A 144,179-nucleotide genomic window follows, 5' to 3' on the forward strand; every position below is an offset into this window, starting at 1 on the left:
CGCCTTGTGCGATAAAACCCCTCCTTCTTTCTTATAAAGACACCTGGCATTATATACAGTGCCCACTGGGATAACCCAGGATAATCTCCCCATCTGAAGATCCTTAATCATAAATCCATGATAATCTCCCCATCTGAAGATCCATACTTCAATCAGATCTGCAAAATCTCTTTTTCCCTGTAAAGTAACATTCACAGGTTCCAAGGATTGGGACCTGGCTGTGTTTGGGGGCCACTGTTCAGCCCACCATAGCACACGCAGCCCACTGTGGGGGAGCTGGAGAGCAGCACCCTCAATCAAATGGTCATTGTCTTTACGATCCAGAATTGTGTCAGTCCATGAAGAGAATCCTGGTGGCCGAAATAAAATTAAGTTGGAGTTTGCTAGGCTCCCTTTTGCCTGCAACCAGGATGGCCTGGGGTAGCCATGGGATGGGGAGAGGGGGGACAGGGAGAAGTGTCATTCCAAGGAATGGTCAGGGCAAAATCTTTAATTTTCAGAACAAGTCTAGAAAACCCTCCTTCCATCCTGATCAGTACCCTCTGGTCAAGACCAACCAGGGGGAGACAAACACATTCAGGGGATAGCCACATTTAGCAACCAGGATGCCTTACTAAGGTCCGTGGACCAAGAGGAGGTAAGAGAGGTAGGAATGATTTGGAGGACGTCATTCCAGCCCTTGGCACTCAAATGCTGTGGATGGCAGGGAGCATAGAATGTCCATCCGACACCTTAACTACTGACCCATTGTTAGGTAGATTTTGTGAGAAAGAGCTTTGTGCACCCCGATGTCAGACTGTAGATGGTCTGCAAAATTGAAAACATGACACATCTTAGTTTCAAGGGCCATAATGATGTGGCCTCAATCAGGGGACCAGACTGTACAGGGACATCAGCACCAAGAGAGCCCCTAGAAGGTGTCAAAGGTTCAATGGAGTTGATTTAAGCACAAGAGGGAGCTTCTGGACAGTGCATGCTTGATCAGCATCTTAAAAGTGCTGGCCAGGTCCCCGCCACAGGCATGCACACGAGTGACTCAACTGCCAGAGCCAAGGTGTGTTCACTGCCCCAAAGCATGTGCCTATAATCTTCCCTGTCATTTCAAGTGGCAAACCAGACAGCCAGGCCACTGGCCAACAGCCCAAGTCAGTGAAATGTAACTAGGCTCCTGGGGCTCGGGGTGGGGGGGTGGGGAGGACTACTGGCCTGATTTATGATAAGAACAGCTTTGAGTTCTGCCCACTGAGCAGAGCCGTGACATTGGCTTTCTGTTTTGTGTGGCTGGCCCTGCCTGAAGCTGGGCAGCAACGGACCCCCGCCCCATGGGCCCCATCAGAGTTCACCTTAGCTGAGCCATCAGGGAACTCAGCCCAGGCATTCAGGGGAAACTGAGACTTCTGGTCCGTACTAATCCACCCCTTGGTTTCAGGTTTCTTCCAAAGCAGTAGCACCACTTCATATAAAACCCCTTTTGGACCAGACCGACTGTGCTCTTAAATATACCATTCCTGGCTTACTAGAGAGGCCTTCTAGGCTGTCCCCATCTTATTATTAATCAGCTTTGACTTGATTCACCCCAACGGAGCTATCAGGCTATAGAATTGAAGCTTCCTGGGTCCGGAGCTCTTCAGCGTCGTGTGCCCGGCGGCTGTGTCCCGCAGGTGGCGCTGTTGCACGGAGCAATGCCCTCCCTGCCTGCACTGGCCCCGCTTTTGAGTAAAACTGTGATTTGCCTTTCTCCTCCTCTACCTTGCGAGATCCGCGGGTCCCCCTGTCACCCTCTACAGACAGCAGTCCCTGAAGGGAGAATCCCCTCTAACACTTGTACCCACCAGTTCCTACTTACATATTTAGGTATAGAAGCAGCAAAGACACGGGGCCCGACGCAAGATCACTTGAGCCTCGTTTCTCCACTGCAAAACTTGTCCAGACCCCAGCAGCTGGATTCAGGCACGTCTTCTCCTACAGGAACAAGGACTGAGGAATCTTGCGTGCTTGTCAGGGGCTACAGCGACAACCAGCAGGAGACCTCACTGATCTCCAGACTAGGAAGACAGGGCCCAGTGGAGGAGGCACCAGGGAAACTGAACCCTCAGGCTCTTTGTTTTTTCCTTGGCCTTTTGCTCCAGAGTCCGCAGCCACATTTCAGTACCTTCTCGGCTCGCCTGGGGAGGGGTGGTACCTCCTGACTTTCTGGGTAGATTGTGTCTTTCTGGACTCCTTTCCAGTAAATAATTTATAATACCTATTCTGAAAACTGAAGGTTCTTTTCAGTTCTTTGGTTTCTATTATTAGGGTGAAAATATAGATACAGGACAGAGGTCTGGCTGCTGGAGTCCTTTGTCCCAGCTGAGCTCCTTCTAGTCACCATTATTACCTTAAGGGGATTTTCCTCCTGAACCAACATAGTCAACAATCCTCTGAGCCTTCATTTCTTCTATGAATATCTTCCTAGTTCTTGTGATAGAGGAGTGACACATCAGTGGGATCAAGCACAAGAGCTCTAGGTTCAGTTTCCCCAGAGTTAAAAATAAAAGGCTAATCTCATCTCAAATTCCTTAATTAGATTTATAAAGATCCTTTTTCCAAATAAAATAACAAGTTTCAGGGATTAGACTTTGACACCCTCAGGTGGCCATTATGTAACTTACTCTGGTGGTGTATCTTGAAATAATGGCAAGATCTATTTTAGGGACAGATTTAATTGAAAGTAGGATATGACTCTTATTTTGCAATTGTTTTTCTTCATCTATCAAACTGGCTATTCTTCACTACTCCAAATTGCTTCCAACGTGTTGATAACATTTCTCTGTCACCCGGAGACCACAGGTAGTGACAAAATGTGGTTTATGAGCTGGTTGCTGGGCCAGGGGTGTGAAGGCAGGGATAAGTAAGGCAGGCCATGGCTGGAGGTAAAATATCTTCCTAGGGGAGATGCAGTTAGCCGAGAATGGAAGCATTAAGAACATAGAAGTTAAGTTGATTATGAGTGTGGGACACAAGGGCATTCTTCTTCTTCTTTTAAAGATTTTATTTATTCATGAAAGAGGCAGAAGGAGACATAGGTTCCCTGTGGGGAGCCCAGTGTGGGACCCCATCCCAGGACTGGATCCCAGGACCCCAGGATCATGACCTGAGCCAAAGGCAGACGCTCAACCACTGAGCCACCCAGGTGCCCCATGGGCATTCTTGTTAAAATCTCTTCCTCTTCTGGGCAGCTGCCAGAAACCCACATTGACCTATGTGCGAAGGAGAATGTACTTAACAAGTGCTTGTTGTTGTTGTTGTTGCTGTGTTGTTGTTGTTGTTTTAAGTAACCTCTCCCCCCAACGTAGGGCTCGAACTCACAACCCTGAGATCAAGAGTCACACACTCTACTGATTGAACCAGCCAGATGCCCCCAGCAAGTGCTTTTGGAAGATGACACCAGCTACTGTTTACTGAATAAGTATGTCACGTACAGTGCTTGTGGCTTTCACACACATTCTGTATCCCAAAAAATCTGTGAACTAGGTAGAATATAGTTTCTATCCCTATTTCACACATGAGACTCAGGGCCTCCAAGCAATTCAGTGATGGAGCTAGAATTCTCACTGAGGCTCTATCTGCCTCCAATGCCCGGGCTGCCTGCCCATTTATCTCATAGTCGTGTAAATCATTCTAGACTTTTTGTGGAATGTTTCTTTTCTTTACCACAGAGATTAATGGCATTTACCTTCCAATTTGTTATCTTAGGCTAAAAATTGACAACCAAAGATAAACTGAGTACTCCAGGAGGTAGTGATCATGAAGCAGCAGATATAAATGGAAGAGCTGACTATTCCTAATCTACGAGCTGTTTGGAAATAGCAGCAAAATTCCACAAGACATAGAGAAAAGTATCCCCTTTCCCCAGGTCTTGTTCTAGCAAAGCAACAATTGTCCATAGAAACCTCCTCCTCCCCCACTGGGGAAAAAGCCTGTAATCATAACAAAGCTGACAGAAATGTCGACATCCCATAGGAAGAAAGATCTTATGAGGCATCTGGTTGACTCAGTTGGTAGAGTGTGAAACTCTCCATCATGAGATCATGAGTTCAAGCCCCACACTGGGCATGGAGCCTACTTAAAAAAATAAATAAATAAATACTAAAGAAAAGAAAAAAGAAAGATCTTATAGGAGTTAATTTGGGGGGCACTTGGGTGGCACAGTCGGTTGGGCATCTGACTCTTGGTTTTGGCTCAGGTTGTAATCTCAGAGTTGTGAGATTGAGCCCCACTTGGGCTCTGTGTTAGTGTGGAGTCTGCCTAATATTCTCTCTCCCTCTGCCCCATCCCCCTCATAAATAAATAAATCCAGAAAGAAGAAAGAAAGAAAGAAAGAAAGAAAGAAAGAAAGAAAGAAAGAAGAAAGAAAGAAAGAAAGAAAGAAAGAAAGAACAATGAAGAAAGAAAGGAAGGAGAGTAAACTGGGTTGCTCAGTCATTAGTAAGCATCAGAAAACCCCCAAAGTAAAGAAATCCTCTTATGTAGTGTATGGGGAAATCTGCTCAGAAACCCCCCCCTTCTAGCATCTGAGAAAACATGCCAGAGAGAAGCCCTTTGTGGCTAATGAACGTAGGAGAGCAATCACGGGGCGCTCTGCCCTTACTCAGCCCTGGAAAATCCACCACAGGGAGAACTCATTTAAGGGCAGCCACTGTGGGAAAGTCTTGAGGCAGAACGCACCTCACTGACACCAGAGAATTCATCCCAGGGAGAAACCATATAAACGTGAGTGTTGAAAAACATTCAGGAATTGCTCATAGCTTTCTCAACATCAGAGGTTGCACACTGGGGAGACACCTTGCACATGCATTCCTTGGGGAAAACTGTTACTGGTAAGTCTTTGCCTACAACAGAGAAGTCACACTGGAGAGAAGCTTTATAAACGCAGGGGTTGTGGGAAATTCTTCTACCAGGGTTCAAACCTTATCACACCCCAAAACATTCTCATCAGAGAGAGGCCCAACATGTGTGATGGGTGTGAGGAAACCTGTTTGAGCAGGGATCTCACCAAACGTCAGGGTGCTCACACTAAAGGGAAACCTTATAAAAGCAAACAATGAAAAAAGTCTGCTCACCCATCAGTGTGTCCACACTGGAGAGAGACCTTAGGACTGTGCTGGGTGTGACAAAGCATTACGCCTTGATGGGCTCTCAGCAGCCACCAGAGGGGCCATGCTATAGAGAAACCTTATATATGCACACACGTGAGACTGCTTTCAGCCACATCATCAGTATCCACACTGGACAGGCCTTATGCATTTGGTCAGTACGAAAGAAACTTCTGTCTCAAGAGGGACCTTAGCAGGGCGCCTGGGTGGCTCAGTTGGTTGAGAGCTGGACTCTTGATTTCAACTCAGGTCCTGATCTCAGAGTCATGGGATGGAGCCCTGCATCTGGCTCTCTGCTTAGTGGGGAGTCTGCTTCTCCCTCTTCCTCTGTGTTCATGCGCTCTCTCTTTCTCTCTCAAATAAATAAATGAATCTTTTTTTTAAGATGGTAAAATTTATGTTAAGTATATTTTACCACAATTTTAAAAAACATTTTATTTATTCGTGAGAGAGAGAGAGAGAGAGAATGGGAGAGGCAGAGACGCAGGCAGAGGGAGAAGCAGGCCCCAAGGAGGGAGCCCGATGAGGGGGTGGGGCGGGGGGGGGGGGGGGACACTCCATCCCGGGTCTCCAGGAACACACCATGGGCTGAAGGCGGCGCTAAACCACTGAGCCACCCAGGCTGCCCAATTTTACCACATTTTTAAAATTACCCAAAAAAGTGCATCATGCTTGGTGTATGAAACAAATCCCCCCCCTTTTTTTTATGTAAAACAAACAAACAAACAAACAAACAAAAAAAGGCTAACAGATGCTTGAATCCTATTCTGTAACTGTGGAGTCTATCTTTTGAGGAAATGTAGAGTATGTTAAAGACAGAAGATGCCTTATTGTCGCTCAAAAGTATGTTAAAACAACAGACGAGATTAATCTGAAAGAGTCTGTAAATGCTCTTTAAAAATGTTTTGGGGGATGTCCGTTCTGTCTAGAAAGACAGACACCATAGGACCTGTGTGGGGTCTCCCTAAGCTGTGAATTGCCCTTGGTAGATCCTCCTACTGATGTGAATGGTTAGTAACATGTCCTCAGAACACATTCTTTGCAGCCTCTAGGCAAACTCTTGGCCTCATGCTGGCTTTTAAGCCTCACAAAACTCTGATCTGGTAACTACTGCTCACAGAAGTAACAACTGAGGCTCAGAGAAGGTGAGTCACTAGCCAGAGGGTCACTCACAGCAAGTCGAGGGTCAGCTAAGAACATTTGACTCTTGAACCTGTTGTGTTGGCTCCATGCAGACACGGACCATTTCTGAAAAGAGTCTCGGTGGCAGTTAAATTCTCCGTCAAAGGGGATCCCTGGGTGGCCCAGCGGTTTGGCGCCTGCCTTTGGCCCAGGGCACGATCCTGGAGACCCGGGATCGAATCCCACGTCGGGCTCCCGGTGCATGGAGTCTGCTTCTCCCTCTGCCTGTGTCTCTGCCTCTCTCTCTCTCTCTCTCTCTCTCTCTCTCTCTCTGTGACTATCATAAATAAATAAATAAAAAATTTAAAAAAAAAAGAAATTCTAAAAAAAAAAAAAAAAATTCTCCGTCAAAGGATCTGCTTAGGTTTGTGGTAAGATAGCATACCGAGAACAGTCTGTGAAGTCAAGAGAAGTAGGATGTGGCTTGATAGGTAATCCCCAAGGAGTCAAGGATCTGATTGGATAAAAGTCTGTCTCAGTTCCAGGGGGCCTTGCTGGCTTGGTCAGAACAGGAGACCCCTGATCTCAGGGTCGTTAGTTTGAGCCTCACGCTGGGTGCAGAGCCTACTTAAAAAAAAAGTGTCTCAGTTCCACCAGGACTTGATCACATTTTGAGTTCATTATACTCTTCACTGACTCAAAATGACTAAGTAAATACACCAAGTCCTTGTTGCCTTTCCAGTCACAGCTAAGTGACAAAGGAGAGGCCTTCAGACGGTGGGAATTTTACCAGTGGCCCGCCAAGGTTCTCAGCCCTTTAGATGCAGACTGGATTATACCACGAGTTTTTTGGTTCTAGAGCTTGTGGGTGGAATATCACAGTATAGCTTAGCCTCCGCAATTGCATGAGCCCATCCCCATGATCAATCCCTGCTGTACCTGCAGCCCTACCGCAGGGCCTGGGCCGCCACTCAATACGTAGTAACTGAATAATGACGCTTGAACCTCTGCGGCAACACCTGGCTGCCTCCTGAGCATTCCCGCCTCTGTAACTGGCTGCTGCCCCCAGGCCATGCCTTTATCTCTCGACAATCTGACCGCTGGCCCAGACCTCTCTCTCGGTGGCTTCCCCTCCTGACCGTGTCCAGCCTTCGTCTCCTCTCCCTGGCATAGCCCTTCCTGGGCTTTCCATGAGCACCCGCACACCTCCACTGCTTCCCAGCCCCCGTGCCCTCTGAGCGTGATCCTCCCCACGTGTCCCTCTTGGGGTGGAGAGGGGTTCTCATCTCCCACGCTGTACGCACGCAACCTTGGACTCTGGTGGCCTTGCTCTCAGGCCTGTTGACTCCAAGTTGGCCAGCAGAGCCATTCTTCCTGCTCTGGTAAATTTACTTTGGTGGTTAGAGGACTGGCAGGTCCTGCTGTCCTGGGCCATGTGCCTCTCAGCCCTGGCTGTCCTCTCTTCTCCGGGGCTGGGACCCCCCTCCCCCAACCTGGCCCACTGCCAGCATTTAAGGCAGCTTGTCCGGCCATGAGGTGATGGGTTTAGAGAGAGAGGGAGCTCACAGTCACTGGCCTCTGGGATTCAAGGGGTCCGGAAACTTCTAAAAAGTGGGTGCATGTTCTATGAGCAAGTGGCACAGAAAAAAGTGGATTTACAGACCAGGTAAAAGAGGACACTGTGGCTTTCCCACTTTATTGGGGCATCTGCCTTGCAGATTGCCAGCAGACTGGAAAGAGGATTTCAGACTTGCATTGAAATCACCTTCGGGTGGGGGTTGGGGTGTGTAAGGAACCGAAGTATTGCAGGCCCCAACCCCAACCGTCTGATCCTACCTGGGCAACGTGGTGGTGTCCTCTGACCCAGAAACCCAGCCGTGCTCCTGCTCCTGAGACCCAGAGTCACAGTCTGCAGCCCTTTGGAGTCAGAGGAGGCTGGAGGCACTAGTCCCACACTGCCCGGACATAGGGTGGCTGGAGAGGGTCACACACACAGCCTGCCCTGTGGGTCTGGAGGCTCATCTGGCAGGGGAGGAGCTGTCATGGCTGTACCCAAGCTGTCCTCCATGCCCCTGGCTCCCCATGCATGCATGGGTCTCAGGTCTCCACGTCAGGAGACTTCTCCTGGATGCTCACGGGCTCTGAGGGTCCCTGTTAACTGCTCGGCGCCCTTCTGACCAGTCCCTCCCGGGGCTTCCCAAGCCATCTTCCCTGCCTGCCAGCCCCACCTTTCCTATTCATCATGCTTCCTGTTTCATCAAATTAACTGAATGCACTGTTTGGTGCACTGGACATAGATTGTCTACCCAACAGTCCATGAGGTTGTTACTTTATATTTTTAAACTTTTAAAAATGATCACACAAAGTGAGATTTTCTTCTTTTTTTCAGTCCTATGAACTTTAGCACATGTATAGATTCGTAGAACCCCTATAGATCAGCCCCATCAAAAATCCCCTCCCACCGGTCCTTATAGGACACAACCTCCCTCCACTCCTAACCCCTGGCAACCGCTGACCTGATCTCTATCACTATAATTTTTGCCTTTTCAAGAATATCATATAAATGGGATCATACAGCATGCAACTTTTTAAGACTGGCTTCTTTCACTCAGCATAATGCTTTTTAGATTCATCCAAGCTGTTGAAGGGCAATAGTTCATCCCATTTGACTGCTAAGCAGTATTTCCCTCACCCAATGTACTGCAACTTAATAACTTGGTTATCCGCTGACCACCCAGACACTTGACTTGTACCCGTTTTTGGAGGTTATGAATAAAGCTGTTATAATATCATTGTGTAAGTTTTTGTGTGAACATAACTCGTTTCTCTAGGGTAGATCCCTGGGATTGGGACTTGGTCATATTGTATGTTTATGTTTAACTTTATAAGAAACTGTCAAACTTTCCCAGAATGGCTGTACCATTTTACATTTCCACCAGCAAGTGTTTCTTAGATGGGACACCGGGATGGCTAATTTTATGTGGCAATGTGACTGAGCTAAAGGATGCCCAGAGAGCTAGTAAGACATTATTTTTGGTTGTGTCTGTGAGGGTGGTTACAGAGAGATTAGCATTCAAATAGACTAAGAAGATCTGACCTCACCAATGAGAGGAGGCATCATCCCACTGGTTGAGGGCCCCAATAGGACAACAAAGCAGAGAACCAGGTCATTTCTGTCTCTCTCTCCCTCTCTTCCCTCCCTCCCTGTCATCCATCCTCTACCCTCTGACATCGGGGCTGTCCTTGCTTCTCAGGCCTTCAGACTCTGGGCATTATACCAGGAGCTTTTCTGGTTCTAGAGCTTGCAGATGGAATATCATGCCATAGCTCAGCCTCCACAATTGCATGAGCAAATCCCCATGATAAATCCCCTCTTTTGTATCTCTCTATATATCCTATTTTTTAATTAATTAATTTATTTATTCTTGAGAGAGGCAGAGCCACAGGAAGAGGGAGAAGCAGGCTTCCTATGGGGAGCCCAATGTGGGACTTGATCCCAGGACCCCAGGATCACAGCCTGAGTTGAAGGCAGATGCTCAACCAGTGAGCCACCCAGGCGCCCTCTCTATATATCCTATTGTTTGTTTTTCTGGAGAACCCTAGCTAATACAGACACCCAAAGCATAAGGAACCAAAAGACAAATGGACAAACTGGGCATCACCTAAATTAAAAACTTCCAGCTTCAAGGACACCATTAAGAAAATAAAATGAGAACCTATAGAATGGTAGAAAATTTTCATAAATCAGATATGTTTGATAAAGCTTAAACCTGGAACATATAATAGAATTCAATAATAAAAAGCCAACCAATTAAAAGATAGGCAAAGGATCTGAATAGACATTTCTCCAAAAAAGATATATAAATGGGGGTACCTGGGTGGCTCAGTTGGTTAAGCATCTGTCTTTGGCTCAGGTCATGATCTCAAGGTCCTGGGATTGAGCCCCACAGCGGGCTCTCCACTCAGCAGGTAATCTGCTTCTCCTTCTTCCTCTGTCCCCTGCCCACCCCCCATGCTCTCTCTTTCAGATAAATACATAAAATCCTTAGAAAAAAAGATATACAAATGGATGTAAGCAAGTGGAAAGATGCACTTCATCAGTAGCCATCAGAAAAATGCAAGTCAAACCACAATGAGACCACTTCGCACCCAGTAGAACTGCTATAACAAGGATAGTGACAAGTATCATTGAGGATACAGAGAAATCAGAAGCCTATACACTGCTGATGAGCATGTAACATGGGACAACTACTTGGGAAGACAGTCTGGCATTCCCTCAAAAGGTTAAATAAAGCATTTGACCCGGAAATTCCCAACCTGAGTATATATACCCAAGAGAAATGAAAACATACATCCACAAGAAAACTGATACACAACGTTCATAGCAACATTATTCCTAATAGCCCAAACATGGCAACAACCCAAATGCCCACCAGTGGATGAAAGAATGAGCTGACTGGTAAATGCATATAATGGAGTGTCATGCAGCTATTTAAAAGATTGAGGTACAGATTCACGTGGCAACATATACAAATGAAGCTTGACATCATCACAAGAAACAAAAGAAGCCAGACACAAAAGGCCACATATTGTGCCATGGCAGTTCCACTTACATGTAATGTCCAGAATAGGCAAATCCAGAGACACAAAAGTAGACTGGAAGTTGCTAGGGGCTAAGGGAATTAGGGGGATGGGAGTGACTTCCAAAGAGCACAGGGTCTCTTTTTGGGATGATGAAAATGTTTTCAAATTGATTGTGGTGATGCTGCATAGCTCTGAATACTAAAAACCACTGAATTGTACACTTCAAATGGGCGAACTATTATTACAATGGTTACTTATTTTGTTTTATTTTAAAGATTGTATTTATTTATTTGACAGAGAGAGAGAGAGCACAAGCAGGAGGAGGAGACAGTGGGAGAAGCAGGCCCCCTGCTGAGTAGGGAGCCCAATGCAGGGCTCAATCCCAGGATCCCAGGATCATGACCTGAGCTGAAGGCAGCTGCTTAACCCACTGAGCCACCAAGGCACCCCTACAGTTGTTATTTAAACACACACACACACACACACACACACACACACACACACACACACACACGAAGAAACCCAAGCAAGCAAACAAACAAGCAAGCAATTACCTCAGGAGTACAAAGCATGCAGAGCCTTTGCCAAGGGGCCAGCCTTGGTGGAGCAGTGGGAGGATTCACACTGAGGACCCTGGCTCTACACGGGCTGCTTCTCAGTAAAGGCTGCCTGTGAGGTCAGGTGTGGCTTGACAAGAAAAGATTCATACCAGCAGTTACCCTTGTGTATATTAAGGGTATCCAAATCTTCTATCAGAATTTCAACTGGATTAAGGATCAAGGATCTGTATGAGAAAACTCCTTCCCTGATCTGACTGTCAAAATGCAACCCTTCTAGATCGTGATGTCCTGGCTGTTTCTGGAACATAGCAAGCACATTCCTCTCTGGGAGCCCACTGCTGTTGCTGCTCTTCCCATTTAGAACGCTTTCAACCCATATTAACATACTAGGATTTTAGCAATCAGGGAAGGACACTGCAAACAGAGGGAACAGCACCAGTGTTGTTGGCAGGAAGGTGAAGAGTAAACAGTGCGCTCATGAGAGAAGATGCTGCATGGATCCTGGGGAGGCCAGTGAGCTCACAGCTCATGGGGTAGGTGATGGAAACCCATAATGGGGCACCAGGACAGTTCCTGAACAGGTGTAAGACATGAAGAGTCACATGCACCTGTTGTGGTAAAGTTTTTCTGTGGTGTAATTAGAACAGTAAGTCTTATTAAGAAATTATATTCTCAATTCAGGTACAAGATAGGTGATTGTAAGTAGCTCACAAAGCATTTTTTTTTGTCATTTGTTACCATCTATGCTTCTGATGGTACATCAGCTTCTTCATACAGAACACCCAATCTTTTTTATTTTATTTAAATTCAATAAGTTAACATACAGCGTATTATTAGAGAGGTTAAGGTCTGTGATTCATCAGTCTTATAGAACACCCAGTGCTCATTCCATCACGTGCCCTTCTCAATGCCCATCACCCAGTTACCCCATCACCCCAAATCTTCCCTTTCAGCAACCCAGTTTGTTTCTTATGATTAAGAGTTTCTTATGGTTTGTATCCCTCTTTGATTGCATCTTGTTTTGTTTTTTTCCTCTCAGAAGAGACCATCTAAAGTTCCTTTTCACTGTACTTTTCATCCTGGTCCACATCATGATGAAGCAGACAGGAACGTGGGCAGGGCTGGTGGAGGTAAGTGTGTGTTTCCAGCCAAGCAGTTTTGTCTTAATGATTCCTACCTGCCCGCAATCTTAAGTATCGTACCACACAGAGGAATTCTAGAGGAATATGAGGGAGTTTTGAGGGAAAGAAAAGTCACATGTTTGGGATGAAAAGAGAAATGGTTATCTCTGTTTTGCCTGTCCTTGATCTCAGGCTCAGATCTCAATGGCTTTAGTGCCATTTCCTCCATGAAGCCTTTTGTGACTGCCACATAGCTCGCATCTCCCCAAGGTTTTCCCTTACTTAGAAACTCAGGCAGAACACAAGAAACTTTCTTTGAGTTCCCCCATTTCATTTAGAGACAGTACAATGTAATTAAGAGCTCAATCTCTGGAGCCAGGCTGCCTGGGTCGGAATCCCTGCTCCACTACTCATCAATTCTGTAACATCGAGTAAGTTAACAACACTGTGGGCCTTGGTTTTCTTGTGGCCCAGCGGTTTAACGCTGCTGCCTTCAGCCCAGGGCGTGATCCTGGGGACCCGGGATGGAGTCCCATGTCAGGCTCCCTGCATGGAGCCTGCTTCTCCCTCTCCCTGTGTCTCTGCCTCTCATTCTCTCTCTCTCTCTCTCTCTCTCTCTCTCTGTCTCTCATGAATAAATAAATAAAATCTTAAAAAAATAAAAAATAAAAGGACTCACAGGGCCCCTGGGTGGTTCAGTGGTTGAGCATCTGCCTTTGGCTCAGGTTGTGATCCCGGGGTCCTAGGATTGAGTCCTGTAGCAGAGTTCTGCAGCTTCTCCCTCTGTCTATGTCTTTACCTCTCTGTGTCTCTCACGAATAAATAAAGTCTTTAAAAAGTAAATAAATAAAAGGACTCACAGGGTCTATGATTGCTGTGAAGACCACACATGCTGGCAAGGAGATCAGCAGCCAATAAAGATGAGCTCTCGTGATCATGATACCTCTGGTGTCTCACTGTTTCATATTATCCATACAGTCTTCCCGTCTGTATGGGAAGGGGACCAGAGCCCCCTTCCGTGCAGGAACCACGCTTCCCTGTGTCCCCTTCGGGACTCATGGAACTGCCGCTGAGGAGCTCAAGGGACTGGTGGGAGGAGAAGGGGGGTCCCTCTGGTGGTCTGGGAGAGTGATAAGGAGATGAAGCCAGGGGCTGGGGGTTCTGAACACCTTTGTACTTCACTGTATCATTTACTGTGCACCTGGGGGGCTCCCCTCTCTCCCTCTTTCCTTCTTTCCTGAAGAAAGGGACTAGAAATAGGGGCAATAATTCTATCTACCATCACAGAATTGTGATGAGGATTGAATTAGGTAACATATAAAACACTTAGACAATGCTTGGCACATAGTAAGTGCTCAGTGGATGTTACTTCCTGCTGCTACTTTTTTTTTTTTTTTAAGATTTATTTATTTTAGAGGAGAGAGGGAGCCGCAGAGAGTGAAGGAGAAGCAGACTCCCCGCTGAGCATGGAGCCCAACATGGGGCTCCATCCAAGGACCCTGACATCATGACTTGAGCCAAAATCAAGAGTCAGATGCTTAACCAACTGAGCCATCCCGGTGACCCTCTTTCTTTTCTTGTTTTTAATTAAAGATAGATAGATTGATTGATTTGACACAGACAGAGAGAGAACATGTGGGGGTGCGGGGCAGAGGAAGAGAATCTCAAGCAGACTCCCCACTGAACGCAGAGCCCAGCACAGGGCTTGATCTCATGACCCTGAGACCATAACCTGAGCTGAAATCAAAAGTCAGTTGCTCAACCAACTGAGCCACCCCAGGCGCTGTTTCCTTTTTCTTAATATTTATTAATTTTCTGATTAAGAAAGCAATGCTTATTTGTGGTAGAAAAGCGTGAAAATGTAGGGGGGAAACTCACCACAGCGAGGGAGTCAGATAGATGAGTAAGAGACAAGGTATAAGTGCAAGAAGTACACACAAGATGCAGAGGCAACTCAGTGGAAATGAACACAGTGCAGGTGAAGGACTATTCCTGGAGAGGCTCCATGGAAAAGGTGAAGCTCACACATGAGGAGGTTTGCAAAGATGAATAAGAGTTTAGGTGGACAAGGAAGGGAGGACAGTCAGGAAGAAGGAACAGCATATTCAAAGGCACAGAGGCATGAAACAGCATGTGCGGCCCTGTAACTGTAACTGTGGCTCCAGTGTCAAGTATGTGGGAGGGGTAGGGGAAGGGGTTGGGATAAGAGGAGTGCTAGGGAAGTAGGCAGGGCTAGGAAATGAGAAGCCCTGTTTCTCTCTCTCTTTTTTAAAGATTTTATTTATTTATTCATGAGAGACACAGAGAGAGAGGCAGAGACATAGGCAGAGGGAGAAGCAGGCTCCATGTAGGGAGCCCGATGTGGGATTCGATCCCGGGACTCCAGGATCATGCCCTGAGCCAAAGGCAGATGCTTAACCACTGAGCCACCCAGGTGTCCCAAGCCCTGTTTCTCCATAAAGAATTTGGTCACTGGCCTAAGAAATGAAAAGGGGTCATTGGACGGTCTGCAGTGGCATCACACACTTATCATTTTAGAGAGAGAGCTCGTGTAGAGGTACTTCTATAAGGCTGGGCCCAGAGTCTCAGAATGAGTTAAGGACAGCCCAGGCCAACACAGGAGTCAAGGGTGCACAACACAGAATGGGCTACATATCGCCTGACAACTGTAAGAGATGGTGGGGTGGGGCTGGGGGGGTGGTAGGGAGATGAAAAGAAATAAGGCATCCGGAACAATTCCCAGGTTTCTGGCTTGGTTGACTGCGAAATGGATGATGTCAGCAACCAAAGCAGGAAATACACGAAGAAAAGCATGCTTGTGGAGAAAAACCGCTCTGGTGATCAAATTTATCTTTATGTAAGAAATAGTCCTTGTAATTTCTTTTCTTTTTTCTTTTCTTTTCTTTTAAGTAAGCTCTACACCCAGGGTAGGGCTTGAACCTATGACCCCGAGATCAACTCGCATGCTCTGCTGAGTCAGCTGGTAGCCCTAGGCCATGGAATTTATTTTAAGATCTTCAGTTCTTCATTATTGACATATTTAAAATAGTGCAGGTGACTGGGCTTTCCTTTATCTTTTTGAAGTAGAAAAAATTGAAACTCCATAAACATTTTTTTTTTTTTTTAATTTAGGATTTTCTTTTTCACCACCACTCCATGGTTCATACTTCTGTCAGCTGAAATGTTCTGGTAAAACCAAGGTTTTCCCTTACTTGGAAACTCATCACATAATACACATTCTCAGAACTGAGTTGGATCTCAAGAATAGATATGACTTGGGATGGGTGAGGGGCACAAGGAATGAAACCGCCTTTGTTATGACAGATAATGTCCTTGGAAATCTTGCCCATCCCTTTTATCTACAGATGAGAAGCAAAAGCAGGAACTAACCATGGGAGGCAGAAACTTAGGAGGAGGCAGAATTCAGCTCAGATTAACTTCCAGCCATGAGTATGCTCAACAGAGGAACTGCCAAATTTTCTGCTGTGTAACAATGGGCCTCTCATCCTGAAGAGAATGGATTGCTATCTGTCAGGGATATTGTTGAGTTTCTGCACTGAGCAAGAGGTTGAAGATGGTTTCTAAGGTCCTCTTGGACTCAGACTTTTAAAAAGATTTTATTTATTTATTTGACAGAGAGGGAGCACATGCAGGGGGAGCAGCAGAGGGAGAGGGAGAAGCAGGCTCCCCACTGAGCAAGGAGTCTGACACAGGGCTCAATCCCAGGAGCCCAGGATCATGACGCAAGCTGAAGGGAGACACTTAACTGACTGAGTCACCCAGGTGCCCCTTGGACTCTGATTTTTATCGATTGAATGTGAGGAGCCAGAGCAGGACATGGGAACACCATGAGTGAAGAAACTCATGGGCATGAACATAAGGTGTGCATGGCCCCTGTTATCACCTTGCTATTTGATGGGACAGATTCTTTGCTTGACCAAACCAAACTCAGTCCTGAACCTTCTCCTAGACCCATCTGTGCTCTTCCTTATAAAATCTAGCTTTAGAAAGAACCCCAAGAAGTCAGTTTACCAATAGTCCCTCATTTTTCACCATCACCCCAGGGTGGGATCACTCATCTGGGCCCATCTTCAGCAAGAATTGTTAGGTCAGTTTAGCCAAAACCCCTTACTCGTTTTCTTTCCTCTTAGATCCACCGACCCCTATCTTGCCCCTTGGCTGTAAATTCTCACTTGATCAGCTGTGTTGACATGAAACCAGTTCTTTTTAAAGTAGGCTCCATGCTCCACGTGGAGCCCAATGTGGAGCTTGAACTCACAACCCTGAGATCAAGACCTGAGCTGAAATCAAGAGTTGGACACAACCAACTGAGCTACCCAGCTACCCAGCCACCCAGCCCTGGGCTGTATAGACACAAGCCCAGGTCTATACAGAGGTCTGTTTTCCTCTACTTCAATAGTACTGAACAAAATATTTTTACCGTCATAACTACTGAGCAGCGCTGTTTTTTTCACAAATCTGGTTTTCAGATGTGTGAAGAGTAGCAAGCAATCGGATACGGCTATATAGATGTGCAGAGACCAATTCAAAGAAAGCCTGACTACATGAATAAGGAGTTTGAATTTTATTCTTTCAAAAGATTTTATCTGAGAGAGAGAGAGAGCAAGCAGTGCATGGGGAATCGCAGAGGGAGAGGGAAAGAACGCTCTGCTGTGCAGGGAACCTGATGCTGGGTTTGACCCCAGGACCCTGAGATCATGATCTGAGCCAAAGGCACTTAAACAACTGAGCCACCCAGGTACCCCTTGGATTTTAAGGGAGAAACCACTGAAGGAGTGACTAGTCAGGGCTTTAGGGAGATTGAGAGAAAAATAGAGACTCCACTAGCAAAGTACTTATCTAACCCAGGGGAGAAGCAATAAGGACCCGAACTCGGGATCCCTGGGTGGCGCAGCGGTTTGGTGCCTGCCTTTGGCCCAGGGCGCGATCCCCGAGAACCGGGATCGAATCCCACATCGGGCTCCCGGTGAATGGAGCCTGCTTCTCCCTCTGCCTATGTCTCTGCCTCTCTCTCTCTCTCTCTGTGACTATCATAAATAAATAATAATTTTAAAAAATTAAGAAAAAAAAAAAAAAAAAAAGGACCCGAACTCTAGGCTTAGCAGCAATGGAAGCAAAGGAATGACAGAAGTTGCAGAACCATAAGGGACAGGGAGGGGGGGATCACGTGGGTGAGGCTTATTCTTAACACATGCCTCCCCACCTCACGTGGGAGCCATCCAGGCCACAAGGTCTAGCCTCCCAAGTAGAGCAACTTAGGGTCTTCCATTTCCTGATCTCATTGTCATGTCTCAACTGGCAAGTTTAAGACAGGGTTAATATTAACAACCACCTCACACACAGGTGGCTGTGAAGATTACATGATTTTAAGATCTGAAAACCAGGGGTGCCTGGGTGGCGCAGTTAAGCGCCTGCCTCAGGTTGGGTCATGATCTTGGGGTCCTGGGATCAAGCTCCACATCAGGCTCCCTGCTCAGCAGAGTCTACCCACCCACTGCTTATGCCCATTCTCTCAAATAAATAAAATCTTAAAAAAAAAAAAAAATCCGAAAACCACTTGGAAAAGGGCCAGGTGGAAGATATGTGTCAGCGACTATTATCATCATCGCTTAAATCCCACCTCCCCCATGACCTCAACTCTAACAATCTCTTTCCACTCCATGCCTACTGAACCTGCCCATGCCTCGATGGCGGTCAGATATAGAATGAGAATAACCAAAGAAAACCTCCGAAGGTCTGGACCCTGAGTTTACGGAAATTTTGTGAGGGGGCAGTTTACGAGAAAGATGTATCTGGTTTGAAACATGTAACTTGAAACTTTTAAAGGTCCAAGAGTAAATGTCCTGCAGTCTGCCAGAGACCCAACATTGGAACTTAGGAGAGACTAGTACCACAGGTGCAGATTTAAAACTTATTTGCATAGATAATAGTTGAGACCACAGGAGTAAGTGGTTCCAAGGACAATGGTAAAGAAAGAGACAAACTGGTATCACAGTCCAACATTAAGGAATACTCAGGGACTGAGAAAAGAGGAATCATCATGGGAAACAGAAATAATCGGGAAAATCAGATGAACAGAATGTTACAGTAGCTTCAAAGATATTTAAAAATAAACATAATCTTCATGCAACGATCCAGATCATTCCCAGGTCTCACAGAGATGCTCTGAAGGAGGGAGTGGTGAGGTCTTTGTTGTGGGGGGAATTCAGCATGCAGATAGAGAAGTGGTTGATCCTTCATGTGTAGTGACTATTCACCTAATTTTACCTGCTCAGGGGTCTTTTCCAGAGCTCCACAACATGAATTGACACACAAGTGGCCATGTTCAGGCCCACCCCAAGCTATCCTGTCCGAAACCTCTTCTCCTCTAAAACATACAATGCTTTATAAGACCTTGCTCATCTCCCTCCAGAAATTTTCTCTATCCCATTAGTTCTTGCTTTACAGTTTAAATTTTAAGGCTCTATCCTCAGAAATTGATAGGTTCAATTTGAGGTTCAGGAACCTACATTACTAACAAGCACCCTAGTGATTCTAATATGGATAGTTCATGGCCTATGCTTCAAGAAACAAAGTTCTATTTGTAGGTATGTGGGGAGTGTCAAAGAAGAGCCAAAAAGAACAAGTTTCATTATAGCTTTAAGAAATTAAAAACGTATCAGGTGATCACAATATATGCTCAAAATTTTTTCAGAGGCCAGTTCCAGACACTTCTCTATCTTCTCTGTAAGACTTTCATCTCAGCCTTCTCCATGACTGGAACCTCCTCCCACCAAGAGCCCAAAGAAGAAATCTACATATGCCCATTACAACCCAAAATCCAAGTACACGCTTGTCAGAGGCCCCACACCCAATAGTAACAGTTTTCTAGTTTTGGTTGCTGGTCTTAAGTATCGTCCGACGTGTGGGTATGAGGTGGGAGTAACTGTGTACATGACCGAAGAGTCTGTGGCAGTATCTAGAGGAATATGATAGAGTCTTGACAGAGAGAGGTCATGTGTTTATGAAAGAAAAATAGTTGTCTGTAGAAAAATCTTAAAGATTAAAATTTAGATTCCAGTTATAGCCATGGTTTCCTATTTTAATTGAAATAGATTTGGCTCCTGCACAAAAACACAATGTCGCCTTCTAAAAAACTATTGTTTAATAGTGCACTTCATTTATGCTACAGGATGAGCAGGATTGGGAAAATATAATGAAAGATCATCCCCTCAGCTGGGAAAACTCAGGAGCTCCATCCTAACCCAGCAAGAAGCCCAACAGCCAGGTCAGGTCAGACTCCCGTCCCTGGGCTTTGCTTTTCTTTGCATTCATACTTGGCGGCTGAAGTCAGAGGTGAGGTCATGAGAGGTCAGGGGCTGGGGCCAGATGTCATAGGTGATAGAGGGCAGGGCAAGCTGGCTGTGTGAGCTCCTTAAAAAGCATTCTATTCTTAGTAACTAGGGGTTTGAATTAGATCACTTTTCAACACAGGAGTGGGGAGGGATGCGGAGAAGGGGAGGATAGGAAATAGGCCAATGCTAAATCTTTCTGATCCTCTCCCTGTTAGACTGATTATCAGATGGATTTCCCAATCAGACCTATAACAATAGGGAAGGACAAGTTCTTCAACAAAACTGCTTTGCTGCTCTCGGAGACGGGCTTGTGCTGCTCCAAGAGCTACCCTCAAAGTACAGTTATCACAGAAAACTTTGTAGGGTCCCCCCCGCCAGTAAAATAACAAATCCCTCAGCACCACATTTCCATAATTAATGAAGTCATGAACAACGACAACAACCACAAACAGCACATTCCTTATCAAAACTTAAAGCTGGATTAGGAACAGCGGCTTTGAAATACAGCCCCCGTGTCCCCTTCTTAGCAAGTAGCAGGACTCAGAACATTCTTTGCACTGCCTTCTGTGCAGGCTATACTGATCCCAACTACAGGAATCCTTGGAATTTTATTCCTACTGTGCTTCCACTCCCCCACCTTGGAAAGAAAGGCTCCTCTGGTGTGAGAGAAATGGTCTAGTGCAAACTCCCTTCCAAAACGGAAGGTGACTGGGCCCAGAGCTTCCCTCTTATTCCCAGCACTCAACCTGCCACTTGCCTCCTGGTTTCACTGCTGGGGAAACTGACATCACCAGGATGTGCCAGGATGATTTCCCCAACTTGGCCCATTCTCTAAAGTGAAAAGTGTGAGTCGGAAGGGACACATTCTAAGATGTTCATACTTCTATAGAGTAAGGCAGGAGCTCTTCAGACTCGGAGGAAGTGAGGAAAACAGGTGTGTGGCCCTCTCTCAGGTAGACTCTCTGATATTTAATTCAGCAGTGACTCTGAGAGAACTTTTGCTCATTCCCATTACATTCAAAGGCTTTTCTCCAGTGTGAATTCTCTGATGGCGAACAAGAGCTGAGCTATACCTAAAGGCTTTCCCACACTCACTACATTCATAGGGATTCTCCCCCGTGTGGATTCTTTGATGCTGAATAAGGCCTGAGCTATAGGTAAACTTTCCTCCACATTCCATACATTCATAGGGCTTCTCTCCAGTGTGGATTCTCTGGTGCTGGTAGAGGTGTGAGCTCTGGCTAAAGGCTTTCCCACACTCATTACATTCATAGGGCTTCTCTCCAGTGTGGATTCTCTGGTGATGGATAAGAGTGGAGCTCCTGCTGAAGGCCTTCCCACATTCATTACAAGCATATGGTTTCTCTCCAGTGTGGATTCTCTGATGATGAGTAAGGGTAGAGCTCCAGCTAAAGGTTTTCCCACATTCATTACATTCATAGGGCTTCTCCCCGGTGTGGATCCTCCGATGTAGAATGAGAGCAGAGCTACAACTGAAAGTCTTCCCACAATCGTTACATTCGTAAGGTTTCTCTCCAGTGTGGATTCTCTGATGCTGAATAAGATGTGAGCTCTGGCTGAAGGCCTTGCCACATTCACTACATTCATAGGGTTTCTCCCCAGTGTGGATTCTCTGATGCTGAATAAGGTCTGAAGTTCGATTAAAGCTCTTGCTACATTCATCACACTTATGGGGTCTGTCTCCCACAGGAAGTCTCTGATGTGAAATAAGGTTAGAACTCACAGTCAAGCTATTCCCAAAATCACTGTATTTCTCACTTCTCTCTCCCCCGGGGGTTAGCTTTTCCTCATCTGTCATCTGACCAAAATCTTGTACCTTCCTATCCAATCTTTCTCCAGAGGAATTCCCCAGTTGCCTCTTGAGACTGACATCTTGTTCATAGGCTTCTTCAAACTTAAGACCCTGAGAAATATCCTTTTGGAATCTTCCCAACAGCACCCCACGTGATCCTGTATCTTCAGAAATGTCTTGATCATGCCCAGTCCTGGTCTCACCATCTGGCACAATATAAAATACAAACATCACTTGGAAGAAGGAATCAAAACCAGAGGACAGGATAATTACGAGAAGGATGTTCATGGAGCTAAAAGCACATCAGGCTGGAGATAGCTGAGGCAAGCTGAGAGAACTGTGTTGCAGAAATAATGAAAGAGAAGAGCAAGAAGCAAAATCAAAGTGAAAAGAGCTGGCAGAGATAGAGACAGAGAAGGCTAGAGATGGGAAGAGAGGAAGACAGACTGGGTGGAGGTGTAGAACCAAAATCAGAAGAGAAAGGACATGTGTTTAATGAAGTGACAAAGTCCTCACAGAGATCAGAAACTGGAAATACAAGTGGAGAGATGGTGGCTTCTAGAAGATAGAGGAGAACAAATGTAAGCAAGCAAGCAAGCAAGCAGACGGGTGACATTAAACAGCCACAGAGCAAGAAGTGACAAGGGGGAGGCTACAGTGACAACAATAGCCGCATGTGAAAAGAACACTCACATCCAGAGGCCACACACACCAAACCCACGGTAACAAGCAAAAGACAGAGTTCAGTCCACCTCTGGGCCCCAGGCCTTGAAGGCTGGGCCAAGACGTGTGGATACTTAAACCGTCTTTTTGTCCGACTTCCCTATTTTCACTGGTCTGTGGTTTTTGAAGGTAGCTTTGGGCAGAGAGGATGAGTGAAGGGGTCCAGACAGCTGGCATTTTTAGTCTATTGATTATTTTAAAAAGTAAAGACTATAAGACTTGCTTAAAAAGCAATGAGTGTTAGGGACAGAAACAGCTGTTTCTCCCTCCCCTGAAGAGGTACCTCTCAGGACCTCTATGTTCTGTTTCATTGAAACTCAGGACCCTTAGCTTTTCTTCTGATTATAGCCCAAAGATTGTGTCAACGTTCAGAAATGGAAATCCTGCCCATGGGCAAAGACATGGGACAAGGTTTATCCTGCTCATACCAAGTGGTCCCAGAGGTCAACTCTAGACCCAGGATTTGCAGGGGCCAGAAAAGGAAATGTCTGGGGAGGATTCAACAGAAGTGAGGGAGACCCCTTAGCACTACAACGAAAATGTCCTGACAATGAGTGACAGACAAGAGATTAACAATCCATAGACTAAAGGTTAAAGAAACCAGTTGCTCCCTAAAACAAGCTACAATTTCTAATGGAGCCACAGTTGCACTAGGTCCTGAACAAAGCAACAGGTCTCCTAACTGGTACAACAGAAAAAGGGAGGAGGAGTTCCAGAATGTGCACTCGGGCACAGAGCAGTACCGCACGCATTTAGGGATCCTGGTATGTTCATCTTTTGGAAAAATCTCTGAATTATACATTTAAGAATCACATAGAAAAAAAGCACCAGATTTGGAGCTGAAAGACCAGGGCTCAAGTCCTGCTATATGTCCGTACGCAAAGCACTGAACACCTCTGACTTCTCTGTCCTCAGGTAGAACACAAGAATACCAGCGACCTCCATTACTGTGTTGCTGCAAGGTTTCCAGGACAGAATATAAATGAAAGCTCTTTATGAGCTGCCAATTACTATATAAGCAGGAGTTACTGTTATTATTGTTGTTAGAATTTTCTGAGACTACCTTCATCTTTAGGTGATCATTTTGTGACTCAAGTGTCACTAGCAAACAAGGAAACAGAGGAATGCCAAAGGAGTTTTATTGAGAAAGTGTAACTCCTTACCCAGCGAGAACACATTCCCATAATTCTCCAGCATCACATCCCTATAGAGGTCCCTCTGAGCAGGCTCCAAACGCTTCCACTCCTTCCGGATGAAGTACACAGCTACATCCTCAAACGTCACCAACTCCTGAAACAATACAGTCTTGCATGCAATTTCAGGGATGAGACTGGCAGCACCAAAAACAAAACAAAATCAAAGAAAAAACAAAACAAAAAAAAAACCCCACACCAACAACCTGGGTTTGAGGATGCATATCTAAGAGGTTGAGGAAAGGAGTTTATGGCTGAGGAAGAGAGGGGCCTGTTATTCAGCAGGAAAGGACAATGTTCCTAACAGAGGGAATCATGGTTTGGGGCAATAAATGGATGTCATGGCACAAATGTTTACATGAAATGGGAAGGAAAGAAGGAAGAAGGGAACCACAGCTCACCTGGGACTTGGCCTTTAGGAGCGCAGCTGCCAACATCTCATCCCCCAGGCTGTCCTTGTCAGAAAAGGCAGGAGCTTTCGAGGAAGGAAGAGCTGAAGGACAACAAAAGGGTCTGTGAGCGAACCCATCTGCTCTCTGGCCTCCCAATCCACAGAAAACTCATGGTGTCCTAGACCCAACAATCTAGACCCACTCCCTCTTGGGATGAGATGTTCAAAGCTCTGTTGATTCTGCTCTCCACCTGCCCAGGTCCCTTCCTTTCTGTCTAGTCATTGCACTCTCTGGGAAACTGGTCCAGTCCTCCCATTAGTGATCAGTACCTTCTTGTTCTTCCTCTCAAGCTTGGCCAGCAATGCAGACATTCCTGCTCACACCCCTTCCATCCCTCTCCACATCTCTGAATGCAAACTCAAGCACAAAGGTCTCTTGGGTCAGAGGAAACCAGCAGCCTCACCCAGCCCCAAATGAACAACATAATGCTCATTCTCCTTTCTTCTCATCCCCAAGCCAAATCTACACACTACAAATGTTTCCTGCTTCTGTGCTTGATCACATCTCTTCTTCTGTAATTCTTAAGTTAACATATCTGTCCCTTAGAGACTCTAAACCCCTAGGGACACAAGACTGTGTGCAATCACTAGACAAAGAGATCATTGAGTGTTTTTTTTCTGATAAGCATGCCCTTTAGGACCACCATTGGCGCCTAAGTCAGTGGCACAGGTGATGACAGCAAAATACAAATATGATAGTGGCTTCTACTCATTTTATCCTTTTGCTTGTGACCTACAGAGTGCTTGCCCAAGAGCCTAAGTGCACGCCCCTAAAGAACAAACTAGGACTATGAAGGCGGCTGCTACCAAGTGCCTGGAATTCTGTGATCATCACAGTTTTCTTAATCCTGCATGTGGTCCCACTAGCCCTTCACAAACGTCTCAGCTATAAAGCCTACCAAGCTGTACATTCACTATTGGCTTCAGGCAGCTTTCCCACTTAGGCTGTGAGCTACTGAATGGAAAGGACTGTGTCTCAGCCACATCTGGGTTCTAGTAGTAAGCCCAGTTCCTGGTAAGCAAGAGATCCAGCATGACTGCTGAATGCCTGAGTAAAAGAAGAAATGAATCTCTATTTCTTACCACTCTCAAGCAGGGCCTGAGGTTCCTGAGATACGCAATCAGCCTGAGTTTCCATGGGTAGGGCTAGAAGCTCTGGGTCTCTGGTCTACTATCTGCAGACTCAGCAGGAAGCAGGTTTTGAATGAAAATGAGGAAGCACTGCAGAAGCAAAGTTCAAGGTTCAATGGTTTTAAAAAAATACTTCAAGGGAGCCTCCCAGGAGCTAGCTTTTCAGTTAGTACCTAAGATGAACAAAAGGAAATGTAGCAACCAGGATCAGTCTTCCAGATCCTGGTAAATACATCCACTTGCTCCCTGTGATGAGATTCCATGAGCACCACAGAAAGGGCCCCTGTTCCTAGACAATATCCCACCTGTGGCTCCCACAACATAATGAGTGATATAACAACAAAAAACATGGAACGCTGGTGCCAAATAATGATACTAACAATGAATACCAAGCAATGATTGAAAGAAAAAAAAAAAAAAAAAAACAGAATAAAATGAAAAAAGTATATGCCCATAGATTTGCAAAATGTGTATGTATTGTATCAACTTTATCCATTATCAGCTTGGAATAGTGGATAAAGCTATTTACAGATTTTTATTTTTATTTATTTAGTTATTTTTAAGTAGGCTCCAATGTGGCATGAACTCATGACCTGAGTTGAGATCAAGAGTCAGACACTTCACCAACTGAGCCACCCAGGTGCCCCTGTTTGGATTTTTTTTTTTTTTTTTAAAAACCTCATAAACAGGGGAGCCTGGGTGGCTCAGTCAGTTAAGCATCTGCCTTCCGCCAGAGGTCATGATCCCAAGTCCCAGGACCAAGCCCCACACTGGGCTCTCTGCTCAGTGAGGAGTCTTCTTCTTCCTCTCCCTCTCTCCCAACTCGTGCAAGCTCTCGCTCTCTCTCAAAATTAACAAAATCTAAAAAAAAATCTTAAAAACCTCACTCGTAAACACTAGAACTAGTAAAAAAAAAAAAAAATACTTTCATTAGATTTCTAGCGGTCATATTAAATTTAGGTGTTATTCTTTGAAGAAAAGAGAAAACAGCACCCAAACAGCAGAGAGCAGAGAAACTTTCCATGAGTTCTTGGTCTCTCATTTAAAAAACCCTGAGGAAATAACACCTGATACCCAGAACTAGAGCAAATAGCTCAAATCTACTAATTAAATAAGATAAATCCTTCCTCCCCTTTCTAAGCTGTCTGCTTCTAGTCTCAGGCAATGGCAGGATGTTACTGAGGGACGGGAGCCCCTTCTGTGGTCCTTGTACAATGTAAAATTGCAGGGAGGTGTATGTACTCACCAGATCTAGAGGCCTGGCCCCTATGACCGAGAAGGTAGCAGCCAGCCTTCTTTCTACCTTCCTTTTCTCCTAATACATTTCCTTGGATCAGAATATAAGACCCTGTAACAGAGACCAACACTTCTTTTTTTAAAAGATAAGATTATGGGGACACCTGGGTGGCTCTGCGGTTGAGTGTCTGCCTTTGGCTCAGGGTGTAATCCGGGGTCTGGGGATCGAGTCCCACATCAGGCTCCCAGCAGGGAGCCTGCTTCTCTCTCTGCCTGTATCTCAGCCTCTCTCTTCTGTCTCTCATGAATAAACAAATAAATCTTTAAAAAAAATATGTAAGATTACCTATTACTTCATTTTTATCCATACTGACAACCCTACTTCTCAGATGCTATGATAATCAAAAGAGGTCTGTTCTCTGCAGCTCTAGTGAATATATAATATATAAAATAAAATATAACGTCAGTTTCTAGGCGGAGGTTTGGATCTCAAGGAGAAGTTTTTACTTCATACTTGAATGCTGTGACAAGAATCAACAGACCAAGAACAGGCATAGCACCCACCAGAGCTTTCCTACCTTTAGGCAAGAGCAAAGACAAAAAACCCTGGATTTTGTCTACCTCCCTCTTCATTTATGTGCTCATATAACAAACAACTGTTGAGTGTCTCTACATTGCAAGGCGCTGCTGGAAAGAATCTGAAAGATATTTGCTTCATCATTATAGACTGCTGCATTCACATAAAGCATAAAAAGGGGAGGGGCCCTGAGAGTTGCTCAGAGTTCACAGAACTCTAGTGTTTGGGCAACAAGGCGGTACAGAATGCCTACCACCAATGCCTTTACACAGAGAAAGGCACTGAATGAGACAGGAGTCAGGTCCCATGGCAATCAAGGTTGCCACCAGCGCCCTCCTTGCTGGGTCCCTTCCACTTTGTCTCAGAGCCAGCCATCTTTTGTTCTTATCAACCAATTGCACAATTTCCAGGACTGTTTATAAGCAGACACCTCCAACAAATCAGCCCTTAGTCCAAACTCTCTTTAGAAAGGAAAATCAGAGGCTCTGACTCCAGTGAAAAGAAGCACGCCTCCCTCCTCACAGCTCGGTTAACCCAAGCTAGAACTCAAAGGCATATTGTTGAGAACAAATCCCCAGTGTCTGGATCAGCACACAATGTTTCTCAGAGAAAGAAAAATCTCCATTATGCCCCCACAACTTCTGGTCCAGGCAGGGCTCTTCCCTGCTCTGCTGCCAACACCTCTCCCTGAAGCTGCTCCCAGGGACTGACAATGATGACCTGGCAGTGAGAACGAGTCACGGAAAGCTTTACCTGCTGGAATCTCTCCTTCCTTTTTTTGGAGTTAGGTCCCAGAAGACCAGAAAAGCAATTATTAGGAATTCTGAAGCCTCTGTTCAAGTTCCTGGGAATTCTAAGTTAAGCTAATGCCAGTGCTGTATGATGAAGGAAGTAAAAAAAAAAAAAAAAAAAAAAAAATTAAAAATATTCACGTAAACTTCATCTACTCAGACAGATAAAAGGAAAAAAAAAGAGAACATACAATAATCAGCACAATTGGTCTATATATACAATGAAATATTACTCAGCCATTAGAAACGACGAATACCCACCATTTGCTTCAATGTGGATGGAACTGGAGGGTATTATGCTGAGTGAAGTCAGTCAATCGGAGAAGGACAAACATTATATGGTTTCACTCATACGGGGAATATATAAAATAGTGAAAGGGATTATAGAGGAAAGGAGAGAAAACGAGTAGGAAAAATCAGAGAGGTTGACAGAACATGAGAGACTCCTAACTCTGGGAAACGAATAAGGGGTAGTGGAAAGGGAGGTGGGCGAGGGGATAGGGTGACAGGGTGAGGGGCACTGAGGGGGGCACTTGACCGGATGAGCACTGGGTGTTATGCTATATGTTGGCAAACCGAACGCCAATAAAAATACACACACACACACACACACACACACACATAATCAGCACAATTAAGACACAATTGGTTATCTGTGTTGCACCCCTGGAGACCTGAAAGGCAACTGAACCTCCTCCAGGTCAACTGTCCACCCAAGTCTAAGAAATGCCTTCTCGGGTTTCCAATATTCTGATGGTTAACTAGCAAGAGACCCTCAACTTCAGCAGGCAGTCTGGTCCGTTGCTGCAGAGCTTCACCATCAGAGAGGTATTCGGTTGCTGAGGGAAAACCTATCCCCTTGGACCTTAACCTTACAGAGGCCTAGCGCCCTGCCCTACCGACCTGCAAGTACACAATCTTCTCCTTCCACACAGCTGTTCGTCGAACATTTGTAAACCAAATGATGTCCACTCTCCACAGACTCTGCTTGAGGATAAATACTTTTAGCTCCTCTCATTATTCCATAGATTTCGGGTTCATCACCCTGCTTATCCTCTCCTGGAGTTTACAAATGCCATTCAGAGCGTAAACATCCATCTGCAATCAATTCCACTTCAAAAGCGCATCAAATCAGGGATCTAACACAGCTGTGCCACTCTCCGAGCGACTTGATTTACTGAGCGCCCGCGGGATGATTCCCGGATCTGAGTTTGCACGCCGCCACCCCCCCGCCCCCGCCTGCCGCCGGGTCCCATTCCAGACCTAGTTCTAACTGCGAACACTTCGTAGAACTCCTCCTCCTCAGAGCCTCAGACTCGGCTAAAAGAGACTTCTGTCGCTGGCGCGAATTACTGTGTTAACACCAAATAAAAGCAGTGTTTGGGAGAATTACCAAGTTCAGGGCGCTGTCATCAGCTGTCCTAAAGAGAGGGACCCGTTTAAAGCCATACTGGAACTTTAGTGCTCGAGCTGGGCTAAGGCACAAGACCAGCACCGGAGCCCCTTGCCTCCCTTCCTGGCGGGGCCTCCCTTTGAAAGAAGGAGGTCCCCGGGGAAGCGGAGTCGGGGACCGGCTGCGGGGGAGGGAGCGGCTCCTCCCAGAAGCACCCTGCTCCGGGCGGGCCTGGGGACCCCGCGGGCCGCAGCGGCGCGGACACCACCCCTTTCCCCGACGGCCACAGCCTCCGTCTCACCGCGAGCCCCGGGGGCGGCCGGACTCACCCTGGGGGCAGGGACGGGAGATTTGAAGGGCCGGACACGGGCCAGGCCCCGTTGGACCCTGTCACGGACCCACACACCGGGACAGAACAAAGAACGGAAGTTCTCTCTATTTCGCTTCCGGGTCGGTGCGTTTCACTACCCACCCCATCTCCGTAGCCCCCACGCCCACTTGTTCTCTCTAGGAACACTGGAGGTGTTCGCCTCTCGGTGATTCGCTGACTCCGGGCCTAGGCGGCGCGGCAACCCCGCCAGCCCTGGCGCTCCCGCCCGCCGCCGCGCCCCCTGTTGGCCGGACGGAGCGAAGCGCCGCGTCCCTCGGCTTCAGTGCCACGCACCCGCGCCGCAGACCCGGAGCCCACAGCGGGCGCGGCGGGGGGCCTCGGGCGAGTCTTCGAGGGCGAAGGGGAGCGCACCTTGCCCGAGCGACCCGGGTCTCCAGCCGACCTGCAGCAAAAAGAAAGACTTTTGACAGGTTCATCAATAGAAAAAAATTCACCTTTATTTGAAATTTCCAAATGAATCAGGTTTATGCTTCAAAAACCAAGTTTTGTCTGTTTCATGCAAAAGTGCTCCCTTCAAATTACTAAAATCCGAAGGAAACAGTCCAGCCCATCGGAGTTCCCGCAAGTACAAAACTTGTACAAGCGATGTAAGCGATGCATCCCAATAAACCGGGTGAAGCCCGCCTCCCCCGCCAGGAGCCAAATGTGTGAAATGCTTGAGGGGAGGAGGGGGAGGGCTTCGTCGTGGTTCGCTCACTTGTATGGCCTCACAGGAGGAGCCCTGTAGTGTGGAATCCGATCCTTCCAGATCACACAGAGCAGGAAACCTTCCTGAGTGACGAGGGCATTCCCGGCCCCCCTTCCAGTCCTGCCTCCATCGGATTCCAGCTTCCACTGCATCCAGGACGGGTGGCGCCCACAGCCAGCTCTGTCCATGCAATAGACCTCACTCTCTGGTGACGGCAGTTTAAGGACAGTAATTTAAATAACCAATTCCAGTAAAATATGAAAAGTGCTAGGAAAAGGAGACTTTTCACAAGTGTGGCAGGCTCTGGACGGGAAGGGGATGTTACAGGCAGAAGTAATAGCCAGGACAAAGGCCTGGAGGCAGGACAGAACCAATGCACAACTAACTAAATACAACTTGAGGGTGGCCTGAGCTGGGTGGGTGCCTGGCCGGTGTCCAGTTCTTCCAGACCATAGTAAGAATTTGAGCAAACACTTGGCCCAGCCAAGCCACTCAGTAAAGTCAATACCCACTTGCACCACCACCAAAACACAAAACCCTCAGACTTTTTTTTTTTTTTAATCTCCTCCATTCCTTTTTGTTCCAGGACAAGAAAAATAGATGAGGAAGGAGGCAGTGGCAAGGAGAGCAGGACAGGATGGAAATGATCTCCTCAAAGCGGGATAGTTTGTTCTGTAAAAGGTCTCCTTAAGACGATCCAAAGGGATCAGCTCTTAAGACTTCCAGCACCTTCAGTGCAATCCACTCTATTACTCTGGGACACAGAAGTCAACTTGTAGCTCAGGGTTGGTGTTTGGCCCAGAACCCAGCCAGCTGGGTAATTCCCAGCAAGTTCTCAAAAGCCATGCTCTTAATGGTTATTCTTGAGAGTCTGTGGTCTCCGTAGTATCATGAGTCACCAAGGGGATGCTCAAGGCAGTCCAAGGTGGGAAAGAAAGTATCTAAACTTTTGTAAAGCTTTGATTTAAAAGGAAACAAATTGAGTATGAAGTAACCCTTATCAAAAGTCAGTAGAAGGGAGGACACTGGTGGCCTCTCTCGGGTCTCATATCAGACAATAGTAGTCTTTAGACAAGACATGAGCGGTGGACCTGGCAAATAGGGATGGGGGGTGGAGAACACAAATACTCTCAGGGTCTGTGTAGATGGCTAGTTTTGAGAGAATCAATTACCAGAGCCTTAGATTTTCTATCTGTACATCTTTAAAACTGCTCCCTTGGCAAGGGTGCCCTCCTTCATGGCTGTCTTCCCTCCTGATGGAAGACAGGCTACTTACCCCCAAATCTCATAGCAATGTATTGCCCTGGGGTGCCAAAACTTTTGGGGTACCAAACAAAAGAACTCCTTTGAAATATTGCTGACAATAAGGATTAGGTGAACAAATCCTTTGTGATTCAAGTGGTTTCCTATTACTTACCTCCAGTAAAAGGAGAGGAGGACAAAACTATCTGTTGGTAGATCATAGTGTGATTTTGCTATATGAAATCAACATAGTGGGCGCTTGGGTGGCTCAGGGGCTGATAATCTGCCTTTGGCTCAGGTCATGATCCCGAAGTCCTGGGATGGAGTCCCACATTGGGCTCCCCACAGGAAGCCTGCTTCTCCCTCTGCCTGTGTCTCTGCCTCTCTGTGTCTCTCATGAATAAATAAAGTCTTAAAAATAAAATCAACATGACTATAACTATTCCTTTTCTCACTCATCTTCTCATTATGTGAGCAGGATTTCTCAACATTTCTCAACATTTACGTGTTCAGATTCTTCTTTCTGCTGATAGAATTATGCATGCAGCTCCCACCTGAGGTGATAAGTCTTATGCCATCTACACTTTTTTTCTCCTGCTAATTCTCTGATTTGACAGGATCCTAAGAAAATTAACTTTAGTGATTTTGGGACCTTGAGATATTCCATTATTTCACAGAAGTAAAACCATAAAGCTCTTAAGGAGACTTAAATTTGTATTTGGATATTTTATGCAGCTTTGTCCAACTCAAGGTCAAAACTTAAGTCTTTTTAGTGCTATTTCCTTTGACTCAGAAAATACTTCACCGATGTATTTAAATTATTAATTTCATTCATCAATATTGTAAAGTAGTCCATAATACCATGTTTGAATAACAAGATGCAATAAAATCACTTCTCATTCTGAAAGAGCTTCCAATGGCCATTCTTTTAGAATATACCTTTTTTTTTTTTTTTTTTTTTTAGATTTTATTTGACAGAGAGCACAAGCAGGTGGAGCAGCAGGCATAGGTAGAGGGAGAAGTAGGCTCCCTACTGAGCAAGGAGCCTGATGTGGATGTGGGGCTCAATCCCAGGACCCTGGAACCATGACCTGAGCCAAAGGCAGATGCTTAACCAACTGAGCCACCTGGGTGCCCCTATACCAACTTTTCTTTGTTAATCATTGTGGACTCTGGCTCTTTAGACTAAATATATGACAATCAACCTCAGCCAATATTCTTTGTCACAACTCTGGCCAATGTGAGCTCATTTCAGATTGGTCCCTGTGTCATTTCAGTATAACCTCATTAAATCTGAAAGCCTTTTAGCACAGCAAAATTGCCAGGCTCACCTTATATCTTTTCTGAATATAAAATTGGCTATTTTTCTAAGAAACACTGGTGCCACATAGCAAGGGAAAAAGAAAAATATGCATATTAGGTTTCATATTATTTCTGGGCACTTGCTCTTGGACAGAAATAAAAAAAGGTAGTTGTTAAAATTTTGATTGTAAAGAAATAATATTGATATGCCAATACAGTTTTACTTAAATTCTCAATTCTACAAGTATACTTCTGTATCTTCTATTGGTAAGTCTTCATTAAAAAAAAATTTTTTTTTTCAAAGTAAGCTCTACCCGCAATGTGGGGCTCAGACTCATGACCCTGAGATCAAGAGTCACATGGTCTACTGACTGACCCATCCAGGAGCCTCCATTTCAAACTAAGTAATTATAATGGCTTATTTTCCCTTGACATTTAGAGTAAATAGTTCTCAAAGCAACAACCGATTGAGCCACCCAGGTGTTCCTGAAGTGAGATATTTTCTATTAGCTTAATATAAGCTTAAAGTTTGTCTTTTTTTTTTTTTTTTTTTTAAGATTTTATTCATGAGACCCAGAGAGAGAGAGAGAGAGAGGCAGAGACACAGGCAGAGGGAGAAGCAGGCTCCATGCAAGGAGCCCGACGTGGAACTCAACCCTGGGACTCCAGGATCACACCCTGGGCAAAAGGCAGGCAGGCGCTAAACCACTGAGCCACCCAGGGATCCACTCTAGGTCTTTAATGTTATATATTTTAAGGTGTATTAAAATTTATATGGTAAATTTTGTTATGTATTTTACAATTTATAAAGTTGAGAAAAGGATGCCTCAGTGGCTCAGTGGTTAAGATCTGCCTTTGGCTCAGGTCCTGATCCTGGAGTCCTGGGGTCTTGGGATCGAGTTCCACATCAGGCTTCCCTGCCAGAAGCCTGCTTCTCCCTCTGCCTGTCTCTGCCTCTTTGTGTCTCATGAATAAATAAAATCTTTTTAAAAAAATAAATTTGAGGGCAGCCCAAGTGGCTCAGTGGTTTAGCACTGCCTTCCACCCAGGGCGTGATCCTGGAGACCTAGGATTGAGTCCCGTATCGGGCTCCCTGCATGGAGACTGCTTCTCCTTCTGCCTGTGCCTCTCTCTCTCTCTGTGTGTGTCTCTCATGATTAAATAGAATCTCTAAAATAAATAAATTAATTAGAATTTCAGATAAACACATCTCCAGACCAAGCCTCAAAGCCTCAAAGCCCCCTGGGAACAATTTCTTCCCAGTCTACCAGGGGTTCTCAACCACTCTCCTGGAGCCAAGCAGGCACTGCCTCCCAACCACAGGTGGGCATGGGGATTGGAGCAGAGCTCAAGTACACCAGTTTCCCCCATTTCTTGTTGTTCTCTGAAGGTCCCCAGATTTGTACTAGTTGCCTACAGAAGCCACCTGCTCCACAGGCACCCATTATTGGTTTTCTTCCGTCCCCTCCCTTCATGATCCCTCATACTTGGCTTGAGTCCTCTCCTTAAACTATCTGCCCTCAAGCCCTTGTCCCAGGCTGCTTTAGGGGAAATCCAAGCTGTTAACCATCGGTACTGGAAGTGGCCCTAGAAACTGAGCCCTCAGGATGGGACTCTCACTGGTCAGATGGCTATTAAGAGCCTGGTAATGAGTGCAGTAGTGATAGCTCCTGGCATGCTCTACCATGGCAATTATGAAGATTCTCACTAGTTATGGCAGGAGATGAGGTGCAGGTAGAAAGGGAAGCATTAGCTTCTGTAATAGTCCTAGAACTTGAAACATTATTGGGATAGTGGCAATTACAGGACTGCAGTTTGTCTCTCAAGCTTTGAAGAAAGAAAAGTATAGGGTTAGTTCAGCCAACTATCATTTCAGGGCATGCTGTGAAAGCCAAAGTCTCCCACAAGAAGGATTAAAGAGATCCCCATCTCCTGCAGCAAGAGCAGACTGGCCTGAAAACCAGAATAGGGTTTATTGTGAGGGTGGCAGAACTGCAGAGACCGCTAAAGGCAAAGCCCTTGCCGAATCACTTGTGCCAAAATTCTGGGCCCTGATTGGGAAAGATTCAGATTGTGATGGATGGGACACCTGGGCAGGTGTGCTTGAGTACCTCAGGCCCCAAATCCTCCAGAACCCTCTGACCTAACATACACATCTCCCTCCCCCCTTGCTGTAGAACAGACTCTTCTTGCTTGGAGATCACATGAAGATCTCACCTGACTACAGTCAGTGAACAGACAGGATGGACTTAAAAGAATCACGCTGGATATTATTGAGTTGTGGAATTTAGAAGGAAGTTTTTGAGTCAGATTTTCAGACTCTGGCAGAGATAGGATATACACAACCAAAACGCGTATGAAGCTGACAAATGTCCCCAGTGATGAAAAAAATGTGTTCAGTATGCATGGGGGGGAAAAAAAAAGCACAACCTAGACCAAGATGCAGCTACTCTATATGCTCTATCCTGATTTCCCAAAAGTCACCTTTGTGTTCTAATTACCCCAAATCCAAATTTCCCAAAACCTGAAATTAGCAGGAATAGTTTCTTCTCTTGAGAATAAAGTTCAGTAACCAACATACCATTTATTTTAACAGTCCCAAGGCATTACAAGATGTTATGTTTATTCCAAATCAGATTAAATTGCATTCTACATGGCTCAATTCTTTACAAATCATACTTTTCAATATATGTTAAAACAGTTCAATAGTTTCAGTGTTTCTTCCTTAATTATACTGGATATACTCAGTTTAACTATACAAAAGGCAATGCTGGCCTGACTTACGGGACCCAAAGTGTAGTGAGGGGACCTGGCCGCAGCAAGCTGGCCAGTGAGGAGTGCTCCAACATCCTCCAGTACTTCTTTGTCATTGTGCTACCACTGAGCACCCACTCCTCAGGCACTCCTTGACGTTGAGTGAAACAATATCTACAACTAGAGTTTATATCTCAGTTACTGGGCTTTTCCCTAGCATCCATAGGCTAAAGTTTAAAAAAACAAAAACCATCCAGAGAGCATACCTCACAGTTAAAGCACCTCGCCCTCTCCAGTGTGGATTCTCTGGTGTTTGGAAAGATTTGATTTACTACAGAAGGTTTTCCCACAATTATTACACCAATAGGGCTTCTCCCCAGTATGGATTCTATGATGTTTATTAAAATTTGAGCTGTGATTAAAGGCTTTCCCACACTCCTTACATTTATATGGCTTTTCTCCAGTGTGGAGCCTCTGGTGGGAGCTAAGGCCTGCATGCTGACTAAAGCTCTTCCCACACTCATTACACTGGTAAGGTTTCTCCCCAGTGTGTATCCGATAGTGTCGGATGAGGCTGCCTTTACCACTGAAAGCTTTTCCACAATCTTTACACTGATATGGCGCCTCTTCAGTGTGCATGCGCTGATGTTTGAGGAGGTCTGAGCTCTGACCAAAGGCTTTCCCACACTTACAGTCATAGGGCCGGTCCACCAGGTGTGTTCTGTAATGAAGGGTGAGGTTTGAACTGTGGCTGAAAGCTTTCCCACACTTGGTGCATACGTACGGTTTCTCCCCAGTGTGGGTTCTCCGGTGTTTAGTAAGATTTGAGCTATTACTAAAGGCTTTTCCACACTCAGCACATATGTAACGCCTCTCTCCTGGGGCAGGTTTAGCAGGAATCAATTCTCTGCCTTTCTTAGAACCTTTGTCTAGGAGAGGAGTTTTTGTTCCTCTTTCCTTTTCAAGGTTTACCCACTGCCTTTCTAATCTGGCCTCACATTTACTAGCAATAATCATGGGAATAACATCCCTTTTGAATTCTTGACATTCTTCAGAACTTTTCTGCTTATCTGTTGATTCTTCATTCTGGGTGTTCGATTTACGATCTGAAACAAGGAGAACAAAAACAGGTCAGTTGTTTTGTGTTCTGAGAAGAAACTGTTGAAGGAGAAATAGAAACGTCACATGATGTGGATGGTGACCAAGTATCGCTCAGTGAGAGGTCACAATATCACACTGATACAAAGAAGTCACCACTAGCTCTAGTTTACAGTTCAGGCTTTGACACGAGCCCCCCAGCTGCAGGTATTATGATATGACAAGTACATAGCTTTCTCTCCCAGAAGAAGAATTTCATATAAAGAGGGCAGGAAGAAACAAGCAAGAAATATTACTGAATGGTCAAAGCTGATTAAGAAAATAAAAACGGTAATTAACAGAGACAAGGCCAATGGCAAGCTCATAAAATCTACATTCTCCCAGAAGTGGAATATAAAAGCAACAAAAGAGGACATTCAGTCCACGTATGACCATTCTAGTCCCAGATCATTTTTAATTTAGACAAGATCGGGTGTGTTCAGGGTGGTATGGCCATAGAGCAGACCATTTTTAATTTAAATTTAAGTGCTCACCTCCCAGGAGGGTTTGATTCCCAGCACATAACCTACAGTGGCTATGCCTTACCACTCTTAGTTCTAAAGTTGATTCTGCTAGAATCAGACTGAAGCAATATATCTTTTTTTAGAGCACTGCAATGGACAGCCACACTTACATGTCCATCTAACCTGTCTACATACACGGAAAAGGGGAGTAAGAGAAATCCACACCCAACCAGGGGCTCCCTGAGACCTGGTGGCTTGTGAGTACAGAAGCCTCAGCCAACAAGGTTACTTTCCTCTCAGCCCCTTTCCTGGTCCCTGGCACTCTCCTTCCACTTGCCATCTCTTTTCCTCCTGCCACCAGCAGCAGCTAAAAGCCCTTTCCACTCTGGGTAATAAGCAATCACTTGGTCTCATGTACAGACTTTTCTTCAAGCTGCCATGTACAACATGTGGGAAATAAGTAACTCAGTAAATAAGCTAAAAATTTTAAATAACCTTACAAGGGAGAAGTTGAATTTACCAGGGACCATTTTTACATAATCCAATGCTTTTAACAGGTTCTTCATTCAGTCATTAACAAATGAATAAGCATCATCTCTCACTGGTTCATTCAACTTCTCACACCCCTGTGAACAATACCTTTTTTCAACTCTGACCAACCCTTTAAAGATATGTCATGTCCCCAAGCTAGGACTCTGGCTGAAACATACCTAGGGAGGACAGGCACTGAGGCACTCATTTTGCACAGGCAGCCGGACCAGGCAAGTCAGTCTAGGAGGACTGCTGCCTCACAACCAGTAGTTAGAATTATTCTGTTTCTTCCACCACAAAGGCCTGGGGCATCAAGCACACACATGACAGTCCCTACCTTGACTCTTCCTCAGCTCTGGGGTGAAATTCTGCTCTTCCCCAGTCTCCTGGATGTATAAGGGCTCCCAACCTTCACATTTATGACTGGTCACCACAGACTGGGGCTGTGTGCTGCTTGGAAACCTTACTGTTCCTGAAGAGGACTTCTTCTCCCACATCTGTTGCTGTTCACTTGGAGGAGATGAGACCTAGAGACAACCAGGAAGGGCAGGGTTTGTGCACAGCTCATCTCAGAACTACAGGTGACCCCTGAACACGGGTCTGAATGACACAGGTTCACTTACACACACATTTTTTTCGATACATACAGTATAGTAAATGTATTTTCTCTTCTTTATGATTTTCTTAATGTTTTCCTTTCTCTAGCTTACTTTATTTTAAGAATGTGGTATATAATACATCTAACATACAAAATAAGGGTTAGTTGACTATGTTATTAGTAAAGCTTCTAGTCAACAGTAGGCTCTTCAGAAGTTAAGCTTTGGGGGAATCAAAAGTTATATTGGGATTTTCAAATGCACGTGTCCTGGGGGTAGGGGATTGACACCTCTAACCCGTGTTGTTCAAAGGTCAACTGCTGAATGAAAGAAAACCTCAGGAGAGCTAATGTACAAGCGCTAGAAAAAGGAAACACATCCATATCATTCATTTCCCATGGCTAAAGATCCATACTGAACAGTAGAAGAAAAATAGCAGGAAACATGATGTAAGCAGAAACTTCCATTCAGCTACTCCCATTGGATGGATAAACTTAGTCCTGCCCAGAGTGCTGTATTCCCAGTCTCATACCATAAAAGGTCTTCCCAGCCTACCTGTTGTCCTGGCTCATCCAGTTCTTGCTCCAGATCTTCTAGGAGAGTGACAGCCTCTTCAGCGCTCTCTGGGCAGTGCTCCTGTACCCAAGCCTGGAGCTCCTGGGGCAGGATGGTCAGGAACTGCTCCAGCACCAGCAGCTCCAGGATCTGCTCCTTGGTGTGGATCTCGGGCCTCAGCCACTCGCAGCAGAGCACCCGGAGCTGGCTCAGGGCCTCCCGGGGTCCAGGTGTGTCATGATACCCAAACTGCCTGAAGCGCTGGCGGAACACCTCGAGGCTAGGAAGGCACTTCCCTTCCTCTTCTTCCTCATCTTTAACCACCACAGGGCCTCTCACCTGTGGAGGCCGAGGGCCCCGAACTGCAGCCATGCTCAAAACCTTGGTCATCACACAGATTCCAGAAATAGCCTCACTAAAGATGGGACTTTGTGGAGCAGGAATACTGGTTCCTTTGGGTTTCTGGTTCTTTAGGGCTACACGTTAAACCTAAGAAAATATGGTTACTATGAATTACAAAGAGGATTTTTTTAGGTCTTTACAGCCACACCTTTAGCACAAGAAACTGGAAATTATGGCCATCATAATGTAAAATTACTGTTCAAAATCATTCAGGAGTCAGCTCAGGATATCCTAATTTTATTCTGTTTCCACTCTAATAAAAAGTGCATAATGGCATAAATTTTAAAATTATATTTAAATTAACTTTGCTCCAAAAACTGTTTCAGAATCTTACACTCCTGAGATCTCAACATGATATCTACAGGCCAAATGCAGCCTATCTAAATCAAGAGTACATGGCTGGCTCAGTCAGTAGAGCATGTGACTCTTGATCTCAGGTTCGTGAGTTCAACCCCCACATCAAATCCTCTACTTAAAAAGGTTGCTAGTCAAATGATGGAGCTAGTTAGCATAACCAGGAATCATGTTAAAGGGTTGGAATTAACTAGAATATTTTAAAATAATTGAGTATAATTAATGATTTAATTAAAAATTTTTTTTCAAAGATCTCATTTATTTATTTGAGAGAGAGAGAATATGAGCATGCAAGGAGTAGGGGAGAGAGACAAGTGGACTCTACATTGAGGGTGGAGCTCCTCGCAGGGTCAATCCCATGACCCTGAGATCATAACCTGAGCTGAAACAGAGTCAGACACTTAACTGACTGAGCCACCCAGGTGCCCCAAATGATGCAATTTTGAGTAGGGAATATGCAAGTTTTTAGATGTCTTTCACCTTTAGGTTTCATAGAAAGACAAGTGGGAGATCAGTGATTAGATTAAGAGTACTCTTAAAAAGGTCATCTGCTAAAAAAGTGAAGTCCGTTCACTCAACATTTACTTGAACACCTGCCATGGGCTTGGAGCTGGGAGTGTAATGATGAACAAGCCAGATGCATTCCCACCCCCACAGAGCTTTCAAGTTTGTGGGAGAGATGGAAAATAAATGAGTAAAGAGACATCAGAATCAGACTATAATTATCAGCAGTCATTAAAAATACTCTGAAAGAAACCTGCATAAATTAATCTTCCATGTTTGGGACTGGCTTTCCTGAGCATGTTTCCAAACTGTGGCAGCACTTGTTATCTCACATAGATGTTCCATTCTGGATGTGGATAACAGAGCAGAACTCCACCAGTCTCAACAAAGAGCCAAACAGATAAAATCCTCTGTGGGTTTTTGTTACATGAAATTATGTTGATAACAAGGGCAGAGACCATAAAAAGGATGCACAAATAGCTTACAGAAGATGAGGAAATAGGAGTCACAGATAATCCAAATCTAAGGCATTTAAAAACTTGAGTATGCTCATGGCTAACATGCACGTCATTCTCCACAGATCTGGCTTTTATCACCTGAATATTAAGTCTCACATGCAGACCCACAATTACAGCAAAGAAAAAAAGATAAAACACAGTGATATTGCTGAGTTATAGACTATTTCAGTTTTTTAAATTCTTTTTTTCATTTCCCAGATTTTCTATAATGGGTATTACTACTTTTATATCAGAAAATCAGGGTGTCTGGGTGGCTCAGTCAGCTAAGCATCTGCCTTTGGCTCAGGTCATGATCTTAGGGTCCTGGGATTGAGCCCTGAATTGGGCTCCCTGCTCTGTGGGGAGCCTGCTTCTCCCTCTCCTGCTCCCCCAGCTTGTGCTCTCTGTCAAATAAATAAATTTAATTTTAAAATTTAAATTAAAAAAAATAAATAAATAAAATTTAAATTAAAAAAAATTTTAATAATAAATAATTTTAAAAAAATTTAAAAAGAAAGAAAATAAGAATATCTTTAAAGACAAACAAAACAGGGATTCCTGGATGGCTCAGCGGTTGAGCATCTACCTTCAGCTCAGGGCATGATCCCAGTGCCAGGATCAAGTCCTGCACTGTGCTCCCTGCAAGAAGTCTGCTTCTCTCTGTGCCAATGTCTCTGTCTCTCATGAGCAAATACATAAAATCTTAAAAAAAAAAAAAAAAAAAAAAGACAAACAAAATAGGTTTTACTAATGCCAGAACTTCATGGCCTTCAAAAACAAAACAAAAAACCCGCAAGAAAACAAAAAAACAATTCCAGACCACAGAGAGCCCCCTACCTGCTGCCACAAATATACATCTATGTTACAGCTTTTTTTTTTTTTTTTTTTTAAGGATTTTATTTATTCATGAGACAGAAAGAGCGAGCGAGAGAGGGAGAGAGGCAGAGACACAGGCAGAGGGAGGAGCAGGCTTCATGCAGGGAACCCCACGCAGGACTCGATCCCGGGTCTCCAGGGTCATGCCCTGTGCTGAAGGCGGCGCTAACCCCTGAGCCACCCAGGGATCCCGTTACAGCTTTTATACTGTTATTTAGTTTCACTATTTAGTAAACACACATTTAAAACATACTATTTTTATTTTTTAAATGATCACGAAAACATACATTTTATATGAATGCTCTCCTTCAGTTATTTCTGTGACGAATCCTGGTAATTTTTAAGAAATATGAAATGGAATTCTAGTAATAGAACCTCAATATGTAACCTTTTATGAGAAATGCAATAATTATCAGCTGCTAATTAGTTCAGAATTCTAGGAATGTCAGTACTTGGGACTCCTCTCTACTGAACCTCAATTCTGAAGCATCCTATGAGACGGCAATAGGTGTCCTGAAGGGTGGACCAGAATGAGCGCCACCTATTCCTTAAGGCTGCCCTGCACATCAATACACTGGTGGAGCTCCCAAGTTCAGGATAACTTGAAAAGAGCCAAGACAAGAGCAAATCACCTAGTTTTCTCAAATAAAGGCACTAGCACTCAAGGCTTAAATAATCTCAAAATAACAGATGTAGTAGTGCCAGGAGCATTCATTTGAAATGACTTTAAGTAGGATCTCAGCAGTGTTGAAATATTTTTTTGTAACTGGTTTGAAAATTTCACACTCCATCCAGAGAAGGGCATCCCTGTAACAGCAAAGACACTAGAAGGTTTGGGCTGCTCAGTTTCTGGGATCAAGCCTGGGAAACTCAGCAAGACCCAAGAAGTTTGGTAACACAGGGGGCATTCAACAGGGAGTGACCTATCTTTCATGTGAATCTATTACCAGAAGAGTATATCCAAACTCACAGATCATGTAATGCCTCTGCAAAACATGTGCACAGTCACAATTAAAGAAAAAAGTTGGGGCATTTGGCTGGCTCAGTTGGTAGAGTGTGTGACTCTTTATTTATTTATTTATTTATTTATGATAGGCACACAGTGAGAGAGAGAGAGAGAGAGAGGCAGAGACATAGGCAGAGGGAGAAGCAGGCTCCATGCACCAGGAGCCCGACGTGGGATTCGATCCCGAGTCTCCAGGATCGCGCCCTGGGCCAAAGGCAGGCGCCAAACCGCTGCGCCACCCAGGGATCCCGAGTGTGTGACTCTTGATCTTGGGGTTGTGTTTGACCCCCACATTGGGTGGAGATTATTCAAAAACAAGCAAACAAAAAAGCTTACAAAGAAAGTTTCCCTCAGATGCCCACAATTCAAATTCATGTCTTTGTAAGATCACAAATGAGCGGAGGGCCAGGTGCTTGGACGCCTTCCTCTTTGCTGTATTCATTCTCCTTGGAGATTTCATCTAGTCCTATGGCTTTAATTACCACCTATATACTCCCAACTGCCCATTTATCTCCAGCCTGGACCTCTCTTCCGAACTCTAGACCTATACGAACAACTACTACTTGATATTGCCACCAGTATGTCCAATTATACCTCAAGTTTAACATGTCCAAAACTGTAGTCCCCATCATTCCCCTCACAGCTATTTATCTCAGTTAATGGCAACTCCATCACTGTTTTCTTGGACCAAAAAACCTGTTTATCCTGACTCCTCCTTCACATTCTACATATAATTCATAAGTAAATCCTGTGAGATCCAATGTTCAACCAATTCTCACTACCTCCAACACTGTCATCCCAGCCCATCACTTCTTGCCCAGTGTATTGTAAAGAGCCTCTTAAGTGCTTCTGCCCTTGGCCCTCAATCTATTGCCAACAAGCAGCCAGACTGATCCTGTTAAAATATGTCAGACCAGGGATCCCTGGGTGGCGCAGGGGTTTAGCGCCTGCCTTTGGCCCAGGGCGTGATCCTGGAGACCCGGGATTGAATCCCACACTGGGCTCCCGGCATGGAGCCTGCTTCTCCCTCCTCCTGTGTCTCTGCCTCTCTCTCTCTCTCTCTCTCTCTCTCTGTGTGTCTATCATAAATAAATAAATAAATAAATAAATAAATAAATAAATAAATAAATAAATAAATAAATAATTGTTTTAAAAAAGTGTTAAATATCTGTGGAAAGAATGAGATATATGGACCTTTGGGGCTACTCAATAAAACCTGTAAAATCAGGCTTTAAAAAATAGTAAAAATTTAAGCTAAAAAAATATGGCAGCATAAACTCATGCTTAGTTTACTACAGGTAGATACAGAATTAGGTAAGAGTGTGCACATGAATTAGTATATAGACATTTATTTCCTAGCTCTGTCTGCTGTGAAGGTTTAGAAGCAATGACATCCCACAATCAGCACACCCAGAGCCCCAATCTCGGTTTCTAAATATCACTCTCCCGTAAAAATTACTAGAAAATGGAGAAATAGTTGATTCTATATTGGGGAGCATATAAAATGAGCCTGGAGCAAGCTGTAGTGACAGAAAGTTAAAAAACAAAGCAATGGGCGTGTCATAGGGATACAAAAACCAACTTGGAAAAGAAAAAGCCATAAGCTACAACAACCATAGTTAAAACTTATCTGTGAGTCCACACTATATTTAAAAAGGGGGGGGGGAGGGGAACCTGAATAAACAGAGAAGAGACAAATCTCCCACTCAGAATTATGCCAATTTATTTATGTAGATATTCTTCTGTCAAGAAGGCGGATTTCACTTCTTACTCCTGGACACTGGGCTGCACTTAGGAACTTGCTGCCACAAGGAGACAATGGAAAGGAGCTGAAGGGAAGCACTACCATGCAGATACCTGACAAACACTAGCTGAGCTGGGTCACCAAGGGGTTGACATAACATCACCAGGGGTTATGTTAATGATAATGACAACAAAGGTACAATACCTCTGTGGCCCTTCTCCACACCCAGATTGAGGGACATTCTATAAAATACCTGACCTGCACTTCTCAAAACTATCAAGGTCATCATAAACAAACTACGCCTGAGAAACTGTCATTGACCAGGGCACACTAAGTAGACTTGAAGACGTATATCATGTGGTACCCTAGATGGGATTCTGGAACAGAAAAAGGATATTAGGGGAAAACTACTACAATTTAAATAAATTGTGGAGCTTAATTAATAGTAACATACCAATGTTGGTTCCTTGGGTGTGGCAAATGTACACAGTAAGGTAAGCAGTTAACAGTAACTGGAGAAGAGGTATATGGGAATTCTGTACTATCTTTGAGCTGTTCTAGAAATCTAAACTATTCTAAAATAAAACATTCAAGGGGCACCTGGCTGGCTCAGTCAGCAGAGCATGTGACTCTGATTTCTGGGCTATGAGTTTAAACCCCACATTGGATATAGAAATTACTTAAAAATAAAATCTTTAGGGGGATCCCTGGGTGGCTCAGTGGTTTAGCACCTGCCTTAGGCCCAGGGCGTGATCCTGGAGTCCTGGGATCAAGTCCCATGTCGAGCTCCCTGCATGGAGCCTGCTTCTCCCTCTTCCTGTGTCTCTGCCTCTCTCTCTCCCTCTCTCTGGGTCACTCGTGAATAAATAAATAAAATCTTAAAAAAATAAAATAAAATATAAAATAAATAAAATCTTTAGGGGCACCTGGGTGGCTCAGTCAGTTAGATGGCCAACTCTTAATTTTGGCTGGAGCCATGATCTCAGGGTTGTGTGATTAAGTCCCACATCAGGTTCCTCACTCAGCAAAGAGTTTGCTTGAGATGCACTCCCTCTCCCTCTGCCCCTGCTTATGTGCTCTCTCTCTCTAAAATAAATAGGGGTGATGAGAACAGAGGGCTAGCTAAGGACAAAGCATAAGCTGACATCCCACAAATGACCCCCACCCCCCACATCCAGGGTGATATGTGTGTGATGTTCCTCAGAAAGTTCCTAATGTTGGGAATCCCTGGGTGACTCAGCAGTTTAGCACCTGCCTTCGGCCCAGGGCGTGATCCTGAAGTCCGGGGATGGAGTCCCACATCGGGCTCCCTGCATGGAGCCTGCTTCTCCCTCTGCCTGTGTCTCTGCCTCTCTCTCTCTCTCTCTCATGAATAAATAAATAAAATCTTAAAAAAAAAAAAAAAAGTCCCTAATGTCTTAATGTTAATGCCTAGCTAGAGGGAAAAACATTTAACGTGACAGAGGCAAGGCCTCCAGTATCTTGAAGGTCCTCTTTAGCATATGAAAATCCTTTTCAAATCTCCCTTTTCCTTACTTCCCCTAACTTTGCAGGTATATAATCAGCCACCTCTCACTAGCCTGGGACAGCAGCTCTTCCAGCCCAAGGGTCCTGTCCCCTGCTTTAACAAAACCACCATTTTGCATCAAAGACATCTCAAGAATTCTTTCTTAGTCATTGGCTCTGGACCTCACTACACCAACCCTCACCTATATTCCAAAACTACAACAGGGGAAGCTGGGTGGCTCAGTTGGTTAAGCATCTGACTTTGGCTCAGGTCATGATCCCAGGATCATGGGATCCAGCCCTGCATTGGGCTCCCTGCCCAGTGGGAAGCCTGTTTCTCCTCCTCCCATTCTCCTTGCTTGTATTCTCTCTCTGTCAAATAAATAACATCTTAAATAAGTAAGTCTTTAAAAAATAAAATAAAATCTTTTAAAAATAATGAAATGAAATAAAAAAATTAAAAATATGGGGCAGTGGGGGGAGGAAGCAGCTTCGATAAATGCTATTCTATTACGGAGTGGTAGTAAAGACAAATATATTAGCTGTTAACTTCAACACTTATGATGTTGAAGCACATCATTCTTAGAGTTAATTAGACATTTTTTAAAAAAAGTTATGAAGCCTTTTCTTTTACAATTTTTTTAAAGGTGCCTGCTTTGTCTCTAGGAGCAATAATTAATTTCTGACTCTCAACCAACAATAAGCAGAATATTGGCCTAATGAAATAAAGTTTATAGCAGATCTACTGCAAACATAACACAATGCTTACTTTTACTCTTATCAAACACTTTTAACTAGTTGACAACATTATGACAAATTCTTCTTCCTTTGAAATCATACAGGCCATTTTCCAGTTTGGCAACTCCAATTCCAAGACTCAAAGGCTACCAGCAGAGGTTTATTAATTTATTTTTTATTTTTTAAAAAATGGGGGGGGGGTGACCCTGGAAGCTCAGTTAGAGGAGCATGTGACTCTTGATCTTGGGGTTGTGAGTTTGAGCCCCACTTTCAGCATAGAGCTTACCTTAAAAATAAAAATGCAACAGGAGAAAATCAAATTTAGCTTTGTATGTACAGGGAATCCACACAGACATGAAAGTATGAAGGCAGTCAGGCAACATGGAGGCTTATAGAACAACCTAAGCTAAGGAGAGGGGTCTGAGGATACTAAGATAAGGAAGAATATTAGCAGGAAGGTGAGAGGAGAAGTTTGCAAAACAAAGGATGCCTTATTGTGTAGGTTTTTAGGTAAAGAAGAATCTCATTAACAGCTGTCTTTCTGGCATAGGCAGGCACTTGAGGGGGAAGGTGTAGAGGTTTTCCTGAATCTGCTGGGATTCAACTGCTTTTAACTCAAAATGCTCTTCATGCTAAAGTACCCCATCTTGGGGCAGCCTGCCCTCGGCCCTGTGCCCTTGGCCCTGGAAGTTCCTTCTTTTGGAAAACCAGTTTCACACATTAAAAGTTGAATACCTGCAGAGGTTTCAAATAAAAATCTGCACATATTACCCGGCTGTTTACAACCATTTTATTAATTTCTCTGTTTGGCAGATGAAAGTCACAACCTGGCCTCTGCCTCCTCAAACTGTCTCATCACTGTCGTGCTCATTCCCTATGCCCTATCAATGCTCAATTCTCAGGGCAGATTTCTATTGTCTTTCAAATCTCAGCTTAATAATAAATCCACAAAAAGATACTTAACCTTAGTTATAATAAAAGACGTGAAAATTAAAGCTACAACGAAATGCTTCCATCTCTCAGGCTGGCATAGATTTTTTTAAAAATCTGATAATGCTCTGTCTTGATTTTCTTCCCCTGAGCAAAGCCAATTATTTCACATTTGGTCATGTTGAAATTGCCCAAAGGTTTACTTACGGATCCCCTCCAGATCTTGGCTTCTGAATTTTTCTTTTCTTTTTTTAACTTACTGATTGGTTGAGGAACTGACCATAACCTCTATGCCCAATGTGGGGCTTCAACTCATGACCACGAGATCAAGAGTTGCATGCTCTACTGACTGAACCAGCCAGGTGTCAAGGCTTCTGAATTTTTATTATTCATTTATTTTTTTATTTATTAAAAATATTTTATTTATTTATTCATGGAGGACACACAGAGAGGCAGAGACACAGAGGGAGAAGCAGGCTTCCCGCAAGGGGCCAGACGTGGGACTCGATCCTGGGCCGGAGGTGGCGCTAAACCGCTGAGCCACCCAGGCTGCCCAGCTTCTGAATTTTTAATAAAGTATTTATAAAATAAAAAGCAAGTGGATAGAAAACACGAGTCTTTAATTACTAAGTCACACTGTTTTCACAGTGAGCTACTTTCTTTAGGCTATCTAGAATGTTTAGCACAAGAGGCTCATACCTTCATGGTCAACTATAACCAGAAGAGAATTGTTCCTGTTCCCAGTTGTTCCGTTTCCGCCCCCCCCCCCCCGCCCCGCCTTTTATGCCAATTTCCCAAGACCTATACTCTTTTATAAAAGTGCCCCAGGTCCATTATGGAACAAAATGAGGCATAAATAAACCAAATTATCAGATTCTAACAACTGAATGGTACTTACCAACTAATGCTAGAACGCCTTTAACACACTCATTGTGTCCCTGAAAACTCATAAGCAGGCATATTTGGTAACTGAAGCACAGAATTCTACTGTACAGTACTTTCTTCATAGTAGCCTTCTAATCCCTGAAAACAATTGCTTTTTGACTCGTAACACTCTTCTTCATAGTTTTTTCAATTATTCCTTATATAACATAAGTATCCAAGGACATCACCTATCAGATCACCTTTCTCTCGACAAACTATTTATAAATGCTAATGTAAAAATGCGTTTCCAAACTCGAGCAGATGCCTGCTGTACATGTGCCTTCTAATCTGAACAAAGCCCACAGGTACTATTCCCTCTCCAGGATCGGCCGCTACCCGGGACTTTAATGAAGCTCCGCAAGGTCCCCAAGCCCCTCAGGCGTGTTCTCATCAATTAGCTCAGAGTTCGGACTTTCCTTTTCAGAGCAACGGTAAGAGAGACGGCAACCTGCGTCCGACGAACAGACGACGCGGCTCGGGGAGAACAAGAAAAACTGCTCTGGACTGAGAACGAGGCAGTTTCGTTTGTGAAGCCCCAGGGGCGAGAATGAAAAGGCTTTCCCGGGAGCGCTTCCACTCCCTGGGGCTGGGCAAGAGCACGGGGCTCCTCCGAGGAACCGCGGGGGTTCCCCAGGGGCCACAGCTGCTCAACCCACTTCTCCTTCCCCGAACCTTTTTGGCATAGGCTCCCTCTCCCGCCCGCCACGCGAACCAGGAATCGAGACGCTCACCTGATTTGAAACCGCTCGAAGCGCTCAGACACCTCTATGCACCCCGCGGCCGGCGCGGACGGAAGTACGTCATAGCCCCGCCTCCGCGGGAGGTGCACGGGGCCTGTAGCGGTCCCTCTAGGAACCCGGGAAGTCGTCTCTGCATCTCGGTGTCTCAGGCTCGTCCGGGGTCGAGGCTCCCTGGGGACCCGCGGAGTCGCTTCACTGCGGGAACTGGGAACCTAGTGCTACCCCTCCCCCCAACTTTTTTTTTTTTTTTTTTAAACCAAGGAAGTGCCGGCCGGTTGAAAGCTTTGGCAGTTCTCCCACCCGATCGCCGCCGTCCGGGTCCAGAGAGAGGGACCGCCCGTGGACTTTGGAGCCCGGTTCATCTGTGACCTGGGCCCGTCCCTTCGTGAGAACTTGATCCACGTTTGTGGACGCAGAGCCCCACGCTTGGCCCACGAAGCCGAAGACTGAGTCGATCGCTCTCAGACTTGAGGCACGGTGGCATCAATCTGAACAGAATTCTGGGCACAGGGATCCCTGGGTGGCGCAGCGGTTTGGCGCCTGCCTTTGGCCCAGGGCGCGATCCTGCAGACCCGGGATTGAATCCCACATCAGGCTCCCGGTGCATGGAGCCTGCTTCTCCCTCCGCCTGTGTCTCTGCCTCTCTCTCTCTCTCTCTGTGGCTATCATAAATAAATAAAAAATAAAATAAAATAAAATAAAAAAAGAATTCTGGGCACACATTTCAGAGGCTGCTTTCTAAGTGCTCCTGATGCAGTGGGGCTTGTTGAAGAAGTTTCTGCCTACCTTTTTCTGCAGCTGCTCTTGCTCAGCTGCAGTGTTTCTTTCCCTAGCCGCCAATGAGTTTGTTTTTGCCTGACCTCCCTCAAAAGGCACATGAAGGGGATCCCTGGGTAGCGCAGCGGTTTGGCGCCTGCCTTTGGCCCAGGGCGCAATCCTGGAGACCCGGGATCGAATCCTACGTCGGGCTCCCGTGCATGGAGCCTGCTTCTCCCTCTGCCTATGTCTCTGACTCTTTCTCTCTCTCTCTGTGACTATCATAAATAAATTAAAAAAAAATAAAATAAAAGGCCCATGAAGGACAGCAACATGCCTGTACACGAAATTCCCTGCCTAAATGCACCATAACTTTATAGAAACATGACATCATTCCCCCTTATTTTCTTAGAATGATTTAAAAAACAAATTTTTAAAAAATTTCAAAGACGGGTGGCACCTGGGTGGGTCAATGATTGAGTGTCTGCCTTTGGCTTGGCCTTGATTCCGGGGTCCTGGGATCCCCGCGGGGAGCCTGCTTCTCCCAATGTCTATGTCTCTGCCTCTCTCTCCGTGTGTCTCTCATGAATAAATAAATAAACGCTTTAAAAAATGGTTTTTCAAAAACAAAAGTAGAAGGTATGACAGTGAGCTTCCACGCACCAACTGGCCAGTTTCAACAGTCATCACATGGTTAGTCTTGTTTCATTCATTCATTTCCCCCGTGCATGGTCAAACATAAAGATGGGTAGGTTTCTTGGTGCCACCTGTTAAGAGGCACCAAAAGCCAGTGCTAGCCCAGAAATGAGCAAATTACTCATTGAGCAAATGAGCAAATTACTCATTGAGCAAATGAGCAAATTCAGGGTGTGAGGCCTGAACACCATACCATTCCACTGGAGAGAACCTGAATTTTTCTTTACTTTAGGTAGGAGAGGAGAAGGGAAGAATGAGGGAGTAGTCAAAGTCGAAGAATGAGGGAGTAGTCGAAGTCGACTTCAAAAGTAGTCGAAGTTTTCAAATATATCAAGAGTTGTCATTTCCAAAAGAAATTTGTTGTGTAGGACCCCGGAATTCAGGACTAAGACCAATGAATGGGAATGCTAGAAAAGTTCAATATAACGAAGGACTTTCTGATAGAGTTGCTCAAAATGGCCACTTCTGGGATCATCTGTTGCTGTCTCAAAGAGGTGGGAGAGCCCCGGGGATGGGGAAGACAGGAGTATTGCAGAGTGCATTTTGGGGCTAGATGACCTTTAACATCTTCATACAGCTTGTCCATACTCCTGTTAGTTTTTCCTTGACTTCCAAACCTTTCATAGCACTCCTTCACTGTTATCATTCCTTCCATATACCTCCTTAGAGCACTTACTACGAGCAAAGTACTGTTAAGCATTTGGTTTCACTTCTTTATTGCTGCGTAAAAAAACCTCAGAACGTAGTGGCTTAACAAGATAGCCAACATTTCTCATATTATCTCACAATTCTGTGGTTTGGCTGGGTTCTCCTGCTTCCTGTGGTGTCACCTAAGGAGCTGGGATGGCTGGCAGTTGGTGCTGGCCCACAAACTGGAAGCTCAGCGGGAATGTTGGCCTGGGGGTTCAGTGCTCCTCCCTGTGAGTGTCTGCATGGCTGCTTGGGCTTCCTCATGATATGACTGGCTTCCCCAAGAGGAGTATTTTAATAGGTGAAGATAGAACTTACAGATATTTAGTGCTTAGTCTTGGAAGCTACACAGCATCATTTCATCATGTATTAGATTGTTAAAATAGGCCACTAGGCCAGATTCAAGGGGAAGAAGAAAAAGACTATTTCTTGGTAACATTACAAAAGAGAATGTGGGATGGGAAATAACATGACTATCTCTGGAAACCATCTACTACATACATTTATCTTCATGATATCAATCCTATGAAATAATATAGTCCTGAGAATACTTAGCCTGTGAAATAATAAAATCTCTGCTTTACAGATCAGGAAACTCTATGTACCAGCTCAGAAAAGTAAGTGCTGTGACCAGTATCATACAAGTGATCTGTGGGAAAGTCAAGATTCAAACTTGGCTCTTTCTCCAAAGATTATGTTTTTAGGTACTCTGTTGCCTCTGAGTTAGACTGGAGGAAGAAGAGATGGTTGAAGGGAACAGAATCACTAGGGAAAATCAGGAAACCTGCACAATCCCATGAGCCACGTATGTTGATGCCTTGGTAGCGCTCTACCCAGCCTCTTAGTCAAAAGGATCTTTGCCTTGCCACGCAATCAGTGAGCTGTGTTGGGGCTTGAAGGAAATCCTTCCAATTCCAAGCTTGTTGCTCTTTCTAAAGCAAAGACAGGGCATCTGGGTGGCTTAGTTAGCATCATACTCTTGATTTTGGCTCAGGTCATGATCTCAGGGTCATGCTCTGCACTCAGCAGGGAATCTGCTTGAGATTCTCTCTCCTTTTCCCTCTGCCCCTTGTGTCAGGCTCTGCACTCAGCAGGGAATCTGCTTGAGATTCTCTCTCCTTTTCCCTCTGACCCTCCCCCTGCTTATGCACTCTCTTTAAACAAACAAACAAATAAATAAATGAAATCTTTTTTTAAAAAGCAAAAGGGCCCAGAGCTGTAAAATATTAATGCCAAAATACACCTTAAGGATAACCTGGTTAAGCTCTTGTTTTCTGATGAAGAAACCAATGCCTGGAGAAGTCAGATCCAAGGCACACTAGTGAGCTAGTTAGTAGTGGAGCTGAGAGTAGAATCCAGATTCTCTAATTCAATCCTGTATCCTTACTATATCTCAACATTTTTATTTTTTAATTATTATTATTATTTTTAAAGATTGTATTTATTTGACACAGAGAGAGAGAGAGAGGGAGAGAGAGAGAGAGCAAGCAAGCACAAGCAGAAGTAGCAGAGGGAGAGGGAGAAGCAGGCTCCCTGCTCAGCAGAGAGCTCGATCCCAGGACCCTGGGATCATAACCTGAGCCAAAGACAGATACTTAATCGACTCAGCCACCCAGGAGCCCCTCAACAGATTTTTTTAAAATAGCGTTAGGAAGATCAATATGCTATCTATCCAAATCATCCTATATTACAGCAAGTTAACTTGGGATGAGTTATTTTTTCTTCCATTAATATAACTATGACAACATGGTACAACCACAAGAGAGCAAAGGGAAAAGTTAGCTACCTTGCCTGGTGGCTCACCATGATGTGTCACCTGCATTTCTTCTTCAGAGCAGTTTTGATTTCCGAGAACCTTATACTTTTCCAGTGAATTCATTAAACAAACACCAAGAATGTACCAGGCATTCTGTTAAAAGCACAAGGAAGAGGGGCACCTTGTTGCTCAGTCGGTTGAGTGTCTGACTCTTGATTTCAGCTCAGGTCATTGATCTCAGGGTCATGCGGTGGAGCCTCAGCATGAAGCCAGATTAAGATTCTCTCTCTCGGGATCCCTGGGTGGCGCCGCCGTTTGGCGCCTGCCTTTGGCCCAGGGCACGATCCTGGAGACCCAGGATCGAATCCCACGTCGGGCTTCCGGTGCATGGAGCCTGCTTCTCCCTCTGCCTATGTCTCTGCCTCTCTCTCTCTCTCTGTGTGACTATCATAAATAGATAAAAATTAAAAAAAAAAAGATTCTCTCTCTCCTTTTCACTCATGCTAGAAAGAAAGAAAGAAAGAAAGAAAGAAAGAAAGAAAGAAAAAAAGAAAGAAAGAGAAAGAAAGAAAAAAAAGAAGGAAAGAAAGAAAGAAAGGAAGGAAGAAAGAAAGAAAAGAAAAGAAAAGAAAAGAAAAGAAGCACAAGGGAAAAATAAAAAACACACAAAGTTCTTGGCAGATATGTATGATTGCAGATGTGGTCAATGAGAATAGAGCAGAGGCCAACAAATGGTGACTGAATGTGTCATCTTGGTTGACCACATCTTGGTTGACCACAGTCTAACCTCTTGTAACAGACATTCCTATGACAACCCTTGCTTCTAACCACTTACATGGCAGAGAGCTTACTGATTTAGAGAATAGCTCCCTCCTTTCAGAGAGTTTGAATTACTGAAAGTTCTATAAATTAAAAAATCTGGGGTGCCCGGCTGGCTCAGTGGGTGGAGCGTGGAACTCCTGATCTCAGGGTTGTAGGTTCAAGCCCCATGTTGGGTACAGAGATCACTTAGAAATAAAAAGTAATAGGGGCGCCTGGGTGGCTCAGTCAGTTAAGAGTCTGACTCTTGGTTTCACCTCGGTAGTGATTTCAGGATTGTGAGATTCACTCGGCAGTGTCAGGCTCCACACTCAGTGCAGAGCCTGCTAGTTTCCCCCTTTCCCTCTGACCCTCCCCTCACTCACTTGCTCTCTAAAATAAATAAATAAATATTTAAAAAAATACATAATAATAATAAATTGCAGCAAAAATCTGTTTTTCTACAATTTCAACTCATTGACCCTGGTCTTTATTAGTCCTTTTCCCTCACACAATGTAGTTGTTCTTGTCAGTCCTTCAAAATATTTAAAAACTATCATGCTCCAGAGATCACCTACAGCAGTTCCACGATCTTGTCTGAAAGTTGCTGCTGGATCTTGGACTGTAAGTCCCTGCCTTGGTAGCAAATATACTGAATCTTGGACTGTAAAATGTCTGAACTGACTGAGGGCCTTTGAAGGGTCCACGGTTCCTAAATGACCACCATATTCCCCCGTCTTTCTTTCTCTATACTACCCAGTTGTCTTTTGTTTTGAAAGATTATTTGGCTTGAAAGAGAAAAAACGTTCTCCTCTTCTTTGTGGGAGAAGTTTGGAAGGGGAAAAGCTATCAGTGATTACTGTAGCCTCTGGCTTCCTCTTTCCCCTTTCAGCCTGGTGGTCATGTTTCTCCCTCAAATGGTGGTTTTCTAGATCTTGCTCATTCTCACCTTGCTTATCTTTGCTGCTGTCACTACGCTTGGCCAGTAGAGGGTGATCATACCTTGATTTCTTCTAGAACAGGGCTAGGCAAACTGCACCCATTACAATACAGCTGTGAAGACTTGCCTTTTTATTTCCCAGGAGGAGTCTGCATGAACAGCATGTTGGGGAGTTGGAAAGACTTCAGCTAAAGAAAACGAAAGGGGGGAACTTGGCTAGCTCAGGTGCAATGCTTGATCTTGGGACTGTAAATTCGAGCCTTACATTGGGTGTATAGATTACTTAAAAAAATAAAATATTAGGGATTCCTGGGTCGCTCAGCAGTTGAGCTCTGCCTTTGGCTTAGGGCGGGATCCCAGGGTCTGGGAACCAAGTCCCACATCGGGCTCCATGCAGGGAGCCTGCCTTTCCCTTTGCCTGTATCTCTGTCTCTCTCTGTGTCTCTCATGAGTAAATAAAAATCTTAAAATCAAATATTGAAAAAAGAAAGAAAAAAGAAAATGGAAGAGAATAAAAGCAGAGTGATGCAGTTAGACAACCCTGCAGCTTACAGCTGGAGCCCTGTGGCAAATAGAGCCTTGGGAGATTTAGATCTGCAACTTGATTATTTGGAAAATGGGCAAAACACTACCTTCTCTGACAACTTTAAGAAATTTCTGTACCCAGCTCAAACTCACAACCCTGAGATCAAGAGTCTCACATACTCTACTGACTGAGCCAGCCAGACGCCCCACCTTCTCTGACAACTTTAAAGCATTTGGATCGCTTGAAAGTGAATGAGCTCTGTAAAGAACTATACCAACAGTAAGAGATTCATAATCTTCAACACTCTTGACTACAATATTATTTCTGACCTCTTCTCTGGTTTAATGTTATCTCCCCATGTCTCCTCCCCCAAGGATAGATGTGGCTCCACCTATCACAGATTCTTTTTTCCATTCTGCCCTCTTTGGAGAGAGCCACCTGCCTTCTTAATAAGAGAGGGTAGGGGCACCTGGGTGGCTCAGTCAGTTAAGTGTCTGACTCTTGATTTTGGCTCCTGTCATGGTCTCAGGGTCCTGATGTTGAGCCCTGCCTCGAGGCCCTAGATGGCAGTCATGCTCTTTGGGGAATCGCTTGAGATTTTTTCTCTCTCCCATTCCCTCTGCCCCTCTTCTCCTCCCGTGTGTGCACTCTCTCTCAAATAAATAAATCTTTAAAAATAAATAAAAATCTCAGAATAGAAGATTACAAAGGGCATCCCTCCCTCATCCAAAGTCTCCTCCTGTGCAGGCCCTCTGGAGGTCCCCCAGCCATACCTGATGTGCCTGAATTGATGCTGCTCTGGCTGGCTCCGCATCAAGGTTCTTTCTGCTTCCAATGGCTTCCACAAAGTGCTACTCCTGGTCCTGCAGCTTGTGTCCCGCTCCACCCCAGGGGCCACCATTTGCCTTATTACAGGGAGTGATCGATGAATTGTATGCTTATCCCAACTTGTCAACAGAAGGCAGTCTAGTGCCTTGAGGATGGGGTGCTTTTTTCTAATTTGTCCAAGTCCTGGTAGCAGTGAGGTAGAGCGACTTCGCTTATCTACCTGACCCATTGCTGTTACTGCTTTCCTTTTCTTATTCCTAGCACATGGCTGGACAATAATGTTTGTTGAAAAGGATCTTTGGCTCTGTGTCTTGGAGTCATGTGGAACAAATGGAATCCCTCTGGTATCCCTCCTTAGATATTTGGTGCAGAGGCCAAGTTCCCAGTGGGTTTTCTCTTCCCCAAGGAAAACACTTTATTGGACATATGTGGTGGTTTTGCTTTTATTATCCTGCACGTGGACTGTTTCTCTTCTAAGATGTGGGAATCCGGAACCAAATGTAGGGCACATGATGACAATAAGCCAGGTAGGGAAGAGTCAGACTACCACCTCCTAGGTTCAAAGAATACAGAGTGGAGGCCATGCTTTAGACTTGGGGGCAGTGGTGACAAGTAGCAGAGGGACATGGGTTGTTTGGGACAAGCAAGGCTCCTTAAGCCTGTCAGCAATTTCTCTTATTCCAGGGGTAATCTGGCTCCATGGGGGATTTGGGATTGCAAAGGCATGTGAATCTGAATCTGAAGGAGAGGGGTAACTTAAGAAACCCCCAGAGACTGTGAAATTTTGTACCTAACATTTGGGACTGAAACGGTGCCCAGAGCCAGATTCCCCAGTTTCACAAAGACCTAATTTCAAGGTTATGTGTATTTTAGGGACTTGTGGGATGGAGAACATGGCAGCACGTTTCGCTTAAAAAAGTGACTTTGGGACACCTGGGTGGCTCAGTGGTTGAGCATCTGCCTTTGGCTCAGGGCATGATCCCAGGGTCCAGGATCGAGTCCCACATTGGGCTCCCTGCATGGAGCCTGCTTCTCCCTCTGCCTGTCTCTGGTCTCTCATGAATAAATAAATAAAATCTTAAAAAAAAAAGTGAGACTTTATGAGGGGTAAATAAACATTCAGGAAAGATCGAGGGGCCCCTGGGGAAAGCAGTAACAGGTAGTATTTTTCGCACTCTTAGGTGTGCATGCTTTACATGTAACTAAGACACAGCAGGTAGGTGGTGGATAAAGGATTCGATACTAGGCAAACTGGTTCCATCTGATGCCCTCGGATGGTTAACCATTGCACTAGGCTGCTCCATAAGCATAGTTCTGGGATCATGTAAGTGACTTATCGAGGATGGAGAATTGAGCTCATAGAGGAGAACAAGGGACATTGAAGTAGCACTAGAGTCACACACTTGGTTTTAAAATCCAGCTCTGGGAGCGCCTGAGTCCGTGGAGCGTGTGACTCTTGATATCGGGGTTGTGAATTCAAGCCCACACTGGGTGTAGAGATTACTTAAAAATAATAATAAAAAAAACCCCTAAAAACTAAAAACAATAAAATCCAACTCTGCCACTTGTTGGGTGAGCTGCCTCACTTTTTGGGCCCGTTTCCACACTTGTAAAATGAGGCAATCGTCTTTGCAAAGCTGATGTGTGGATTAAGAGAAAATTCATGGTTATTATTCATGAATAAAAAGGCAGCCTAATACAAGCCACTGCCAAGAGTTTCAAAGAAATGGCCAAATGTTCTAAAAAAGGGAGAAGGAAGACAAGAGAAAATGCTGTCAAGAACACTGGTCATCTTTTGTGGCACCATTTAAGCAGTTGAGAGAAGAGTTAAACTCCAGGAGCTTTAACAGGGAGACGCACAGCAGACACGGGAAGTGGTCATGGTCCAGTTGGTTGGGGAATTTGTTAGCCAAAAGGAAAGGACAAAGTCAAATAAAAGATTTTGTTCCTTAATGCTATTGGTATGTGCTTATTGGAACATAGAACAGGTGTTGCAGGGTGAGGAGGAACATGGAGGCACCAGAGAGCAAGGCCAGGGGCTTGAGGGAGCGCAGGAGGGACCAGACAGTGAAGCATGTCCCAGTGGCCTCCGGCCCCTGGGGAAGAACACTGATGGGCAGCTGACAGTGACATGAAGCCATGATTAGCATGGGGGTTTGGAGAGTAGGAGACACTCAAACTGGGAACCCAAGACTATGGAAGCGAATAGGACTTGTCCAGCGGGGCAAGGGGAGAAGGCCATATCTGCACGTTTCCATCTGGCAGCTGTGACAAAGACCCAGGAATAGAGGTAGTGAAGGCAGCCACCAGGTTTGACCTGGACAGCACAGATTGAAGAGGGAAGCTCCCTGGAAGAAACCCTGACCCTTGACTCTTGTGGATCCTCTCTGCCCTTCAGGCTGCTATAAGGTTCTAGTTACTTCTGGCCAAGGCTGGTATTACCAGCTCAGGGCTGGAATCTGCCTCAGAGCCTAACCTCCAAAGCAATAACCAAGTTCAGTAACATATTGGATCTTTCCCCATTTCTGCCTATACTGTCCCTCATTTTGATTCTCTGGAATCACTTCCTAAAATAATCACAAGCACACAAGCCCTCACTTCAGGTTCTGCTCTTGGGGCTGGGGGGGGGGGGTGGTGGTGGCAGGAAAAGGTGAAACTTCTCTTGAATCGGGATTTCATTATGATCAATGCAGAAAAATATTTTTCTTTTTCTCACATGTACCACCTGTTACTTACTTCATTTAAGTTAAAAAAAAAAAAAAAAAAGCTTATTTATTCAACCAGTGCCCTGGAAAGCAAGCAGGGCAGGAGTTAGTATTCCTTAAGGACCCTGAAACCAAAGCAGATAGAACACTTGGTGTCTCAATTCTGGTTTCTAAACAGGGTGAATAAATCAATTATCTAAACAAGACAAAGAAAAAAAAAAATCAAGTGGAGTTTGCTTCATTATATTATGCAACAAAACCAGGTTATTGGGGTGAGAGGTCACAGTGTGAAGTTTGAACCATCAGATCACATGTTGCACCGTTAGGAGGTTTCTTTTTTCCTGAGTTTCATAAATCTGTCAAAGGTTGTACTTTAATGGTTCTATCTTACAGAAAATCATGTTTTGGGGGATCACTGAAAGCTACTGTACTCCACGGTTTTTCATCTGGTTGTCCTCCTTCTGGGAAGCTACCCAGAACTCAAAGCTGCTGTGAGGAAGGGCACATTCATCTGGGTGAAGATGGCATGTAGGACGCAGTTTCAGTTTTTAACTTTGATGTTCTACTTTTTTTGCCTCATCCACAATGTGTGTATTTATACAACCAAGAATGAGAAAAAAACAAACACCGCCAACATTGCCACCTAGAGGTGATAATTTATTGTTTTACCATGACCCAGAAGAGAAACGACATAGAGATATTTATTACAATTTCCCCACAATTTCCTTCCCCATCTGCTCTAACATTTGTCAGACATCACCGGCCTCCTAAAATGGACCATTGACTACAAATGCATATAACTGTTATTTGGCTGCCATTTCTCATGGAAATTTTAGTCCTCCATCAAATTTTCACATTATTTCCAAGAGAGGAGTTCCTTAGCTTAAAAAAAAACCAACTTTTCCTCTAAGATTCCATTATTTATTCAAAGAAGCCTTCCTAGAAAGGTTAATGAGGATTTGAAATGAACAAATTCAATTTAAAAATCACTTATTGAACATCTACTAAGCATCTGGACTCTTCTAAGACTAGTGAAATGAAAGGCCAGGTTTCAATAGCAATAACTTAATTCTGCGGGTATACAAAGACGAGTTTCTTCTTTTGGTCTAATTTATTCTAATCTAAGGAACTAGGGACTGACAAAACAGGAAAGGTTTGTCTTATCCAGTCTACAGATAAACAAGACATTGCCTGAGTTAGCTCTCTCTATAGATTTAGGCTTATCATGTTGACCTGGTTGTAATAATCTATATTTAACTACAAGTTAATAAAAATACATATGTTCATTTTAAAATAATCGCTGATTTTGCTTGCAGTGCCCCCCCTTACCCTTAAACTCTTATTATTTTTAGATCAAGATTTTCCTTCACAACCACCATCTGCTGCCTTCCCCCCCACCCCCATCTATTTGTTCTCACGGAAGAACCCCTGCTACTAGCAGAAGCAGCTCTAAGCCTAACATGCTTTGTCCTTGCTAGGGCAGAAAGAAACCTTACCTAAACTGTTCAGAGGTTGAGGTGAGGGAAAAACAAGTGAGCACTGACCAACACACCTGAGTCAGGGCAATTTGCAGCTGCCTAGTCCCTTCCCTGTACTGAAGGAACTTTAAAACCCAAATCTGAAACTGGAATGAAAATCCGAGTTTTTATGCCACCTTTCAATCACTCACAGGTCTCATTTTTTTCTTACTATCTTAAAACATTTAGCCTCACTGCTTAATGAGTGCTTGCTAAAGGGAGAAAGTTTAACTTTAGGGCCAATTAGCTTTGCTAATAATTTCTATGTAACTTGAAGTGAGCCATGATTCTTTAACTAAATGGAGGGGAGAAATCTTAACGACTTTTTTTTTTTTTTAAGCTGTTAAAATAATATTGTGTAGAAGTCAACCTAGTGCCTCTCCTTAACTTCCACCGTTTCAGGATAAAGAGAAAAACATGAAGTTTATGGTATCCACTGTTAAACAGAACCAGACAATGTGAAATGAAACTCTCACATTAAGACATTCTGTCAGATAAGATGTCCAAAATATTTCCCCAACTTTTGTTTGACCTGCAGAATCGGAGATGGCTTAGCCTCCCTATAACTTCAGGTTTGTTTTACAAAGCTTTGAAAAGTAAAACAGATAATTTCATCTTCAGATAGAATAAAAAATTAATCTGAGTAGCAAAATAAGTAACTGCTTTTAAATGTACAGTAGTGTGTCCATTCTAAAAACAAAACCTAAACCTATGTTAGGAAAACTTTTCAAATAATGTTTTTTATTGAATTCTCCAGTAGTAGTTGAAATAAAAATCTACTCTAACTTCTATGAAAAGATCTATTCATACCACTTAAATTCCTCTTCTCTGATTCTACATTTCACTTTGCAACCTGCAGACCTTCATTTGGTTTCCCAAGTGGGGAACCCAGCCCCTTCATAAATATTTCTCAGAAGTTGCTCAGAGTGGGACTCACAAAAATATAGCTCCTCTGGCAAGTATTGCTGCCACCATTTGACTACATTTTAATACTGTTACTCCAATTCACATAACAAATCTTCCATGAGGATGGTAGGATAAACCTGGTTAGCTAGCTTCAGGATGAGGACTTCAGGGTGACCAGACCCCAGAATAAAAGGTGATCAACTCTAGGATAAAAAGGAGGAAAAAAATTCCTTCACAACTATGAATCTTCACAAGCCTTCCAATGGCAGGGAAAGAACAATCCCAGGAAGTGAGTGCGGGGCAGGGAAGGTACACAGCACAGTCAAAGGGAATGCTGCAAAAACGGTTCTCCAGCCGTATTAGAAAAACTTACTGCTGTGTAAGAAACTGGATGCATCAGTGCCTATTTTCAAGGAAAGGGTCCATCATGGTGCTTTGCTATCCCAAATTTCCTAAGCATGAAGATCAGAGTTAGTGGGGGAAGCAGGACTGGTTTCCACAATCTGGTCACCAGGTTAAGTGGTCCCGCTGGCTTCTCCAGGGCACCTCACCAACTCTCAATTCACGTAGAAGGCCCTCTCTCGCCCCACCACTATAAGCTCAGAGACCTATTTTCTTGGCATGGCAGGTAAGGGTCCACTTTCTGGCTTTGAAAACGTTCAGGAAGATGCAGATGTTTCTAGAAATGGTTCCATTTTAGAGTCCTATTAACCTCTCTCCTAATCTCCTCTCCAAGCCAACTATGAAGGTTTTCTCTCATTTCCCCTGCTCCTCAGCTCTGTAAACTTTTTGTCTATACCCACATCAACTTCTTTAACTACTCATTCCAAAACTTTGCTCTTTTGGAGTATGTGTTCTGTCAAATAGATTAAAATAAAATACATTTTTTTATAGGGAATATACAGAACGACAACCTGGGGTAGAGGTACAAACATGGGACACTGATGTTGTGGTCTTACACAATATATAGAAGTTACCGAGCAGGAACAATTTTTGCCTTCTTTTTAGCATTTCCCCACATTTTCCCCTTCTTTTGTGGATCCTCTGGAGTTAAGATTGAGCTTCCTCTGCAGTGTTTCTGAAATTCATTACATGATTGGAACACACTGACGGAATTCATTTTCTGTCCAAAGCAATGAGTGGTCTACATGAAAGTTTTCCTCACATACAATATTAATAAAGTTTATTTACAGTGTGAGCTTTCTGATGCTAAGGGCTGAGATGTGATGGAAGGCTTTGCCATATTTATCGCATTCATGAGGTTCCTTTCTGGAATGAATTCTCTGATGTATGTAAGATGTCAATTGTCACACATGTCAGACATGGCGAGCTCTCTGTACATATTTAGCAGTTTCACTTTTATGTCTTTAATAGAATATTAAGTGTCTTACATATCAAAGATGCCTCACAGATGCCTCTGATTCTCAGGCTGTAGCCTTGCCTGCCAGGCCAGAGCAGAAACAAATTCCCCACAATCTGAAGAATTTTACTTCTCTTCTTGGCAGGTATATTTAAGGTATATTCCTAAAAACCCTTAAAAAACTTCCATTAGGTCAACTAGCATGCTAATGGTTAACTACAGAGTACTCAACTTAAAGGCTTCAGCTGGTCAAGAACTTCTGAATGTCCAGACACTAATGAGCTGTGGTAATAAGCTTTTCTGACCATGACCCAATTACACTCTGCACTGGGCAGCCGATAAATGGACATGACATGAATGGTTTTAATCAACAGCCATAGCCTCTTTTCTTCAGAAAACACATTTTCAAATGGCTGCTTGAAGAAATGCGTCTGCTAAAGATCTGAAGGCAACCACTGTGACCATCCCATGGTCAACGTGGGACAAAGATGCAAGGCGCAGGTTGCAATGAACTTTCCTTTTCAAAAAATGCAAATGGTGGCTGCATTATGTCAGCATGTGATTGTGGCTAAAGAAAGGTGAATGTGGAACCAACCAAAGTTCACTGCCTCTTCAGAACAGTTGGTGCGTTGATCTGTGCCTGGGCCAAGTGCCCCAGTGCTCCCAGGGCTTCCCAGGGGGTCTCTGCTGACAAGCACCAGCAATTTTGTGTGAAGCCTCCATTGTGGCTTTTTGAAGAAAACATTAAAAAAGCACTTCTTCTACTTTCATTTAGTATAAAAAAGCTACTTAGGTATATATACTCTTCTTGAATATCTCCTCTGTCGTTCTTAAACTGGATGGATGGAAATATCCTGGTCACCAATGGGCCTCCTTTAAGTTTCTGCAGGCCAACACTGATGGAACGGCTTAGAAGCTCCAGGAGAGTTGTAGTTGGTCCCAGTTAGAAAGAGAGGCCAAAGAATCACTGCTGCACAGAATTTGTTTGGTCTGGAACTGAAGCCACAGCTGCCCCCACCTCACTGGTTCCCTATAAAGCCATACTGTCTTGTGGGCTTGAGCTGTCAGTCAGCAAAGAACTGATGAAGGATAGTTTTAGTTGTTTCTTGATGGAAAAACTCATGTGGGGTTCTCCCATTAGGGGGAGAGTCTTTGGGTCTCTTTCTAAGTTTCTGCAGGGCTGCCCACCATCATTTGCATGCTCTCATGAACAAAGACCTCTCTACCCAAGTCCCTAAGGACTGCCTATGTTGCCCATGATAGCTGGGTCTCCCATGTGTGTATCTGAAAACCATCTGTCATTAGCTTCTAGGCTGTCGATTGTTTCGATGGAAAAGATCAGTTTCATAGCCTCCCCTCAGTCTTCAGGGGATGAGAAACAGAAAAAATTGTGCAGTTAAACCATGATACAGCCACATCTCAGCTTGTTGGTACACTTCTCAGAGCAACAAACATGTTGGGTAACTGCCAGCTAATGGTATCAAATGCCTTTACCAAGTTTCTGGAAAGTGTGGGGGGAAAATGCCCTTTACACCTTTCCTTTTTTTGAAATGCAACAAAAATCACATCTTCTGTGCTGTACTTTTAGTTATAAATGATTCAGAAAGTGCCTAAATGATCATGTTGTCCTTCAGCTAACTGAAGAAAATTCTGGCGAAGATCTTTTGCCCCAGAAAGAGGTCAAGACACGGCCTTAGTAAATATTCCTATTTTTCTTAAGATAATGACGAGAGAGTTGTTTCTGACATTCCATGGTATTTACTCACAAATCTGTGTCTAGGAAGAGTCTATGCAGGCAGCGAGCCAGTGTCTTTCTTTTATAGTCAGGATAAAAAGAGCATCAGACCCTGGAGCTGTTAGCATGACTTGGACTCCAAAGGTCCTCTTCAAAAGCTGGGCCAGGCTACTTACTTCTGGTACTCATGATTCACACAGGGTTTTATCATAAGTGTGTAAGTACTGTCAGAAGTCAGGTATAACAAGTGCCTCTTAGGTGTTCAGCACTGTCTCCAGTGCTATCTGGGATAAAACAGATCCCTTGACAATTGAAGCATCTCTTTGGGGAGGGAGGGGCCATGATGAAAACTTTCAAACGCGAAACAATGGAGGATTAAAAGACAGTCTACAATCAGTCAAGTGCTAAAACTAGTGGAGAAATGCATTTCAGAGTGCGAATAGTGCTTTTGGGATTTCGAGTAGGGAGAGAAGGGCTTTGAATCATTGTTGCCATTTCAGTAGAATTTATCTCAGTGATGAGGATAGAACCATCTACATTTGTTGCGTCCTTTGGAACTGTAGACTGGTGCACATACCCTCTTCCAGGAAGAGCTAGAAATCTTTGGTTTGATACCCATCAGCACAGTCCTAGATTTCTATAGCTTTGGCAGGCTACCAGTGATCATATATATAACTTATCATATATATAACTAGTTTGAGCAGCAAGTCCCAATGCAGTTTAACTGTTCCTTGTTTTTGAGAAATAAGGTATAACAAGTTGTTGGCCAAGTAGGGCTTGTTTGTGGCAAGCAGCTTTAAACCCCAGTATCACTTTTGCAGAGCCAATCTTAATCTTTCAATCCTATATTGTGGTTGCTGAGTCTGAGAGCGCCTTAATAGGTATCCTCATTACTGAAAAGCTTGACATTTGACATTATGTGTGCTTTTATCTTGCATGGAAATATCGTGTGGATTCTCCATATGACTAGCTTTTCCCTGCAGGGGCCGTGTGGAAGGATTACATGCCCACAGACAATGCAAAGGCGGAACGCTGCTGATGGAACTACAAGGATCCTGAAGTGTGATTTTTTTCCTTTGAATCTGTTAAGGCCCTCTTTTTTTTCCCCTCCGTGGGCACACATATCTCTGAAGTAATTTTGGAAACAAAAGGGGGAAATGGCTTGCGGACAAATTCTTGCTCTACACACAGCTTTTTAGGAATGCACCAAATGCATCAAGGGAGGCAGGGCTGTACTCAGAGGCTCGTTCTCTGGTATGGATCCTGTGATGCAGAGTGAGGGTCGAGCTCCGGGTGAAGGCCTTACCACACTTAGTGCACTTATAGGGCTTTTCTCGGGTGTGAATTCTCCGATGCAAAATAAGGTATGAGTTTCGGTTGAAAGCTTTTCCGCATTCACTACATTCATAGGGTTTCTCCCCTGTGTGGATCCTCTGATGTTTTGTCAGGTCTGAGCTCTGGCTGAAGGCCTTCCCACACTCATTACATTCATAGGGTTTCTCTCCAGAGTGGATCCGCTGATGGAGAATGAGATTTGAACTGTGACTGAAGGCTTTGCCACACTCATTACATTCGTGAGGTTTCTCTCCTGTGTGGATTCTCTGATGCAGGACCAGGTTGGAATTAAGACTGAAGGCTTTCCCACACTCGCTACATTCATAGGGCTTTTCTCCAGTGTGGATGATTTTATGGCGAATAAGGCTTGAGCTCCTTGTGAAGCATTTACCACATTCATCACATCTATGGGACTTTGCTCCCGTCGGAGCTTCTTCAGGGGTGTTAAAGTTTGAACTCAGGCTGAAGCTTCTTCCCAAACCTTTGCCCTTCTCCCTTGGGCCTCTCTCTCCTGTGGCGGGCTTTTTTTCCTTGGTTGTAGCTGGCCCCGAATCTCTTTTTTCTCTTCCAGTTTTTTCCTCAGGGTTTCTCTGCTGCCTCTCTACTGTTCTGCCCTGCTGTTCACGTTTTTCTCCAAAATCTTTTTGGAATCTTCCTGTCATCTCCCCACGTGGCGCTGAGTCTTCTGCAATTTCAGCCTTTGAGGTTGACTCCTCATTCTCATTCCTGTTTTCACAACCTGACACAATAGAAAATAAAAATGGCACCATTTTCTTTTGAATATGTGGGTTAATCAAGTGACACTGTTTTCCTGGAAGCTTCTACATGCCTGCAAACTGACCTCACAGGATTAATTGGGATAAAATCAGAGGACAAGGGGAAAGAATGGGGACAACAGGGAGTTGAGCTGGGGAAGGAGAGGGTGGGCCGAGTAGAGGACAGCTCCACTGGAGGGGCGAGGGGGAGGACAGAGCAGAGGAAGCAGAACCGGTTAGGGAAGGAAGGCATGAGGGATGAAGAATGAAGGAACGTTAAGGGGGTCACAATTCACAGTTCTACAATTTGGTCATCCAATAATTAATATGGAGGAATAGACATTTAAAAAAAATCCATGTTCCATTTCTAATATTAAGCATGAGTTTGAATGAAGAGAATGGACAGGTCTTGCCTAGAAACAGTAAGGGTACCAGCCCACAAAGGAAGGCATGTAAACAGTTAATAATGGAAGAGTGAATACTCCAATTCTGTGAGATTTTTAACAAGTCCATGGTTAACGGACAACACAAGAGCTCTGGACTTGGCAGGTAGACAGATCTTCAGATACATGAGATTTTCTCCTCCAGTAAGAGCAGCCCGGAGCTGACAGTGCTCAAGTATCCGGGGTGAGGGCAAAGAAGTTTGTTGGGGCGTTAGTAAACATAACTAAAACCTTCACTGACAGACCACTGAGAATAACCGAGAACAGAAAAGACACTGAAAACAATCCTGGACATGTTCCACAAAGGAGATGATGTTAAAAAAAAAAAAAAAAAATTACGAATGCAAAGCTGATCCTCTCATTTGGCAACCAGCACATGAAAACACTGGAATATATCTTTATTACAATCTGCTAGAGTCTGGGGATCCCTGGGTGGTGCAGCGGTTTAGCACCTGCCTTTGGCCCAGGGCGCGATCCTGGAGACCCAGGATCGAATCCCACGTCGGGCTCCCGCTACATGAAGCCTGCTTCTCCCTCTGCCTGTGTCTCTGCCTCTCTCTCTCTCTCTCTGTGTGTGACTATCATAAATAAATTAAGAAAAAAAAAAACAATCTGCTAGAGTCTGTGCATCATTATTTTTAAGTAGAGAGTGAAAATTGTTCAATGAACATGCACTACTTCATAGATGTTTACATTCATCTGGGAAAAAACCCAAAATGTTGCAACCCTATTATTTATTTGGCCTTAAGCACCCTTTCCAAGGGGGTGTGCGCTATCCCAAAGAGGCCCCTGAATGCAACCACAGAAAGAAAAGTATCTAAGCCCTGGCTTTAGTGATGAAATCGCATAAATACCGACCCTTCCTAAGGAAGAGGAAATTGGTCCACTTCTTTTGAATTCCAATCCAAAGTCCTTGGTAATTGGGATAGTTCCCAGACTGTATCTGATTTTTGTTTGCTTTTTGAAGTTATCCTGGGGTAGGTAATACTTAGCTCATTAACAAAGATCAGTTACTTGGCTTAATTTTCAGACCGTGGTCCAAAGAGCAAATACCAAGAAACAATCACCCAGTTAGGTCTATGGTTCAAAATAAAAGCTAAAGCTTCTTCAGGAATATTCTTTCTTCAGTTCCCTTCACCCACCTACCTTCTGCCCTCTCCAGGCAGAAGTCTCACTGTGGACTTCCCATGACACAACTATGTGAGAACTGCTTTGCAGGACTGTCTTCCAGGGATTGAGGGAAGAGGACAAATGGGAATGTTTGTCAATTGTGTCACCTTGTCTGAACTGGCTGATGCCTCTTAGAGCTTGTTTTTGTTCTTAACTGCACTGCTACTCTATGGTAGCAGACCTCTCCATTGAAGAGCACCACTGTAGTCGGAAACAGGGAATCCTAATTGTAAGGGAGGCACAAGCCAGGAATTACACAAAGTTATTGTGGAGCAGCACTCCCAGGATGGAAGATGGCAGAAAGCCCATGGAAGGATGCCTGGTAAGTCCAGGAATGCAGTCCTGGGTTAGGATCAGATTGATGATTAGGTCTCACCTGGACCTTTATAAGAAGAAAAACAGATTCCATCCCTTTGACAGAGGCACCTACATTACAGCCCACAGGGGCTGGAGAAGAATCTTAAGTATCAAAGTGGTTCAAGAGGTGAGAACTCAGAACATGAGAGGACTTTGATTTCAAATAGCAAAAACTACATAAAATTAAAAAAGCCACTTGGAATCAGGGAATCACAGTATCAGGTGCTGGGGGTTAAATGAACACAAATGGGCTCCTTCCTCTACCTGGCCTGAAGAGAGGGGGCTCAGTAGTCTTTCGATCCTTGTCAACTCTCAACTGAACACATCAGAGATCCCACAACTAACCAAAAAAAAACAAAAACAAAAAACAAAACAAAACAAAAAAAAAACCCACCACAAAACAATCTTAGGCGATGATCCTGCATCAGTCTTACCCTGGGAAAACACGTTCCCATAATTCTCCTGCCTGTTGTCCCTATTGAGATTCTTCCGAGCCAGGTTCTGACATCCCCATTCCTCCAGGATGAGGGACACGGCCATGTCCTCGATCTTCACCATTGCCTGAAATAATATGAGATCCCCACACTCAGTTCCCCCAAAGCTTAGGGACAATCCCATCACCCAAACCTGGAGTCAGGGATAGAGCTGGATGCTGGGAAAGAATAGGTGACCATGCCAGGCTCTGGCGGATGCGGAGGGGCTACTCTGTGGGTAGGGGCATCAAAACTGCATCCTCGGTGGAGAGAGCTAAAAGAGCTCCAGGAAGAGAGGCAGCCACAAGGGTCTCAGGAGGGCAGAGGGGCCCACAGCTCACCTGGGAATCTGCCGTGAATAGTGCAGATGCCATCGCTTGGTCTCTGGGACTCCCCTCGTGATGAGGGGCAGGAACGTGTGTGGCAGGGAGAGCTGAGGGAGGAGAAAGGAGCTATGAGTAAAATCAGCTCTGCTCTGGACCCCCCGTCCAAGAAGGACCCCAGGGCACTCTCTTTCCTGCACCTGTGTGTTTGATGTTCAGTGTTTAACTATAGAATAGGTAACTACAGAGAATCTAACGAAGGAAAAGTAACGATCTCTGCTTTCCCGAGATGTTTAGGCAGGAGTCACAAGGAGTCATAAAAAAGGTCCTTAAAAATCACCTGGTTCAATCTCTTTAAAGAGGGGGAAACCAAATCCCAAGAGAGTAAATGACTTGCCTAATAGCACACAGCTAAGAATGGCAGAGCCAACCCGGCTTCTTATTCTCAGCTATGGAAGTAGGTAACTTTCAGTCCATGATTCAAGTTTGGCTCACAACTGAATTTTCTCCAGTTCAAGGAATAGTACCAGAGCATCACAATCTCATTTAGTTGTGGAAAACACAAACGTTAACAACGTTTAGGAGTAATATCTTGTAACGCAAGGTACAAAGGGGGTCTTTTCTGGCCATTTTTTATCCTTCCCGTTTTCTCCCTCACTTAGCCAGTTTTTTTTTGAGAAGATGTATACAAGGTTCAAATATCACCAAGACATTTACTAGTACACAGAAGTGTGAGTTGACACCTGATCTAATACAAGACCTCTATCACACGATCACACAAACTGCAATATGTAAGAACAACTATACAAGTTTTTAAACCACAAAATTAAAATCTTCCCTTGCCAAGTAATACTAGATTTGGAAATGTTGCTAGATAAACAGATGATGTTGCCCTAGCTGCAAAGAATAAGAGAAATGAATTTGAAATGAATTACTAAACCATGTGTAACTATTTCAGACCATACAGTTATAAGCTAAAGCAAAATGTACAAAAAGATCAAGTATCCAGCATTTTAAACTTCCAAGAACTAGGAAAGACTCTGGAAAAGGAGTAGCGCCAAGAGGGATCTGAGAATAAAAGCATACAGCTGAATTCCAAGGAGAACTATTTACAAGTATCAACTGTTTGTGACAGGGTCTCTAAAACTGCTACTCTGGCAAAGGCAAACTCTAATCTAGCACTTAAAACTAAAAATATCCTCTTCAATTTTCTGATTTCCCCCTTGTGGAAGGAGTGTGGAGAGACCTCACAAACCCTGCATAGGAGATGATTGGGACTGGAAGGACAGTAGTGGATGCACTGATTTGCAGATTCCTCCAGAATGCACAGAAGAGAATATTTTCTGAAGCTCTAATATTCCTGGCCTTAAATGTCATCACTAATTAACACATTGGTTAAGAAACGTGCCTTTATCAACTCTTCTTCAACAACTTGACTTTTAATATGTTGTTTTTAATGATATTCTATGCACCTACTTTGATTTTTAAATTGGATTAAATATATTGTTAATATTTACCTCAAAAGAAAAAAAATTAAACGGACTTTTATATAGATGACCCTGAAATGATTTTTCCCCTCATGTTTCTCAAATTAAAAAAAAAAAAATTTTCCATCCTTTTCCCACTGTTTGAAATTCTGAAAACTAGAAAAAAAGGTTATACAATACTTTTATACATTTTAAATAAAATAAATTTTAAAAATGATCCTTTTTTTAAGGCAATTTATGACATTAACCAGAGTGTTTCAAAACCCAGGCTGGAAATATATAACTTCTTCCTAGTACTTTCCTGTAAAAAAAAAAAAAAAAAGAAAAAAAATCTGCTGCACATCCAAAATGCTAACAATTCCAAGAGTAATGTAATGTCCTCCCAAATTAATTTCATTTACCTTCTCAGTAACATCAACTCCTGAGGTTGGCCTATAAGTTAGATTTTCCACAATATTTAATTAATAATGACAGTAGTGTGTAATGATAAAAAAGAAGCATGCTTTTTTTTTTCTTTCTTTTTTTTAATTACAGACCCTCAGCAACACAGAGAGTGCACTCCCATCTCGAATAGTTTGCTTTTCCCCACGTGAAACTTTGCTTCTTACCGCGTGACTGTAAGAGACGAGGTTTCCTAGATGAATGCTTGAAATGGGACCGGGTGGCCTCATGATGAAGGTCAAAGCTCGAGGACTCCTGCACTGGATCCAGAGGCACCATCCCCCTTGCGAGCATCTCAGGTCCATGAACTTGACCTGGGACCTGAGGACAAATAGAGTGGGCTTGCAGGTAAATCATTTTTTCAATTGGACTTTAAACAAACAAAAAGATGGTAAGTAGACCAGTGGATGTAGGGCCAGAACGCCTTTTAGCATCTGAGCAAAGCAGAAAGAGTAACCAGTATAAATACTACTGGTGCCAGCTCTAAATTGTAACTTGCTGTTTGCTCCAGGCTTAAAGCCCATGTGATGCTTACACACAATAGGTTTCACACTTCTTCTTACCTGCTGTCCTGATAAATCAAGCTCCAAATCTTCTAGAAGGGTCACAGCCTCCTCCCCACTATCGGGACGGTATTCCTGCAGCCAGACTTGGAGCTCCTTGGGCAGGATGGAAAGGAACTGCTCCAGTACCAGCAGCTCCAGGATCTGCTCCTTGGTGTTGATCTCTGGTCGTAGCCACTGGTGACAGAGTTCTTTCAGTCTACTCAGAGCCTCTCGAGGCCCAAAAGTGTTCTGGTAACAGAAGTGCCTGAAACGCTGGCGGAAAATCTCTGGGTCAGGAGGCGGCGTCTCCTGTAGGCTGGAATCCTGCCCCCACATATGGTCTTCCTCGTCTTCCTCCTCTACCTTCACGATCACAATCCCGTCCTTCTCCGGGGCAGCCTGGGGGGACAGGCCTGTGGCTTCCCTTGACTCCGCAGTCATCATTCAGGCTTAGGCGGTGGGCTTGATCCAAACAGGGTCTGTGCTCTCCTTCCTGTCCTAGGAGATGTTTGTGGATATGTTTCAGTACTGTTCCTGATGCAGGAAACAAGATTATTAGAGTTTTTATGAAAAGTGACCTGTGTTACCCCTTCACATAAGGCTGCAAAGGCACTGAACACAACCTTCGAATGGCAAAAGAAAAAGCCTCCAGGGGTGTACTGTTTTCACTGTCACTTTACATATTAGGTTTGCATGGGGATCCCTGGGTGGCTCAGCAGTTTAGCCCCTGCCTTTGGCCCAGGGCGTGATCCTGCAGTCTCGGGATCGAGTCTGGCATCGGACTCCCTGCATGGAGCCTGCTTCTCCCTCTGCCTGTCTCTGCCATTCTCTCTCTCTCTCTCTCTATCATGAATAAATAAATAACATCTAAAGAAAAAAAAAAAAGAATTGGGTTTGTCTTTAAAAAAAAAAAAAAAGAAAGAAAGAGGGTTTGCAGAGGTGTGCCTGGCTACTTTGATCAGTAGAGCAAATGACACTCTTGATCTTGGGGTTGTGAGTTTGAGCCCCATATTGGGTGTAGATTGCTTAAAAGTAAAATCTTATGAGGTGTCTCAGTTAAGCATCTGACTTAGGCTCAGGTCATGATCTCAGGGTCTTGGGATCTAGCCCTGAGTGGGGCTCCCAGCTCAGCAGGGAGTCTGCTTGCCCTTTTCTCTCTGCCCCTCACCCTACTTGTGCTGTCTCTGTCTCTCAAATAAACACATAAAATCATTAAAAAAAAAAAAAAAAAAAAAAAAAGGTTTGCGGAGAAAAATCTCCAATAAGCCAATTCCATCTCAGGGTATCTGCTTGAATCTGAATACCTAATCTCCAGGAGGACAGCAGGTTAGGAGGTTAGGACACCATGCTTTTATAGCACTCAGCCCAGTGAAAGCACAGTGTTATTTAGCAGGGTGCCAAGCACCAGGCTTCAGGCAGTACATGCATTATTTTATTGCCTTCCACAATAGCCCTAGCAAAGAGGCACAACCGCTAGTACCATTTTACAGATGGCATGTTGCAAATTGACATCACACCCTCCCCTTGTTAAGTGCTGAACTGTCACATGTCACAGGGTACATCCCAAGGGAAAAGTGGGGGCCTCTCTCCCTCACACAGAGAGCTGCCAAAGTACCCTCATTTCACTTGCTCACTTTTAGGTATTGTGATATTTCTCGGTTTATCTGAGACCAGTTATGTGGAATAATGGATTATTTTATCTAGCTTGAATGAATCTTGCCTTCATAAAAGAGACAAGCATAGGAGCCAGGCATGAAGGAGGTCAATTGTAAGACTTTCAGGTCTAAAATAAATAAGCCATAAGAATATAATGTACAACGTGGTGACTAGCGTTAAGAATACTGTATTGCACATTTGAAAGTTGCTAAGCCATCTTAAAAATTCTCATCGCAAGAAAAAGAAAATTTGTTAACTGGTGACAGATTTTTTTTTTTTTTTTAAGATTTATTTATTCGAGACACACGCTAACGGAGAAGCAGGCTCCCTGCGGAGAACTTGATGCAAGAATCGATCCCAGGACCCTGGGATCACCATCTGAGCCAAGGCAGACACTTAACCACTGAGCCACCCAGGTGCCCCTGTGGTGACAGACATTAACTAGATTTACTGTGGTGATCATTTTGTCCAAATAGCGAATCACTATGTTGTATACCTGAAACTAACATATTGTTACCTCAATTCTAGCTCAAAAGAAAAGAAAAAGACAAGCAGCTTAGACCCTGGCAGAGAAACTACAATTTGAAGAAATACTAATGGTACAAATACACATGCAAAAACAAATGGCATAGATAAAGTTCTATCTAAAGCAAGGTCTTACCCAGATTAGTACGTAAAAACCAATGTCAATCTAAATCAAACAAGAGGTCAACCAATAAGTGACAAAATAGCTGTTTTTTAAAAAAACAGTGCAGAAAAATTATTATGCTGGGGAAAAAAAAGTTGTATGCTGGGAAACAGTCTCCACTGTTATATAATTTTAACTGTTAAAAACTGATATTAAGTATCCTGGAAAAATTTTATCATCTACATGTTAAAAAAAAACTTGTATTTTCTACTGCTTAATATCTTCCAAATGAAGTTTTATGGGTCTTGTAAGTCTGTTTTTTAAAAACACAAAATACCTTTTGATTAGCTTTTTTAAAACTAATAGGCTCTATTAGTAGGCTCTATGCCCAACATGGGGCTTGAACTCACAACCCATAAAATCATGCTCTACTGACTGAGCAAGCCAAGCATCTCACCTTTTGATTAGTTTTTAAAAACAGGTGATTTAAGGGTATAGAAACAGATGATTTAAGGATATAGAAAATTTAAGGATATAGAAAAACTAGTGTACTAAGCTGAATTTCAGTAACAAAAATTTAACATGGAAGATAGGAACAATCATGAGTTAGTAAGCGGAGCTGACAATGTGTTTCTTCTACCTGAATTGACAAATCTTTGTGAGGGATCTTTTTCAATTCAAAACCATCAAATTCAAGTTTCAGAGACAGAGCATCCAGCTACTGTACCATCCAAAGCCAGGAATTTTATTTATTTTTTTTATAAGATTTTATTTATTTGGGAATGAGAGCACACACGCACATGAGCTGGAGAGGCAGAGGGAGAAGGAGAAGCAGACTCCTGGTGACTGAGCAGGAAGCCAGATGCAGGCTCGATCCCAGGACCCTGAGATCATGACCTGAGCCAAAACAAAGGCAGGTGCTTAACCAAAGGAAACACTTAAGCACCCCTAAAGCCAGGAATTTTTAAACTAACAAAAAGCATTTTTAATTACATGTTCTCATTAAAAGAGTGTTAGTAATTCTGGTGGAAAAGGGATCACATACATTTAAAGCACAAAAATTATTTTTCAAAAGCATAATTTAATGTATTTTTTGTTTTATTATACAAAACCCTTGGGTAGCAGGTGGCTCAGTGGTTTAGCACCGCCGTTGGCCCAGAGTGTGATCCTTGAAGACCCAGGGATCGAATCCCACATCAGGCTCCCTGCATGGAGCCTGCTTCTCCCCCTGTCTCTGTCTCTCTCTTTCTGTGTCTCTCATGAATAAATAAATAAAATCTTAAAAAAAATACTCTCGGATAATGGTACACATACACAATTTTTATAAATAATTTTTACAGATGGGAATATGTATCCAAAAAAAGGCTTGGGAGGGACACCTGGGTGGCTCAGCGGCTGAGTGCCTGCCTTCGGCCCAGGGCATTATCCTGGAGTCCCGGGATGGAGTCCCACGTCGGGCTCCCTGCATGGAGCCTGCTTCTCTCTCTGCCTGTGTCTCTGCCTCTCTCTCTCTCTCTCTCATGAATAAATAAATAAAATCTTAAAAAAAAAAAAAAAAAGGCTTGGGAGATGACTGTTTTGGTTTTAATGGAATCCTTTACAAATTTGCATGTCATCCTTGTGCAGGGCTCATGCTAATCTTTTCTGTATCAGTGATTTTAGTGTATGTGCTGCCGAAGCGAGCACGGAGATGACTGTTTTAATGGCGAAGACTATGATTTTAAACTGAGATTTATCACAGGATTAGTTTTTCTAGCTTACTTTCTTTGTCCTTAAAAAATCCAATGCAAACCCATTATCCAGCCTTTCCTGTTGATTTCCTACAGACCCATTTTGAAGCCGCCTTCCTTGCTGCAGTAAATGTATCTGTTTTTCAACTTCAGAGCAGCTTTAGTGAAGTCCTTACAGCTCCAATTATTCAATTTCCTAAACACCTCTCTAGATCTACAATGTGCAAAGCGTCCTCCTAGACTAAGGGGAATACAAAGATGAGAAAAGCCTGATTCCTATTTTTACACAAATAATTATAGTACAAAGCAGAATGTGCCAACCGTTCTAAGAAGCTTTCAGCATCAGCGCTAGAGGAGCTAGAGAAGTAACTGATGTGTCTACAAGGCGGCTTCTAGCAAAAGGCACCCCTGGAGCTGGGGTATCAGAGTAGCCAAGACCTCCAAAGGAAAGCTTCCTCCAGCAGAGGAGGAAGTGAAGTGGCAGTCTGAGAAATCACTCCTTTGGCTAGCTTCTTCCCAACTGGAGGCTAAATAATTCCTATGAGCCTTAAGTTTTTTAAATTGCATTGTTTTTGTTTTTAAGATTTTATTTATTTGAAAGAGAAAGAGAGAGAGGACAGAGAGCATGCCCAAGCAGGGGAGAGGGTGAAGCAGGCTCCCCGCTGAGCAGGGAGTCCTATGCAGGGCTCAATCACAGAATTCCGGGATCAAGACCTGAGCCTGAGCCTGAGCCTGAGCCACCAACTGAGCCACCCAGGTGCCCCCTTTAATTGCATTCTGAAAAGTCAAAAGATCACCTTTTCCTGCTGCACCTCCCACAATTACTTTCCACCACCCTTAATTCAGGCTCCAGATCTCCCACCTAAACTTGTGACAGGGTCCTGCAGTTTCTCCAGCTGCCATCTCTCCCCAGTCCAATTAGAGCAACAAACTGAGGCCAGTGCAGTACTGCCCAAGAATGCTTCTGGCCATTCCTTCCCTCCCCTCAATTAGCATCAGTGAATCCTTGGTATCTGCCAGTTGAGTGCCTACTCTACTTTTCCAGTCTTATCTCCCACTACGTTTCTTAGTAATGATCCCCCATATTTCAGTCTATGTGGCCATTCATGTTCCCTACACACAGGATGTAACTGTCCATCTTCAAGCCTTTGCTGTGAACAATTTCCCACCATATCAACTTTGTTGATCAAATTTTTACTTACTCTTCAGGATGTAAAAGGTCTCCTCATATTCCAAGTTAACTAACAGATCTTTCTCTTTTGAACATCCTCAATCTTTCTTTGTTCCTGTTTATGCTACATGTATTCTCCTTACATTATCCTTATTTGGCTTGCAGTTCCTATTACCTCCCAACTAAATGCTAAGCTCCTCAAAGAGAGTCGTCTTTGAACTTATCAACTAGAGAGCCTGGCAGCTTAATTCCATTAAACTCAGAAGAAATAAGAACTACTCAAAATATCACCACTCTCCCTGCCACTTATTTCCTTTTAGTGGTAATTAGCGATCAGATATTCTACAAATACCTCAATCACTAAAGCCCCAAGTCTCACCTTCCTGGATTCCTCTCTCCTTATATGGATTCAGTCTCCAAGCAGGGAGAATCAAATTTGGCTTTCTCTCTTCACTCCCCTCCCCGCTACTTCATGTCCTATGTTACTCTCATGTTACTCTCAGATTATTTTTACAAAAACTCTGTGGCTTTCCAGACACCACCCTGTAGTACCTGGTTCCAGTTTCCCCTCATCATTGATTTGTTCCACTCTCCTGTGAGTCTTTTCTATCCACAAAATGAGTATCTCCTAAATATGCCTTGGATCCTGATCACCATCCCTTTCTCACCTCACAGTCTATGTCTGGGATCTCCTCTCCTAGTCTTCTCTGCCCCCCCCCCCCCACCTTTTTTGAGATTTTATTTATTTATTCATGAGAGACACACACACACACACAGAGGCAGAGACACAGGCAGCGGGAGAAGCAGGCTCCATGCAGGAAGCCTGATGCGGGACTCAATCCAGGGTCTCCAGGATCACGCCCTGGGCTGAAGGCGGGGCTAAACCACTGAGCCACCCGAGCTGCCCTTCTCTGCCCTTTCAAATCCTACTTATCCTTCAGAGTTTAGCTAAAATGCATCTCACCCCTCATCGCTGTTCAAGAACATTCACTCAGATGCATGGAAAGCACCATCTAGGTCTTTCATGTAACAATCTTAGCAGGTAGTAGCTACAATTCTCATCTCCCTTTACAATGACAAAATTAAGGTTCACTGACCTTAAAATAACACACCCAAGGTCACATGGCAATTAAATGCTAGAGCCAGGATTTGAAATACAGTCTGTGGGTCCCCTCAATTCAAGCCATAGCCATCATACTGAGCTCATTCTGTCCCACACATGGATTAAGGAAGAGCTTCTGTGGACATAAAGATTCTTTTTAAGAGGAGGGCCTAGGAAAGTGCCTGTGAAGGATGACCACCCGGGAATGGGCCTTATCTGCCATCCGCTATTTTCACCAGAGAGCTGTGTAGCTAAGGAGACACAGCAGGAGATCCAAGTAGGAATCATCTCAAATCTAACCAGAGGGGACCATCCAACAGTCCATTAACTGAGCAGGACTGGTGCAGAAACTACCTTAGTATCAGAAATCTCTATTTTTATGAAAATTTTATCGTGTCTCGGCTATACTAAGGAGAATACAGGAAGGAAAGGAATTTTGATCTGTATCCTGCATAGGCAAGAGTTTTAGAGTGGGATACTTTCGGGGACACCTTGCTGGCTTAGTCGGGGGAGCATGCAACTCTTGATATTGAGGTTATGAGAGTTCAAGCCTCACAACAGGTGCAGAGCTTGCTTGCAAAAAAAAGAGTGGGATACTTCTTAGGTCAGTAGGACTCCATACGAAGAGACTGAGTAGGAAGTGAGATCCAAAAGGACAGAGATGAGAGCACAGGCACATCCTCTCTTCCCCCATCTCTCAACATTTTTGCTCCTACTTTGGTAAAGAGAAAAGTCACAACAGCAATGGAAGGGCTGGGTTTTATTTTAGGTTTCTCAGATGATCTCAGCAAACAATCTTTTCTCCTCTCTCTAAAGTTCTGGCTCAAATGCTCTCTACCAATCATCTGCCATGGAAGTTCTTACAATATTTCTTTCTCTGTGATTTAGTTTTTCATGCCTTCTTCCTCAACTGGACTGCTAAGGGTATACTTTGTTTCTTTTTTCTTAAAGTGAGCACTATGCCCAAAGTGGGGCTCAAACCCACCACCCTGAGATCAAGAGTCCCCCACTCCACCAACTGAGCCAGCCAGGCACCCCAGGGTATGCTCCTTTGCACCTCTTAGACCACTTAGTATGATTCCTTGCAAATATTAGTTGTTAAGAAATACCTGATTAAATTTACAGTGTTATTTATTTATTTTTTTCCCCCACTTATACAGCACTCAATACTGCCCTCAAATTAGCTCCAGGGGCTACCTGGGGTATCTCAATAAGCTGTACCACCACTTTCCGGTCGATAATTTTAGGCAGGTCAATCTCTCTCTCTGCATTTGTGCAAATGGGGAGAAAAAACATTTTCCTCACAGAATTATTGTGAGGATTACATGAGTTAACATATATAAGACAATTAAAACAGTGTCTGGCATTTAGTAGGCACTAGAGAGGTGCTTTAATTTTTTTCAAAAAACGGTAAGAGAACTGTGCTTTACAATTTTTCAGCCTGCTTAAAAGACTAAGCAACAGGAGAATTCCTGTAATCCTGAAAGCAGCATAGGTTGGAATACCTACATTCTCATCTCCCACAAATAAGTTACACATCCCCAAGTGAGTCATTCAACCTCTCTGGCCCTTATCTGTCACATGGGGGAGGGAAGTAAAAAACTACCTCTGGGGTCCTTTCTGGGCTGAAAAACATTCTGACACCCTATCCGATTTAGATAAGATTACCCCCAGCAACTGGTTCTCAGCGAGGATAAATACCAACGATTTTCTTACAAAAAGGGCTTGTAGTTACCAGCTCAATTTATTCCAAAGGCTATTTTGCAAACAGGCCAGTATCTTTTCCAGGGCATAGTCTTGAAAGTTTATTTTATTATTTATCTTTTAATTTTTATTTATTTATTCATGAGAGAGAGAGAGAGAGAGAGAGAGAGACAGGCAGAGTGAGAAGCAGGCTCCATGCAGGGAGCCGGACGTGGGACTCGATCCCGGGTCTCCAGGATCATGCCCTGGGCCAAAGGCGGCGCTAAACCGCTGAGCCACCGAGGCTGCCCTAGTCTTGAAAGTTTATTTTTTTAAATTTTTTTTTTAATTTTTATTTATTTATGATAGTCACAGAGAGAGAGAGAGGCAGAGACACAGGCAGAGGGAGAAGCAGGCTCCATGCACAGGGAGCCCGACGTGGGATTCGATCCTGGGTCTCCAGGATCGCGCCCTGGGCCAAAGGCAGGCGCCAAACCGCTGCGCCACCCAGGGATCCCTAGTCTTGAAAGTTTAAACAAACCGCACCCCCTTCCTGATTTTTTAACAGAGCTTTAATTTTTTTTTAAAGATTTTATTTATTCATTTGAGAAGAGAATGTGAGAGAGCACAAGCAGGGGGAGCAGCAGAGGGAGAGGGAGAAGCAGGTTCCCTACTGAGCAGGGAGCCCAACACAGGGGCTCGATCCCAGGACCCCAGGATCATGACCAGAGCCCAAGGCAGATGCTTGACCAACTAAGTCACCCAGGTGGCCCCCAGTTTTTTTAAATACGAAAAAGCTTCCTTTGAAAGACAGCTAGCTACCCAAATACCCAAAACTACCTCAAAATGAAAAGGTAAAGTTTAACATACCACTCACCTGTACTTAGGTGTAATATAAAGATAGAAAAAAAAATTAAACGTTCAGATCAAGTAGAGAATCAGCAAAAGACTATCTGTATTACATAGCCAGCTTCCCTGTTTGTACTTTCACACTGGTGAAAACTGCCTGATCTTGCACAGTAACTCAGAGACAATACAAACTTGGAGATACATTCTGGGGCAAATTATCATTATGGTTCCCTATGTAAGGTAAGCTATTTCTCCACAGTTGGCCAGCATATATACTAACAGTACTTCGTTTATCTGGTTACAATGAATTCCTCACAATTCGATTCAACAAGTATTTACTAACCACCACAAATCGGCCTAGCACTGGCCTGTACAATAAATGCTTTCTTTGGTCCCAGGCCATGTAACAGCACTCTCTATAATGAAAGTATCTTATTGTGTATTGGAGGCCCTGCAGGAAAGGGAGGGGAGGGGCCCTCCCTAGTGTCAGGCTAAACTGTAGCTGGATTTCTTAATTACCTTGACTAAATCAAATCATTTCAAAGCTGGAAGGGCCTTTTGAGAAAATCGAGTTCATTTTATTTAAAGATGACAAAACTGAGAGCTGGAGAAGAGTCCTGTATCATCCAAGGTCACTCAGTCTCCTAATGGCCTGGTGCAATTTCCAAAAATTCCCTTCACTCTTCATCCACTCTAAGACAAGCAGAGTAACGACCCAGAACTGGGGGTGGAGGAGAATCCACCTAATCTTCCGGAAAGATCATTTTTAAAGTCTTCAAAATATTCCGCAAGGCGGAAAGACACAGTGGGATGTCTAAAACCTCTACTAGTTCCGAATCACGTCTTTATCCACTCTAAGCTTCAAATACTCTTTAATCACCGCTTGGGGGTGGGGATGGAGGTGGGGCGAGAAGCAGGTGATTTGGAAACACGTAAGCGGCACCTCGAAACGTGTCCACTACTCGGCCTTCCGCATTTTTTCACCTCGAGGTCCTGAAGGACCCCGGAAAGAAAAAAAAAAAAATCTCACTGGAATCAAAGCAAATGGCGACGAAAGGAGGGTAGTAAAATCAGACAGGGGTCGGCTCGCTCACGAACCCGGTTTTCAGAAACGTCAAACGACGATGACGACACTGCAGGCGAGGGCTCCGGAAGGGGCCCGCAGACGGCTTGTCCCCAGGGCTCCGTGCACCCCCGGCCACCAGATCCTCGCCCCCTCCCCGCCTGGATCCGGGGGCGGGTCGGGACGTCTCCCGGGGGACGGCGCTTCCAACCGCCGGGCCTGGGGACGGACAGGGGCTTGGGGCTCTCTCCACACTCCGCCCGGACCGCCAGGAGGGGACCCCGGGGCCGCAGCTGCAGAGCCCACCCTCACGCACACACCCTGCGGCCCCGCCCGCCCTCCCCAGAGGACGGCCCCAGGTCTCACCGTGAGCCCCGAGAGCGGCCTGGGGGCGCTGGGCGAGAAAGGGGAGCTGACTCTGGGGCTCAGGCCGGCCGAAGGGCGCTGCACACGAACCTAGGCCCTCCCGACGCCTCGACACAGACACAACGAGTCACAAAGGCCGGAAGTGTGTCAGCACCTCGCCTTCCGGGACTACGCTGCGCTTCCGGGTCCCCTCTAGGAGCGCTGGAGGATTTTGCATCTCGGTGCCTGGATAGCTGGACCTGGCTCGTTCGTGTTCTGGATGCTCAAGCTTCCAGCCTCCAGGTTACCGCTCCGGGCTTTTGCGCGGGGAGTTAATGCTGGGGACGGGCGGGAGGCGGGGTTCAAGCGTCCCAGACACAAACAGGCTGCCCGGCTCACACACCAGTCCATAGGATAATTCGATTTCTCCTGTCCTTTCCATCCAGTAATTATAGTGATTATCAAGCAATAATGATTCTTAGTAATTGCATGTCTGTGGCAGAGCAGCTGAAACAAGGGTGTGTAAACAGGAAGATCAAAATGAAGCCAGAGGTGGCTGGTTTCACAAAACTGCCCTGGTAGCTTCTCTCTGGTCCTAGAGATGTCGGCCAATTGAGTGCGCGGTGTTTCCAAATCTTTGGCCTGGGGACAAAGGACGGATTTCCACAACCAAAGTCGTTATAGGAGTCTAGTTTTGCCCGTGTGGCGTATGCTATTATAACAGTTTGAACGTTTTCAGAGTAATTACAGACACTTTTGCCCCCAGGGTGCTTTCACAACCTACAACAATTCTGGCTTTCACTTTTACCTGGGAAAGTCAACCTTGCTCCACTTTCTTTGCAAGGGTGACCTGGCTTTAATGGTTGTAACTTTGCTCTATGTTCCAAGTCAAGTTCATGAGAGAGACTGAACTTAGTAGTGGTTGCATGACTCCTATTACTTAAAACAACAACAACAAAAACCTTGAAAACTAAAAAGCAATTACAATATCATTAAATGAAAATTGCAAAGTGGAGAAAAATAATCACTTGTAATCCCTCCACCCTAACCAAGTCTGTGATGGCTTTCACTTATCTCTTTCCTCTCCACTTTCATATATATGCCATATCTTGTTTATTATTTTAAACATAGTTCAAAACTAGTTGTATTGGATAGGTGGCTGGTATGCCCAAAATACCTGCCACATTTATGTTGTGTGACCACTTTTCAGACCAGAGTTGAATGGATTGGGTTTGGGCATATGATGCAAGCACAGCTTACATATATCCTGACCTGCGTAACTACGGAGGTGGCCTGGCTTGAGAACTCTAATGGAACAGTAAGGAACTAAACCATTGGATTCTCTTTCTTGGGGAGTTTCAACGGGAGAGACACATTTAAACAGTCCAAAAGCAGGGCAAGTGGCGCTGGCTGGCTCAATCTGTAGAGCACTCAACTCTTGATCTCAGGATCATGAGTTCAAGCCCCACATTGGGTGTGGAGATTACTAAAAACAAAAAATAAATAATCTTTTTAAAATGCTGTGAGTGTAGCACATCTTAAAAAAGAAGGCAGGACAAGCAGAAATCACTAAGTGGAAGCCATTAGGTGATAGAAGTATGAAAGTCACGAGTAAACAGAGGCTAGAGGAGAGAAAGAAACTGAACTTTGGAAACAAAGACAATGAGGGGCTGGTGCACCCCATGGCAGAACTCACAGACAGGTGGCATCTAGTACTTGGAACCCACAGCAGAATGAGGTGATAACCTGAGTAACCCTCAGGCCCCACATAACGTTCTATGCTCAGACTGTCTGACTTTGCCACAGATGTCAATGCATACATACAATAAATTCCTTGCCAACAAAAGCGCCAAACTTTGTTTCTCACTACCTGGAAAATCCCAATCTGATTGATGTGAAAACATGTGTACTGTTTTAAAAAAATCTTTTTTTTTTAAATTTATTTATGATAGTCACAGAGAGAGAGAGAGGCAGAGACACAGGCAGAGGGAGAAGCAGGCTCCATGCACCGGGAGCCTGATGTGGGATTCGATCCCGGGTCTCCAGGATCGCGCCCTGGGCCAAAGGCAGGCGCCAAACCGCTGCGCCACCCAGGGGTCCCTAAAAAAATCTTTTTAATTAAGTAATCTCTATGCCCAATATGGGCCTTGAACTCATAACTACGAGATCAAGAATCACATGCTCTACTGACTGAGCCAGCCAGGCACCCTTCACATGCACTTTTAAAAACACTTGATAGGGACGCCTGGGTGGCTCAGCGGTTGAGTGTCTGCCTTTGGCCCAGTGTGTGATCCTGGAGTCCCAGGATCAAGTCCAATGTCGGGCTCCCTGCATGGAGCCTGCTTCTTCCTCTGCCTGTGTCTCTGCCTCTCTATCTCTCATGAATAAATAAATAAAATCTTAAAAAAAAATAAAAACACTTGATAGAACTGGAGAGTATTATGCTTAGTGAAGTAAGTCAGTCGGAAAAGGACAAACATATGGTCTCAATTCATTCTGGGAATATAAAATGAAAGGAATTATAGGGGAAAGGAGAGAAAATGAGTGGGAAATATCAATGAAGGTGACAGAACATGAGAGACTCCTAACTCTGGGAAACGAACAAGGGGTGGTGGAAGGGAGGTGGGCGGGAGAATGGGGTGATTGGGTGACGGGCACTGAGCGGGGCACTTGACGGGATGAGCACTGGGTGATATGCTATATGTTGGTAAATCGAACTCCAATAAAAAAATACAAAAAAATTAAAAAAATAACACTTAATATCATACCATTAACATTTCACATTTTGCTACACAAAACAGATAATTATCACTTAAATAGCTAGGTAGTATTCCATCAAACAACTGTACCATTCATTATTTAAGAATTCTTCTATTTCTAGGGGTGCTTGACTGGCTATTGGCTCAGTCTGTGGAGTGTGCGACTCTTGATCTCTGGGTTGCGGGTTCAAGCCCCACGCTGAGTGAAGCAGTTACTTAAAAAAAAAAAAAAGCCTCCATTTCTAGACAAATAGAATACTTGCAAAGTTTTGCCAGTTGAAGAAATATTTAAATTAAGATTTTTGTGCAAATGTCTTTTGGATTATTTAATTAGGATGGATTCTTACAAGTGGGTTAGTAGATATGAACTTTAAAAATTTATTTATTACCACATTTTTCCCCCAAAGAGGTTTAATTCTTATCTTTGTTTTGCAGCAAAGTTACTTACAGCAGAAGGATGGCAAATGTCCTTCTGTTGATCATGCTTAATTTATTGGGTCACATAAGAGTTATAGTAGAATTTATTTCTTTATTCAATTTAACCATTTATCACCTATTATGTATCAGGGAGTATGCTTGATTTTGGAGGATACAAAAGTGACACTGAGTTAGTCTTCAAGAATTTTTCAAGAAGTCTGATAGGGGACACTAGACCAAGGCATGGGTCACCAAAATACAAAGTTAAAGGGTGCATAAACCCAAAGCCACATAAACACACTTCTCTGGCCTGGTTGCAGGTTTCCGAGGGCAGAATGAAGGGTTCTGTGGGATCTGTCTTCTGCAGGGTACTCTCTGCTAGTAGAAAAGGGGTTTGTCTCAAGCCTGCTCCACAGTCAGCTGTGTTGCCACTTCTCCTCCTGCCTCAAAGTGCCACTGCCTGTCGTTGTCTACTCTGGGATCTCTGGTTTGGAATGGCATCTTCTTCAGTTTCCAGACCTATGAAAGGTCCATAACACATAAAATTGTTGTTCACAGTAGATTTAATCCCTCAATTTCTGAATAAATAAGGGAGATTATAAAAATGCCATCTGGAATCAACTCAAGGTGAATATTTAACATTTTCAGCCATCTCAACCATCAGGAATTTATCCTGGGCCAGCTTTCCAAGGCTTATCCTCACTTGAAGACCTCTGCTTTGTCCAGAACCTTCCCCTCTTCCCCTTTCTTCTAGGATCTTAACAGTCCCTTGGAAATTTTATTCCATTAAGTGTTGACTACTCTTCATGTATATACAATCTGCCCCACCCCCACCCCACTCCCAAATTCCCACAGATGCTTTTGATAGATGCTACTCAAATACTGGTTGATGCTGTGGGGATGCATGTTTCACTGAAAGAAACCTTCCAGAAGCACCTGTCAGGTGTGTGTGATGAGGGGAGGGGTGGAGGCAGGTTGGTGAATCTTATTCAACAACATCCTTCCTCTTTCCCAAAGATACAGAAAACTTTTCCTGGAAACCACAAAGGATTGAGATGTAAAGATGTAAGGAAGACTAGGCTGTCTTTGGCCTTGTATGCCCTTTTAAAAGCAAGGAAAATCTCATAATTCTGCCCCATTCCATCCCAGCAGACTTTCACAACTCTTCAGCTATAAGAGCATCACATATCCATGCCAAGAACAATCAGAGCATAGAGGATGGGATTACCATGATTGGCCAAGACTTACGATTATTCATAACCTGGAATATAGAATATGTGAGCTGTATGGAAGGTGAGAGCCTGAGTAAAAGCAGCCAGCAGGGAAAAAATAGGACAGCTGAGCTCCTTGGGGCAGAAGAGGCAGAGATTTTAGTACTGACCAGCAGATTCGGTACTGCTGGAAAAGAAACTGAAATATCTAGGGCGCTCTTCTCTGCGATACTGCTAATTCCATTGGATGACTTCAGAAACTGGTGAAATCCTCTTCAGCTTCACCAGGTACCAGGCATAATGTACTTATTCCAGGCAAAAAAAATTAGAGTAAAAAAGAGCTGAGTTCAGATCTCAGCTCCACCATTAACAGGTTATGTTTGGGGGCTTTTTTTTTTAAGATTTAGTTTTTTAAAGATTTATTTATTTATTCATGAAAGACAGAGAGGCAGAGACACAGGCAGAGGGAGAAGCAGGCTTCTCACAGGGAGCCTGATGCAGGACTTGATCACAGATTAACTGAAGGCAGATGCTCAACTGCTGAGCCACCCAGACGTCCGTTTTTAAGATTTATTTATTATTATTATTATTATTATTATTATTATTATTATTATTTAGAGAGAAGGAGAGAGAGAGAGAGCAGGGGGGAAGGGGCAGAAGGAGAGAAAGATTCTCAAGCAGACTCCGCACTGAGCGGGGAGCCTGACATGTGGCTCAGTCTCATAATCCTGAGATCAAACCAAGAGCCAGATGCTTAAAGGATCAAACCACTCAGATGTTCCATGTTTGAGGCTTTTTAATAATCTCTCTAAGCTTTCCATTTTTTCCATTTTATAAAATGATGATAGTGAATAACTTATAATTATAATAATTGATAATTATTGATAATAACTGGTAGCTGATAATGGTGATGCTGACCTCATAATGCCTCTGTGGGAATTAAATGATTAAATATGCATAAAGTGCATAGCAAAGCACTTGGCACAGGGTGAATGCTCAATTAACGGTTATTGTTCTTTTTACCATCATCTTGACTAGAAAAAGAAATTATGGCATTTACATTAGGATGGGGGAAAGAAACAATAACCAAAGATGATGCTTTTGCAGCGGCACTATGGCAAAAGCAACACATCTTTGCACATGGCCATTAAAGGCATCTCTGGTTATTTCCTAAGGATAGATTTCAAGAAATGAGATTGCTGGCCCCACAAATAGGGAGTCTACATGAAATTGTGCTGGTGCCCCCAGGGTTCTACACCTATCAGGGAACAAGCTCAGCTAATGAGATCAGGTGACATCCACACACTAGTTTCCAGTCGAGTTTTGAAAGAATTCAAAGTATCACTAAATGTAATGATTTACTATTACAAAGAAACACTGTACTTTCGGCTTGGCAGGTTGCCCTGAACAAATAAAAGTTTCTGGGCACTCCAGAAACTGTGGGCTCCTGAGGCTGACTCCTGTGCAAACTGGTGTGGGTTAATACAGAAAGCATGCATCCCTGAATGTGCTGCCGACATCAGGCACTAGGGCTCTTGGGGGGTGTTCCCTCAAGTGTCTAGTGATTTCTTGTTGTGAGTTCCTCAGGGTGAGCGCTGGGTTTATAGTGAGAATCTGTTTGATTCAGTCTTGTGCCCAGAAACTTTAATATGTTGGGGTCACTATAAACTAAATTGAGCTAGAGGGCTGCCTGGCTAGCTCATTGGTGGAGAATGCAACTCTTGATCTCAGGGTTGTGAGTTCGAGCCCCACGTTGGGTGTGTAGATTACTTTTTAAAAAGATTTTATTTATTCAGGAGAGAGAGAGAGAGAGGCAGAGACATAGGCAGATGGAGAAGCAGGCTCCACACAGGGAGCCGGATGCAGGACTCAATCCCAGGACTTCGGAATCACGCCCTGGGCCAAAGGCAAACGCCAAACTGCTGAGCCACCCAGGCGTCCCTTGGTGTGTAGATTACTTAAAAATAAACTATTTTTACAAAAGATTTTATTTATTTGAGAGAGAGAGAGGGAGAGAGAGAGAGAGAGAGAGAGAGAGAGAACAAGTAGGGGGAGTGGTAGAAGGAAAGGGACCAGCTGACACCCGCTGAGCATGGAGCCCAACACAGGGTTCCATCCTAAGATCCTGAGATCATGACTGGAGCTGAAATCAGATAATTAACTGACTGAGCCACCTGGACACCCCTAAAAATAAACTCTTAAAAATGCAGCTAGAGATCTTTTGGGTCACTTGGATAGTGTGATTTCAGGCACCAAACCTTTGATCAGGGCGGTCTGTGTTTAGGGATTTTCTAAGACACAAATATCCATATATCCCCATGGTTTTCTTTGGTGTGGGTTTACTCTTATTCATCTTTCAGTGTTGTCCTTTGAGGTTCCTAGCTTTAGGGAGAGGGCTCAGTCCCTGGCTTTGTCTCCTGTCCCTGTCTACCTGTCAAGTATGGCCTGTTTAAACCCATATTGTAGGCACCAGAGATAAGCAGATACTCCAGAGAAAAGTCTCTGTGGGGTGTGCCCATGCCCCTGGATTACTGTTTCCTTGTCATTTCCAGCCTCCGAGGAATTTCCTTACTCTCCCACCTGGTCATTCATGAGTAAGTAGAAGACGCTTTTTGCACGGAAGCCATCATTTTTTCAGTGTGCTACATGGGGAGGGTTTCTCTGTTTATGTTGGCTGCCATATGGCCAGAAGTGGAAGTCTAGGAGGATATATATTTAAGACTTGCAAGTCTGAAAAAGTATAGATGGTGTGGCTGGAGTAAAACAGGCTTGATCATCTTGAAACATTGGAATGAAGAAGCTCAAGCAGAGTACAAAGGACAAATACCTGGAGATACTGCTTTATAAAGAAGATAGTGTGTTTATGGCTCTTATTCCAGGGGGACAAGCCCTCAACAAGCACTTGCTAATTGGATGGAAGCAGGTGAGGGCAGAGTTGGATGGACTTTTCAGTTGGTTGAATGACAGGACCCAAATTATATTAACAAATGCACAGCAACTTTGAATGCACTCTCCAGAGCCAGCTACTGCTGGGTTCTCTTCCATTTCCTGTTCAACAGGATCCTCTTATATGTGCTTTATATGATCTATTTCCTGTTTTATCAATGTTATATATGGGAACGTTAGTGCCAGAAAGTTAGATTTATGCCTGACCCTAAGCTAACAGTGTTAACTTGTATGTCAAAGGATGAAAGGAACCCCTGTCCCTACACCCACGCACATCCCAAGCAAGGGATGGGTGAGTTAAAATGTAATAGGGCCAAATGTTCTGCATGCAGATGGAAAAGTCTACAAAACATCCCTGTGGCCACCATCCAAGATGGAACATCAATCTGGAAAAAATAAGTAGAAAAGTACTGGACGTGGAAGATAAGGCTTTTGACAGCAACAGTGGTGAGCAAGGCCTGGAGTGCCTCATGGACTGTAAACTCCAAGTGAGCCAAGAGTGTGGGTTCGATAACAGTTGAACAAATCTTGGGTTCCATGGACAGCAGCACAGAATCCAAACATGAAGTGAGAGATATGCTTTCTTCTGCAATGATCAGGTCACCTGGGTACAGGGCTTTGCTTTCTGGGCACCCAAACAAGCCAGAGTACAGGGAGAAAAAGATTAGTAACACAGGGAAGGAGCAATGGAAGCTAGGGTTCTGGCAAAAGAGCAAGGTCGGCTTAGTTTGAAATGGGAGCCTCGGAAGGAGACTGTGTTGGCTGGCTGGGGCTGCCGTCACATAATACCATGGACTGAGCAGCTTCAACTATGGACATGTATGGTCTTAGGTCTGGAGGCTAGAAATCCAAAATCAAGGTGTCAGCAGGGCTGGTTCATTCTGAGGCCTCTTTCCTTGGCTTTTAGTTGGCTATCTTCTCTTTCCTGTCCATGTGCTTTCACGTGGCCTTCCCTCTGGGTGTCTGTGTCTTAATCTCCTCTTCTTTTAAGAACCCCAGCCTATTGGATTAGGGCCCACCCGGTGACCTCAATTATTTTATTTTTATTTTTTAAAGATTTTATTTATTTATTTGACAGAGAGAGAAAGAGAGAGAGAGCTCACAAGCAGGGGGAGGGGCAGAGGCAGAGGGAGAAGCAGACTACCTGCTGAGCAGAGAGCCAGATGCAGGACTCCATCCCAAGACCCCAGTATCATGACCTAAGCTCAAGGCAGAAGCTTAACCGACTGAGCCAACCAGGTGCCCCTAGATTTTATCTTTAAGTAATCTCTGCACCCAATGTGGGGTTCAAACTAATAACCCCAAGACCAAGGGTCATATGCTCTACTGATTTAGCTGGCCAGGCACCCTTGTCCTTAAGTAATTTTAAAAAGTTGAGATACAATTGACATATAATATTATATTAGTTTCAGGTGTACAACATAATGATTCGATATATATTGTAAAATGATCACACCAATAAGTTTAGATAACATCTATCACCATAGTTACAAAATTCTTTTCTTGTGATGAGAATGTTTAAGATCTACTCTCTCAGCAGCTTTCAAATATGCAGTACAGTGCTATTAATTGTAGTTGCCATGCTGTATATCACATTCCCATGACTTATTTATTTTTTAATTAATTCATTTATTTTATTTTTTATTTTATTTTTTTTTCATTTATTTTATTTTTTAAAGATTTTATTTATTTATTCATGAGAGACACGCACACACACACACACACACACACACACAGAGAGAGAGAGAGAGAGAGAGGCAGAGACACAGGCAGAAGAAGCAGGCTCCATGTAGGGAGCCCGATGTAGGACTCAATCCTGGGACTCCAGGATCACTCCCTGAGCCAAAGGCAGAGGCTCAACTGCTGAGCCACCCAGGCATCCCTAGTTCATTTATTTTAGAGAGAGAGAAAGCACCTGCATGTGTGGGGGGAGGGGCAGAGGGAGAAGGAGCACAAATCCCAAATAGACTCCATGCTGAACGTGGAGCCTGACACAGGGCTCCATCCCATGACCCTGAGGTCAAGCTCATGATGTTAGCCAAAATCAAGAGTCGGTTGCTCAAAGGACTGAACCACCCAGGATCCCCCTGCCACATGACTTACTTATTTTATAACTCGAAGTTTGTACCTTTGACCTCTTTTACCCATTTTGCTCAACCCCCCTCTGGCAACCACCAGTCTGTTCTCTGTATTTATGAGATTTTTCCCTCCTAGATTCCACATATAAGTGAGATCATACATATGCTGTTTGTCTTTCCCTGTCTGACTTATTTCGCTTAACATAATGCCCTTGAGGTTCATCCATGTTGTCCCCAATGGCAAGATTTCATTCTTTTTTATGGTGACATAGTATTCCATTGTGTCTGTCTATCTATCTATCTATCTATCTATCTATCTATCTATCTATCTATGTGTATATGTATGTATCTCACATTTCCTTTATCCACTCATCCATCAATGGACACTTAGGTTATTTGCATGTGTTGGTTATTGTAAATAATACTACAATGAACATGGGGGAGCAGATATCTTTTGGAGTTAGTTTTTAAATTTTAAACATAGGGATTCTTAGTCTTATGCTTAACACAGTGGTTAGACCATAACAAGGTGACCCAGAGGGAGGAGAAAGTCAAGTCCAGCTTGGTTCTGCTCAGCTGGGACCACTGGCAATTATTCTGCAGGCAAGCTGTTCCCTCATTTATAGGCCCATTCATATCAGGGAACCAAACCGTCCAGGGCTTCCCAGTAGAAGGTCACTCTAGAAGGTCACAGTAGTATTCTGATGGCCTTGGTTCTAATTTGTCTGTACTGTGTACTCTTAGCTTAGTTACACAACCTCTTGGGGCCTCAATTTCTCTGTAAAACTGAGATTATAACAGCATCTACACCATCAGGCTGTGATGAGGTTTTAGTTGAATTGATTCATGTAAAGCCACTGGCATAGTGCCTGGGACACTCTGAACTATGTGGCTAGTAATGCCATTGTTATCATGCTTATATTTTTGGACTCCCTCACGTGGAACATAAGATGAGTTTAGGGCTCTGGACTGTTGAATGACTCTTGGGCTTAGGCTGCATGTGTAGGCCCATCTACCAGCTCTTTCTGCCTGTATGTCAGTGACAGGGTAGCCTCTATCTATAGCACACAGAGGTGGCAGGGATACAGGAGAGCTCCATACAACTCCAGTGGCTCTGGCAGGCATCCAACCAGGACAGGGTAGCCTTCTTCACCCTTTAAGAACCAAAGTGAAGAAGATAGTGATACTCTTGGGCTATGTTCCCAGGTCTGGCCTTCATTTGCCCAAGTCGTATGCAAATTTTGAATGAGCCTCTTTGAAATTCTGGGACTCAACCTTAGGACACAATACTTCTTTAATCATCAGTGTCAATCACAGGCAAACCAAGAGTCATTCATAACAGTGCTTCCCCCAAATTGCCTTTGGTATAGAGAAAATGTCAAAGGAGAGAGATACATGGCATGGAGATGCATCTTAGAGTTGGGCCAGAACCTGGAAGGCCGCTGAACCAACCCCAGAGCTTCCTCTAAACCTCAGAATAGTCTGTAAAGGAAGACTCACCATTTAAGGGAGCTTGCAGCATAAAGCACATGTGGGTGTGGAGACACATCCAGGAAGCTTTCATGGGCACATGATCCGTAAAAGCTTCTGGTTCCTGGAGTCACAGTCTGATTTTAACACTCAATGACTGGCACTGAATGTCAAAAAAGAATAAAGAGGGATACAAGAGAGGGCTAATTAGAATTTTGGGTGGGGATCCCTGGGTGGCTCAGTGGTTTGGTGCCTGCCTTTGGCCCAGGGCATGATCCTGGAGTCCCAGTATCGAGTCCTGGGATTGAGTCCCACGTCGGGCTCCTTGCATGGAGCCTGCTTCTCCCTCTGCCTCTCTCTCTCTCTCTCTCTCTGTGTGTGTGTCTCTCATGGATGAATGAATAAAATCTTAAAAAAAAAAAGAATTTTGGGAGGGAGGGAAGTGAGGACTTTGCATTAGGAAGATACTTGAAAGCTTATAAACAGCATTTTATCAAGAAAGTAATGAAAGGCAGGTTGGTTGAAGGAATGACAGCAAGCAGAGTTGGATGCATTGAATGCAAAGACAAAAAGAAAACTGAACAGTTTTGGTAGTTTAGGCAGGAGACCAATGGAGATCCGGTGAGGAGGAGGAGCTAACTTCGGAATGTGACACTGACTCTGTTTGAATATATGTCTGCATGTATGTATGAAAAAGAGTGCTTTGCAAGCTGCAAAACTCAGGAACACATTAGTCATTCTAGAAAGGTAGCTACTGAAGGATAGATTGGCAGGAAGAGAGGAGGGTCAGGATGTGACAGTGTGGGGAAGACCAGGTGGTGAGGCTGGGGGCCTGAGTCAGGTGCAGGGGCTGGGCTAAGGGTGGAGGGCACAGAGCTGAGGAAAATGAATAAGTCATATGAGTCACAGCAAATTGGATTGAGCTGGACTTAAGGGACAGAGATGAAGAGAGAAAGGGAGGAAGCTGGCAGGACGTCCACTTGGGTGGTTTGGTGTCTGGGGTTATCAAAGGGAGGATAAAGAGCTAGGAAGAAGTAGTGGGTTCCTAGGAAGTAGGAAGAAGTAGCAAGAAGGAGCCAGGTAGTGGCTTCAGGTGGATATGAGCAGGTTTGAATGCAGGGAGCCACAGCCCAAGACAACACAGAGGAAGGAACTTGCAATTGTACAATTACATTTCTGTAATTGTAAGTGATTTTGTAACTTGCATCCTTGCCTCCGTGATCTCGCCAGTGGAGTGTGTATGTTACACAGTTTCACGCAGTTGGTTCTCAGGCTCTCACTCATCTGGCACCCAGAAAATGCCCTATCAAAGTACCCAGGGACAGACCCATGGTCCCTACTTAGTCCCCCTGAAGTTCATCAGCATAGCTTCCACCATGTTCCTGAGAAGCAATGCTATCTCTCGGGAGCCACTTAAATTTAGGAATGCATTCTCTGTACTTCCCAGCCAAGTGGGGAGCAGGGGGCACTCCATGAAAAAAGAGCACGCAAACTATAGTCACTTGGCCTCTGCCTTTTACTGGGTGTGTGGTTTTGTGTAAGCAACTTGACCTCTCAAAGTTTCCACTCCTTATCTGTAAGAGAGGGATGATTTGGGCCACAGTTATCCACTCTGTTGTCTTGAGGATCATGTGGAATGGTGGATATGACAATGCTTTAAACTTAAAAAAAAGATTTTACTTATTTATTCACGAGAGATGCACAGACAGAAGCAGAGACATAGGCAGAGGGAGACAGCAGGCTTCCTGCAGACAGCCCGATACAGGACTCAATCCCAGGACCCTGGGATCATGCCCTGAGCCAAACAGATGCTCAACCACTGAGCCACCCAGGCGCCCCTTAAACTTATTTTTTAAAAGTAATCTCTAAACCCAGTGGGGGCTCAAGCTTGACTCCAAGATTGAGTCGCATGATCTACTGACTGAGCCAGCCAGGCCCTCCTGGCAATGCTTTTTAAGCCACAAAGTACCTTACAGGTGGCAAACATCACAATTCTTTAAATGCTGAAAATCTGCATTTCTCCCCACCTTGCAAAATACATCTGGGGGAAAGATCCTGGACAATTTATCTAGTGTTGGTCTGGATTAAAAAAACCCAGTACTGTTTTTACAATTTTTTTTTTCAAATCTTCCACATTTACTCTCAGAGAACAGACACATGTCACAGAAAGCCTGTCGTCAGGGGGCTGCCTCCCCAGAGGCCCTGGAACAGAGATGGTACCTGACCTGCAAATGCTCCCCTGTTCTGCCAGAGAACAGCCAGATGGCCACTGCCACCTCCCCTCCTTATGCAAACATCTCTCACCCCGCTGAATAAACAGGCCTCCCTGGGTAAAGAGGCGCCTCCATGCTGCTTCTGTGGGGTAGCCCAGAAACAAGGAGGCTGAGCCAGGGGCTCTGCACTTGGGTTATGCTTCCAATCCAGGCGCTCGAGCAACAGGGTCATCTGTCTTGGCTCCTTCTCTGTGTAAACAGGGCTGGCAGCCCATGTGGTTTGAGTACAGCCACGGCCCTGCTCTCACTCCTCCTCATGCAAACACATCACAAAGAATCTTTGTAACTGTCCAGCAGAGTGGCCCAGCCCAGAGGAAGGGAGTCGGCATCCGGGAGGGGGTGGCTGGGGTGGCAAGGGGTGGTGCTCACCAATACCCCTGTATCAGATGATGTGGAGGCATTAGCTTTGTTGTGTCTAACCACCACAGGAGAGGGTCTGTCACCTGCAGCAGAAACCAGGGGGCTGAGAGAAACGGAGGGAACAGGGCAGACATCTTGCAGCCCCCACCCCTCTCCTTCCGTAGCATTACAGGTGTGGTTAAAAAAAAGACTAAGCCCTCCTCTTCAAGCAGTGCAGGACAAAAGAAAGAACATTAGTTGGAGGGTTAAGAAAACAAACTGTATTCCTGCCTCTGTCTCCTCATGAGCTGTGTGCCCTTTGGATGGTGCCTTAACCTCTCTGAGTTTCCTTGTCTAGATAAATTAGAATTATATTCTCTGCCATTTGTTGAGTCTCCTTGATATAACAGGGAAGGGACTTTAGATGTTAATTTATTAATCCACACCACCACCCAATGAGGTAGGAGTGATAACCCTAATGTAGAGATAAAGAAAGTAAGACTCCACAAGCAGACCTGATTTGCAGCAAAATGCACAGCAAGGGGCAGAAGTAGGTCTTCTCTCTGCCAAACCCCTACTCTGCCCCTGCAACTAAGAAAGGTGGGACTTCTTTCCTGATGGCAAAGTCGAGACTAGACAGGTACTGGCCTACTTAGAACAGTCTTTATTGCTGGAAACAGAGGCTCTGACTCAGATAAGCCCATGGCCTGGGAGTCAGGGCTCTGGCTCCAAGCCCCCAACTTTCCCAGAGATCTCCTCCTCTGGTACTCATTTATCACCTTGTTTGAAATCCAGGGAAAGAGAACAATCAACAACATGTTCCGACCTGGGGGAGAACTTGGCAGCAAGTCTTGGAGTCCCTGTTACCACTGCTTCCATTCCAAGGCAATTCATAAATGTCTAAATTTCCATGGCACATCTTGGAAGCTGCATGGGGGAGGGAGAGAACTTGTAATCCTTATACGTACAGACAAAAATGAATGGTGGGAGGCTTTGCTAGGGGGAAGAGCAAGACAGGTTCAGAGGAATTTTTTTTTAAAGACTTATTTATTTGTTTGAGAGAGAGAGAGAGAGAGAGAGAATGAGTAGCAGGGAGAGAGAATCTCAAGTGGACTCTGCTCCAAGTGCAGAGCCTGACAGGGGTCTCGATCTCATGCATGACCCTGAGATCATGACCTGAGCCAAAACTAAGAGTCAGATGCTCAACTGACTGAGCCACCCAGGCGCTGCCAGTTTCAAAGGATTTCATGATCTCTCTATGAGGATATTCCAGGAAGAGGATCTATAAATTGTAACTGGGCCAAATGCAGCTTGCCACTTGTTTTTGTACAGCCAGAGATCTAAGAATTTTGTATTTTTAAATTGCCAAAAAAAAAATAAAAATAAAAAGAAGAGTTGTTTGTAACATGTAAAAATTATACTCAATTCAAATTTCAATGTCCATAAATAAAGTGATTTTGGAATGCAGCCACGCTCCCTCATTTACATAGTTCTGTGGTTGCTTTTGCGCTATGGTGGCCGAGTTGAGTAGTTGTGACATCAACCATGTGGCCCAAAAAGCCTAAAATATTTACCATCTAGCCCTTTCCAAAAAAAAGTTTGCCATCTCCTGTTCTAGAAAAAAGCACGTGCTCAGGGGAAGGGTGTTACCATCCTCAACGTAGGTATTTATTGAATCCCTTGCCTTCTGCATATAGCACCCACACCTCAACTGGGCCTGGTGTCCCCAGGTCAGCTGGGTCTGGTTGATAGTCTGAGGGGTGTGGCCTCTCAGACCCGTGGTCAGTGGATGAGCAGTGAGTCCTGCCCTCCCCGGTCCCACCCTTCAGAGGTGAAGCCCTTTCCTGTCCTGGCATCCAGAGTGCTGGCAGCCAGCCAGGCTTGGGCTCCTCAGGAGGCAGACTGGAGAGATTTCTCCTGGAGAGACTGACTAGCAGACAAGATTTAGACACTGACAGCTGGGAGTCCAGTTCCCACCAGGTCCTCTAAGGGAAGCTCATAGTGGACAAAGCCTGCCAATATGCAGAGCTTTGTAGGGAGCTTCCCAGATCCCACACTGACTTACGAATGGACAGCCAAGACATTTGAGGAAAGCCCTTATTTTAAGGATAGGTGTGGTGAAGGCCAGGTTTTGGGGCTGATCAAGGAAGGCAGGACCACCACATGGCAGGGTTGTACAACATGTTTTACTGGGTGGAGCATGCACAGGATTGCATGAAAGGGGCCTTTCAGGGACAGCTGTAGAACCTGGTGGGGCTGGGAGTAGGGCAAAAGAACACTGGGGAGAAAGGGGACTAGGAGGCAGGACTTGCAGGTCTAGGTGACGTCACTCAGCAGCACAGTGGGGAGCTTCTGGGTCAGGGCACCCCAAGAGCAGATTGGCTTGGGGACTTCTACAGCCCTGGGGTTTGTCTTATCTACAGCTAACTGATATTGGGTGCAGTTTTGCAAGGCAGGCAGGCTAAAAATATTCTTGTGTGGCTATAGTTAAAGCAATAGGATGTGTAAGAATTTGAGTTTAGCACTGGTGGGCTTTCAGCCTGCTGTGATGTAAACAGCACAGAGGCCATCTTTAGCCTGTTGATGTACCAGCAGGTCATAGCGAGAGAAAGAGCAGGAAACCATGACAATGTGGGAGCAGAAGGAAACATTTAACCAAACTGCTGCAGTTGATGTCTGCAGAGATGTGAAAAGAAATTGCAGGGTGCTCTATAAAAGGAATATTCAGAAAACAGGGGTATTTTGGAGATACTATTAATGCAAAAATGAAAAACTCATTAGGAGAGAAGGTTAGGGAAATATGCCAGCAAATAGAATGGAAAGACAAAGAGATTGGAAATATGAGTGAAAAAATATGAAAATTAGAAAGTCATCCCAGGAGGTCCCACAACTGAATTTCAGGAATTTTGGAAAGAGAATGGGGAAAGCGTAGTGGGGGAAAAGCCTAACAAAAAAATTTTAGGAAACTGTTACAGAAATCCAGAACATGTACAGACCACTGAATGCTCAGAAAAAATAAATTTGGGAACGAAAGAATGAACGCCTCTACCCAAAGGTTTCCAGAAACAAAAAAAGAGGTCTCACATAGAGGACTAAGAATCAGAATGCTCCTGGATTTAATGGCAACCCTGAAAGTTAGAAGACAAAATTCTAAGGAAAAATAATATCCAAACTAGAATTATATACCCAAACTGGGAAAAGGGTGATGAGGAGAGCAAAAGGACATTTCCAGATATGTGAAGTCTCAAAATATTTACTTGGTGGGCACTCTGTCTCAGGAAGCTTCTGGAAGGATGTGCATCACCAAAAGCAGGCATACTCAGGGGAGAAATGGGACCTGGCAGTAGGAGATCCAACATAGTGTGGGTGTGGGCTGGGGCTGGGTCCAGGGCTCCCTGAGTGCTACTGATGGGAGACAGATGTCCTGAGGTGACAGGTGTGCAGGAGCTGGGACAGCAGCCTGGCCATTTTTAAAAAAAGATTTTATTTATTCATGAGACAGAGAGAGAGAGAGAGAGAGAGGCAGAGACACAGGCAGTGGGAGAAGCAGGCTCCCTGCAGGGAGGCTGATGTAGGACTCAATCCCAGGACCCGGGGATCATGGCCTGAGCCAAAGGCAGGAGCTCAACAGCTGAGCCGCCTGAGGCATCCCTGTTCTCAGTTTTAAAAGTGATTGCAACATGGATACAAAATATCTAGGATTCTTGGTTCCCAGTGGGTGCTTGACACTTTGTGGCTGTTAGATGTATTACTGTGCTATACAGTTTTCACAGTGATTTCCTATCTCATTGATCCTTCCAAGTATTATGTCCTATTTAAAAACAGACAAACCAAAGCTCAGTCATAGGCTAGTAGTGTGGAACTGCTCCTTTGGGGCACAGTATTACTATGCAATGTTCTAATGCAGACAGAGCCCTTGGGAAGCAAACTTCCTTGAAAGAGCAATCATCCTCAGTGGTTTTACCTCTACCCCCACCTTTACAGCAGCAGAACCATGTGGCTGAGGACAGACTGTGATTATAGACCTGCTCCCAGAAAAATGGCGTTTTAATGTTCCAAGTGGGACCAGAGGGATAGGTGATGAAAGGGGACAGAGTGGATCCATGAAATAATGTTTTTATAACCATTGCCCAAAAGGAAATTGGAAAACAAGTGTGTTTGAGTCACTTCATTCTTGTAAATACATTTACTACATAGATGGGATCAGAAATACCAGGGCAGTTTGCAATAGGGTTTGAGAAATAAGGAATAAGCCCAAAGCAAAGGACAGAGTTTGTTTGTTTTATTTTTAAAGAGGCTCAGGACTCCTCTTTGAACATTATAAGGTAAATATTTGTGTCAAACCATGTTTTTAAAATGGCGTATGGAAAGGGTTGTGTCAAGGATTGAATTTTAAACAAATTCAGACTTTTGAGTCATTTAGAAATACCTTTAAAAACCTCAGAGACTTATAATAACTGACATGAAATCAGGATTCATGTTTAATTGAGCAAATTATCTGCATATATGAGGGTTCACTTTACTTTTTCTTTGAAAACAAACATACAGAGAAACTAAGAAAGTGACATAGGTAGGACCATTTCACGTAAGGCAAAGAACCCACAATGTCCCTGAGGACATCACTGTGTAAAGGATATGTGCGATGTTGACTGAGGCAGGAAAAATGAGTTAAATCATGTCCCTACAGGAAAGCATCATAAATTTTAGAAAGCGTTCCATGCAGAGTGACTAAAAGTGTTATTTCTCAAAACATTAGCAAGGAGCCAATAAATGTGGGTTGGATACAGGAAAAATTATATACGACATTAAATGCACATTAAATATTACAAGAGTAAAATCCTAACATATAAATAGTTATGTCTAATAAACAGCAGAAAAGTATTTCAATAGTTCACTTATAGATGGACTCTTGGGAATCTGGAGCTTATTTATCCCAACTAACTAGTTCTGTAGACCTCACAAGAACTTAGCTAAAACATAATGTAGTCCAAACTGCTGTGCACCCTGCCATGAAAAAATAGCAGAAAACATTGTTGCTGTTCTACCACCTAAGTACAAAAGAAAAACAATACAACTAACTAGGTTGGCAGGTTAGAAACACTATTCATTTTGGGTGCTAGTATTGGAGGATGCTAGCAAGAGATTACTTCTGTGGAGGTTCTGAGGGAGGTACTTGGGTTTTTTAATGACTGAGATGCTGGTAGCACCCATGTCATTTCGCTTGTGTATTTATGGTCTTCTCTTTTCTTAATATGCTTGTATTTCTGGATAATCATTGGCTAAATCACCCAGGATTAGTATTTTTAAATTCACAAATGGAGTAAAGAGGGTAAGATGGAAAAGGACAGTATCTTTCCTAAGGTAAAGGCAGGTGATGGAAATGTCTCTATTGTAGGGACACAAAGAGGGAGCCTGTGTGGCCTGTATGCAAGGCTGCCTGATGTGCCCGTCACTGCTCACCTGAATGGTGGGCAGTGATGGGCGGGAAAGGGTGGCACTGAGTACATGGTTTCCCCACAAGTGGTGAGGAAGTGGTGCCAGATTAAACCTGCCCTGCTTAGCCCCTGCTTCCTGGTCAAAACCTTCCAGGGTAGAGGATTGGAAGGTGGGGGTGGGGTGGGGTAGGGGCCAGTGGGAGAGGAGGAGCAGGTGCATCTAGCTACTGTACTTACATAACATTTGTCAAGTTGGCCCTTGTAACTTGAGGACTCCTTGTATTGTATTTACACTTGTAACTTGAGGACTCCCTGTGTCAATCTCATCCACCCACCCCACTTCTCCCCACGTTTTCCCAGTTTCTAATCACTGTGCATCTCTGCTCTAGAAGCACAAATTATTATCCATCATACCCTCTCCTGAGATATTAAGAAAAAAACGTAACTTGAGAGGTTATAAAAGAAGAGAGTGATGACCAGATAGTCTGCTTAGCTAGAATATGTTCCTGGGTGTGAAGAGCCCATATATGCTTTGTAAACAGGGAGAACCATATTAGTAAAATGTGAAATCCTGTTGTTTCGTATACAAGTTTTCTCAGCATGTCAACTGTCTTGTGCTGCTAAGCAATAGCTAAGCAACAGCACTTGACAGCAAAGCAGACCAAGAGAACTGAATTCAGCAAGCTGTGGGGAACTGGAGTACAGTACACACCCTTCTTTCCTCCTGGTAACTCAGGTAGCTACAAGCTTTACTTTTTTTTTTTTAAACAAGATTTTTTTTTTAAGATTTAATTTATTCATGAGAGACACAGAGAGTGAGAGAGAGAGGCAGAGACACAGGCAGAGGGAGAAGCAGGCTCCATGCAGGGAGCCCGATGTGGGATTCAATCCTGGGTCCTCAGGATCAGGCCCTGGGCTGAAGGCGGCGCTAAACCACCGAGCCAACTGGGCTGCCCAAACTTTACTTTGGAAAGGCTTATTGCACAGTTGGTCCAAATCTCTGTGTGCGCGCCAGTGTCTGCCTAACTCAAGGCCTCCACTTTTCCTCTCAGCCTATTCATCAAGCTACCTGCTCCTTTTATTTTACACGATTTTTTTCTTTTTAATTGTAGGTAGGCTCCATGCCCAACGTGGGGCTTGAACTCACCAGCCCAAGATCAAGGGTTGCCCCCCACACTCTATTGACTAAGCCAGTGAGGCACCCCCTACCGCCTTTTATTTATTTATTTATTTATTTATTTATTTATTTATTTATTATTTATTTATAAAAGATTTTTTTTTTTTTTTATTCATGAGACATGCACAGAAAGAGGCAGAGACACGGGCAGAGAGAGAAGCAGGCTCCATGTAGGGAGCCGGATGTGGGACTCCATCCTGGGACCGCAGGATCACGCCCTGGGCAGAAGGCAGACGCTCAACTGCTGAGCTACCCAGGCGTCCCCCTGATTCTTTTAAAAGATTTTCTTTATTTATTTGAGAGAGAGAATAGAGGAAGAGGAAAAGGGGGAAGCAGGCTCCTCGCTGAGCAGGGAGCCCAATGCTGGCTCAATCCCAGGACCCTGAGATCATGACCTGAGCTGAAGGCAGACACTCAACAGACTGAACTACCCAGGCGCCCATATTTATTTATTTTAGAAAGCGCAGGGAGGGGTAGAGAGAGGGAGTGAAAGAATCTCCAGCCAACTCCTTGCTGAACACATGGAACCCAACTTGGGGCTTGATCACATAACTGAGATCATGATCTGAGCTGAAATCAAGAGTCAAACGCATAGAAGACTCAGCCATCCAGGCGCCACAACTCCTTTTATTTTAAATGATCTCCCAGTTTTATTGGGATATAATTGATATATTGTATTAGTCTAAGGTGGACAAAATAATGAATATATGTATATATTGTAAAATAGTCACAATTAACATTCACCATCATATAGTTACAAAATTTTTTTTTGTGATGAGAACTTTTAAGATTGGCTGTCTTAGCAACTTTCAGATCTATAATATAGTATTGCTAACTATAGACTCCATACTGTTAAGTTACACTCCCAGAAATTACCTTATTAACTGGAAGTTTATACCTTTTGACCACTTTTACCCATTTTCCTCAATCCCCAAGCCTCTGGCAACCACCAATCTGTTGTTTCTAGTTCTTTTTAAAAGATTTTACATATAAGGGAGATCATCCATAGCTGTGTGACTTATTTCACTTAGCATAATGCCTCAAGGTCCAGCTGTATTGTTACAAATAACAGGATTTCCTTCCTTTTTGGCTGAATAATATTCTGTGAGATCTATCTCACATTTTCTTCATCCATTCATCCACAGATGGGCACTAGTTTGTTTCCATGTCTTGGCTATTGTAAGTAATGCTGCAATGAACATATGGGTGTGGGTATCTTTTTGAGACAGTGATTTCATTTCCTTAAGATAAATACCCAGAAGTGAAATTGCTGGGTCATATAGTAAAAATAGGTAGCCTTTAAATTCTTTGAGAAACCTCCATATTTCCTCATTCTTCATAGTAGCTGCACACTCCCACCAACAGTGCACGAGGGTTCAATTTTCTCCACATCCCCACCAGCTTATGTTATCTAAGGATAGCCATTCTAATGTGTGAAGTGACAGCTCACTGTGGTTTTGATTTGCATTTCCTCGTGATTAGTGCTGTTGAGCATCTTTTTATGTGCCTATTGGCCATTTGTAGGGGCCTCTCCTTTTATTCATTTTAAATAGCTTTTTAAAAAGTAATCTCTACACCCAACGTAAGGCTTGCACTCATGACCCCAAGATCAAGAGTTACATTCTCTAAGGACTGAGCCAGCCAGGCCCTCCCCTCCTTATGTATTATCATTTAAAAAAAAAAATATTTGAGAGTGTGCTGGAGTGGGGGAGGAGGGATAGAGGGAGAGAGTCTTTCAAGCAGACTCCCTGAGTGAGGAACCTGACATGGGGCTTGATCCCACAACCCATGAGATCATGACCTAAGCCCAAATCAGAAGTCCTATCCTTAACTGAATGAGCCGCCCCAGGCATCCCGCCTTTTATTTTTTAAATATAAATTCCTGTGCACTGTAGTATTCCTTTATTTATTAGGAATTCATGTGTTTTTAAACTGTGCCAATATTTTAAGTAGGCTCCACACCCAGTGGGGCTTTAACTCATGACCCTGAGACGAAGAGTCACATGCTCTTTCGACTGAGCCAGTCGGGTGTCCCCTGTGCTAACATTTTATTTTTTAAAGATTTTACTTATTTATTCATGAGAGACACACAGAGAGAGATAGAGGCAAAGACACAGGCAGAGGGAGAAGCAGGCTCCATGCAGGAAGCCTGATGTGGGACTCGATCCCAGGACTCGGGGATCATGCCCTGAGCCACTCAAATGTCCCTGTGCCAACATTTTAAATTAGGATGGTTACTATTTTTCTTAAAGTTTGGGTTACAAATATATGTAGTTAAAAAAAAAAAAGATTTATTTTAGAGACAGCAAGCATGAGTGGGAGGGGCAGGGGGAGTGGGAGAGAGAATCTCAAGCAGACAGTGCTCTGAATGTGGAGAATCGCATGGGGCTCAATCTCAGGACTCTGAGATCATGACCTGAGCCAAAAACCAGAGTCAGTTGTTTAACCCACCGTGCAGCCCAGGTGCCCCCCAAACAGATAGTTTTGAGGAGTCTCCCCACCTCTATTAGTCTTGGTCTTACTTTGCAGGATCTTGGGGAACACGAAAATTTATAGAATATCACGTTCTTAGGAATGCGGAGATCACAACACAGCACAAATGTCTGTATAGAAGCCTGAAGAAGAAAAAGAATACATTTGACTTCAAGCCTGAAAAATAAGTGAAAGGAAAAAGCATACTCAAAGAAACAGAAATCTTAAAAAAGGAGAACAGAAACAAGAACACACCAAGAAAAGTGCCCAAAGTCTGGGCCTATACAAGAAAAAAAACAAAAAACAAGGATTCACTTCAAATCAAGTGCAGAAAGATGTAGGAGGACTATCCTATCTTACACTCTACTACCCTATACTTTACTATATACCATCCTATCCTACCTATCCTGGGAGGACTAACTTTGTAGCACCTGCCACACATTTGAAATAGGTGCTTTATATATATTATGTCACTCACTGGTCCCTATTAAATACTACTAGTATTATCCCTCCTTTAGAAACAAGGAATCTGAGGATCAGGAAGATTAAGAAAATTGCCCAAGGTCATACAGCCAGTAAGTGGCATTCAGATATCATTTTGCCACACTATCTCTAGAAAACAAACCCACTTGGGATTTATTTATTTATTTATTTATTCATTCATTCATCCATTCATTCGAGAAACAGAGAGACAAGCAAAGACACAGGCAGAGGGAGACAAAGGCTCCATGCAGGGAGCCTGATGCAGGACTCATCCCAGGACCCAATGATCACAACCTGACCCAAAGGTAGAGGCTCAACCACTGAGCCACCAGGGTGCCCCTTGTTTTGTTTTTTAAAGAGGCTTGGCTATTTCCAGCACAAGGGATTGAACAATCTCTAGGACGAAGCCCTGTGGTCACACACATTCTTTGATTTTCACAATCCAGTGCAGAATAAACATGTATCAGAACGGTGTTGAAACAGGTTACCCCTCACCAGCAGCTCCCCGCCCTCCCGTCCACCTCTACACCTCGTGCTTCCGCCACACCTCCATCTGGAATGTTCCAGGCTGGGAATCTTTTGCGCAGCTGAAGGCCCTCTCCCTGCGCACTCGCCGCCCGCGCCGCGCGGTCCTCCCCGCCCCCCCGCCCCCCCCGCGGGTGTCCCCCGTCTGGGACAGGCAAGCACCTGGTCCGAGACCCCCCTTCCCCTCCTCCCGGCCCAGCGCGCCGGCGCTAAGTGTCCAGAGCCCGTTTCGCAGTTGAACCACCGCTGCATTTTCACCAGGACGCGCCTGAGACGGCGGCGGCCCCGACTGGGGTCGCTAGGGAGCGGGGTCGGCCTGCATTTTGCTGCGGGGCAGAACGAGGAGTCCCACCGTGGACCCGTCCCGCTTCCCCCCGCTGCACCTCACCCCAGCCCCCATCTCTGAAGGTTCCTAGCCGGCCGGAGGCACAGCGGGAAGGCGGCCCCACAACGCGGGGACACGTAGACACGCAGGGGTCGCAGCGGGCCGCCGGCTTCTTGGGGGCCCCACAGCTGAGGCCGAGCCCCACCTCGGCTCGGGGAGTGGGGAGCGCCGAGCCCCGCCTCAACGGGCACCCGGGGGCCAAAGCACCGAGCACCGACCCCTCCCGCCGGCGTCACCCGCGGCCACACAAAGGCCGGAAGTGCGCCCGCCTCGGCTGTCGAGGCGCCCTCTCTAGGACCCGGGAGGTCCCAGCCTCTCGGTGGTTCCCCCAGGCTTGCCAGACGCCCGGGACCGGATCTTCCCAGGGCCCGGACTCTCACCCTAGGGGCGTGTACCCCACCCTTGGGGCAACCAAATGAGTCAAAAGGAACAACAACAACAACAAATGGAGAGCGAATCCAGCAACTCACTCGTGGGAGAGAATGTCCACTTCTAATGTATCCAGGCCTAAGTTTCAGCCGAGGGCTTGGAGCAGGTGTATTATATATCATGCAGGCTCCCCCCACCCCTTCTGCCCCCCAGGAGGAGCAAATGAGGCCCAGAGAAAGTTCTCTCTTGCTCAGGGTCTCCCAGTGACAGAGCTGAGTCAGATCCCAGCACTTGGCCGTCGCACAAATGCACTTGCCACTGTCCAGGGTTGCCTCAATCGGAAATGAACACTATGAAAATTAAAACCTACGTGTCCAAAATGGCAGCAAACATCTAAGAGTTTCAAAAAGCACCAAATGGAATGTGCAAGAATTCAGAGAAGAGCATCCTATACCGGCTAGGGTGGCTACTAGCAAACCCCCTGCCCCCCCAAAGAAACCAAAAATATCCCTAACAAAACCAAACAGCAAGTGTTGGAAAGGGTGTGGAGAAAATGGAACCCTTGTGCATGGCTGGTGAAATGTAAAATGCTGCAGCCACTGTGGAAAACAGTATGGAAGCTCCTCAAAAAATCCAAAACAAAATTACTGTGTGCACCAGCAATTCCACTGGGTATTCCTCTGAGTATATGCCCCAGAGAATTCAAAGCAGGGGGTTGAAGAGATTTCTATACCGCTGTTCATAGCAGCATTATTTACAAAAGCCCTAAAGTAGAAGCAACCCAAGTGTCTATCGACAAATGGATAAACGAAATGTGGTCTATACATACAATGGAATATTATTCAGCCTTAAAAAGGATGGAAATTCTGACATTGATCCTACTGGGGTAATCATTTTGCAATATATAATTGTGTCAAATCATCACATTGTACACCTTAAACTTACAGTATATGTGAATCATAACCCAAGGGAGGGGGGAATCTATTCTCTTAAAAAAAATCTCTCTCTCTCTCTCCCTCTCCCTCTCTCTCTCTCTCTCTCTCTCTCTCTCTCTCTCACACACACACACACACACACACACACACACACACACACGCTCCCTGCTCAGTGGGGAGTCTGTGTCTCTCTCCCTCTGCCCCTCCCCCTGCTCATGCTTTCTCTCTCTCTCTCTCTCTCTCGCTCTCGCTCTCGCTTTGTCTCGAATAAATAAATCCTAAAAAAATCTCACACAAATAGGGTGCCTGACTGGCTCAGTCAGTAGAGCATGTGACTCTTGATCTCAGGGTCGTGAGTTCTAGACCCACGTTGGGTATGGAGCCTACTTAAAAAAAATATCACATTACAGCCAAACCCTAAGACAGTAATTAATTTGGGAAAAATTTTAGTCAACTCCCAAATCTTGTTCAGCATCATAAGAGCCACTCAAATCAGGACCCTTATTACTATAGTAATAAATGTGGCCAAAGTCCCAGGCATTTATCAGGAATTCTTATACATCTGAGAATTTACATTGGTCAGAAATCCTAGCAAATATGGGAATGCTTCCAGTTGTAACTCAGGCCTAAAGAAACATTAGAAATGCTGCTCTGGAGAAAAACACCTTTAAAGAAGGTTCAAGATTTCATATGGGTGGCTCAGTTGGTTAAGCGTCCAACTCTTGGTTTTGGCTCAGGTCATGATCTTGGGGTTGTCAGGCTCTGCGCTCAGCATGGGGTCTGCTTGTCATTCTCTCTCTCTCTTTCCCTCCCACTCATGCTTTCTGTCTCTCAAATAAATATTTTAAACAAAATATTTCATTTCACTTTAAACGATTTACAACAAAGGGAAATTATCACTCAGAAATGGGCATATAAGATATGCCTTATACCTTTGCTCTTGCCACAGTAGAACTAGAAATGCAGCTTTGTAAAAAATCATTGCATTCTGTCTCATAAGCAGGGGTTTGGATTTGGCCATGTTCTGCCTTAAGTATTTTCTTTGGCTTAAGATTCTAGTCCTGCTTTTTCCAATAGGGCAGGCATTAGCCAAATGTGGCTATTGAGTGCTTGACATGTGTCTAATCCAAATTGAGATGTCCTCTGATGTAAGTTACACACTGGATTTCAAAGAAAAACATTTTTCAGTGAAAAAAAAAAGAATGTAAATGTAAGCTAGATCAATTTTTAGAATTAATAATTTATTTAGTTTTAAAATGTAAAGTATATCATTTAATAGCTTAAACATAATCTTACTTTTATTTTATTTTATTTTTTATTTTCTTCACGAGAGACACAGAGAGAGGCAGAGACACAGGCAGAGGGAGAAGCAAGCTCCCTGCTGGAAGCCCAATGCAGGACTCGACTCAGGACCCCGGGATCACCACCCGAGCTGAAGGCAGATGCTCAACCACTGAGTCACCCAGGTGCCCCAGTAATTTTAAAATGTATATGTGGAAGTGCTATTTTGGATATATCAGGTTAAATAAACTATAGCCTTAATGTTAATTCCATCTGTTTCTTTCTGTTTGTCAAAATGTGGCTACTAGAAAATTTAATGTTTCATATGTGCTTGCGTTATATTTACATCAGAAAGCACTGTTGTTTGGTCCTATGGGCTAATCAGGTTGACGATAATGACAACAACAACAAAACTGCAAGCTTGTTGATGGCCACATTTTAATTAATTAATTAATTAATTAATTGGAGAGAGAGGGAGAGCACAAGCTCATGCAAGCAGGGGGAGCGGCAGAGAGAGGTGGAGAGAGAGAATCCCAAGCAAACACCCTGCTGAGTGTGGAGCCTGATATGGGCCTCCATCCCAGGATCCTGAGATCATGAGCTGAGCTGAAACCAAGAGCCAACCACTTAACCAACTGAACCACCCAGGCGCTCTGATGGCCAACATTTTATATGTGTTCTTTTTTTCCAATGCGTAGGTCGACCTTAGGAGGGAAATGTATATTCCACATATACGTTTTAAGTTACATGCTGTTATCTTATCATACCACCACCCTTGTTTTACAGTTGAGGACACTGAGGCACAAGAGCATAGACAGGTTGCCTAGAGTACTCACAGAAGACCTGGGAAATCCAGGAGGAGTAGCTCTGGAGCTGACTAACTCTAGGCTGGTGTGTCATCTTTGCCGCACGCAGTGATTTCAGACAGATTTGCAGTAACCAAAGCCAAAAAGCTTTATTTGGAAACCAGAATTCTGGCTTTATTACTTTTTAGGTAAAGCTATTTCCAGGTAGAGAATGAAAATGGAGAACTTCCCTTTCTTCCGGTAGGAAGATCTACTCAGATAAGTAAATTCAACCCAGAAGTTTCCCTTAGTTAAAAATTAGAGACCAAGGAAATAACTGATTTAAATTTTACTTCATATCAGTATATGTTAGAAGTAGATCTCTCTGTTGCGTTCTTTGCTGTGCGTTGGGACTTTTGTCTCAAAAACCTGGCCTATTTATAAAACTACCTGGGTCCAACAGTCAGTTCTGGATTAATCCAAGCCCCGTTGTGCCTTAGCACAATGTCCTCAATGTTGATCTGTGTTGTAGGATGTGTGAAAATATCCTTAAAAATATTTTATTTATTTCTTTGAGAGAGAGGGAGTGCAACAGAGTATAAACATCGGAAGTAGACAGAGGGAGAGGGAGAGGCAGACTCCCCACTGAGCAGAGAGCCAGATGTTGGGCTCCATCCCAGGACCCTGGGATCATGACCTGAGCCGAAGGCAGACATTTAACTGACTGAGCCACCCAGGTGCCCCTGGAATTTCCTACTTTTTAAGGCTGAATAATATTCTATTGTATGGCTAGACCACATTTTGTTTCCTCCATCACTCTTTGATGGAAACTTGGGTTGTTTTCACCTTTCTTGACCTTTAAAGAAGGAAATGACATGATCTCACCTGTGTTGTCAGAGCATCAAGGATGATAGGAAAGGCCAGTGACTGGGGAGGATTGTGCACTATTTGATGGAGGCTCAGTCAGACAGGAGCAATCTGGGTGGAGAAAAGGACCAGAGTGAGAGTGTAATTTGGTTTTGGTGACATCTAGGCTGTCCAGGATGAAAGGGAGGAGATAGGTAGCTAGGTAGCAATGGTCTTAGTTTGGGTGATTAGGAGGGTAAAGATGCCTTTAACTGAGATAGAGAAATCAGGAGGAGGGAGAGAAGGGAGAGGGAGGATGGAGAGGGAAGGGAAGAAGGGAAATTGAGTTGGTTTCCTTTGAGGATGGGGTGGATGGGGGAAGATCATGCTATTATTTGAACTTGTGATTCTGAGGGCTCTTCAGGAAAATCAGGTGGAAATGCTGGGGGGGCAGGTGTGAAAGTGAAGTGAGATGACCCCATAATTATAAAAGGGATCAGCAAACACAATTGAAGAGAAATGCCACCCAGAGTTACCCCCAGGCCCACACTTTTTCAAAGCGGCAAGAGCCTCTCCAAATCCGTTAGCGTGGTACACAGTGCTCTCTCGTGGCAGCTAGGTGCAACGGCAGTTGGGCTTACCACCTAGAGAGGAAATGTGTTTCTGAATTTTGCCCTTAGCCTGAGAAGGAAATCTGACACTGACTTACACAATGTTTTAAGATCCCCGTGTAAGGATTGGGTACTCAAAGGTCCAGGGAAGCCGCTGTCTCTCAGCAGGTGCTGCGAACCTAGGAGGCACCTGTGGGACAGCCTAAGGCCAGGTTAATGAGGTGTAGAGAAGTGAGAACAGTGTGTGTATTGAAATTATTTGGGGGTCTCCCTCTTGCTCCCACATTTCAAGTATTAATGTACAACTATTAATATATAATTTTCCAGCCAGGCTGGAAAATTCATTCATTAGCTTATTGAATTCATTCATCCATTTCATTCATTAGCTTAATGAAATTGTCTGCCTGGATGGTCCCTAAGCAACCTGGGAAACATTTCGCTTTTGCTTTGGGCTTCTTTCTTCTTCTTCTTTTAAATTTAATTTCTTTGTTTGTTTATTTAAAGTAGGCTCCACACCCAACATGGGACTCAAACTTACAACCTGCAATCAAGAACTGCATGCTCCACTGACTGAGCCAGCCAGGTACCCCTTGCTTTAGGCTTCTTGTCTCCTCTAATTGGCCCTGTCTCAGTTTAAGGAAAGGCCATTTCAGAACTCTGCACATGGGGTACATGGGTGGCTTAGTCAGTTAAATGTCTGCTCTCAGCTCAAGTCATGATCCTGGGGTCCTGGGATCCAGCCAGCGTTGGTCTCCTGCTCAGTGGGGAGTCTGCTTCTCCCTCTGCCCCTCCCTCTGCTTGTGATTGTGCTCATTCTCCCTCTTAAATAAAATCTTTTTAAAAAAAGATTTATTCATTCATTCATTCATTCATTCATTCATTCATTCATTCATTCATGAGAGATAGAGAGAAAGAGGCAGAGACATAGGCAGAGGGTGAAACAGGCTCCCTGCAAGGAGCCTGATGTGGGACTCAATTCCTGGGCCCCATCCAAAGGCAGAAGCTCAACTGCTGAGTCACCCAGGTGTCCCCCAACCCCCCCCCTCTTTTTTTTTTTAAAGGAACTCTGATCATTTATTTCAATACTACACCCAAGAATGTCTCAAATGGGAGAACCTGTGTGGTGGCAGGCTGTATCAGTTAGGATATAGGTTTGACTGTTGTCAATGAGACTCCAAAGGAGAGTGGCTGAAGCAAGACAGAGGATTATTTTTCTCATGTTTGTAAAGTCTGGATTTATGTGGTTCAGGGCTGGGCTGGTGGCACTGGCACTTGGGACCCTGGTTGCTTCCAGCTTTCTGCTCCACTCTCCCCAGGGTGTGGTTCTCAGCATCACAGAGTGCGACAGAGCTCCAGGCACCACATCCACTCCCAAGGAGCAGGGTGAGGAAGACCGGAGGAGGAAGGAGGGCTCACCCCTTCCCTGTAAGGGCCTGCTCTGGGAGCTTCACAGAACACTTCTGATGTCTTGAGCAGTAAATGAATTAATACAGGTAGAGTTCTGAACAGTACCTGGCTTAAGAAGGCCTTTCAGTAATAATAACCATGATAGTAATACTTAATATGACTGATATTTTTAAAAGATTATTTATTTGAGAGGGAGAGAGAGCTTGTATGAGTGGCAGGGGAGGGGCAGAGGGAGAGGGAGAGAGAGAATTTCAAGCAGACTCCCTACTGAGCTTGGAGCCTGATGGTGGGCTTGATCTCCTGACTCTAAGATCATGACCTGAGCTGAAAGCAAGAGTCAGATGCTTAACCAATGGAGTCACCCTGTAACTAATAATTTTTGAATGTTTATTATGTACCTGCCATTAAAGAGTATTACCTGTGTTGGCCCACTTAACCCTCATCACATTCTGGGGTATGTACTACTGTTATTTTACAGACAAGAAAACTGATGTAGAGAGGTCACACAGTTATAAATAGCAGAACTTCCAGTCAAAATCATTCAATCTTATTCCAGAGTCTGCTTACTTAGCCAGTAACCCATACTAACTCACAAGTACGCTGTTTTGTGTGTGTGTATGTGTGTATGTATGTATGTATATATATATATATATACATATATGTATATATAATTTTTTTTGGAGAGGGGTTTAGTATTATATTAAGAATTTATTCCTATATCTAAAGACAAATTGTTCTCAGGCCACTGCAGCCTGGCCTGTGTTTGCTTCTCCAGACGCCTTACACAGCCTGGGTAGAGAGGAAGTCTGAATAGGAGATGGGATATATCAGAGACCTGGAGTCAGGAGGGCTGGGAGAAATTGGATCCCGAAAGAGAAATGGCAAGTACCAGATTTAAGGTCTAAGGTGGGGAACTCTCTTGCAAACAATAATCTGTATAAATCGAGACAACCTGATCAACCCCGAGGAAAACATCTACTCATTCTTGGATATTTTATTTTTATTCCTTTTAAAGCGATCATGCTTGGGTTTCTTTTTTTTTCTTTACTATTTCCCATCTATTTGTTGTTGCTATATAGGAAATCTATTGATCTTGTATATTTGCTGGCCACCCACATTTCTGAACTCTTTTATTTCAGGGAATTGACCATTGATTTTCTTGAGCTTTCTAGGAGGGAAGGCAGAGCATCTGCTAATCAGTGTCATTTATTTCATGATTGCTAGTATTTGAACTTCTCATTTCCTCTTGTCTCAAGGAATTAACTTGGGAGTTCCAGGAAAATATTGGATAATTGTGGAAATAGGGATTCTAGTCTTATTCATGAGATTAGCGGGAATGTGCTATTGTTTTGTTAAGTGTGGTAACTGCTTTTTTAAACATTATATCATATTTTTTTTCTTATCTGGACCTGCTTTATTTATTTATTTATTTATTTATTTATTTATTTATTTATTTATTGTATATGTATATTTTTATTGGAGTTCGATTTACCAACATATAGCATAACAACCAGTGCTCATCCTATCATATTTTTTTTCAAGTGTCACAGAAACTGTTGGCTGCTTACCCCCAAATAATCGCCCTCCTTCTTGTGTGCTAAAAAATGCCCTCTGATTTTGACAAGAATTGGCAGAAAACTCTTAATCTAACGGAAGGGACCCAGTTGTGGCATGTACACCGAAAATGGCTCTGGTCAGTGAGATGTATAGGGAAGTCAGAAGGGGTGGGTGTATGTGTCTTCCTAGGAAGGTTTCCCTCCACGATAAAGAGCAGGAACTGTAGGGGGAAGAGGATTTCCTAATGGTCTCAGGACCATGCTTCTGGGCTCTGAGCTGAATTTGTGAGGACACTGTCCTGACACCTGCTGCAGTTATCTTTCTGACCAGTAGGTGAGCGACCAAACTCCATAGAGACGCTGGCCCAGAACTCCGAGAAAACCCTTGTTTGAACCATCTACAGTCAAGGATGCTGTTCCTTGCAGCTGAGGGGAGTTCCTAAATGCCACATTTGTCAAGGAAGCCTCCATCTGTCACCAGTTTACTGTTTTTGCCTGACGTAGGAATTAGGAGTTGCAGTTCAAAGCCAAAAGCGAGCCCTTGAACCAGAGCAGGTGAGAGCGAGGAGTATCGAGTCAGGACTGAAGAAGGGAGCAAATCAATTCTGGGCAGTCGGGCAGGAGGAGCAGATCCAAGGATGCTTCAGGGAAGCGTTCGGTTGGATCTTTTCAGCTTGGGCCACCTGGGTTCCATCCTCTCCCTTGCCAGCTCTTAGTTTAGGAATGATCGAAAGCAGCTATTCACCTGCCAGGTAGAAAGCATTTCTGCTTCCTGGAGCTCTGCTTTTTATCGGGGATGTAAATCCAGTCGCCTTAGCTTCCTTGGTTCCAGGGGAGCGCGTGCATTTTCTGGCGCACAGGCGGGAGGAGACCCCGCCCAGGTGAGCACGATCAGCCTGCACCTTTGCCTTTGGACCACGATGGGGGCGCGCGGGGGCGCTAAAGCTGCGTGGGGAGGGCCCCGGAGGAGGGTCTGGAAGGACTACCTCCTCCGAGGGTGGGCAGGCACGGTGGGGCCAGGTAACGGGAGGATGCGCAAGTGGGGCGTAACTGAGACCCTCGCTTGAAGCTCGGGCTAGAGGGAGAGAAGTTGGAGGTCTGAGCTGTGAGAGCGAGGAAGGACACAGAAAGGAGTTGGGCGGATTTGTTTGGAGGCTGGTTCTGGGTGGGGGTGGGGAGTGGGGGAGCTACCCTGGGAACCAGCGCAGGGACTGGGAGTACCAGAAATACTATTCTACTATTCCGGGTGGGTCATCTTGAAAATTCTTCCTCGGATGAGAAGCAGGAAGCTGCCAGGTGCTCCAGCAGTAGGGATCAGTGGGGCTGAGGCTGCGGGCCTGTGTGCGACAGGACAGCCTGCAGAGGGGCGTGCTGCCGGGAAGTGACTCAGATCCACTTGGGATGCGAATATGAGTCGTGTCCCCCCCCCCCCCGCCCCGCCCCGCCCGCTCCAGCTCATATCTCACCCATCAACAAACTCAAGGCTTATCAGGTCCATCTACAAGTCCTGGAGGCTTGATCTCCAGAATACATCCTGAACTCTTGCTGCTTACTACCTTTGCAGCTGCTACCATACCAGTCCAAGTCCTTCCCTAGACTTGTATCTAGTCTTGTTTCCGCCCTTGTGTCATCATTGTCCCTTCCTCACACAGCAGGCAAAGGGATGTTTTAAAAACCTAACGCAGGGATGCCTGGATGGCTTAGTCGGTTAAGCATCTGACTTCTGCTCAGGTCATGATCCCAGGGTCCTGGGATCCACCCCTACATGGGGCTCCCTGCTCAGTGGGGAGTCTGCTTCTCCCTCTCCCCTTCTCCCTGCTCAGGTATGCTCTTTCTCAAATAAATAAATAAGATCTTGGAAAAAAAAAAAACCTAAAGCAAATCCTATCACCATCTTGGTTAAAACTTACCAGGTGTTGTCATTTGCAGTAGAAACTCCTCCCCAAAGCAAAGCCCTGCACAGTTAGACTGCTATCTGCCTTTTCAACATCTTCTTTTATGACTCTTTTCCTGTTCATGGTGCTCCAGCCCACTGGTTGTTATTCTGCCTTTTAAACACCATGCCTCTTCCTGCCCTGGGGACTTGGCATTTGCTGTATCCTCTGGCCCAAATGCTCTTCCCCTAGATATTCCCATAATTGATTCCTTTGCTTTCACATGGAAAGGAACAAAGAGGAGAGTGGTCTGGGATGCTGAGGTAGCGTGGATGTTGGCTTCATTCAGTTTCTTTCTGGAAATCTTCCCTGATGTTCCTGAGAGGCATCTCAGCATGGAAGGAGAATATATTGGAATTAGTGATCACAACCGTGGTCACAAGGAGCAGGTAAGGTCTGCGTTGAATCTTGACAGAGGGTATTGTTTCAATAAGCAGAATTGGGGTAAACTCCATGCAGAAAGCAGTGGTACCTATTTGTTCTGTTTGGTCTTCAGTGTTTATGAGAGTACCAAGCAGAAAATAAATACTCAATATAAAATTCTGTAGTGAATGCACTAATAAATGAATAAAGGAAATAGAAAGAAAACTCTAAATGTATCTGTTTGTCAAGTTCTAGTGACAAGCCAGGTTGAAAAAGCAGCATTAAGCCAAACTGAAGAGGCCCTTAACAGAGATTAGGGTTAAGTCTTGTATCCCATTGGCATCTCTCCTGACTAAATCTGAGCCCTCCATCCCTGCAGTCTTGCTGGTGAACTATCCCCAGAGGAATCTTCAAGAGAGACAAGGTAGTATTAAGTGACTGAGGAATTGCCAAGAAGGGGACAGTCTGTGGCAGTGAGGTCCTCCTGGGGTGAAGCATCCTTAGAGTATACTTGAACTTGGTACTACCGGCAGGAGAATATGTTGCTGGTTCTCTGTTGGGTGGGCAGGAGGTGCTTATGGACAGATCCATGTTTGTTCTCCTGGGCCCTTATACTCCCTGGTGTGCCTGGTAATGCCCACAGCACAGTCCAACCCTCAGTCATGTCCCTTGTCAGGCCGCTGTGGCTCTCCCCTCAGCCATCTCATGCTTGACTGGTCAGGAACAATCTTTTTACCTCTCCTTGGCCAGCTGTCTTGGCTTTCACTCCTTCTCTGGAATCTGAATCCCTCCAGGAAGTTTCTGTGAGTGTCTGAGTGGCTCTGTGTCCCTCTCCTCCTTCCCCTCCAGCTGGGCAGGACTGGGGTCTTCTGAGGTTCCCTCCTCTGGCCCAACCCTAACCCATGTATCCTGTCACAGGGGGACAGGTCTCACATTCTCCTCATCCTGACCTGTTCCTGTGGACTTTGGGTTTCCTTATCGATCTGACATTCTTTTGCTGTCATGTGGTTTTCCTTATTTGTTCAGTGTCATGTGTTTTGAAATATCACTGGGTATGTTTTTCCCTCTTGACTATCTGGATTGTTTTCTTCTGCAGCTTCTACTGTTCAAACAGGCCTCTTTTTTTTTTTTTTTGTCCCAGAAGAATGGAATGGAATGTGGATTTCACATAGACTTTCTCAGCTTTGATTTCCAAACTGGGTCAAAGTATCAAAAATAAAAAGTAGAACCTTTGAATTTAGGCTTTCAAGAAAGATAAGGGTCAGCTCAGAATTCTGAATGCTGGGGATGATTTCCTTAAGGAGCTCAGCTGGGAAGGGAAGGGAGTCCTGATCATGCAGATTGGCTTCATAGGAAGGTCAGGTGTGAGAGCTCTGCTCTGTCCTTTGGGTTTGTTGTTGTTGTTGTTGTTTTATTTTAAGATTTTATTTATTTATTCTTGAAAGGCACAGAAAGGCAGAGACATAGGCAGAGGGAGAAGCAGGATCCCTGTGAGAAGCCCAGTGTGGGACTTGATCCCAGGACCCCGGGATCATGACTGAGCCGAAGGCAGACGCTTAACCACTGAGCCACTCTGGGCAACTGAGGCACAGAAGAGGCATGGGTTTGTATTAAAGAGGTTCTATGACCTGATAATAGAAAGGACATCCATAGTGGGCTCCTGAGCAAGGCCCAAGGGACCAGATGATCCAGGCCACACTGCAGTGGACACCCCAGTGTAGGAAGCCCTGTAAACGTTGCCTCAAGTCTATAGCAAGAATTTCAGATGAATCAAAGGCTTCAGAGCACAGGATGAATGAACATCTACTCATATTTTTTATATGATCTCAATTTAAAAATACCTTTCTACATTATGTGCTAGGCAAGGTGATTATTGTTGATTTGATTCGACAGATTAGATGATGGGGTTTTGCAGTTGCTTCCAAAAGCAGTTTGGAAGTGAGTCATTCAGTGGCTGGCACTCAAGTCTTCCAGCTCTGAATCCACCACCTGATCCCTGGCCTCACTGGTAATGCAACAGCAATTTCTAGAGCTCATCTTCTTAGGTCTCACAGGAAGGGTGGCTACTGCACCTGAGTGTCCTCAGAGCCTTCCGCCCTCACTGCTCCCTGCCTCTTGTCCCACAGCACAGTGAGGGGCTGGGCCAGGCTGCTGTGCTTCACGAGGCAGGAGTATGAGAAGGAGGCTAAGTCCTGAGGGGAAGCTGACATCACCACCCAGGCCTGGTAAGTGTTGTTTCCGCTGGGAAGAAGGGCTCCCCCCGACTTAGTCTCCTGTGTATCATCCGCCTGAATCCAGTGCAGATCAATTTCTTGTGGGTAGAAGCCAGAGACCCAGCACTTGAGTGTCTGAATTCCTTCCGGGGTCCCATGGCTGGTGATGGACACGGAGGGGGGTTCTGTGGGTGGGGGCAGAACATGGATATGGAGGGCCTGCCCTCGATGGCTCCCTGCTCATATCCCTTCCCTCCCACTTTCTGGGTGTCAGTGATGAACAGAACTCCAAGCTCTGTATCTGCCTCCCCAGGGAACTTCTATGAAGATCAGGGAAGCCAAGGGTTCCCATGAGCCTCCCCTGGGCTTTCCTTGTCCCTCCACTGTGTATCGACATCTGATAACAAGAAATTGTGAATGCCCCTATGCATTTTTATATTTTTTCCCCAAACTTCTGAGTGAGCTTTGGGGCTCCCTCCTCCCTCAGTCTCAGCTCCGTGCCTTGGTTCTGCCTGTGGCTCTATCCATCAGACCCATCCCTGCTCTGTCCCATAGGACCCTTGTTCTCACTGCTTCCCAAACCAAAGTCTCCACTTGTGACAACTAGGCTGTCACAGGCAGGCATTTTACACACCTGCCTCTCTCCACTGCCCAGCCTAGAGGTATCATCATAGAGACACTGCTGTGGCATTGGCCTGAGATGTTCCCCAGGCTCCCAGCTTGAGATCACCTTCGTCTTTCTCAGTGGGGTGCAGAAGAGTAGGATGTAGGAAGCAGGTGGATACCTTGTCGGTCCAGGTAGGTCTTGCCGTATTCTAAGTACCTCTGCAGCATCACCGGGCACTCCTCTTCTAGGTAAGCCTTGGCCCGCTGCACATAGACTTCTTCCGCTTCCCACTTCTTCTTGGTGTTCAGAGCTGCTGGGTCCTGGGGGACCCAGGCCGGGATTTCTTTGTTGAACTCGATGAAGTTCCTTCCATCATAGGCGTACCTCCAGAATGCTCCACTGTTTTTGTTATTCTGGAGCTCACAGCCAAACATTCCCTGAAAGGTATGAGACCCTGTACCCTCCCCGGGCCCCCAGGAAATCAGTCAGCCCAGCATTGACTGTGTTTTAATAACTTTTACTCTTCTGCAGTTTGCAAAAACAACAGGAAGAAAGGTTTTAGAAATCTAAGCATGTGGTCCCTTCATCTTGGCAAATGGGTTATGAGCCAGACATACAGCACAAGATGGAAAGTTGCTTTGGTTTGGTATTTTAGGCCCATCTGAGCTGAGGTGAGTCCTTCCTGGCTGGGGCGGGTCAGAGAGTACAGACCATGTTCCCAGACACCCCCCCCCGCCCCCCATATCATCTCATCATGTCTTTTAGTGAACTGTGGATATACTAGGAGCTCTTAGGAACCTGATACAACCCCACCAAAGTACCATCTTTGAGTTAAATAGAAATTATTTAGAGTTTTATATCAATTATGAAATTTCTCCTTTTTTCTCAGTTCTAAGGGGAGCTGATGTCACCACTTGAGTGAGCATGATGTGACCACTGCTTCCCTCTTTTCTGGGGTTTGGTATCTTCACTACAGATCTCTGAAGCCCCTGCCTCAGCCCAGTGAGCAACAAGTCTTGGAAACTGGCTTCCTCAGGGAAGGGGACACAGCTGGAGTTTACCCAGTACTGGTTAGCACTCTGCACAGGCTCTGATCTCAAGCTACCTGGGCTCAAAGGCAGATCTCTCTCCACCGAACCTGGCTTGGACTTGAGCCTTTAATCCTTCTGCCCTTGGGTCTTCTCATCTTGGAAACAGCAGTGGCCACAGCGCTGCTTTAAAGATTTTATTTATTTATTCATGAGAGACAGACAGAGAGGCAGAGACACAGGCGGAGGGAGAAGCAGGCTCCATGCAGGGAGCCTGATGTGGGACTCGATCCTGGGTCTCCAGGATCAGGCCCTGGGCTGAAGCCACCAGGGCTGCCCCACAGTGCTGCTTTAGAGGTTGTTGTGAGCGTTATGGGTGTTAATACCTGTGCCTGGCACCTAGTAAGTGCTCAGTAAATGTTAATTATTCTCTAACATCCGCCATTCATCTCTTTACCCTCTTTACTCATAATTACTTGCAGCATTTTATTCCAGCCAATTGAAAGCCTGCTGGTGCCCTTTCTGCCCATCTTTTGATACCCTATAATGAGTTAGTATCAAACAGTTCACCAACCTGTGAGTGGCTGATTTAGAGAGCGGGGATAGGGGTGAGGGTGGGTGGTATGGCTCAGGAGAGCCAGCCCCAGGGCTCTGTGTGCTGTGGCTCCTCCTACTCCTCCCACCGCAAGTCCAGATGAGCCTTCCTGAGTCTGCTCCTTACAGACAGGAGGGTCTTCGGGATTCCATGTAACTCTAACAATGTGTGGCTTTGAATTCAGTCCCTACTGACCTGCTAGTATGGACCACAGTTCGTGTGAGACATTTTCTCTCCATCATTCAACAGATTTCATTTGAGCAGGTTATTATTGGCTGTCCCAGGTGATGGGTGATCAAGACAGACAATGTTCTAACCTTCATGGAATTTACATTTGTAAGTTTTATGGAGTCTCTTGGCAATTCCAATTTTGCGATCAGACCAGATAATTAAGAACATGGTCACTGTCAAATAGCTATGGACTGGCTGGGCCACCATGTGAACCCAGGTCTGACTGACCCCAGGATTAGCTCACTGTCTGCCCAACATCCCTGGTCAGGGGAGTCTGACGCCTTCTAAAGTAGGATCAGCCTCAGAGAGATTGGGGTGTGCAGCTTAGAGGTCACGCATGCCTGGATGAGAGCTGACTTGAATATCACTTCCTGTGGGAGCTTAGGCCTGGGAGTGAGGGTGAGGAGGTGATGGGGCAGGAGGAGAGCAGATGCACTCTGGTCAGGGGATGCAGAGTGTCTGCATATTTCTACTCTGCTCTCCATTCCTCCTTCGGGATGGAGATTATTTTCATCCTGCTGACCCCTTCCGACTCACACCTGCAGGGCTACCTCTTGAGCTAAGACCCTTCACCCCAGCAGTCCACTGACCTTCTTTGTCCTTATAATATTCCATGATGTCCTTCAGGGTCACCATGAAGATGTCCTCCCTCGCCTTCTGAAGTTTACTCTCCTTCTCCCAGTCCTCTATTCCTTCCATCTGGCTCCATGGGTACCGGGGTATGGCTTTCCCGGTTTCACTGTCATAGTGAAAGAAGTCCTGATCATTGAGGTAGGCAGTGGCCTGGAAGCTGGGGAAGCCATCACTGGGTCTGGATAGCCCAGTGTAGAAGAAGCTCAGAGAGTAAGGCCCTGAAAAGGAGCAGAAGACTTTGAGGTGTGCGGTCCATGCAAGGGAGACCCAACGTGGGCAGCAGAGAGTCAGGAAGGGGGCCCTGGCTCCTGGGTGTTGTCCTCCCTGGCCCTCAGCCACATACCTCTGGAGGATCACTCAAGTGAAAAGGGCCCTAGTTCTATTCTGGGGATGGCACTTCAGAGACCATTCTGTGTCTTCACTCCATTGTTTCTTCTTGGCAGATAAGAAGATAATATTTCTCAGCCTCCTTGTATGTAGGGCTGGGATCATGTGATTGAGTTCTGTCAAAAGTGGATGTGAGTGGGAGTAATGTCTTTCTTCCAGTCTGAGGCCCTATGAATGGGTTTGTTCTGTCTTTCTTTTATTTATGTGATGACTGTGGAGACTTCAGGATGAAACAGGAAACAGGAGTCCCCAGATGCAAACAGCCTGGATTACTCAGTCACCCCAGAGAAGAGAGGAAAGTTGCCTTATCTGTATTCAGTTTATATGATCAAGAAATAAACACTTGCTAGGGTAAACCACTAAAAACTTTCTTACTGGAGCATAACCTAGTCTAATACATAGAATTTGAATGTGTAGGAAAAATTTATCAGAAAATTCAGGAGATGACCTAGAATGGATTGACACAGGGTAAGATCAGGATCTGGATCCCAGAATTCCCAGGGCTGTACCTTGCATTTTGCTATAAGACAGGGGCTGGGAGAGGGGGGACATTTCCATAATTAATTCATGATATAACTCATGAGTGTTATAATGTTGGAGGTCAGATGGCAGATTCCTAATTTGAGTACTGAAATTATTCTTGCTAATTAGTTTCTAAATGTGATGAACTTTTAACACTATAGACCGAGAGTAAAGCAGATTACCCTTCATAGTGGGTGGGCCTCATATAATCAGTTGAAGGTCAGAAGAAAAAAGCCCAGTCGCCCAAAGAAGAAGGAATTCTGCCTCCAGACTGCCTTTGGACTCAAGACGGCAACACTGACTCTTCTCCAGGGTCTCCAGCCTGCAGATTTCAATTGTGCCAACCAATTTCTTAAAATCAATCTCTGTCTCTTGTTTATACATACTGTTTGTTCTTGTTCTCTGCAGAACCCTGACTAATAAAGATTTTGGTGTAGGATGTGATTAACATTCTAAAATAAAATATATAGGGGTGTGTGGGTGGTTCAGTCAGTTAAGCATCTACCTTTAGCTCAGGTCCTAATCCTAGGGTCTTGAGATTGAGTCCCATGTTGGGCTCCCTGCTCAGTGGGGAGCCTGCTTTTCCCCCTCCCTCTGCCTGCTGCTCCCCCTACATGGGCTCTCTCTCTTTCAAATAAATAAATAAATAAATAAATAAATAAATAAATACATAAATACATAAATACATAAATACATGAATAAATACATAAATATTAAAAAACATATTCTCATAGTTTGTAAATATAATGAATTTCAGACATAAATAGTTTAGCTTACATTTCTTCAAACTGAAATTTGTGGCCAAGAAACAGCCTCATTTCCCTATTCTAGTGTTGACTCTAGTGCTTCCCAGATTCCAGCTGGCTGCTTTCCCCCTAACTTGCCTTCAGGGCTAATGGTAGAACTGTGGTCTGACAGTGGGGGAAAGGGACAGATTTCCTTCTACAACCCTCCAGTTAACTTGTCTTCACATCTGGCCCTTAGGGTTGCACCCTCTTTGTTCTGAGAACCAGACAGATTCATCCAGCCTTGCCTCTGGAAGAAAAGAAGGAACAAGAAGTTCTATCTGTGTGGCTCCTGCTCTGTCCTGGTGTGTGACCCTGACCTGTCATTTCACCTCACTGGTCTCAGCTTTGCTCATTTGTAAATTAAGGGTTTTAGATTCTGATTCTATTTAGTTATTTTTAAGATTTTATTTATTTATTCATGAGAGACACACAGAGAGCGGCAGAAACATAGGCAGAGGGAGAAGTAGGCCCCCTCATTGGGTTCCCTGATGTGGGACTCAGTTCCAGGACCCAAGGATCAGGATCTGAGCTGAAGGCAGACACTCAACTACTGAGCCATGCAGGCATCCCTAGATTCTGATTCTTTAAGGCTTCATTTAGCATGAGTCCGGAGACTCCCTCAATACTTCTAGAAGGCTATGGGCTGAGTTAGGTGACAGCCTTAGACACCCATTCCCATAGTATATTTGGGAATCCCAGATGCATTAGAGGCCCTTCTCCAACTTGCTTGTCCCATTTATTACTTCCCCTCCATTCTTCTTCTCCAGAGCCACCCTGACTTCCTCACTTACCACCTTGGGTCTCCTGAGGGACTGCAGGACCCAGAAGGAGTAGCAGGGACAGCAGGACACACACAATTGTGTCCATTGTGTCTAACCAGACTGGTCTGCCCTGTGTTGTGGAACTTGGAGCAGACTACTTGGAGATAAAGCCAAGTGTAGTTATGGGAATGGTTGGGCTTTGAGCCCAGCCTGGGAAAGGTGACCCCATAGCCAATGAGAGTGCAGGACAGGTTCCTCCCCTGATAGTGAGAGAGGAGGACTTACAAGCCACCCTGGGCGGACGTTGTACTCAGTGAGTTCACAGATGGTGTGCAAATGGAGAGCCAAGATGGCTGATCTTCAGGCTGGGACTCTGTGTATCCCCCAGGTGACAGAATGCCAGTGGGTGAGGGAGGAGGGATGGAGGTGTGAAGTGGCAGATGCCTGGGGTGTGTGTTGCCTTCCCAGTCTATCATGACGTCCTCACCCTAGGCTCACTGGGGGGATTTGAGTGTGGTCAGACCACCTCTGGAAAAGCTCTACAATGGCCAGACCCCAGCTAGGGTGGGACCCTCTCTCTCTCTCTCTCTCTCACACCCAGCACAATGGAGTTCTGCATGGAAGACATTCACATCTCTGCCTCTTTCCCTTTCTTTTCTTTCTTTCTTTTTTAAAAAAATCCATTTATTCTTGAGAGAGAGCCTGTGTGCGCACAAGCTTATGCAAGTGGAGGAGGGGCAGAGAGGAGAGGAGAATCTCAAGCAGATTCCTCAATAAGCTTCAAGCCTGGTTTGGGGCTCCATCTCCTGGCCCTGAGATCATGACCTGAGCTGAAACCAAGAGTTGGACGCTCAACTGACTGAGCCACCCAGGCAATAATTAGATAAAATTATCTAGTTTTTAATGCATGAAATAAAACACAGAGGATACAGAGGAAGCCAACTACATGGAAACACAGGCCTTCTCATGTGTCCTTGGGGGCTGATGGGCTGTTTGCAGAGAGGTCCCCTAATGTAGAGCAATATGAGATTTCAAAGTGACTGAGGAATTGCCTCAAAGGAGACAGTTTGTGGCAGTGAGGTCCTCCTGAGGCAGGATATCCTCAGAGTGCACTTGAACTTGGTCCTGCCGGCAGGAGAATCTGTTGCTGCTTCTCTGTTGGGCGGGCAGGAGGTGCTCGTGGACAGACCCATGTTTGCTCCTCTGGGCCTCTTATACTCCCTGGTATGCCTGGTGATGTCCACAGCACAATCCCACCTTCAGTCATGTCCCTTGTCAGGCCCCTGTGGCCCTCCCCTCAGCCATCTCATGCCCAAGTGGTCAGGAACAATCTTTTTACCTCTTCTTGGCCAGCTATCTTATCCTCTGAAATCTGAATTCCTCCAGGAAGTTTCTGTGGGTGTCTAAGTGGCTCTGTGTCCCTCTCCCTCTTCTTTCCCAGCTGGGCAGGACTGGGGTCTTCTGAGGTTCCCTCTTCTGGCCCAACCCTAACCCACCTGTCCTGTCACAGGTGGGTGGGGTCTCACATTCCAGTCTGCTTTAGCCTAGCCTGTTCTTGTGGACTTTGGGTTTCCTTATTGATCTGACATTCTTCTCCTGTCATGTGGTTTTCAGATTTGTTCAAGGGGCCGGAAGTTGCTTTGAAATACCACTGGCTGAATTATTTCCTTCTGAGTTATTTGGTTTTTCTTCCATGACTAAATATCAAAGACAGTATTTTCACATATTGCACACCCAATTCGGTATGAGAAAAGCTATGAATGGGAGAGAGAAGCAAAGGACCATGGAACTTGTCCAGTCCAGTTTCTCCCTGGGAGGTCACAATAAGGACAGAATCTGAATTTAGGCACCTGCCTTAAGTCTTAGGAGTAAGCCCGCAATGTCCCTCCCTGTCCCTATTCTCATCCTGAACCCATAGCTTTTGAGTATACTTTTAGTGGGTTAAGTAGGATTCTGAGGAACACTATTTCATACTCCTAAGCCCTCTTTCTCTTCCACTGGGTCTTCATCCTGCTATGTCCCCTCTTCTCAGGGTTCCTTGGCCTTTCTTTTGCTCATTGCTGTTGAATTGAACATAGGAAGCACTGAACACTTAGTCCAGGTAGTTGGTGATCCCTCTGAACATGTCAGAGCACTCCTCTTCCAGGTAGGCCTCAGCCACTTCACTGGGATGTGATTCCCACTTCTGATTGGTGTCCAGGGCTACAGGGTCCAAAGGCACTCGAGGCTGGGATTTTTTTGCTGAATTTGATGAATCTGTCCATTGTGGGAGGCATTTTTCCAGAACACTACCCTGCTTTTTTTCCTTTGTTTTTACTCTACAGCACTCAGCCCAACATTCCCCAGAAGGTGCAAGACTTTGAATGTAGGGCCACCATACACAGCCAACTGGTCTGGCCTTTTTCCTCCTTTGTTCATGGCACATCTCTATCTCTATTTTTATAAAAAAAATTTTATTATTGATTTTTGTCCTATAAAGCTATAAAAGTAGTTTAGGGTTGAGTCAAATTTTTTTTTTTGTTTAAAATAAATTTCCATGGGTGCCTGGGTGGTTTAGTCAGTTGAGCATCCAACTCTTGGTTTTGGCTCAGATCATAATTTCAGGGTTGGGCAGGGCAACCTGCCATAGGGACCTTGAGTTTAAGCTTCCTGCATATCCTTGCTGGGCATGGCAAGAATGCCAAGTCCTGTATGATCTTTACCTGGGCCATTTCTCAGGGTAGTGTTTGCAGTGAATAACCTTAAGAGATGATCTTTGGAAAAAGATCAGACTCATGACAGCTCACTAGAAAAGCATGCATTCCCCAAGTTAAGAGTTAATCTTGACTCTACCACAAGCCTATTGCCTATATAGCATCCACTTGGGTCCTTCAGAGTTACTGTCTGGGATTTAGGGGTTCAGGGTAACCTGGGCCCACGATGCTCATGCTGTTTGCTGTGCCGTGTCCAACAGCCCTTTGTCTATGTCTCAGAGCTCTCCTGTCGTCTGCCATCAGCATGAAACAGTAACAAGTTAATTTATGGGTTCAAGTAGGGTTAAATTTCAAACTCTGACAAGCATTTGCCTCAGGGGATGGTCCCACACCTCTCCCATCTGCATTGGGAACCCTGTTGGCAGAGGGGATTTTATATGCCATGGTGATCAACTCACCTGTGTACTCCAGTCTTGGTAGAGGAGAGTTGAGCAGAGAAGGCCCCTCTTGCATAGATATATTGGTGTGGTTTTGGGAAAGATGGTCTACCACTGCAGGGCAAACAGGATGATCCAGCCCTCACTGCTGACCTCCTGGAGCTGTGGCAGACTGTACACCTAATGTTCTCACTTCAGTAAGGTCCAAGTCAGACATTTCCAGTTGGCTAAGTGCTTCTTGAGTCTTAGAGGTAATCTCCTATTTGTCACAAGAGGGAGATTATCCGTGGGCTGGGAGAGAGAAATAAGTTCTGCAGATTCTCCTGAATCAGTTGGACAGAATTTATTTCTTTGGAAATCTTGTGAATATTGGGTGAACGAGGCACGAGAACGTTAGTAGGTATTCCAAAACCAAATAAGAATTGTTTTAAATATTATATTATTTGCAATTTTTCTTTCCACTCGAGAGTTCAACTGTGTAGTTGCATGGTTGTAGAGTGATTATGTCTGCTCCTTTATTCTTTTACTATACCCCCTCAAATTCTTGATGTTCCCATAACTCTCACCTATTTTCATTAATGCTCCATGATTCTCTTCTCTCTGAACAGCCACTCCCTGGGATCAATATAATCCCTATTTGGGGATGCCTCTTCCCTCCTGCTCATTATTCAAAAATAGTAATCCCTAATATGGCAAAAAATTTGGTTAATGATCCAGGTTTCACAGACAGTATGTCTGGGTTTGATCCACCAGCTTCACCACCAACTGCTAAATTTATGATCTTCGGCAAATTCATACTTAATTCCAATTAAGTGCTTCAATTTCCTCATCGCTAAAATGGATATTATAGGAATAGCTTTATCACAGATGTTTTTGATGAGAATTAAATAAGATCACAGGCACCTGGTACATAGCACTTGATAAATGCCATTAATTATAATCACCTAGTGTCTTCCTCTTCCTCTCTTTATACATCACCTCTGTTACTAATGACTTCTGTTTCTTTTTTTTTTTTAATGTTTTAAATTTTTTTGTTAACTTTTATTTATTTATGATAGTCACACAGAGAGAGAGAGAGAGAGAGAGAGAGAGAGGCAGAGACATAGGCAGAGGGAGAAGCAGGCTCCATGCACCGGGAGCCCGACGTGGGATTCGATCCCGGGTCTCCAGGATCGCGCCCTGGGCCAAAGGCAGGCGCTAAACCGCTGCGCCACCCAGGGATCCCTACTAATGACTTCTGAACACAACTATTCTATTCCAGCCAACGTCCTTCCCAGTCCTTGTGTCTTGATCATTCCTACTTAGGAGACATGGTCCAGGCTCTTTTTCTAATTCATCCTTCTGGAGATTCTCTGCAGCTTTTGGGGCATTTTGTTTTCTAATCCCACTCTTTGCCCCTAATTTTATGCCTTGGTATCAACAATTTATGGGGTCTGAGGAACCAGCCCCTTGTCTTGTTTTGCATCTTGCCGTCTGTATGATCCACAGAAATTATGTATTCTGATTCTGTTTCCTCTTATGTAAAATGGCCTGGAGGATTTCTTAGGGTTTCATGTGGCTGTAACAGCAATGGAAAGAAAAACATTCAGTGAAAACCCCAAATGGACTATGAACTCTGGACTGTGTTTGCTGAGAAAGTTCTAAATGCTGAGCAATGTCCTTGGAAATGAGGGAACAGGGTGGATCAAGAGACACACCATCCCTTATCCACAGGCAGCTTACATAGGCTAGTTTTTAAATATGGAATTCTCACAATAATCATGAGAGGAGTTGTTGATGCAAAGTTGCCCAGATGATTAAGTCACCTGATTAAGCCACTATGAAATATCTAGTGACTAGCAGAGCCACCATGTGAACCATGGTCAGAATGACCCCAAAGTTGGCTCATTTTCCACGCATCAGCCCTGGCCATAGGTCAGTTGGATGCTTTCTTTCTTTCTTTTAAAGATTTTATTTATTTTTTCGTCACACACACACACACACACACACATACACACACACAGAGGCAGAGAGAAAAGCAGGCTCCATGCAGGAAGCCGGATGTTGGGCTTGATCCCGGGACTCTGGGATTATGCCCTTAGCCGAAGGCAGACGTTTAACTGCTGAGCCACCCAGGCATCCCGAGTCGGATGCTTTATAAAGTGGGATCAGCTTCACATGGGTAGGGGTATGGTCAGTCGAACTTGGATAAGAGCTGATTCTGATACCACCTCCTGTGTGAAAGCTGAGGCCTGAAAGTGAGAATGGGAATATGATAGGGTAGGAAGAAAGCAGAGGCACTATGGGGTAGGGAGTGCAGAGTGTCTGCATATTTCTACTTGTATCTTTTGTTGATCACTGGGGCTCTGATATTTCCTGCTAACTCCTGTTTTCATGCCTATTAGAGATTGCCCCTTCAGCTTGTGGAAACAGCACAGCACTCAGTCTACTGGCATTCTCTGTCCTTGGAATAGTCCATGGTGTCTTTCAAACATGTCATTCCTTGTCTTATGAACTTGGCTTTCCTCCTGTCCTCCATCCCCAACACTTGGCTCTAGGACCCGAGGGTTTTTCTGCCTTTATTATCGTGGAGAAAGAGGGTCTGACTACTGGGGTAGGCAGTGGCCTAAAACCTGAGGAAGACTTCACTAGATCTGGAAAATCTTGTATAAAGAAAGTCACAGAGTAAGGACCTGTCAAAGCGGAGAGGACTTTGAGGTATGGGTCAACTGTGAGACCCACTGTGGGGCGGCAGAAAGTCAAGAAGGAAAAACTTGATCTTTGGGATCAACAGCTGCCCATGGTCTCTGGTCTCCAGGGTTTCCTTCCTGTCAGCCTTGAGGGATTGATTGCATGCTTACACAGGCAAGAGCTTGTGTTCAAGAAGTTCAGGAAGGAGAATTTTCTAGAAATTCTGGTAATAAGCCAGATGTAATCATCATGGAATAAAACCAGGATGCTGCCTCTGTATCACCAGTTCTTTGAGTAAATTTGCTGCTAAGTTAAATTCTTGCCATACTAGTGAGAAATGCATTTGTTGACTATTTGTAAATGTTATAGATTTTAAATCTTAAGAAAGTATTAGTTTATATTTTTGTTTCCTCCAGATTTTCATGTGATGATGGGTGCAGGACTAGCTTAGCTCTCTTCTCTCCAGGTCAGGCAGTATCCCGGGTGCAGTGCTGCTGCATTCAATTCTCTGGGCAGATGTCTTCTTTCTCCTTCTGACACTTTCTTTCTGCTGACCCCTCCTTAACACTTGTTATCAACCCTAGTAATCTCTCACTCTCCTCAAAACCAGATAGATAAATCCAGCTGTGGAAAAGAAGAAGGGAGAGAGAGAAGAAAGGCTTCTCTTCCCCTCGTGGTGGATACAGAAATGCCAGGCCTCTATACTTCTTTCTCCTCCTTACTCTTGGGTGATCCCTGCATCCTGCTGCTCCAGGTCTTGGCACATGTCATTAACATATGGCTGTGGGAGGAGGCTGGTCTCATTTGGTGGGAAGAGGAGAGACAAAGAGGGTACTGTTTGGTGGAATAAAGGAGTGGGATGAGAGCTCTCTTTACCCTCAGGCGCTTCTTTCCTGGCACCAATCCTCAGAAACTTATTGTGAAAGAGAAGTTTGTCTTAGTGCTTTAAGGTCTTGTAAAAAGCTTAGAAATAACTAGGCAAAAGCCCCCTCTCCCCAACCCCCAGCACCAAACTTAACCTCCTCCCCTGATACCCACACTGACCCGGGCACTGAGGACATTTATAAATGGAGCCATTGAAGAATCTGGAGAAATTCATCAAACTTTGAAAAGTGTCCCTATTCCCTGGGTTCTGTGTACCTCCCCACTTTCCACCCCCACTTCAGACATTTAGACAAGGACTTTGGTCACTCTGACTGGACCATCTGCATAGTCCTGAATGTGGGATCGTAGCTCTTGGTTTCCAAGGAGATGATCACATGTCATGAGCAAAGACACCTAACTCCGTGGCTCCTCCTTGAGAAGCGGTTTGGTAGAGGGGGAAGAGTCTGACCCTAAAGCCATCTTTAGTTCCTATCCTGCCCCTTCCAGAGCAGAAATAAACTAGAGACCAGAAACACAGTAGAAAAGATCAATGAAACTAAGAGCTATGTTTTTTTAAAAAGATAAACCAAATTAACAAACCTTTAGCTAGGCTTACCAAGAAAAAAAGAGGGAAGATTCAAATAAAATTACAAATGAAAGAGGAGATATTACAACTGATACCACAAAAATACAAAGAAGCTTAAGAGACTATTATGAATAATTATACATCAACAAATTGGACAACCTAGAAGAAATGGGTAAATTCCTAGAAACGTACAACCTACCAAGTCTGAATCATGAATAGAAAATCTGGACAGACCAATGATAAGTAAGGAGATTGAATCAGTAGCCAAAAAACTCCAATAATAAAGCCCAGGACCAGATGGCTTCATGGGTGAATTCTAGCAAAAATAAAAAAAATTAATGCCAGTTCTCAAACTCTTCTAAAAAAGAAAAGGAGGAAATACTTCCAAACTCATTTTATAAGGTCAGCATTACCTTCATATCAAAACCTTGTAATAAGGATATTACAAGGAAAGAAAACTATAGGGCACCTGGGTGGCTCAGTGTTTGAGCATCTGCCTTTGGTTCAGGTCATGATCTGAGGGTCTGGGGTCAAGTCCTGTGTCTCTGCCCCTCTCACTGTGTCTCTTATGAATAAATAAATAAAATATTAAAAAAACTATAGACCAATATCCCTGATGAATATATATGCAAAAATTCTCAACAAAATACTAGCAAACCAAATTCAACAGCAGTTTTTTTAAAAAAGATTTTATTTATTTATTCATGAGAGACATAGGGAGAGGCAGAGACACAGGCAGAGGGAGAAGCGGGCTCCATGCAGGGAGCCCAATGTGGGACTCGATCACAGGAACCCAGGATCACACCCTGAGCCAAAGGCAGGCACTCAACCGCTGAGCCACCCAGACGTCCCTCAATAGCAAATTAAAAGGATTATATACCATGACCAAGTAGGATTTATCCCTGGGATGCAAGGTTGGTGCAATATATGCAAATCAATACATGTGATACAATCATATTAATAGAATGAAAGACAAAAATCATATAGTTGCATAGTCATCTCAACAGTTACAGAAAAAGCATTTGATAAAATTCAGTATTCTTTCATGACAAAAACTCTCAACAAATTGAATATAGAAGGAACACATCTCAACATAACAAATGCTATATATGATAAACCCATAGCTAACATCATACTCAACGGTGATAGGGTTGAATACTTTCTCTTTAAGACTGGGAACAAAAAGAAGAGGCCATACCAGCAGTCCTATTCAGCACAGTAGTGGAAATCCTAGTTTGACCAGTTAGGCAAGAAAAAGAAATAAAGGGCATCCAAATGGGAAAGGTGGAAGCAAAACTGTTTTGGGATGTCTGGGTGGCTCAGCAGTTGAGTGTCTTGTCTTTGGCTCAGGCGTGATCCCATCAGGGGATTGAGTCCCGCATTGGGCTCCCTTCGAGCAGCCTGCTTCTCCCTCTGCCTATGTCTCTGCCTCACTCTCTGTGTATTTCATGGATAAATAAATAAAATCTTACAAAAAGAAGTAAAACTGTTTCTGTTTGCCAATGACATGATCTTGTGTATAGAAAAGCCTAACAACTCCACCCAAAACCTGTTAGAATTAATAAACAAGCTCGGTAAAGTTACAGTATACAAAATCAACATACAAAAATCAGTTGTGTTTCTATACCAACAATAAACTAGATGAAAAAGCAATTATTCATTTTAATAATAGCATAAAAATAGCATATAATAATATAATAGCATAAAAACAATAGCATAATAGCATAAAAACTATTATAATAGCATAAAATAGCATAAAACAATAGCATAAAAACAATAAGATCCTTATGAATAAAATAATATAATATAGCATAAAAACATATAATAGCATAAAAACAATAAGATCCTTATGAATAAATTTAACCAAGGAACTGAAAGATCTCTGTATCAGAAACTATAAGACTTTGATAAATGAAACTGAAGACATGAATAATTGAAATAATTGGAAATATACCCAATGGATTGTTCATGGATTGGGAGAATTAATATTGCTAAAATGCCCATACTAAAATCCACGTATAGATTCAATGCAATCCCCAACAGCATTTAGGAATTCAATGCAAAATTCTAACCTCATTTTTCATAGAAATAGGAAAAACAAAGCTGTAATTGCTATGGAACCACAAAAGATCCCAAAGAGTCAAAGCAATCTTGAGAAAGAACAAAGCTCCAGGCCTCACACTTCCTAATTTCAAGTTATATTACAAAGCTTATAGTAATGAAGAGTATAGAACTGGCATTAAAGGGATGCCTGGGTGGCTCCGTGGTTGAGCATCTGCCTTTGGCTCAGGGTGTGATCTCAATCCCAGGATCGAGTTCTGCCTGCATCAGGCTCCCTGCGAGGAGCCTGTTTTTCCCTCTGTCTATGTCTCTGCCAATCTCTGTGTGTCTCTCATGAATAAATAAATAACATCTTTTAAAAAAGACCTGAAACTATAGAACTCCCAGGACAAAATATAGGGAAAAATCTCATTGACATTTATCTTGGCAATGATTTTTTTGGATGTGATGCCAAAAGCATAAGCAACAAAAGCAAAATAAATAAGTGGGAACATTAAAACGTTTCTACACAGCAAAAGAAACAATCATCAAGATGAAAAGGTAATCTAGGGAATGGGAGAAAATATTTGCCAACTCTATCTGACAATGGGTTAATATCCAAAATATGTAAGAAACTCCTATAACTTACTGGCAAAACACCCCCAAATGCAATTTAAAACTGTGCAGAGGAAGGTACCTGGCTCGTTCAGTCAGAAGAGCATGTGATTCTTGATCTCAGGGTCATGAGTTCAAGCCCCATGTTGGGTGTAGAGATTACTAAAAAAAAAAAAAAAAAAAAAAGATAAACTTTACAATATGCAGAGGACTTGAACAGATATTTCTTTCCAGAAAAGATATACAAATGGCCAACAAATATATCAAAAGGTGCTCATTATTACAAATCATCAGGGAAGTACTCATAAAAACCACAATGAGATATCACCTCACATCTGTTAGAATGGCTCTTATGAAAAAGACAAGGGATAAAAATGTTAATTTGGATGTGGAGAAAGAGAACCCTTGGTGGGAATTTGAATTGGTACAGCCACTATGAAAAAAAAGTGTGGTCTTTCTAAAAATATGAAAAATAGAAGTACATTATTATCTAGCAATTTCACATTTGGGTATATATCCAAAAAAAATGAAATCAGAATCTCAAAGAGGTATCTGCATTCCCATGTTCACTGCAACGTTATTTACAACAGCCACGGTATAGATACAAGTGTCCATCTATGGATGAATGAATAAAGGAGATGTCATACACACACACAGACACAGACACACACACACACACACACACACACACACAAACTGGAATATTATTCAGTCATAAAAAAGGACATCCTGCCATTTGTGACAGCACAGATGAACTTTGATTTCACTTGATTTCACGGATTTCACTTTGCCAAGTGAAATGAGCCAGACTGGAAAAGACAAATACTTCATCTCTTACAAATATGTGGAATCTAAAACATTGAACTCATAGAAACAGAGAGTGGAATGATGGCTGCCAGGGGCTGAGGGGTGAGGGATACGGGGAGATGTTGGTCAAAGGGTACTATCAGTTGTAAGGTAAGTAAGTGACCACAGTTAACAGGATTGTATACTTGAAAGTTGCTGTGAGGAGGACTTTAATGTTCTTGCCATAACATCAACAACAAAAATGGTAATTGTGTGAGGTGAAGGATGTGTTAACTAACCTTATTGTGGTAAACATTCTGTAATATATATGTGTATTAAGTCATTATGTTGTATACCTTAACGTTATACAACATTATATGCCAATTATACCTTAATAGTTGGGGGAAAAAGTGCTGGCAAGTATACGGAGAAAGTGAAACCATCTACATTGCCACTGGGAATGTCAAATGTTGCCACCATTTTTGGAAACACACTGGCAATTCTCCAAAAAGTTGAACATAGACTTTATAAATATGGAGACATGTGTCCACATGAAAGCTTGTACATACATATTGTGGCATTATTCAAAAAGGAGCACAACCAAAATGTCCATTAACTGATGAATGAATAAATAAAAATGGTACACCCATGAAATAGAATATTAGTTAGCAATAAAAAGGAATGAAATCCCAATACATATTACATCCTGGTTGAACCTTGAAAACACTATGCTAAGTGAAATAGGTTAATCACAAAAGGCCACATATTATATAATTCCATTTATGTTGAAAAACCTAGAATAGGAAATCTGTAGAGATGGACAGTAGGTTAATGGTTGCCCTGGGACAGGGGTGAGGGATGGGAGATGAGGAGTTATGATCAGTGGGTACAGGGTTTCTTTCTCTGTGATGGAATTTTCTAAGATTACATAGTGGTGATGCACAATATTTTGAATACATTATACCTCAATGAATTGGAGACTTAAATGTGATTCATATCTCAATAAAGTTGTTATAAAAAAGATAGGTGGACAGCCAACAGTTGGATATTCTGTAGCAAGTACAATTAAAAGAAATCAAGAAAAGCCACCTTCATGTAAATCCAAAGGCCCTCGACAGGTTTCTGAAATGAGTAGTTCTGAGCACTGTTAGTTTTAAGTACGGTAGACTGAGAGTCTATCGATTGAAGATGCAGTTGGATCTCCATGTGGAAGGAGTCTGCAACACCATGTCAGGTGTATGTAGTAGTGATTCCTTGAGTTCTTTCCCATTGTAATCTACAGCCATTTACTCAAAAAAGTCACATAACAGGGAAGGGGGATACCAAAATCTTTTGGGGATGGTTGGATACATGATTTGACTTGGCACTGACAAGCTGAGGACACTCCATCATAATGCATATGGCGGTTTGGCAATAAGTGGAGCCCTGGTCCAGCTCCCTTTCCCAGTACATCTAATTGTTGCTGGCTCTCCAGACCCATCTGGTAGTCATTTCCAATGTTTCAGAATGTATAATAAGAATGTATAAGCTTAGCATGCAGCTGAATTCCACATAGATTCCTTACCAACGGAGTAAAGCTATTATGGTTGACCCTTCAAACCCATGTTGTTTGAATTTGAACTGCATGGGTCCACTTATATGCAGATTTCTTTCAATAAATTGGAAAAATTGGGGGGAAGATTTGTAACACTTTGAAAAGAGTCACAGATGAATCATGTAGCCTAGAAATATTGAAAAAATTAAGTTAAAGGTATGTCATATATGTAGATGCAATCTATTTTATCATTTATGACCATAAAAATGCACAAATCTTTTTTATTTTTTATTATTTTTTAAAAGATTTTATTTTTAAGTAATCTCTATACCCAACATGGAACTTGAAATCACAACGCTGAGATTAAGAGTCACATGCTCCATCCAGTGAGCCAGCCAGGTGCCCCGATAAATCTTATTTAAAAATATTAAAATTTATCAAAACTTATGCACACAGTTACAGACTGTACATGGTGCCATTTGCAGTCAAGAGAAATGTAAACAGATGTAAAGATGCAGTAATAAATCCTAACTGCATGAAATTACCTGTAAGTACATATTTTACTGTAATGATTTTCATAGCCACTTCCTGTTGCTGCTGCAGTGAGCTCAAGTGTGAGCAACAGCTTAAAAATCAAATGGGAAATCAGTGAGGGAGACAAACCACGAGGGACTCGACTCGAGGGACTTGTGGAAGGAGTGAGGGGTGGGGGAGGGGACGCGGGACTGAGGGTTGGGGGATGGGGTAACTTGGTGATGGGCATTAAGGGGGGCACAAGGATGTGATGAGCACTGGGTGTTATATGCAACTGGTGAATCCCTGACCTTTGCCTCTGAAACCAATAACACATTATATGTTAATTAATTAAATTTAAATAAATTCTGTGGTATGAAATGTGGGGAAACATGATTCACATTGCCATTTTTTTTGGTCTTTGATTATTAAACATTTGGCAAACATTTCTTTTGTTTCAATAAAATCTCACATTGGCATCGTCGATATGGTAAATATTTGCAAAACTCTTCTTCCATGGCTCAACCAATAAGCATTAGCAAAGAACACAAGACCATTAAATTAATTCTATTTTTTTAAAGATTTTACTTACTTATTCATGAAAGACACAGAGAAGGCAAGAGACATAGGCAGAGGGAGAAGCAGGTTCCTCGCAGGGAGCCTGACTTGGGACTTGATCCCAGAACCCCGGGATCACACCCTGAGCCTAAGGCAGATGCTCAACCTCTGAGCCACCCAGGTGTCCCAATTCATTCTATTTCTTTCAGCAGTTCTACAAACGAGTGATGACTTACAGTATTTGCATATATATATTCAATTAATTTATCAACCATATTCATGATTTTCTTAGAGTCTACTTCAGAACTGAACATAAATGTTTTCAATATACTTCCTATGGTGGAACAAAGCAGAATGAAAACATCTAGAGAACTGTCCATCGTGATAGAAAATATTTTTAAAAATTTCTAGCTGAAAACAAAGGGCTCCTTGAGGAAGGGGAGGTGATGGGGTAACTGGGTGATGGGCACTGAGGAGACCATTTGATGGGAGCACTGGGTGTTATACTATATGTTGACAAATTGAATTTAAATTAAAAAAATGTAAAGAAATAAATAAAAATAAAGCCTACAGTAAATATCATAAAAAAATAAAACTTCTAGCTGAAGTTCTTCTTTGATAGTTGTAAAAGATTACAAAATATCTATGCTAAAAGTAGGATTTTTTTTAGGCCATGAATTGACAACATTTATTTATGAGTTTGGAAGTATACTGAGACAAAATGTACTCAAAATATTAATTGGGAAGTATCTCTATTTATTTATTTATTTATTTATTTATTTATTTATTTATTTATTTATTTATGATAGGTCACACAGAGAGAGAGAGAGAGAGAGAGACAGAGAGAGACAGAGACATAGGCAGAGGGAGAAGCAGGCTCCATTCAGGGATCCCGACGTGGGATTCGATCTGGGGTCTCCAGGATCACGCCCTGGGGCAAAGGCAGGCTCTAAACCGCTGCGCCACCCAGGGATCCCTGGGCAGTATCTCTTATCACATGATTCATCTGAGGCTGAAGAAAAGTTCTTATAAATTTTAAATTTTGGTTCAATTCATCTTTGGGATTATTGGAAAGGTCTTGAATTCTATGGGTAATTGTGTGGTGGCTTACTGAACTTTCATTGTTTTGGTAAAATACAGTGTTTTTAGTCTTTTCTTCATAATTTTGTAATGAAATTCCTATATTTGAAATAATTTATCATCTCTCCATCTAAAAGTGGTTTCCAAAAAAAAAAAAAAAAAAGTGTGCATGTACAAGAATTCAAGCTATTTTATAGCTGGCCAAAGTTACAGGTGCAGATCACATTACAAATGGTTTAAAGCTTTTGTTGAACATGTAATTCTGATTTTAGGTGGCTAATTTGTTGATACTTCTTTCACTACTTCAAGGAAATTTTTTTTTTTCTTTTTAAGATTTATTTGAGAGAGAGAGAGAGAGAGGGAGAGTGTGTGGATGTGTGGGGTAGGAAGATGGAGGGGGAGGGACAAGTAGACTCCCCACTGAGCTCAGAGCCCCATGTGGGGCTCAACCTCTCCACCCTGGGATCATGACCTGAACTGAAACTAAGAGTCCGATGCTTAACTGACTGCACCACCCAGGTGCCCCATGAGGAAATCTCTTGTTTTTTTCTTTCTTAAAAAAAAAAAAAAGATTTTATTTATTTATTTGAGAGAGAAAGAGAGAGAGAGAGAGAGAGAAGGGAGAGAAAGAGAGAGAGAGCATAAGTGGTATGAGGGGCAGAGGGAGAAGCAGACTTACCACTGAGCAGGGAGCCTCATGCAGGGCTCCATCCCTGACTCTGGGATTAAGACTGAGCTGAAGGCAGATGCTTAACCAACTGAGGCACCCAGGCACCCCATCATGAGGAAATTTCTTATCAAATTCACATTTACTGAAAGTGTTTCTTACTATAGTCAACTATATTGCCTTAATTTATTAGAAAAACAAACAGCTTTTTAATTTTGCTCTGCCTCAGCGAATTCCAGCTGCTGATCATTGTGAAACCGAGATATATCTTTTTCCCCTTTTCTTTTCCAGTCACAGTGCTAGTTTTTACTTTTTTTTGCTTTTATTTAAATTCCAGTTAATTAACATACAGTGTTATGTTAGTTTCAGGTGTACAATACAGTGATCCAACACTTCCATACAACATCTGGTGCCCATCCCAACAGACAAGTGTGCTCCTTCATCCCTATGACCTATTTCTCCCTTCCACTCACCTTTTTCCCTGTGGTAACCATCAGTATGTTCTCTATAATTAGGTACAATGCTAGCTAGATTCTTTTCTTTTTTTTTTTTAGATTCTTTTTTTTTTAATTAATTTTTATTGGTGTTCAATTTACCAACATACAGAAAAACACCCAGTGCTCATCCCGTCAAGTGTCCACCTCAGTGCCCGTCACCCATTCCCCTCCAACACCCGCCCTCCTCCCCCTCCACCACCCCTAGTTCGTTTCCCCGAGTTAGGAGTCTTTATGTTCTGTCTCCCTTCCTGATATTTCCCAACATTTCTTCTCCCTTCCTTTATATTCCCTTTCACTATTATTCATATTCCCCAAATGAATGAGAACATACACTGTTTGTCCTTCTCCGACTGACTTATTTCACTCAGCATAATACCCTCCAGTTCCATCCACGTTGAAGCAAATGGTGGGTATTTGTCGTTTCTAATTGCTGAGTAATATTCCATTGTATACATAAACCACATCTTCTTTATCCATTCATCTTTCGATGGACACCGAGGCTCCTTCCACAGTTTGGCTATTGTGGCCATTGCTGATAGAAACATCGGGGTGCAGGTGTCCCGACGTTTCATTGCATCTGAATCTTTGGGGTAAATCCCCAACAGTGCAATTGCTGGGTCGTAGGGCAGGTCTATTTTTAACTCTTTGAGGAACCTCCACACAGTTTTCCAGAGTGGCTGCACCAGTTCACATTCCCACCAACAGTGTAAGAGGGTTCCCTTTTCTCCGCATCCTCTCCAACATTTGTTGTTTCCTGCCTTGTTAATTTTCCCCATTCTCACTGGTGTGAGGTGGTATCTCATTGTGGTTTTGATTTGTATTTCCCTGATGGCAAGTGATGCAGAGCATTTTCTCATGTGCTTGTTGGCCATGTCCATGTCTTCCTCTGTGAGATTTCTCTTCATGTCTTTTGCCCATTTCATGATTGGATTGTTTGTTTCTTTGGTGTTGAGTTTAATAAGTTCTTTATAGATTTTGGAAACTAGCCCTTTATCTGATACGTCATTTGCAAATATCTTCTCCCATTCTGTAGGTTGTCTTTTAGTTTTGTTGACTGTATCCTTTGCTGTGCAAAAGCTTCTTATCTTGATGAAGTCCCAATAGTTCATTTTTGCTTTTGTTTCTTTTGCCTTTGCGGATGTATCTTGCAAGAAATTACTGTGGCCAAGTTCAAAAAGGGTGTTGCCTGTGTTCTCCTCTAGGATTTTGATGGACTCTTGTCTCACATTTAGATCTCTCATCCATTTTGAGTTTATCTTTGTGTATGGTGAAAGAGAGTGGTCCAGTTTCATTCTTCTACATGTGGATGTCCAATTTTCCCAGCACCATTTATTGAAGAGACTGTCTTTCTTCCAATGGATAGTCTTTCCTCCTTTATCGAATATTAGATGACCATACATTTCAGGGTCCATTTCTGGGTTCTCTATTCTGTTCCATTGATCTATGTGTCTGTTTTTGTGCCAGTACCACACTGTCTTGATGACCACAGCTTTGTAGTACAACCTGAAATCTGGCATTGTGATGCCCCCAGCTATGGTTTTCTTTTTTAAAATTCCCCTGGCTATACGGGGTCTTTTCTGATTCCACACAAATCTTAAAATAATTTGTTCTAACTCTCTGAAGAAAGTCCATGGTATTTTGATAGGGATTGCATTAAACGTGTAAATTGCCCTGGGTAACATTGACATTTTCACAATATTAATTCTGCCAATCCATGAGCATGGAATATTTTTCCATCTCTTTGTGTCTTCCTCAATTTCTTTCAGAAGTGTTCTATAGTTTTTAGGGTATAGATCTTTTACCTCTTTGGTTAGGTTTATTCCTAGGTATCTTATGCTTTTGGGTGCAATTGTAAATGGGATTGACTCCTTAATTTCTCTTTCTTCAGTCTCATTGTTAGTGTATAGAAATGCCATTGATTTCTGGGCATTGATTTTGTATCCTGCCACGCTACCAAATTGCTGTATGAGTTCTAGCAATCTTGGGGTGGAGGCTTTTGGGTTTTCATCGGCGAAGAGGGAGAGTTTGACTTCTTCTTTGCCAATTTGAATGCCTTTAATGTCTTTTTGTTGTCTGATTGCTGAGGCAAGGACTTCCAGAACTATGTTGAACAGCAGTGGTGAGAGTGGACATCCCTGTCTTGTTCCTGATCTTAGGGGAAAGGCTCCCAGTGCTTCCCCATTGAGAATGATATTTGCTGTGGGCTTTTCGTAGATGGCTTTTAAGATGTCGAGGAAAGTTCCCTCTATCCCAACACTCTGAAGGGTTTTGATCAGGAATGGATGCTGTATTTTGTCAAATGCTTTCTCTGCATCTAATGAGAGGATCATATGGTTCTTGGTTTTTCTCTTGCTGATATGATGAATCACATTGATGGTTTTACGAGTGTTGAACCAGCCTTGTGTCCCAGGGATAAATCCTACTTGGTCATGGTGAATAATTTTCTTAATGTGTTGTTGGATCCTATTGGCTAGTATCTTGTTGAGAATTTTTGCATCCATGTTCATCAGGGATATTGGTCTGTAATTCTCCTTTTTGGTGGGGTCTTTGTCTGGTTTCGGAATTAAGGTGATGCTGGCCTCGTAGAACGAATTTGGAAGTACTCCATCTCTTTCTATCTTTCCAAACAGCTTTAGTAGAATAGGTATGATTTCTTCTTTAAACGTTTGATAGAATTCCCCTGGGAAGCCATCTGGCCCTGGACTCTTGTGTCTTGGGAGGTTTTTGATGACTGCTTCAATTTCCTCCCTGGTTATTGGCCTGTTCAGGTTTTCTATTTCTTCCTGCTCCAGTTTTGGTAGTTTGTGGCTTTCCAGGAATGCGTCCATTTCTTCTAGATTTCCTAATTTATTGGCGTACAGCTGTTCATAATATGTTTTTAAAATCGTTTGTATTTCCTTGGTGTTGGTAGTGATCTCTCCTTTCTCATTCATGATTTTATTAATTTGAGTCTTCTCTCTCTTCTTTTTAATAAGGTTGGCTAATGGTTTATCTATCTTATTAATTCTTTCAAAGAACCAACTCCTGGTTCTGTTGATCTGTTCCACAGTTCTTTTGGTCTCGATATCATTGAGTTCTGCTCGAATTTTAATTAACTCTCTTCTTCTGCTGGGGGTGGGGTCTATTTGTTGCTTTTTCTCTAGTTCCTTTATGTGTAAGGTGAGCTTTTGAATTTGAGATCTTTCCAGTTTTTGAATGGATGCTTGTATTGCGATGTATTTCCCCCTCAGGACTGCTTTTGCTGCATCCCAAAGATTTTGAATGGTTGTATCTTCATTCTCATTAGTTTCCATGAATCTTTTTAATTCTTCCTTAATTTCCTGGTTGACCTTTTCATCTTTTAGCAGGATGGTCCTTAACCTCCACGTGTTTGTGGTCCTTCCATACTTCTTGTCGTGATTAAGTTCTAATTTCAAGGCATTATGGTCTGAGAATATACAGGGGACTATCCCGATCTTTTGGTATCGGTTCAGACCCGATTTGTGACCCAGTATGTGGTCTATTCTGGAGAAAGTTCCATGTGCACTTGAGAAGAATGTGTATTCAGTTGAGCTTGGATGTAAAGTTCTGTAGATATCTGTGAAATCCATCTGGTCCAGTGTATCATTTAAAGCTTTCGTTTCTTTGGAGATGTTGTGCTTAGAAGACCTATCCAGGGTAGAAAGAGCTAGATTGAAGTCACCAAGTATAAGTGTATTATTATCAAGGTATTTCTTCAGTTTGGTTATTAATTGGTTTAAATATTTGGCAGCTCCCACATTCGGGGCATATATATTGAGGATTGTTAAGTCCTCTTGTTGGATAGATCCTTTGAGTATGAGATAGTGTCCCTCTTCATCTCTCACTATAGTCTTTGGGGTAAATTTTAATTTATCTGATATAAGGATGGCAACCCCTGCTTTCTTTTGAGGACCATTTGAATGGTAAATGGTTCTCCAACCTCTTATTTTCAGGTTGTAGGTGTCCTTCTGTCTAAAATGAGTCTCTTGTAGACAGCAAATAGATGGGTCCTGCTTTTTTATCCAGTCTGAAACCCTGCGCCTTTTGATGGGGTCATTAAGCCCGTTCACGTTCAGAGTTACTACTGATAGATATGAGTTTAGTGTCATCATATCTATTCAGTCCTTGTTTTTGTGGATTGTTCCACTGAACTTCTTCTTAAAGGGGAATTTTAAGAGTCCCCCTTAAAATTTCTTGCAGAGCTGGTTTGGAGGTTACATATTCTTTCAGTTGCTGTCTGTCTTGGAAGCTCTTTATCTCTCCTTCCATTTTGAATGAAAGCCTTGCTGGATAAAGTATTCTTGGTTGCATGTTCTTTTCATTTAGGACCCTGAATATATCCTGCCAGCCTTTTCTGGCCTGCCAGGTCTCTGTGGAGAGGTCTGCTGTTACCCTAATATTCCTCCCCATAAAAGTCAGGGACTTTTTTTCTCTTGCTGCTTTAAGGATTTTCTCCTTATCTTTGGAATTTGCAAGCTTCACTATTAAATGTCGAGGTGTTGAACGGTTTTTGTTGATTTTAGGGGGGGATCTCTCTATTTCCTGGATCTGAATGCCTGTTTCCCTTCCCAGATTCGGAAAGTTTTCAGCTAGGATTTGTTCAAATACATATTCTGGCCCTCTGTCCCTTTCGGCGCCCTCAGGAACCCCAATTAAACGTAGGTTTTTCTTCCTCAGGCTGTCATTTATTTCCCTTAATCTATCCTCATGGTCTTTTAATTGCTTGTCTCTTTTTTCCTCAGTTTCCCTCTTTGCCATCAACTTGTCTTCTATGTCACTGACTCGTTCTTCCACCTCGTTAAGCCTCGTCGTTAGGACTTCTAGCTTGGATTGTATCTCATTTAATTGATTTTTAATTTCTGCCTGATTGGATCTAAATTCTGCAGTCATGAAGTCTCTTGAGTCCTTTATGGTTTTTTCTAGAGCCACCAGTAGCTGTAAAATAGTGCTTCTGAATTGGCTTTCTGACATTGAGTTGTAAT

General features: G+C 44.0%; 2 protein-coding genes and 1 non-coding gene across 7 annotated transcripts; all 3 read right to left on the bottom strand.

The window, feature by feature from the left end:
* Window positions 1-19,165: 19,165 nt before the first annotated feature.
* On the bottom strand, window positions 19,166-82,025 carry ZKSCAN1 (zinc finger with KRAB and SCAN domains 1). Of its 5 annotated transcripts, XM_026019537.2 has the most exons (9): window positions 81,857-82,005; window positions 71,627-72,142; window positions 71,231-71,384; window positions 69,154-69,245; window positions 68,774-68,900; window positions 65,535-66,353; window positions 35,898-36,443; window positions 29,186-29,208; window positions 19,166-21,516 (listed from the first exon to the last, which is right to left on the bottom strand). In XM_026019537.2, exons 2-9 carry the CDS (start codon window positions 72,050-72,052, stop codon window positions 20,827-20,829), a joined length of 2,877 nt encoding a protein of 958 aa, XP_025875322.2. In that variant the 5' UTR covers window positions 72,053-72,142; window positions 81,857-82,005; the 3' UTR covers window positions 19,166-20,826. The 5 variants fall into 5 exon arrangements, with proteins under 5 accessions (XP_025875322.2, XP_025875325.1, XP_025875326.1 ...); XM_026019538.2 differs by lacking the exons at window positions 19,166-21,516; window positions 29,186-29,208; window positions 35,898-36,443 and having other exon boundaries at window positions 59,398-66,353; window positions 71,627-72,106; window positions 81,857-82,025; XM_026019540.2 differs by lacking the exons at window positions 19,166-21,516; window positions 29,186-29,208; window positions 65,535-66,353; ... (3 more) ...; window positions 71,627-72,142; window positions 81,857-82,005 and adding exons at window positions 38,032-38,221; window positions 38,846-39,334; window positions 49,058-49,713 and having other exon boundaries at window positions 35,373-36,668.
* Window positions 75,474-75,578, bottom strand: LOC112935805 (U6 spliceosomal RNA). The gene has a single exon (XR_003238219.1). It is a non-coding gene; the product is annotated as a U6 spliceosomal RNA (small nuclear RNA).
* Window positions 82,026-117,684: 35,659 nt separating the features above from the next.
* Window positions 117,685-123,835, bottom strand: AZGP1 (alpha-2-glycoprotein 1, zinc-binding). Its single transcript, XM_026019692.2, has 4 exons — window positions 123,688-123,835; window positions 121,157-121,417; window positions 118,891-119,166; window positions 117,685-118,290 (listed from the first exon to the last, which is right to left on the bottom strand). The coding sequence occupies exons 1-4, from the start codon at window positions 123,761-123,763 to the stop codon at window positions 117,956-117,958; spliced, it is 948 nt and encodes a 315-aa protein (XP_025875477.1). The 5' UTR covers window positions 123,764-123,835; the 3' UTR covers window positions 117,685-117,955.
* Between the last annotated feature and the right edge of the window lie 20,344 nt (window positions 123,836-144,179).

Source organism: Vulpes vulpes, chromosome 3, assembly GCF_048418805.1.
Source record: "Vulpes vulpes isolate BD-2025 chromosome 3, VulVul3, whole genome shotgun sequence".
NCBI classification, from domain to species: domain Eukaryota; kingdom Metazoa; phylum Chordata; class Mammalia; order Carnivora; family Canidae; genus Vulpes; species Vulpes vulpes.

Coding starts and splice junctions, on each gene's coding strand:
- AZGP1 (XM_026019692.2), bottom strand. CDS start 123,763: ATGGACACAATTGTGTGTGTCCTGCTGTCCCTGCTACTCCTTCTGGGT. Junction 121,418..123,687: donor CCCTCAGGAGACCCAAGGTG/GTAAGTGAGGAA, acceptor GCTCCTTTTCAG/GGCCTTACTCTCTGAGCTTC. Junction 118,291..118,890: donor GACCTACCTGGACCGACAAG/GTATCCACCTGC, acceptor CCCCACCCACAG/AACCCCCCTCCGTGTCCATC.
- ZKSCAN1 (XM_026019537.2), bottom strand. CDS start 72,052: ATGATGACTGCGGAGTCAAGGGAAGCCACAGGCCTGTCCCCCCAGGCT. Junction 68,901..69,153: donor TATTCACGGCAGATTCCCAG/GTGAGCTGTGGG, acceptor ATATTATTTCAG/GCAATGGTGAAGATCGAGGA. Junction 36,444..65,534: donor TCTGCATCACAGGATCCATA/CCAGAGAACGAG, acceptor CTAAACCTGCCC/CAGGAGAGAGGCGTTACATA.